This window comes from Pogoniulus pusillus, chromosome 16, assembly GCF_015220805.1.
Source record: "Pogoniulus pusillus isolate bPogPus1 chromosome 16, bPogPus1.pri, whole genome shotgun sequence".
NCBI lineage: Eukaryota > Metazoa > Chordata > Aves > Piciformes > Lybiidae > Pogoniulus > Pogoniulus pusillus.
Window position 1 is genome coordinate 16,483,922 of NC_087279.1, and position 141,920 is coordinate 16,625,841.

A 141,920-nucleotide genomic window follows, 5' to 3' on the forward strand; every position below is an offset into this window, starting at 1 on the left:
CGAGTGCAAGGAGGCGGCGACCCGGGGCAGACCCAGGGCTCCGGAGAGCCCGCCCCGCCCCCGCCGCTCCCCTCCGGCCCCGCCGCCCCGCCCCTGCCACGGGGAGCGGCGCCTGACGCGCCCCTGGGCGCCGCCATTGTGAGCCTCCTCCCCTGTGGGCGCCGCCATCTTGTGCCCTCCCCATACATTCGGGCGCCGCCATCTTGTGCCCTCCCCGTGCGGCGTGTGTCGGCCATGGCGGGGCTGCTGCTGTGCCGCCCGCTGCTCTGCCGCCTGCTCCTGTGCCTGGCGGCCGCCGGGGCTACCGCTGACTTGCTGCTGGAGGAAGCGCGGCGCTCCGTGGATCTCAGCACACACCTAGCCAAGGTCTCGGCCGAGCTCAGCCTCGCCAATGCGGCGGGAGGCACAGCCGCCGCCTCCTTCCTGCTGGCGCTGGAGCCGGGCCTGGAGCCCCGCCTGGCCTACCTGGGCGTGCAGGTGAGCGGGGGGCGGCGGGGGGCAGGTGCGGCGCGGCCCGGGCGCTGCCGGCGCCTCACTGCCCGCAGGGACACGTAGGCACAGCGCCGCCGCTCCCCTCCGCGCTGCTCCGCCGGCTGCTGGCGTGGCGGTCCGGGAGAGGCTTCCCTGGCCACTCGTGTGCGCCCCTGCGGCTGCCTTGCACACAGTGGAGCTGGGGGGTTTCTGTCGAATTGCGGAACAAAGAGGGGTGCGTGAACGAGGTCCGGGAGGCGAGACACGCTAACGGAATCAACGTCGTTACCGGTGTAGAGCAGCCCGGCTCTTGAGTCCCCTGCTACTGCAGTCCCCGGGATGGGGCCCAGCCTTTTGCCCAGCGGGACTTTGTGCAAGGTGTCCCTGTCCATGACAGGGGAGTTGGAACTAGATCATCCTTGTGGTCCCTTCCAACCCTGACTGATTCTATGGTTCTAAGACCCCAGAAGTATCTGCACTGAGGTTGTGGGCTGCCTGGCCGAGCCAGAGTCTCCCGGCCTGCCCTGAACACGTTAAGTATTTCAAACAGCAGCACACTGAACTGTCTTCTTTTGGAGCAGGTGAAAGGTGAGGAAGAGGATGAGAACACCTTGGAAGTAAGAGAGACTAAGGTTAAGGGCAAAAGGTGAGTATTACCCTCTGAGGTCGATATCTAGAGCTGTGCATGGGAGTCCAGCAGAGATGAAATGTTAGGCCATTCCCACACATCGAGCTACCCTAGAGTCGTTTGTTCCTGAAAAGATTGCCTCAGGCTGTATCCTTGCAGTGCTAGAACCAGAGAGTACAGTTCACACAAAGTCCCAGCAGAAGTAATTCCCCTCTCTTGGGTGCTTTGTCCTTAGGAGATAGCACACACGCATTGAGATCTTTGCACTGAACCCAGCACATCCTACCTGCTTCTTCACAAGCAACTCCCCAGCTGAGTGAGGGGAGAGCTCTATAAGGGATAGAACCTCTCACTTAAATGCATTTCAGCTGCTCCAAAATGGCTCAGCTGTGCTTAGTCTTCTGTACTCAGTGCCTTAAATAACACCCTATTCTGTTATTAAGGGGCATCAGGTGAGAGTAGCGTTATAGCACTGCTCCCTTTTGACGTCTCAAATGATTGGCAGTGGTGATTACAGAGACACTAAGTGCTCTTTGGCTGTCCCCCCAGAGCACTGCTCTTAGTCTATGATGTAGGGAGTACCATGGTGCGCTGCATGCTGTGGCGCAGCAGGGGCTGGTTCCTGCTGCAGGAGGAAAGGAGGATGATTTTGCCTGAGGCTCTGTGCTGACAAGTTTGGGATATTGTCTGCACACTGTGAGACTGGGCAGGTTGGGTGCTCTCTGAGCTGTGGAAGCTGAAAAATAAAGGCTGCTTGTAAAGTATCAGAACCACAGTGCTACTGGCATTCAGGACAGTAGCAATGGAATGAAGGTGTCAAAGCAGACCATGGTTTCTGACATGTCTGGAGGCCTCATGTGATCCTCCTTTTGGGCCCCCAGGTGTGGCTCGAAGTCCATTCGCTTCTGTCATTACCTTGGTTGGTTTGGTGCCTCCTTACAGCTTTGGTGAAGTTTCAGTCCTTTCCATAAAATCCCAGTTCAAAGCATTTTCAGCCATTCCTTAGGTCCTGTTGGCAAATAGATGAGAACACCTAAGACTTTTTGGGAACAGGTGCTTAAGATGTTTGTGATTCATCTACTGGACATGTGCTTCTTCTGATCCAGATTAATATTGCCATCTGGAGAAGAATGGAAAAAGCCCTGCTGAAGCAGGCTCTATAAATGCAAAGCTGGGGAGAGGGAGATGTCAATGTTCCCCTCCAAAACGAGAACCAGTTGTTTTGTGAAGCGAAGACTGTAGTTGTGCCTGCACACAGATCACCCTGTGCTGCCTTCTGTCCTGCTTCCTCAGTCCAGAGTAAGCACATCCTCTGGAACAAGACTTCTGCACCCCTTGGAGGAGCAAATGAAGTATTAGCCTAAATCACACATGTATACACCATCTTCACATCCACTGGGGGTGTTGGAGGGCTTGAATCAAATTGCTTTCTCAGGGCAGATCTCACATGACTTACCTATTCTTCCTTCCAGTGGGAAATTCTTCTCTGTGAAGCTGCCGTCTCCTTTGGCCCCAGGAGCCAGAGTCCGTGTGTCTGTTGAAATGGTGTTCACTCATGTCCTGCAGCCCTACCCTACCCACATCACCCAAAGCGAGAAGCAGTTTGTGGTCTTTGAAGGAAATCACTATTTCTACTCCCCATACTTGACCAAGACTCAAACAACCCGGGTCAAATTGGCCTCTAGGAATGTGGAAAGTTACACCAAGCTGGGCAACCCTGCCCGCACTGAAGACACAATTGAGTATGGTCCCTTCAAGGACATTCCTCCATACAGCCAGGTAGACATCTCTGGAAAGCAGTCATCCAAGCGTGGCAGCTGTGTCTTGGGCTGGGGAGTGGGAAGCAGAAACTTTTGTAGGTCAAGCCTATGCTCCAACAAGAAGTACAGTGTGACTGCTCACTACCAGTTAGTGTCCACAAAGCAGACCACGGTTCTGGAAAGGGTGTGTTTGCAGTGGAGATGACTGCACCTCTAGCCCCCTCGCTGTTCTAACTTTGCCAGGTGTGCATGGTACGACCTATGAGTGCACCAGTGCCCTGTGTGAACTGGGCTGGGGTGGCTTAAACCTTCCTGTGCAGTCAGCTTTGCCTCTACAGAATCTATCAGGGAGGTTTTTGTGTGAGGGATGGAAACAATTGTGAGGGTAGGTTGCTTCTTCAGCTCTAATTGTTTCTCTTTTTCACCTTAGGACACACTGAAGGTACACTATGAAAATAACAGTCCATTCCTGACCATCACCAGCATGACCAGAGTCATCGAGGTGTCTCACTGGGGGAACATTGCAGTTGAAGAGACAGTTGATTTAAAGCACACAGGAGCAGTGCTAAAAGGGCCTTTCTCCAGATATGACTACCAAAGACAGCCAGATAGTGGCATCTCTTCTGTCAAGTCTTTTAAGGTTCACATTTTTTTTAAGCTTCTTTTTTTTTTCCCCTTTACTATGGCTTTCCCCTTCCTTACAGCAGGGGATCAGGAGGGAGGAAAAAATAATTTCCCTTTGCTTTTCCTGTGGTAACTACAGCTAAGTAATAAGGGAACATTAAAGCTCTGATTTATTTTCAAAGAAGGCTCATGCTAGCTAGGAAGAGCTAATATGCCTTATTGCAGGTGTTGACTAAACAACTGCACATAACAGGGCATGCATTGTTTTCCCACACTCCCATCTCTAATCTCAGGGACCTTCTAAAAGCCTTAATCCCTGTGCTGACAGCATTGCTTTCCATTTTGTACTGTGCAAGGGTCATTCATTCTGTCCCCACCCTCTCATTTTCAGAGTTGCCTTCTCTGTTGTGTCCTCATCACATTGAACAGTATTGTTGGGAACTCACCCATTCATTCCTTGCTCACAGAGCACTCAACAAGAGTTAAAGCTGTGGCAATGCTAGCCAGATGTGAAAAGTGGTGTGTGTTTTCATCTGAGCCAAAACCTTTCTCGCTGCTTGAAGCTTCTAGGATTGATTGTTGTAATTCTCTAAGGTGGTGCAGCCAAAGAGAAATCTCATTTTGCTGAGTGTAAAGCCAGTGAGCTAGGGCAGCAGGCTGGAGCGAAAAGGGAATTGCTGTTCTGGTGAGCATGATGAGATCCCTTGCTCTCTGGGGTATTTGAAGCTGGGCTAGAGAAAGCACATTCATTTAAAGGCCAAGTGATTTTAGTGCTGGCAGCCACTTCTGTGGCTGATTGCTTATAATAGCACAATTTTACCAGTCAGTGCAACTGAATGGCCATTTTGTCATCTCACGTGGGAGCAGTTCCTCGATGCTTAACAGCCACCATGGTCATCACCAGTTGCACTGGAAATCACTCCTGGCCTGTGCACTGACTGTTGCTTCTCTCCATACAGACCATTCTCCCAGCTGCTGCTCAGGATGTCTATTACCGAGATGAAATTGGGAACATCTCTACCAGCCACCTCCTTGTCCTGGATGACTCCGTGGAGATGGAGATCCGACCCCGCTTCCCGCTTTTCGGGGGTTGGAAAACTCATTACGTCATTGGCTATAACCTGCCAAGCTACGAGTACCTCTACAATCTTGGTGGGTGGCACAGGATAGGAGGATAAGAAACCTCTGAGTTTAAAGGTGGCTGCTGTGCACTAAAGAATTCGCAGCTGCAGTACACTGCAAGAGCAGTTGCTGGCTGTGATTTCTAGAATATGCAAATCCACCTGCTTTTCTGTGCTTCCTGCAGCTTTTTGTAGGCCTCTGTTGAACGTATACTTGGGTGAGCTGGTGCCCCCTGCTGCACAACGAAGCTGTGCAAGTTCTGTTCTTGCCTTTGTTAGGAGCTGAGCTTCAAGGTAGCCTCCTGTTCACTGAGGAGTTGTAACCACCTTCTGGTCTTCACTCTCCTAGGTGATCAGTATGCCTTGAAAATGAGGTTTGTCGACCATGTGTTTGATGAGCAAGTTACAGACTCACTGACTGTGAAGATTGTCCTGCCAGAAGGTGCCAAGTAAGTGTCTCCTGGCCCGTTTTACTGCAGATCCGTGGCAGTTCTCCAGCATATTCTAATAGCCTGAGGACAATGAAACAAAACCATGAGTGTGCATGTGGAAGAAAGCTTGGAACACAGCTTTGCTTTGTTTTAGGATGGTTAAACTGTGTAATTGGCCTTGTGCTAGAGGCCACGGTTGGCCAGGCAAATCCTAGTTGACATCATCTCAACCACTTTGAAGTCATACAAGACTGTCTGGTTTCATCCACAGGAATATCCATGTGGACAGCCCCTATGAAATCAATCGTGCTTCAGATGAGCTTCACTACACATACCTGGACACTTTTGGACGCCCAGTTATTGTGGCACACAAGAACAACCTGGTGGAGCAGCACATCCAAGACATTGTGGTAAGTGTGGCCTTTGTGCATGGCTTGCCTGAGCAGTTGTGCCTCCTCTGAATTCAGTAGTGCAGTCGAAACACCCATATTGGGTTCCAGAAATAAATCCTTCCTGGGCTTCATGTCTGATTCTGCTGCTGCCGGAGGGGTGGAGTTCTCTCCCACAATAACATGGGTCACTGCTTGGTGTTTCCAACTTCTCTTCTAGGTTCATTACACCTTCAACAAAATCTTGATGCTGCAGGAGCCTCTCTTGGTGGTTGGAGCCTTTTACATCTTGTTCTTCACTGTGATTGTCTACGTGAGGCTGGATTTCTCCATCACAAAGGTGAAGATCCTTGTGGAAGCACAAGTGGCCTACTGAGCTGATGGCTGGGGTTTTTTCATACCCACAGTTCTCACTGCCAGTTGAATGATGCTTAAACAGGAGCCCTGTTTTTATGCTACCTGAACACTGATACCCCTGCAGAGTTTGGGCTGGTGTGCTAAGAGTAGAGCTTTGCCTTCTGGAGAGAAAGGAATCCCTGCTGCGAAGAAGGGCTATCTGCAGTTCTCCTGTGCTGTTTTCACTCTTTAGTTTTGCTGTTTGGTGAGCTAGACTGAGCTTGCCCTAATTGTACTGTTCGCTTAATTGTTGTCAGTTGACTTAGCTTTTGTAAACAGTCTTATGGCAGATTGCATGCATGGCTTAATGCAGGTCACAAGCAGAACTGCTTTGATCTTCCCTTTTGTCCTCTTGCAGGATCCAGCCGCTGAAGCTAGGATGAAGGTTGCCTGCATCACAGAGCAAGTGCTTACTCTGGTGAACAAGAGGCTGGGGCTATACCGTCACTTCGATGAAGCAGTGAATAAATACAAGCAGTCCCGAGACATCTCCACCCTGAACAGTGGCAAAAAGTCTTTGGAGACAGAGCACAAGGCCCTGACAAATGAAATAGCCTCTCTACAGTCAAAACTTAAGACAGAAGGCTCTGACTTATGTGATAAAGTAAGAAATACTAATTTTATCTGTTTTTTTTAAGGTCTCCTGTACTTGACTAACAGGTATTCTAGGCGAGTCTTAATTTGGGGTTTAGTTTCTGCAGCCTGTGTATTTACTTTTCCCTCTGACAATGGCATGATCACTGCCAGGGGCTGTGAAGATCAGTTTTTTTCTTTTTGCACTAATCTTGGTTATGCAGCCCTGTAAGTGCTGCTAGTAAACAGCTGCTTGTGCTGTTTCTTAAACAGGCATTGAAACAGCTGCATGAGTACAGATTAAAGCTTCTGTGACACAATCCTGATGCTTCTCATTGAGCTTGTGGCAGTGACACAGGCAAAAATGGAAACTATCAATCCATTATCAGTTCTGACTTGACTACTGACACCAGCCAAATCAAAATCTTCTCCTCTTGCATCTCTTCTTTTCTTGTACATACAAATTGGGTGCTGAGAGAATTTTGGTAACGTGATGCTCCTCAGGGGATGTTTTGCTGTACCATATCAAAAGCCATGGCACAGTGAGTGCAAACTTCACTATCCTATTCTTCCTCTACTGTATTTCAGCTCTTACCTGAAAAGCCACTTAACCCCAAGTGAGGGATGCCTTAGTCTCAAAGGTACATTCAAGCAACAGCCAGCTTCCTTAATCTGTTTTTAACTTAGAGAGTGGCTCTGTCATTGCAGGCCTGCTTCTCACACGCCATTAACATTGGTTGTCAGCACACAGCTTCCAGCTGTCGTCATTGGATTTAGCTTGAAGCTTTTAAAATCTGTCACTAAACACTCTGTTAACTGTCATTGCACCTGTCTCCTGCCAGTATGGCTCCTTGGACTCTCTTTATCTGCACTTCTTCATTATCCATTCATTAGATATTCCTCATAACATGTTGCCAGAGAGAGGTAATGTCTCAGGAGGCAATACTCAGGGGCTGGAGATGTTTCTACTTAGCACTATGTCTTCCGTTCCAGATTTACTTGGTCTTCTATTCCAGCTTCACTGTAGGGATGTTTTTTGGTCTCCTCTAATAGTCCTCTTTTTTTTTCCTCACCCTGTAAGGTAAGCGAGATTCAGAAACTCGACGGCCAAGTGAAGGAGCTTGTTCTGAAGTCCTCAGTTGAGGCTGAGCGGCTGGTAGCTGGCAAGCTCAAGAAGGACACATACATTGAGAACGAGAAGATGCATTCCAACAAGCGCCAGGACCTGGTCACCAAAATCGACAACATCCTGGATGCGCTGTAACTGTGGTGTAGTGTTCACGTGGAGGGGAAAGGTTCGAGGGGAGATGCGAAGCCTGGGAATTAGCTTTGAGCCAAAACTCCTTCCCAGCAAAATTAGGGAAAAAGTTGATGTGAGATGTCTGAAAGTACATTTTGGGTTTAGATTTTTGTGTAGAGCTTGTCTGCTCAACAACGTGCGCTGTGCAAGGGACCACAACCTCATGCTGTTTGGCTGTGATTACCAGAGGTGAGACTCAGCCAGGTTATTAAAGAGTCTCCCACCTCCTACTTCCGGTTTTCCCTGTCACTGTACTCTGACTAAACGCACACAAACAGCCAGTCTGAGCACAGATAGGCTCGTGGCAAATATGAATGTGACATCTCCAGATTGAATAAAAGATACCTTTGTTCTACTTTGAAATAAAACCACCACTGCCTCACCTTTGTGTTGTGCCAGGGCTGGGCGGGGCTCAGAGGGACACAAAGCCCACTCCACTCTTTGGGTGCTCTCTGTGTCTGTCTTTCTCACTAAAGCCTTGAGCTGTGGGTGGATGTTTCTGCAGGGCAGGGGTGGTTAAGTAGTGTGCTGCCCTCTTCACTGGGCATCCACAGCTGCCTGAGGGCAGTGCACTCAGCAGAAGAGCTGGAGGCTGTATATGAGGATGCTGGTGCCAGAAGTGGCTAAGCTGGGGAGCAGAGGTGTGTCACACAGTACCTGCACTGGTACTGTGTGAGGCTAGCGTTACCTGCAAGCCATGTGCCCTAGATAAAAGCAGTTGGACACTCTCCAGCCCACCTAGTAGCTTGCCTGTTCCTCTGTCCTGGACCCACATAGCCAAGGTTTTTTGTAGAATCATAGGCTCACAGAATTGTCAGGGCTGAAAAGTACCTCAAGGATCATCTAGTTCCAGCTCCCCCTGCCATGGGCAGTGACATCTCACACTAGATCAGGTTGCTCAGTCCCAAATCGAGCCTGGCCTTAAAAACTTTCAGGGATGGGGCTCCCTGGGCAACCTGTTCTTGTGTCTCACCACCCTCATGGTGAGGAACTTCCTAACATCCAATCTGAATCTACCCACTTCTAGTTTTGTTCCATTTCCCTGAGTCTTGCCACTACCTGACATCCTAAAAAGTCCCTCAACAGCTTTCTTGCAGCCCCCCTTCAGATACTGGAAGGCCACAATAAGGTCTCCTCAGAGCCTTCTCCAGACTGAACAGTCCCAACTCTCTCTGCACAGAAGTGCTCCAGACCTCTGATCATCCTTGTGGCCCTTCTCTGGACACACTCCAGCACTAACACAGTTTCTGACAGTTACTAGCCCCTTTTATCTTGGATAAAAGTTGCCCTTATCCTCTTGTGGGTTGCCTTTCTCCTGCAGAAGATGCAATTGATAGGGAAGTCCTTTTCCTCAGGCCATACAGCCTCCAAAATGGGTTTGTTAGTCAGGAGTGTTTTGCTGTTTAGCTGAGCCTGGATGCCCACATCATCTGCCATGCCCACAAACCTGACCCTGCAGCAAGGTGAGCAAGCCCAGATCCATGGTAAGCATCTGTTCTCTGCACATGTGCTGTTGGGAACCCCAAAACCACAAGTCCTGCCTGACCAGGGTGGGAATGACTGACAGCAAAAGTCAAATCGTTAGCCCAGTGGGCCAAAACACACACTCAGGGAGGTACTGAGGGCATTCACAGCCAGACAGGCATGCTTTTTGCACCCAGAGCAACACAGGTATGTCCAGGGGAGAAGAAGGATCAAACTGATGATCCCAGAAACATCATTGACTTTCCATTCCCCTCTGGCAGAAGAAAGGCAGTGCTGCCCTTTTCTCCTAAAATCCCACTCTGGCCTGGATTCACAGACAACCCAGACCCCCAAGGGCACAGTGGAGCCCCATGGGTTGTTGGTGTATATCTCTGCATCTTTCTCTCCCTATCCCAAGGGGGTCTGCTGGATCAGCACACGTCTCAGTCCTTATGGCTGCTAGGCAGCTTCAGATTCTGCTTGTTAACGAAAACCACAGCTGCAAAGACAGGAGCTATAAATAGGCAGGATGAACGCAGGCAGTCTCAGCAAAAAAAAGCCTCCAGTCCCCTAGGAAAGCTGTCCCAATTCCAGAGCCCAGGAATAAACCAGCTGCCTCAAAGAGGGATGCTTTGCTTCTCTCCACACACCTCCTTTCTGCCACCTTCCCAAGGTGGATGCAGGCTCCTACAGCGTGCACCCTGAGCCCAGTCTGCCCCAGTGCTGCTCCTGCAGGGCCAGCTCAGCTAAAGAGCAAAACAAGGTGAGTGGCCCAGGGACATCATTGCTCTGGAGCTTATTAACACAGGTCCTTGGGGAAGGCAAGGGACCCCCCAAGGAGACAGGCTCTGGCTCCTAAACAGTTTTAAAGTGCGTCATGAATAGGATGGAGACAGACACACACCAGAGCTGTCCCAAACCTTTGTACTTGCTCCTCTGTGCCAACAGTCCCCAGAACTGTTGGAGAACCATAATGAGGAGGCATCCCACACCCCAAAACACACAGCCTCCCTGCCAAGCCTCCTGAAAGGGGCAGCCTGTCATAACAGCTCTCAGTGTCACACAATCGGGGAACCCTTTCAACAAACACACAGCAGCAGAGCGACCTAGAAACTAGAGCAATGTCTGGGTTCCTGCTAATTTTCTCCTGATGATAAACTAGAAAAGGAGGAGGAAAACACACAGCACTTAACCAGGAGCTCAGGGTCTGCAGGAGCTGGGAGAGAGCCAAATCAGCAGCACCTGATGGCTGCAAATGGATCAGTTAGAGTTGTAATTATTTATCTGTGATGAATTAAAGGGAGCAGTCTCTAATTTATGGGGTGGGGGACACCAGTGACAAGCAGATGTTCCTTGCCAGCTGTCTGTCCCAAGGTGCCTCCTAAGGACAGATGTCTTGGGATGGAGCTGCTGCAGGGCAACCCTAAAGAGTCTCCATCAGCAGATCCATCAGGGAGCTCATTTTCTTCAATGTGCCTCAGGCTATACTTGCTTTGCCTCTGCAGCTATTGCAGCCTTTAGTTAGTGTCACTGTGCTGGCCACTGCCACCAGAGCCAATCCAACAGCTCTTTGGCCAAGACTGTTCTTGTTGTCACCATTTTTGGCTGGCTGTGGGATCTCCCTGAATTCCAGCTGCTGCTTTCCAAGGATATCCCTGATTTCTTCCAAGTTTGGCACTCATCAGGCTTGAGGAGCTGAAACCAGCAGGTTTCCCAAGCATCACAGCCAGCACTGGGCAGGGATGTATGCACCGTCACCAAGGAATGCAGGCATGGGTTCCTCTTCCCCTCTGTCTGAGATCTGTGACCGGGGGGGGAACCTCAAGCTGATGGAGACAGGACACCCATCATCCTCCTGCTGCCCTTGAAAACAGCATTCAAGAGGGGCTAGAGCTGTGAAAGGACTGGACTTTGCTGCTCTGCACAGAAGCTTTTATGGGCTAGGAAGTTCACTTGTGATCTCGTTCACAAAATATAGCCTGGTTTAGGCTGCGAGGAATGGGGAGATATCTGTCTAGGGAACTGTGGAGCAGCAGAAGGAAAAGGAAGGTTGGATAAAGCAGTACTTGAAACCCTCCAGCAGATTAACATCTCATGGACAATTAAAGCTGAGCCCCACTGGGACTCTGTGATTAGTTTTACTCCTGTGCAGAGTTTGGAATCAAAAGGTTGGAAGGGTTGAAAATTGCCTCTGCAGCAAAGGGAACAAAATGAAGCAAGAAGGAAAGAAAAGTATGTGTATGAAGGAAAAGGAAACCACACAAATGCAAGATTTGCCAGTGAAAGCAAGCAGCCATGATTTCAGGTTCTCAGCCCAGAGCAGCCACCTGCCTCGCACAGGGTAGCATGCAGCTCCCTGCTGCCTCCCCACTGCTCCCCGCTGCTGCCCCACACCCCTTCTTACCGGTGTGCTACCCATGCCCAAAGCTTCTTCTGGTGGTCCTCGGCAGCCAGAAAACAACTTCTCCCTCTTTGAGTTCTTCAGTTCTCTAGGGGAAATTATGGGGCACCGAAGACCCGCCCAGGAGGACCAACCCATCCTCCAATGGATATGTGAGCTCAGGAGCTGGAGAGAAAAGTGTGGGTTTTATAGTCAGGTGTGTTGTAACTCCCACCCACACCCTCTAGCCCCAGCCAAACCTCCATTCATCCTCTGCAGTGGAGGGTACTACTACTTCTAGTAGTGGAGTACTACTTCATCATCGACTCGGTCTCCCTTTCTCATGCCACTGTGTTCCAAGGGGACCGACCACTTTTCATCTAACCAAATTAAACCACTGGCTTAACTCTGAGCAAAGTCTGCCGGTCTATGGCCAGCTCTGGAACATTCCACATCTCTATACACCCCGAGGAAGCACATCCAGAAGCATTCCTGATTTATCAATGCCTCTTCCAGCCAACCTGACCCTGCCACTTGACAGGGAGCCCAGCCAGCATGCAAACAGCCACACTGTAATGGTAATCACTGAGTCACAGCCTTGGGCAGCACACACCCACGTCCACACCTATACACATCTCATGCCAGCACAGGCATTTTTTGGCAAGCTCTCAGATTAAACAGCATCCATGGTCTGTTCTCTTCATCTGTCCACAGACCATCCCCAGCAGCATGGTGCAACACCTTGGGTACTCCAGTTCCTATGGTGGACTTGGCAGCCACCTTGTGCATGGCTGCACAGACAGACGTCCCCACAGGCTCTTTCATCACTTGTCTCCCTCCAGCCCTGGTAGTGCTGCCCAGCTCACTGTCTACCCAGTCTGGTGGATACTCAGCACCATCTGATGGCTCTGGACCAGTGGCCTGTGAGGCACCTGGCTGGTTTGGGGTCACCCTGAAATGATGCTAGATGAGGTATCACATACTTCCAGTGGTACTGGAGTATCTCCTACTCACCCTCACAGCTCCTATTCCTTCACCAGCACAGGGTGGGGCACGTCCCAGAGGAAGGCCATATTCCACCAGGCTGTGGCACAAGGAAGAGGACCGCGTTCCAGTAGGCAGCAGTGCCAGAAGAGGTGGGAGAAGGTCCCCATAGTGCTCATGGAGGTCATGGGGCCCACACTACCACCATGGCACTTCACCGCCTCCGCTGCCACTAGAGGCCGACACTGCCATGCTGGCCACCCCACCATGCTGGCCACCCAGCCTGCCCTGGCCCCAGCTGCCTGCGGCCCCACCGCCTGGGGGACCCATTGCCGTGCTGATGCCTGGGCCAGCCTTGGGTGAGGATGGCGGCCAGCATCTTTCTTTCCTTCTTTTGTTGTTGTTGTTGTTTAAATGTAGTCTTTTTTCTTTCCCCTCTCTCGCTCCTCCTCATCCAATTTGTCTTCGAGGCTGACACGAGAGAAAACCCCAAATGACAGCGCCTGCCCGGCACAGTTTTACCACAGTATCCTGAAAAAGGCATCTGGCAAGCTGATAGTGCAGGGGGGCTCCGGGTGGGAGCCCCTGCCGGAAGCGGAGCACTGACGGCGGTTGAAGGGACGATGCTTCAGCACGGGCAGCAAACAGGAAACGTCCCCTGGGCTCAGGGAGCTCTTCTGGGGCCACCCCAGGGTCTCAAGGCATGGTCAAGGCAGCCCACCCCACTGGGGCCACAGTGGGCCTGCTGAGACCCCTGTCCTCCTCACCCAGCCTTGCCACCATCTTGTGTCAGGCTCCTTGTTGCACCTTTGAGCCTGCCTCCCCCTTCTGAGGACAGTGGCCATGTGTATTATGGCTGGAGAAGCACCACAGGGTTGACATAGACCTCACCTGCTGTGGTGGGCAGGACCTGGTTTTGATGGCTCTAGCTTCTGGAAACATCTCCCATAGGTGCCATTACCGTGGCCCTGAGTAATGCCTAGCCTGAATCTGCTGCAGTGCTGAAGGCTTCACAGGTGGTGGGAAGCATCGTCCTCCCCGGGGGACATGAGCGCTGTGCATGGTGGCTGCCCACGTGGCACAGCTGCAAGATGCAGAGCATCGCTTGGCCAGCAGGGACACAGCTGCCTCAACCCCACAGCCTCAGGCTGGAGAAAATCAGCTGCAATGGAGAGCAACCCGCGAGTATCCCACGCTTCTGAGTTCGGCACGGCATGAGACTCAAAAGACAGGGCTCCACTCCTCACGCCTCCAAGAGCACAGAGGTAAGCAGCAGAGAAACCTCAAGCTCACGGCTAAAACAGGAGTCACACTGCACTCCACATCAAATCCCTCCTCGCTGAAAGGAGATGCTGACCTGGACATGTGGACTCTGCTGGCTGCCTCCATGCCATCATGCCTCTGATGACCCAGTCCCACCACATCCACCTGCTGGGGGACACAGCTCGGTCCTCTCTCCTCATCCTTCCCCCTTTCTAGCTGTACGAGGCTACTGAGTGTCTGTGTCAGGCTCTGCCCTGGAGTTCACCATTAGAATGAATTGTTGCTCTCAGCCAGGAACACAAAGAAAAAGGCCCCGGGCACCTCTTACTCTCGCACTGCTCCTAACAGGGCTTGCTGGGCTTGGACCACATATCCTCCCAAGGTGAAATTGTTATGCTCACTGCCCACAAAGCAGCATCACGATGACAGTGATTCAGAGTGGGGATGGAGATGGTGGTGCTCGGCACCTCTTGGGTAAACCTGCTATGCAAAGAGAAAAAGGGACTGGTGGAAGAAATGGCAATGAGGAGTTCAGGGTCATCTCCGAGGGGATGCTGCTCCTAAAAATCAGGTTCGTGTCCTTAGCTAAAGCCAGCTGCTCAGGGTCACAGGCCACTTCCCACCAAAATCCCTAGGTAAAATTTCCTCCAAGTCAGCCACCAGGAATACACCTCTACTCCATACTGCTGCAGGCGCCCAGGCAGCCAAGACCACACTTCCCTGCTGCTCAGTAGACTGATGCTTATGCCAGCACACCTTTACTGTAACCTTTCTGTGCAAGCTGCAAGCATGTAGAGCGAGCTGAGGAGGAGGATTTGGAGAAGGTGGTGTTGAAAGGCCAAGTTCACAGGGTGTGAATTAGCAGCATTTACAAGGACAAGTGTGAGCTCAGGTGTGGAGGATCAAGTGAGCACCAGCATTACAGAGGTCAATTGCTCAGTTACTAAAGCAAAAACAAACAAAAAAAGCAATAGAACCAGAGCGTCAAACTGAGTGTCGTAACAGCTCCCTGTTCTGGAGAAATTAGTCTCTGACAGCCAGAGCTGCTATTTGAGAGATTAAAACAACTGGCTGGTTTGAAAAGTACCTGGCAGGACAGAGCTGCAGGAGCTGGTGGACTCAGCATCATCCAGATGAATGAGTGAGTGACCCTCAGCTTTGATCAAGGCTGTGGATCTCCACAGGCAGGTGGATGCAAAAACCTTGCTTTAAACTGACCAACGGCCTGAGAGCACCCTGGAGGAGAAACCAATATTGCCTCTGCAGGTAGCAAGCACAAAGCACAGACAGCAGCCAGTTCATCCTGCAGAAGTCGAGGACACACATCCCATTGGCAGCAAGCTGGGGTGGCATTCGGCCTGCCCTCCTTCCTCACCCTATCCTACTGCTTCCTTCACAGGCAATGCCCCCTGCCTTTGCTGGCACAGACCAACTCTGCAAAATTTGGTGTAACTTAGGCCTTGGGATACCCTCATATTGGAAAAGCAGAGCAAGCAAAAGCTTTTGCTGCCTTTGGAACACTGGTATCCATGCCACATGGTGTCTGTGCATGGCAACAAATCTGCTGGAGGGCAGTGCCAAAATTTATCATCCTTACTCTTTGCTAATGACTTGCAAATGGGCTCCTATTTTCATCACCTACATTCAGCATCCCCATTTGTCCTACAAACACAGTAAGGAAACAAGCCCAGTGGGGCCTCTCAGCTCCCACAGGATTTGCAGCTCTACTCACAGACTATGACTTGTGTCACCCATCACTGCTGTTTATGGCTGGAACGTTTTGCTCCCACACTGGCCACCTCCAACTTCACAACCACAAGCAAGCATTGCCTTTACACTTGGTGCACAATCGCTGTGCATTCAGGCTGCCCGTCCATCCATCCAGACCGCCTGCAGACCTGCGAGCAGGGAAGAAGGAAACTAAACACGAAAGGGGCTGAGATGGAGAATGCCTCTCCCCGACCCCTCATCCAGCCCAGGGGAGAGAAAAGTCTTTAGTTCTTCTTCTGACAGGAGAGCTGCTGCAGCTGCTTAGAGGCTGCCCCTGTTCGCACACAGCCGTACCCAGCATTGCGACGCGGCGATCCCCCGCGCTGCACGCCGGCGGCGGCATCAGCCCCGGGACCCTGCCGCCTGCTGCTCCCCCGGCTGCAGCGCCGCCCGCGGAGGCTCCCCGGGCCGCAGCCAGGCTGGCAGCCACCAGGTGTCCCTGCAGGATCGCGCTTGGGGCCACCGCGCCGCCGGGGCAATCCGCAGCTGGCCGCGGGGACCACCATGCCACCTCCTGCAGGAGGAACCTTGCTCCCCCGCTCTGCCCACCCTGGTCTGGGGTTCTGAGGTGCTCTGCTGCCTCAGCAGGGTCAGCACAGAGCCGAACCGCTCACTCAGCATGCGGGGCAGGCGGTGTGATCAGGGTGGACGTGGCTTGCTGGACCCCAGCTTCGGGGGCTACTTAAGCCCTGCTTGCCTCTGACCTAAACTGGTGACACTTTTCTTTGGGATGATGCCAGAGACAGATTTTGAGGGGCTGGACACTCTCTTGGGAAAATCCTACAAAGAGCTCAGGGCACAGCAGAGGGCAGAGAGGGAAGGTGTGTGCTGAAGGCTGGGTAGGGAAAGGAGTTGCCTCGTTCAGGTGGCAGAGAGTGTGTGACAGACATGAGTGCTGCCTGACAGAACAGCTGAGACCTGGAGAGAAAACCACCACTGGGGTCACCAAAAGTGGTAGGGGAAAGGAGGCCTCCAAGAGGTTCTTGTACTTACATTGCTAGAATCTTCAGGTCCAGGAGAGGCCATGGTGATGCCAAGGGACCAGGCACTGTGAGAGACACTGAACAACCAGGCTTCTCTGGCAATGCAGCACAGCTGGGGCAGCTGATAGCAGTGACTAGGGGAGCTTTGTTCCTGTGGGGTAGCCAAGAGCAATCTTGTCACAACCAAAGCTTTGCTGGTAGGAAACACCAGCAAACCCAGCCTGGGCACGGAACCACAAGAGAGGTGCAGCAAATGTGTCAGGTGGCAAGTGTTGCTAATGCTAATGTTCAGTATGGTGCTGAGGTACAGGTCCTACACCTCTAGAGGTGCAAGGATTCATGGGACAGGGGTTGGTGAGGGTGATGCAGATGCTTCAGGCAAGCCCTCCATGCCTTCCTCTCCCCTTAAATGCTGTAGGGGGGGATGCAGATCTGCAGATGCAGCAATGCTGTGAAAAGCATCTACCCCCTTCACTCCCCTGGTGTGCTCCAGTATCTGTTTGAGTGCTGTCCGCCTTAGCTTCCTCCCCTCTGCCAATCTGACATTAATCTCCCCCACGCTGCTGTCCTGGTCACGTTCATTTTTATCACAGTTCCGTTAGTGCCAGGCTGAGCTTTCCGGGCACCGGCGGGGCCCTGTGCGTGGTCCTCGTGCTGGTGCTGCCAAGCCCCCATAGTCCTGCTGCCACCAGTCTCCCCAGTGGGGCTGCCCCCACCCTTGCCAGCCAGAGCTGCTCACCACATCAGGATACAGAGCAGTGCACCAATTCCGGCCGGGCTTATTTCAGCGCTCTGGTCAACCGCAAGTGCGGTGGGTTTCACAAACACGGCACACCAGCCGCACGCAGCCTAACGGATGCTCCGGCTGCTCCGTGAGACCACACTGGCAACGACAGCTCCCACTGCCTCCTCAAAGCCAGACCAGAACAGGTCTGCCCTCTCTGCCCCAGGCCAGCCATCCTGAGGCCAGGTAAGTAAGAAGCCTGAGGTGCATTGAGACTCTTCAGTTCTCAGCCTGGTTTGCAAGTACTTCAGATAGCATGTGGCAGGATGTGGACAAGGCAGAGGCACTGCAGTAGCTGTCTGCCTTCTCCTGGCAGCTCAGGTTCACCCGTGGCACAGCACAGATCTGTCTCTGCTATGCCCTGCTACGCGAGTAAAGCTGTTGCAGAACAGGATGGTGCCAAGGCCATGCGTGACCCATGCTGGAGGCACTGGGCCAGGCCAGTCATGGCACACACTCAAGTTCCCCACCATTTCTTGAGTTATCAGAGCTAGAAAGTTATCACAGGCAAACAAAAGCTGGTCCTGCGTGCTGCTGGGCGAAGCTGTGGTTTCAGCAAGGAACCCAAGCAATCACTGCAGCTCACTGATGCAGCAGCTCCTTGCACTCTAGTAAATGTCCCTGGCACCAGTTTGTCAACCTCTACAGCTCTGCTCAGGTACGTGTTTCTACTCAGCTAAACTTGGCCCCTGGTGACCGAGGCTTCAGGAAAAACCTGACAGAAAGAAACATGACTAAGCAGGCACATGAAGGCCTGCACCAAGCATGAGGGCAGGTCTGGGAAAGCCCATGCTTGGGTACAGGCTGCCTCCTGCACAAGACCTGCTCAGGGCATTGTCTTGGTGCTTGGTGGAGCAGGATCCCACAGGCAACACCCTCCTTGTGGCCCTACCGATGGGGTCTCACCCACTCCACCTGTCCCCCAGCCTCCTGAGGAGGCCTGGGCCCTCCACTCATCCTCACAGAGGACCTGTTCTCTGGCTGTAGGTGCCACTGAGCACTGGCTGCCCAGCTGAGCTTCAGAGAGGCATTGAGATCACTCAAGCTCCATCACCTCTGCCCTTGCCACAGAGACCCCTGCACACTGCTTGCTTGCATGCAGGCCCAGTGCTGCTGGAGGGGTTCCAGGGCATATGAGATGGGTATGCTGGCAGAGAAGGGGCCACAAAGCAAAAGCACCTGCCCTGAGCACATCCCACCCGTGTCATGGGGTAGAGGCTGCTGAGAGATGCTTTTCTGGCCTGTCATCAGTGCTGCTTCTTCTCTTTAAGGTCCTATTGTGCCCCTTTGAGCACACTGGGAAGCTTTGCCAGACTAATCCTGCCCGGTATCCACCCACTCTGGTCCTGAGAAAACAATGCCAGCCCTTCACTTTCTAATCCTGGCAGGCTGGGGAGCACCCATCTTTGCTTTGAAGACAGCCCTACCTCAGCCCATCTGCAGGGCAGGGCTGGGAGCCTCTGTCCTCTGCTGTCATCTCCTGACAGTTCCAGGAGGCATCTCTCACCACAGGCCTGGTGCGAGTGTGGGTGGAACAGCAGAGTTTGCTGGAAGGAGCTCCAGGAGCCCATCAACCTCCCATACTCTTGTCACAGCAAAATCCATCTGGAAGAGAAAGACTCCTGCAGGTCACTGTTTGGATTCTACCCCTTCCGTGTAGTCCTTCATCCCAGTCCTGCAGGAAGGTGAGGGGATGCAGCAGTCCTCAGGGGGAGGGCAGCAGGGTCATGCCACAGGAGCATCCCAGGGAGCGCTGCTGCTCTCGCCCCCCACCCTGCAAGGGACAGGCTGCTGGGGATCAGTGGGGTGTAACACAAACAGGAAAGCTGTCAGGGACCCAGCCCTTCCCAGCTGGAACAGGAAAGAGATGCAATGGGTCATGAGCAGTGCCTGGGACGGGTGCAGTGTTGGCCATATTAGGGACGCCCAAGCACCAGGGCCCGCTTTAAGGGTGCCCAGCCCCCAGGCTCCCTTCGGGCTCACCGCAGCCTTTCATGCCCCCTTCACTGTCCACCTGGAGCAGGCAGATCCCTGAACCTAAACCTCCCAGACCCTGAATCTAAACACAAGGGTCTGTTGCCACCCCTTTAGTGGGAGCCTGACAGTCTCAGGGTCCGTGGGGGGGCCCCGGGAGATGCGAATGCAGGAGCTCCCCTCCTCTGCACTGGGGAAGGGGCTGGCCGAGGAGCGCGGCAGCTGCGCGGTGCCTGCGCAGTGTCTCAGCTGTGCCCTGGCTGCCAGACAGCGCTGGGAGCGCAGCGGATGGGAAGCCAAGGAAGAGCAGAGGCCAGAGGAGGGAAAACAAACCCACAAACAAGTTAAAAGAACTGAAGAAACATCGGGACTCCTCGTCTGGGACTGAACCAAGCCCCGGGGTCCCCGGCCGGAGCCGCGCTCCAGCAGGACGGCGAGCCCGGACTCGGGGCCGCGGGAGGGCACCATCTGCCCGCGTTTGCCCGTGGCTGGGCCCTGGCGGCTGCCCCGAGTACTGAGGCTCAGCACCTGCTCGGCTGCTCCAGCAGCGGGGACGTCAGACGGTGCAAAGGCACGTTAAAGCTGCTTATAGCTACTGGCCGCTTTCAAAGGCACAGCCCTCCTCTCCTCCTTCTCTAGCACGCCTGTTCACCCGCCACAGGCGCCTAAGCGAGCGCACAGATGTACAGCAGGCAGGAAGGATCACCCCAGCGTACCGGTGAGAAGAGGCAATCCCGCAGAGCAAGAACCTCCCAGCTCTAGAAGGCTTCTGTCCTCTTGGGATGTAAGAGAACCCTCAGAGCGCCCTGGGCTACTTCTCTCCCAGCAGAGGCAACATCAATACTTTGGGATTAGAAGCAGTGCCTTCCTGTGCACACTGTAAGGAAAAAGCTGGATAAATCCAGACTTATCACCTTCTACTAATGGGTGCCCACCACAGTCTCGTGTTCACACACATTGAAGAGGGGAAGTGGGGCCAAAACATTGCTGAATACCTACTTAGATTCAGCCATGCTCATTCTCACACGACCCCAGCTTCACTCTGAGACTGCCTAGACAAGACGCAGAGAGCCAAGGGAAGAGTTCGGCCATGGCTTCAAACACAGCCATACCTGACTAGCAGGAAAAGCAGCTGGAAAACCCACAGTGCTCTCCATTTTATGCCTTCAGCAAACTATTGGAAAGACTGGATGGATGGGCTAGGTTCTGCTGTATACTATCCAAGCAAAGGGAGATGGAGGAGCCTTTCCTGAAAGCCTTTCCAAGCCTTCAACCAAACCCTGGCTCCAACCCCTGCTCGTACACACCCCTATTTCCCACAGTAGTAGAGAAGAGCCTGTCCAAGACATCCCAACAAACAGCAAATTACTGCCTAGGCTTGAGCACTGCAGAGAGACCAAGAAAGGCAACTGCTCAACCTCCCCCTGTCCCCTCTGCAGGGTCCCCAGCAGCACCCCCAGACCATACCCATAGCAGCCACCTTCCCCTGTGCATTCAAGCCCAAGTACATCTCCTGTCACCTTGTCGTTTGCCTTTATTTGAAGCACCTTGCTGCCATCTGCCAGCAATGTGCCTCTGTCAGTGACATTATCTCCCCTGTCAGCACTCTGGCTGCTCTGCAGGTGTGAAGACAGGACAGCCCTTTGTGCATGAGCCTTCCCCAGCTGCCCTCACTCCTGGTGCTGGGTTCCCTCCAGCCCTGGCACATCTCCCCCTGGCTTTTCATCACCTCTTCTCTCACCTGTTATAAAGGGCAGAACTGCATGGGAATGGGAGCCACAGCAGGATGATGTGTGCTGAGCATCACCTGGAGCCTGGGCTCTCTGGGGTAGGGCTCCCCATGGAGTGAGGGAAGCAAGGAGACAGCTTCCTCTCCTGGGTGAGCCAAAGTGGAGGACAGGACAGAGCCCTGGAGAGCAGGCTCATGAGGACTCCTGCACAGCTCTCACAAAAGCTGTACCACACCTCCTGCCTGCAGCCATGTGGCCAGGAGAGTAGAGATTTGGGGTGTTTACCGCTCTACCAACCTGCAGCCTTGTCCTTTGGGTACAGTCCTCCATGGCCCCTCCTCCCCTAAGGTGGGGAGAAACCTGTCCCTCACAGACGTGTTTGCTGTCCGCTGAGTTTGCAAGTGCCAAATGCTCTTACCATCATAAGGAGCAAGTCTGATTCGACTCCTCTCTGTTTCCAACTCGTTTCATTGACAAATTTCCCCTCGAAAGACAGCAGTTGCCATTTTCCCCAGTAGACTGTTTGCCTGCAGGCAAAACAGAGAGACACAGATTATGTCTAAAATATTTGTAGGTTTTCCTACAACAGCAAAAAAACCCAAACCAAAACAAATCTGCTCACGGCCCCTGACCTAGCACATGTCACAGCCTGTGTCTGTGTTCGATGGCCTTGAGATTCACACCTGGCCAGCAGGGACGGGCAGGGAAACCTTCGGTTCCAGCAAAAGAGTGGCCAGTGACTGCGCTACCCTGGCTGTCTGCTCCCCTCCAGGCCAGGGATTTCTGCAGGCTCGGGATATCCTGCTCTTCTGCCCCAGGACAGCAGGTGCTGCCCAATCTCAGCAATTCCCTCGCTCCTGCCTGCCAGCACGGCTTCACACAAGCGGCCAAGCACGTCGTCCAGCTGGGACATGAAGCACTGGAAAGGGTCATCTCCTCTCTGTTGCAAGCTGGTGACCTTGGATGCTTTGCAAAGCTGATTTCCCCTTCCCTTACTCCACGTCTGCAGCGCGTGGAAGGACCATTAAGTCACAACGATTTAGAAGCTCGTTTTGCAGCTCATCAGCCCCGAGCTGAGCAGGATTGACAGCCTAAATCCCACAAGCTGTAAGGGCAGCTTGCAGGCTTTTCTTGCACGTAGATGGAGGATGGCTGTGCACCCAGCATCCCCAGAACATCCCCTCCATGCCCATTCAGCAGCTTCACTGAAGCAATTCTGTGATTCATCCCTCCTGGATCTGCCAGCTCGAAAGGGAGACGTAAAGAAAAGATCTGTCCTACACCTACACAGAGCATTGGTTCACCCCTTTCAGTTTTTGCTGGAGAGCACTGCTCTGGCATCTTCCCTTGCCCTACACCACGCTGACCTGGTCCAGGATCACAGACCCAGAAGTGCTCAAGCAAGTGGGGCAACACTGGCACACAATGGCCGAGAGGTTGCAGGATGAAGGATGCAGGGTTAAGATGGGGAAGGCTTTCTCCATCATGCCTCCCTCTGCTCCAAAAACAAAGTAGGTAGCTCACTGTGCTCGGTTCCCTGACTCACTCTCCACTTTTCAAAGTCCTTTTCAGGCACCCCTTGTGCCTCTCATCCTCTGCAGAGTCCACATTGCAAGCACAGGCCCTTCCTGTCCTCTGTCCTGCAGATCATTAACTACCTCTGCTCTCTCTTTTTATTTTTTTCTTCTTCCTTTTTGAACATATCAGCCTCATGGAATCAAAGAGGCATTTCAGTGACTCAGGCGTTTCCCATTGCCCTATTCCAGCATCCTCTACTCTTAACGCTGAGAGCTTTTCACGTCCTATTTGGAACTGATAGGAAGCCCTTTCATTGTTTCACTACATGGATATTAACACTGATGAAGGAAATGCTCCATCTGATAACAGAACCGTTGAAAAGAGCACCATTTCCAAATGAGCAAACTCGGAGACAGTGCATTCCTGCAGCTCACACCAGCTCAGCACACTTGCCTTGGGCAGCCCTAGCATGGCCAGAACTGGCTCCCCATAGTTTGCATTCCTGCAGGCTGGGATCCCACATCAGGACTGACAGAAATGGGGTTCTTCCCTGTGATGGGCACATGACCTTGCCCAGTTTTCTGGCTTTTCTCCTTCTTGAGATCAACCTGACATGTTCCAGGCTGTAAAGAAAAACTGGAATTGCTCTGGGATGCTTTAATTTGAATAGCTCAATGGCCAACACCAAGGTCAGCCCCTGGCTGGAGGGAACACATCTCATTCAAGAAGCCAAGGAAGAAAATTGTTCCATCTAGGAGAATATCAACTGGCATTTAAGATATTCTTTGAGCTGCTGTCAGTTCTGCTTACCAGCTTTTACCAAAGCCTCTAACTGAAACTCAATAGAGATAGAAAGCCCCCTGGCAAAGTCAAAAGCTCCATCTCATACTCCAGTGCAGAGTACAGCCATCAGCATTTCCATGGAGCTTCCCAGATCAATGACACCTCTGACCTACTGAGGGGCTCCCCAAACCATCAGCAGCAGGTATGCTGTACCTCAAGTTAGGCCCCATCCCCATGAAACACCTCTTCCTAAAGCATTTTGATAGTTTCAGAGCTTTCTACCCTCCCTGATACTTCTCCTAAGCCAGCTGGACACTGAGACTTTCCTGAAAGTCATTTCCTCCTGATGTGGCTGCCCTAATCAATTAGTGACCTATAAATAGCCTCCTTGATTGCATAGTGACATCTGGAGCACATCATCACTGTCAGCTTCCTCCTTTACCTGGGGAGTGGGCTTTTTCCAGAGCAGAAGGGTGGGTGGGGAGCACCCTTCTGCCCAGCCCTCTTTAATGCTTCCTACCTCCTGGTGAGTTTCCATTCTCTGCCCATCTCCTCCCGCTCCTGTGCAATGGAACCAATTTGGTTTTCAGCAGTTGAGTGTTCTGGCACTTACATGAACCAGCACAGAAAAGTCCCTCTCAGGAGTGCTGCTCTGAAGGTCTACCTGAGCTCCTTTTGGAGTGGTGGTCACTCCTACACAGTAACTCCTAGAAAGCCATACCTATCCACTTCTGAGACCACCAAGGTTACTGTCACCATCCCAGAGGGTGCTGCAGCTTCTAGAAATGATGCTCAGCACGGTTTCTGTCAACACCAAACCTCCCAGTTCACTAGACAAGCAAAAAAGAGAGTCAGGAAGCCTTGGACAGTCACCTAGCGCTGGGATCAAATTGGAGACTGCAGCTGAGATCCAGTCTGGCAGCACCTACCTGGGACAAGCTTCTTCTCAGGCTGGTGTCTCAGGCAAGAGGCCAATGTGTGGTCACAGTTGTATGTTTATTGCTGCAGAAGAGCCATAATGAGCTGTCTGTTTCTTTCCCTGCTCAAGCAGAAATAATTAAATCCTATGTTAACAACTAAAACATTCATGGAAAGAAACATGGGACCAAAGGGAATGGGGCAGTCATGGCTGGCTGGAAAGTGCCTCTGCTATTGCCATCATCTGCCTTTCCCAGCTGATGTGCAAACCTCAGATCCAATGGGCTCATCAGGCTTTTACTTTGCACTTGTTCTGAGGATGAACAATTGGGAGCTTTTACTTTTGGCTTACTGCAGCAGCCAAGCTTCTAGCAGCAGCCTGGAAATGCAGGAATTCACATTTTAAAACATGTGCACAGAAATGGAAACCCAAGGAGATCTATCACCACCTATAGATATTATTTGTTTGGGAGGTTTGGTTTTGTTTTGAAACCAAATCACTTGGCTCTTGCCTGGGCTGTGCACCAGGGCTGTCCCAGAGAGGCAGCTACTGAGGAGCCAAGAGTGTCAGTAGTTGAAAGAATTCTTCTCTTCTTGCATCTTGCCTCTGAGAGGCAGCCTCTGGCACCAGTGGAGGAAGTCACCCAGTGTTTTGTTCTCGTAAGCTGCCCCTTTGATCAGCTGCGATCTTACTGGATCAAACAGCTCTGAGGACGTAAGTGCAAACCCCAGGGCATGCTGTGACGGGCAGGGGAGTGGTGCCTCCAGCATGAGTTGGCAAAGCTTTGGCCATCACAGCCGGGAAAAAGCCCCCCACCCTGACCCAGCCCAAAACCCCCAGTGGGCATCTCCAAATGGCCACAATGGCTGTAGCCGACAGTTTGGCTGGAGCAAAACTCCTGGGGCATGGCCCAATAGAGAGGGTCCTGCCCTCTCAGAACACTAGACTGCAGCACCAGGGCTGTGATGCCAAACCTCAGGCACACAGGCATTTCCTGCACCATCCTAGCTGGTACCAACTGCTCCAAGGCTGCTTCCTTTAGCCCAGTTCCTTCCCTCCATGGGAACACACAGGGTCCCCATACCTGCTGTCTGATGCAGTTCTATCCCTGAGCAGCAGAGCAGCCTGCTAAGATGAGATCCTCTAGAGATCAGGCTGTACCATCACACTATGTTTTGACATAAAAAGCAAAGGCCAGAAGCTGAGCACACAGTTCCTTAGTAAGGATTTGGGTAGCCCTTACATTTGGTCCCCCAATAAAATACTCAACTGTACATGAATGCACCAATCCTGATATCTTCAAGGAACATTTGTCTGGCAGCAGCTGCCCTACAAAGCCTCTTTCAAACTCTCTTGTTCCACAAAAGTGCATCCCCACAAAGAGACTCTGCTGACTAATAAGGCCATAAAATCTGTGAGACTAGCACAGTCTGATCTTTTATGGCTATAATGTGCACAGAAAAGCATGCACAAGACAGTCAGGTCTCTTAACTTCCAAAAACAGGGAGTAGAGAGGCTGCTGGTGGACTAGATGAGCCAGCATGGGGGACAGACCACGGTCCCCTTCTGTTCAGCTGCCACCCCACACACAGTGTAAGAGCCAGAGATACTGCTGGGCCAGACTGAGTGGGAGCTGGAGGACAAGATCACACCATCAGAAGGCTGGTGATGGAGAAGGGTGGCTGCAGATACCAGGTAGGGAGGTTGCATTCCCTGGGGTTGCTGGCTGCCACGGGCCAGGGGTAAGCCCCAGCAGGCCCTTTGCCTCTCAACGTGGACCAGCCTTAAGCATATTTCCACACAGCTGGAGGGAAACCCCAGCTGCAGTTCTGAAAAACAACAAATAATAAAAGTGGCTTTGAGCAGCAGCAGGGCTGGCAGGAAACATTCCCAGTAGCAGCTGCTTCCTGAGTGCGACATTTATTTGATCCCCTGGCACCATCTGGGCCATGCCCCATTCTTTGTTTTCATTAAGAGTTTGGAAAAACAATTCAGCTTTGACTAATTACTCTTTAAGGTCCCAGGCTCACTCTTTCTCCTCCCCCGACATTTCCTCTCCCAACCGCTCACCCTCATCCCCCTCCAGCCAGCCTTGGGCTTTCCCCCTCCACCCATGTAATGGAACTCCCATTGTCTCCATGTTTCCAGAGGTACCTGGTGCCCCCCAGTACTAGGTGAGACGTCTTCATGTGCTTCCCATCATGAGCATCATCCTTCACCTGCACAGGATACAAACAGCAACACATGCCACAATGTGCTAGTTGAGGCCCAAAGTGTTCCAGCGCAGCGATGTGCTGGGTGAGAGCCATGCACCCCTTGGTGAGGAAGACAGGGTGGGTGACTGACAGGTTAGCAATACCATCCAGGGCTGCTGTGTGAGGACACCTCCCAAATCCTGTAGGCTAGGAGTTGCCACTGCCCTGCCCAGACCAATCCTCTTTCCACCTTCAACATGAGCATGTTGACCTGGGGGAAGCAGCCCTGTGACCCAGCCTGGAGAGGTAGCCTGTTTTGTTGAACATGTATTTTCCACTCTGGAATAATTAGAGGAAAACATCAAGCCTTGATGTGAAATCCTTGCCATGCTGGGATGGGGGATTGCACAGGACTTGTGTGTTCCCCCCCTCACCTCATGTCCTCACCTGATGGCTTTAGCAGGATTCACAGGGAGGACAAGGAACTGGAGGAATTCCGGCCCCCTAATTACACTTGCTGGGAGGAATTTGCTTTTGCCATATCCCCACCGAGTTAACCTAACAAGCATGGAGACGAGCAGCTCTTATTTAATTAGCAGCTCCCCGCTTCTCAAGCACCATGCCGGTATTTGTTCCCTCTCCCCTCACCCCTTGCCCTTTGCAATCCTCTGTGAAAGCTCAAAGCACTTTTACACCCTCCTACTCCCACTTTCCGGTCCTAAAAAGTGTGCTTGGGTTGAGGCAGCCTCTCCATTTCCTCACTCCTTCCTAACAAGTGCTTCCTGCTCCTTGCTGCCCACGATTATGTGGAGCTGGTGAAGTGCTGGGATTTCCTTCCCTGGAAACCCTGCCGGCCTCACCTCGTTCTCCTCTGAGGCCTGGGGAACTCATTACTCCAGCCCTGAAATCTCAGCTGGGAAAGTGGCCACACGGGAAACCGCAGCCCCCAGCTGCGCTCCCGCTTCCTACGGCGGCAAGTTGGCAGAGGGCTGACCTCTCAGCAGTGGGGCATTGGCCAGAGGAAAGGCAGTGGTGAGGCTCTGGTTTTGGGGTTTTTTTTAGGAAGCAGAGCTTGCTGCTGGACTGAGGTGGGAGAGACACAGGGACCACACTTGTGTGGAATTGCTGCAAGCTACGTAGGAGCTGTCAAAGCCTGTGGGCTGGTCTGTACTCAAGGGACTCAGTGGAGCTCACAGGTAGAGTTTGGCTTTCAAATAGAGAGCAGTCTGCTCCCAAGTGCATTGTGAAAAGCAGCTAAGGCAGCAGAGGTTGCTGGTAAACCAGGCTTAAGCTGGCAGACTCATGCTCCCATTATGAAGACTGCCAAGGAGAAAACACCATGGGTTTGCAGGGTCTCCATGTCAGAGCTTCACAGGAAAAACCCTGTGAAGAAGAGGCTTGCACCACTCACCAGGTTAGACTAGTACTGGAGTGAAAAATAACAGGAAAATAAGTTGTCAGGGCATAGAGGATGCACAGAAATGGCCTTGCAGCATCAGTCAGGAACACAACATTATCCCCTGCTGTGAACTTTAGGGCTTCAGTTGCTGCAGTCTGCACCCCTAAGCTATAGTGCATGTGTCAACTTCAAATGGGAACACCAGAACCCTCTTTCTATTCAAAAGGCTGCCCAGGGGGACTTTTCTCACCACTTGTAGCCATCTGCTTTTCCCTTCTGCCATCTGCACCAACCTAGCTCTGCAACTAAGGCTCACGCAGCCATCCCACTGCTCACACTGCCAGTAATATCCAGCTTTGCTATCAACACCTCCTAGCACCTGGAGAGGGAAACCTCATCCACACGCTGAAAGAAAGGACAGGGCAGCAGAGCAGCAACATTGCGACCAAGGACAGCAGTGGTTTTGCATGACTGTAAGGAGCCAGATGAAATGCAGCCAGGACATGATCACTGGATGGACTTTCTGGTGCAAGAGTAAACTTGGACGTTAGTATCTTGTGGGGATTGAACTCACCACTGCTGTCACAGGAGAACGAAACTGACGACCCCCTTGGAGACACACTGCTGGGTCAGTGCAGAGCCCGAGTTTGTCTGGTCAGCACATTGGTTAATGGAACCAAGGCATAAGATGAGGGAGATCTGAAGAGATGTAGAGGGGAAGTAAACATCACAGTATTAATCAGGCCAGGTTTTTCCAGGTAAAGCACAAGAACCTTAACTAAAAAAAGAACCTAAAGCATGTATGTGAAGAGGTTTTGACAGGAGAGCCCAAAGTCTCATCCCCCTGCATGAGTTGCAGGCAGCAGGACAAGCAGGAGGAAATGGCAAAAGCTCAGCTGAAGGGGACATGGTGACAAGCCCCACTTTGGCTATGGCCCTGTTGTGGGTGACATGTGGGTGGAGGGGTAGAAATAATGCTGGATGGATCCATTGCTAACTGTCTTAACACATGGCCGCTGGGGTTTCCTCAGGGCTGGACCCCAGGAGATGCAGAGTGGAGGTGCATACGGGGAAGGGACCCCTCTGGTCAGTATGTGTGCGTGACATGGGGAGGTGCTGGGATGAGCCTGAAGCAGGAGAGGAGCAGTGGCATGGGGCTGCACCTGAGACTGACTGCAGTAGAGGCACTGCTTGTTCCCACATCGGGGTCACCTAGAGCACGGCTGTCATCTCAACTCTGCACAATTGTGTCCCCCGATGGGGCACACTCATCACTAGAGGTACCGCAGCTGGACCTGTGCCTGGACCATCCTCAGGTGAGTTGATGGGTCGCATCCCACCCTGAGAACTGAAGCCACCGAGCACCGCTTTGCTCCTAACCCTAGAGCAGGGACCCTGCGGGGCCGGGGCCGCATCCCGCCCGGCGCAGGCGCTGCTCGGGGCGGAGGCGCTCCCTGCACACCGCAGGAAGCGTGACTCGAGTTTCCAGCGCACAGGAATGCCGGGCGACGTGGCGGCCAGCTTCCTGCTGCTTGCTGCACGCTTCCTGCTCCCATCCCTGCCCCCCTCAACGGCCCCAGCTTTACTGGAAACCCTGAGTGCTTCCCAGCGCTCCCAGCCCAGGCACCAGCAGTGTCCAGGTGGAAAAGAGTGGCTGCGAACCGCGGCCTCACTCTCCCCTTTCCCCTCTAGTTTATGCTGCTGCTGGAGCACAGAGCTTGTTTGCTTTCCATAGGGATATGAAAAGGACAGCAAGGGCAAAGGGGAGGAATGGCACAAGCCCTAGCCAGTGGGAGGTTGATGTCAGCACTTAAGGTTATGAGATGTGCAAGACAACTCATCCTGCTTGGTGTCTGGGGCAGGTAATCTACATGAACATCATCTAGATTATTCCCATCTGATTTGCAGCAGCAGCAGCCAAGCAGAGGGCTCATCCCTGCAGAATCTGGACTTGCAAAGCTGAACTGATTGCCTAGTGGGAGCATGGCTCTTCACTCCCCTTGCCTTCAGCACACCATTCCTCAAGCCTTACACCCAGGCCAGCCCCCAGAACATACATCCCAGTTTAGACCAACAGTTTCTTTCTCTTCAACATCCACCTCCTCTTGTGCAGGTTCCTCTCCCACCTCTGATCATCACCCCAAGAATGCTGTAATATTCTCAGCACCCACCTTAGCCTCAAAACTGCTTAAAACGACAACAGGTCAAATATCACCATTTCCAGCCCAGCTCCCCTTACATATACCTGGTCTTACCTTTAACTCATCTCTGCAGCAGAGGTATCTCCCTGTTGGTACCTTGCAGGGTCCCCTCTTCACAGCTCAGGCTTCATCTCCTTCATCAGTCTTCTCTCTGCAAGACAACTGTGAACTTCCCTATCCTTTCTCCTTTCACCCCATTCTGAGGATGGGTAAACTCATCCCACTCACCTTCTGGTCATTCCCAGCCCTTCCTTGAGCCCATGAGCAGGAGCCAACTGCACCCTTAGACCACACTGTGGACTTCACCCCACAGCTAATGGTCTTCCCCAGGCCAGATGGCAACCTCTTGGTTCTGCCACAAGACACCAGGAATGCTGGTCCCTATGTGACACCGAATCAGCATCACTTAAAGTGCACCTCAGCTTTCTGAGCAGGAGTGTCTCACGACATAAAGAGGAGGCAACCACCTAATCTCCTCAGAGACAGTTCTTCAAGGCTGTTCCTGTTCATGTGCTGATAAAAATCTGACCAGGATGTTTTCAACAGCAAGCCGGGAGTGCAACCGTCCCCTGTGCTCCACTTGGGAAAGCTCAGCCTGGAGTTTTCTTTAGAGACACAGGGATGATTTAATTTGTTTTAAATGTTAGTCTTTGGTGCCAGCACAACCTGTTGGTAGGAGAGTTCCAAACCTGCCCCCCTGGGACTAGGAGGGAGAGAGATGCACTAGAGAATACATAGAACTCTGCTCTCCTCCTGCCAGTCATGTGCCATAGTGGCATTTGGACAGCAGTGGGACAGAAGCAGGGACTGGGCCTGGTCTCATATCCAGCAAAGTCAGGCAATCTCTTTGCCTTGAGAAGGTGGCAGGGATCTCTGCATGTTAATAGCCAGGGAACAGGATGGGGAAAGGGAACAGCAAACCAAAATGAATCAGGAGGTCCCAAAGTGGGGGTTTACCTCTGGCTCACTTCAAGTGCATGTGCAGCATGGTCTGATTCCACTTCCATCTCAGGCAGTAACTCCCTCCAATGCAGGCATAGTATCAGGCATCGAAGTGGTGCATGCAGGAGCTCTGCCATATACACAAGCCAGGAACTGCATTTGTCATGGCTTGCCAGTCTTCACATTGACAGCATTTGCCATATCCTCATGTCCCAGTGCTGTGCCTGAAGGAGCTGCATGCAGAGTCACACTCATCCCTACCTGCTCCTTCTTGCTGTCGGCAAGAGGAGAGTGCAACAGTGGGCTAACTCCCCACTGGGGTGAGGATTCCCATCCCTGGAGGTTTGCAGGACAAGAAAATCCAGAGATGAGCTCATCTAGAACTGTCAAGTCTTGTTCTCTTAGTACGGAGTCCTCCAGGGGCTGCTTCCAGCCAACATCTCCGAGATCAACCATCCTCTCCTGCAGGCATGCCAGCCGAGGCAATCTCTGCCCCAGAGCTGCAGAGTCACCTACATGATGCATCCCAGATTCACATTGGTGCAATTTTCCAGGCTTGACAAGGACCTGAACTGCAATATAATTCATTAAGCCATCCTAAGTAGCCTTGAATTCCTTGGATGGGGAGATGTAACACAAAACCATCGTTACAAAGATGGGCATGGTTCTCTAGGAAGCCAGCAGCCAGGCAGGGCAGCCAGCAGCAGCCGCATGTCCATGCTGGACACCACACAGTCTCCAGGGCCAGGACTGCCAAGCACCTGTTCAGCCCTTGCTGTGGCATCAGGCCATGATAGCTCTGTGGTACCAACACCTCTTCTGCATCTCAGGGGATTTTTGTATGCAGTTGCCCACTAATTACAACAACAACAAAAATCCTATCACAGATACAGTGTTTGGCATGGAGGTGAAGGAGACAGCATTTTTGGCTTGAGGACTTAAATACCTTCCCTTTATAGTGCTGCCAACACACAAGACAAACGTGCCAGTGCATGAAAACCACTCTGAAATTCAGCAGGCTCATTAGCCAAAGGCATTAAGGGTAAAAATTGACCAAAACAACTTGGAAAGTAAATCACATTAAAACAAACAAACAAACAAACAAACAAAGAGGAAGTCCTGGATAAATGCAAGTGTGACAGCAAGATCCCAAGGAGAAAAGAACTCATCCAGCATGGGGACTGCAAAGCCCTCCCCAAGCAGCTCCGTTACTAGCACTGTGAATCTGGCTCAGCCTTGAGGTTGGACTCAGTGCATGCCATGAGTGTGGTCTGCCTAAACAAAAGGTTTAATTAGCACATCAGCTAGCAGAAAAAAGTATCACCAGCTGATCTTGGGGACTGTGCTAGTGTGAAGCTAGCTAGAACGTTTTGGTGAGAAAAACTAGATTACAGGCTGTGAAAGAGTGATGTCTACTTCACTCATAGGCTTGCTGAGAGGTATAAGAACAAGAATCCAAACATAGATAAGGCACTTCTAATTGGGACCTCTGGGCTGCATTTCTCTCTCTAGCCTCTCTGCTGTCTCTCAGATTAATCCACTTTGCTTCCTAACCCCCTGGCCAAACCTCCATTCTTCCTTGGGACTGGGGTAAGGTTCAGAGGAGTGGGAGAAGGTGGAAAGACAGTTGGGAGCCCCTCCTGGGGACTCAGGTTTCTGGGAGGGCTGTTGTGTTTCTGCATTACCTTTTACATAATCTGTACATAACTGTATGTACTGTAAGTATCTGCTTGTGTATTGTGCCAGCTGTAAATAATAAGCCTAATTCAAATTTCCAGAGCCAGCTGACTCTAGTCTGGGTGATTTCCAAAGTGGGGGGGTGGGTAACAAACCAACACAGGGAGCAACAGGTGCTTTAGACCCCATCCTTTTTGAATCTTCAGAGCCACAGGGAAATTACAAACCACTCACTTGGCAATCAAAAGGAAAATTAAAAGTCAAACTTTGGTGACAACAGAAATAACCCAAAGTCACGATGTGCAATAAACTGTGTGGGGATCAGAAGGCTCTTTAAACAGGTTTTTTAATCTCCTCTCCCCTCTGCTCATAATATCGCCTTTATTATTTTCTGATGTGGAGCCTGATTCTCCCAAGCGCAGCAGATGCTGACAGCAGGGTAATGGAGCAGTGGCAATTTCTCCTGGGCAGACCTCCTGGATTTAATATGCCTGTGGGGAGTGAAACGGGAAAGAGGCAGCTTGGGGGAAGAGGGTGAGCTGGGCCAGAAGGTGCAATAAAGCTGTGGTGATAAGGAGCCTGGCACACCAAGCAGGGTTCATCAGTGATGGGTGAGTGATGGCTGATCACACCAGCACTGTGCCTGCTCCCAGTGCCCTGCAGTGACTTCTGCAGCTGTTTGGGTTGGTAGGGAAGGTGCCCTAAGGACAGCAACGAATACCAGTGGCAAAACCAATGTCATGTGGCTGCAAGGGGTCACTTACACAAAGGCCCTGTTTATTTGAAAGGGTGACTAGTGAGAGCTCCAGAGAGCCAAGATGTAGGATAAGCTGTCAGCCCAGCCACTGCTTCCAGGAGCCTCTCTGTACCTGTAGAGAGTCCTGTGTGACATATGGTGTTACTCATCCACAGGGTTCCCTTTCAGCAGGAAAAACACCTACCAGCTTTGCAGGAACAGTGTGGATGCTCTTGTTCTTGCAGATGCCTACAATCCACTCCCCTTGTCTGGCTTTGAGTCCCTACAGCACCCTGTGACCTGCACAACATCCTCCTTCTACAAGGGAGGCATGTGGGGTCTCTGTTTTCCATAGCTCCTCACACATGCTTGCTGGTGGGCACAGGCTGACCCACACTAGCCTGAGCATGCTGCACCAACTGTCAGAGAGGACAGCCTAGGCCCATGAAGCCTGCAGGCATGTCTGCTGTGCTGAGATCTGAACATCTCATGTCTGGCCTCTCAGAGCTACTACAACTATAATCTCTGCCACGTTTTCCTGCTGAGCTTTGCACGGCCACCCACAGTGACCCAGATTTTGAGTCCTGGTGAGAAACCAGCATCACCAGCAGATGCTGAAGAGGAACCTTTAATGGTAGGGCATGAGCGGCCACGCAACAGATCTGGTCTAACCAGCAAAGAGCTCCAGAAAGAGCTCACACACCATTTGCCCACACACAAGAGCATCCACTGCAAAGGAAAGTTCTCCTGATGCCTACAGGCCGGGTGCTGCCTGCCCGTGCCCGTCTGCCTGACAGCAGGACGCGTGACTGCGGCTGGAGTGATGGATGGGAACGGAGTCTCTCTTTAAGAGTATCTCACAGTGGTTTCCGTAAGTTGATGGAGATTGCACAACACTACCAACTGCCATGCCGGATATATTTTGCAACCAAGGCTTCTATGCCACATCTGTAGGATGATATGCCAGAGCCTTCTGAAGAGGGCTGGGGAAGTTTGAGCACAGGAAGAAAAAAAAAAAAGAAAGAAAGAGAAAAGGAAAAGAAGAAAGTCAACAAACCTCTTTCCATGGCAGCTATTTTGGTGAGGCACCCTGAGGTGAGATAAGCTGGCAGCAGCCAGCTTTGGAGACACAGTAGCCCAGTGGGCTTGCTCACAGCTTTGCCTACCCCCCAGCAGCTGGGAGAAGATCTCCTCCCATGGCAGTGTGCCATGAAATGCTCAGATGAGAGCTGCAGACGCAGCCTGTGCTCACCAAAGGGTAGCTACAAGACAGGACTTGAAGTGACACCAACCTCCCTGGTGAAGAAGTGATGCTGAAGTGTGATGGAGATGGCACTGGGTAACTGCTGAGGGCTGGCTGCAGGCTATTTCAACACTTCTTCACCAGGGAGGCTGGTGAAGTGGCAGACTGGGCAGGAAGATGTTGGCAATGACGTTTGAAGAGGCCCAGCTGATACTTCAAACATCCTGGACACCAGCTCTAGCAGCTCAATTGCAGATGCACACAGCAGTGACCCAAAAAAACATTGACTCTCAACGTCAACCCACACATTGGCATCTCATCTTGCAACCCTCAGTGGTCTTACAATACACAGCACAGTCCCAAATGCAAACTAGCATGCCCCACAGCAGCGTCCCCACAAAGTTACCTTCTTTGGGAAAAAAATAGGGCTCAGTGAAAGAACAGTGTGTTGACTCCATCAGATTAAGGAGGCCAAAGGAAGAGGACTCTGGGATCTCAGTGTTCCTGGACTCAAACATGCAACCATCAGCTGCTGATTTAGGAGGAAAGAGATAATGTCCGACACAGGGAACCTAAAAGACTCTACAGATCAAAACAGGCCACAGAGAAAAGAGCAACTTGCAGGGACAGGGCACCAAAAACACAGGCTGAATTTTCTGTGCCACAGCCACTCATCAGCAAGGAGCCATGGGTGCAGAGTGAAGCATGGAGCCAAGGCTTCAAGAATGCTCAGGGCTTAAGTGGTTGAAAATTAAAGCTCTGGGACACTTTTTCATCCTGCACTTGACAGCATGGATGAGATAACGTCAGAAATACTGAGTGGAGAGCATCTCTTGCAGAGGATTGATTATGCCAGCAAGGAACAAAGCCAAAACCAAACCCTGTCATGTTAACCTCCAGCCCCTTGCCACCGAACTCTGCCATGTGTGGGATCCCTACCTGCTAACCAATAGGGGTCTAGTCAATGATCCCCCATCACTGATGAGCCAGACTCAGATCTCTTCTCTGCCTTGTTCTGAATCTCCCTGCTCCCATCCCAGGGCTGGCCCAGTCAGAACAAGCAGCTCCTTTGTCCCCAGATCTATTGGGCTGAAGATCCTTCATGGACCATCCAACTCTTTTCCTTGGCTCTCGTTCTTCTTGGGTGTTAAGAAAACCTTATAAAACCCAGCAAGCTGACGCTTCAGCTGCATGGCAGGTGTTAGCAGCCCAGAAGAAAACGTGATGCCTCCCAGGGGGTCCCATTTCAGGTGTTCTCGACAGCCAGCCCAGCTGCTGGACTGCTCACCCTCCTGCCAACTAAGCCAGCAATTGCCTGACCTCCTGGCAGGCCTTCCCCTCCCATGGAAGCAATTTCTCAAATAGGTCCTGGGGCCCCAGATGCCCACCCATGCCCTTATTTCTGTCTCTTTCTGCATCTCCTGCTATTCTATAAGCATGGTCTTCATTGCAGCACTGCTACAATAGCTCAGATCCAGCATCACCTCATGCTGGTTGCCTTCACCTGTGGGTTTGTTCAACTTACCTTGGATGCACTCAAGTCCTTGCATACACCTGTAAGCCTCAACCACCCCAACAGTGCCTTGGTGGCCTGTTTAATCCTGCCCACAGTGCCTGTGCCCTCTCACCTTAGCTATCTCAATGCCACCTCTGGACAAATAGGAATCCAGCTCATGGGCTGCAGCAGGGCTCCCCTCAGCCCTGAGTTGCACAAGTAAAATAAATGGGGTTGTCCTCTCATGCTGGCAGCTTTCCCCTCATTCTGAAGATCCACCTGGGAACACACAGGCAGAGTTCATTGCTCCCCCCAGGATCAAGTACCAGCTTTGTTTTGATGCCTCAATTCAGCCTGATTTCATCCCATTCCAAGGTGCAGATAACCCAAACCTCAGTCACCAGCTGCTCAGGATGCATTGCCCAGCTACTTCACTCAAGACTTCTATGCTAGAAGTCATAGAATCAACCAGATTGGAAGACACCTCCGAGATCATCCAGTCCAATCTAGCACCCAGCCCTGTCCAATCAACCAGACCATGGCACTAAGTGCCTCATCCAGGCTTTGCTTGAACACCTCCAGGGATGGTGACTCCACCACCTCCCTAGGCAGCCCATTCCAATGCCAATCACTCTCTCTGACAACAACTTCCTCCTAACATCCAGCCTAGACCTCCCCTGGCACAACTTGAGACTGTGTCATCCCTTTGTTCTGTTGCAGGTTGCCTGGGAGAAGACTGACTCCTACCTGACTACAGCCTCTCTTCAGATAGTTGTAGACAGCAACGAAGTCACCCCTGAGCCTCCTCTTCTGCAGGCTGCACATCCCCAGCTCTCTCAGCCTCTCCTCACAGGGCTGTGCTCCAGGCCGCTCACCAGCTTCATCACCCTTCTCTGGACACGTTCCAGCACTCAACCTCTCTCTTGAATTGAGTGGCCCAGAACTGGACACTCAAGGTGTGGCCTGACCAGTGCTGAGTCCAGGGGTAGAATAACCTCCCTTGTCCTGATGGCCACACTGCTCCTGATCCAGGCGAGGATGCCATAGGCTTGCCTGGCCACCTGGGCACACTGCTGGCTCACGTTCAGCTACTCTCTACCAGCACCCCCAGGTCCCTTTCTTCCTGGCTGCTCTCCAGCCACTCTGTCCCCAGTCTCTAGCACTGCTTGGGCTTGTTGTGGCCAAAGTGTAGAACCCTGCACTTGACCTTGTTAAGTCCTTTTCACATTTTCCCTAGAATGCCATCAGCAATGTCCACCAAATTAGTACATCTTACTGCTCTGCCTGGTGCCCTCTGAGCACCCTGGAGGACCTGGGCTGACAACAGCAGGGTTGAGTATATCTGGAATGCAGGCATGTGGATCCACTCAGGAATGGGGACCACAGATTGGACCTAAGAAAAGGGAGTATGCCAGAGAAATAAGATGAAAACCACTACCTTCAGATTTCCATAGCCACTCTCGTTCTTGAGTGGAAAAAAAAATAGAAGAAACAACTTTAAAAGGGAAAAAGTATCTTTTCCAAAGAAAGGATGTGGTGAGGCCCAAATAGCCTCTCCTGACACACGAGACAGGATGCAAAGATGCTGTTTTTTTCCAGGAGGAAAGGAGGGATTTTGCAGTCTCAATTTAATGATGGATTCATCTTACTTCTCTGCAAGCAAGCACAGCTCAGCGCTGCCAGTGAAACATCCCCGCATCCTGGGTGCCTATTTTGTGCCTCAGTTTCCCCACCAGTAAATCAAGTCGGTGCTTATCTATGGCAGAGCCACGTGGCAAAGCTTCATCTGTAGCTGTACAGCCTTTGTAAACCTTCATGCCTGCTATCCATCATCATCCAGAGCATGAACGCAGCATTTTTGCAGTGCAAAGAGCAGGTCCCACGCAGGAAAAGGCTCTGCCCTTCAGAGGTCCAACCCTCTCCCCACTCACCTCCTCTCCTCCAGCAACAGGCTCCTTTTCCTCATCCCCTTCCTGCACAGGCCAGAAGCAGAGCCAAGCTAATAATTCAGATAACAGAATTAAACTGATCCTGATTAGAAAAAGCCTTTACTCAGAAGAGAGCAAAGTCTGGCTCTGTGCTGCCTGTAATCCAATAGTCTCCCACGGCCCACTGGCAAACTCGAGACCTGCCTGCAGGCAAAGACACTTTGTCTTGAAACAAGGGAAGTTAAATGTGTCTTAATGGGAATTTTGACACGTTTTGCTTTGATTTCTCTAATGTTACAAAAGTAGCCGTTAGAAAACATTTCAGCTCCCCCCATGAGGGGCCTGGTCTTCACGTGTATGGGCTTGCTGCCCAGTTGGACCCTCTGGGAAGGTATTGTAGCTGTGCTGAGAGGTCTTAGTGCCAAACCTTTCCACGCTTCCCTGGGTGCAATTATTTCATTATGGGTCCACCAGGGAGGCAGGAACCCTCCAGCCCCACTGGCTTGCAATGACACCTGTGAAGCAGACAGCATCATGGATGGAGCCCGTTCTTGTCCACCTATATGGCAAAAGAAGCAGGGCTAACACGGCCCTGGGGCTGTCAAGATGGCACAGACTGCACTTGGTGGGCATGCTGGGTAGGGGGGAGGGGGCACAGAAACATTAACACAAGAAGCAGAAAGAAAGGATGCACAAGAACTGCAAGAAGAAGAGATGATGACCCAGCACCCACTTGTGAGAGGATTCAGGAAGCAAAGACAGGTTGTCCTGAACATGCCTTAGGGCAAATAAGAATCCTTCTCTACCTGTTCCTGCTTCACCTGCACTGTCTAGGTGCCATCAGGGGGTTACTCCTTGCAAGAGTGGCATCAGCTTGGCATGGGCATAGCATCAAGCAAGCAAGCAGCGGATGCTGAGCATCGTTACTCTTGTGTCCACAAGCACTGCAGGGGAAACCCTGGTGTGGCCGTGAGGAGAGGCCACTGTCATGCTCTTGAAGTGGTGGAAACTGAGGCCTTTATCCCTACAAAGCCTCTTGGTAGCTCTACCTGGGTTTTTCTCCTTTTTGCTGTTTCCAGCTTCAGGCCAGTGTCTCTCATCTGCCCTGGGCAGAGCAGGGTTGGGCTCAGCACAGGCAGGGTAACATGGGTGCATTAGTGACTTCCTGAGGTTTCAGCTGGTTTTCTTTCCATTTGGCACCAAAACAGCAGATGGTGCTTCCCTGGTCCTCACTGACTTGGGGCTGGAGAGACCTCTTACGTTAAATGAACCTCACTGACATTTCAGGTGCATTTAGCCCTGAAGCCCAGAGAAAACGCACCAGGGTGGTGGTAGCTATCTCCCAGAGTGAGCCACTAAGGTGTCTGTAAAATCCTGGGGCAGCAGGAGCTGGACATGCTCCCCTCAGTGTGTGAAAACTCTCCGCTCCACACCTGCAGGCAGCAGTATCCCTGACGGATGCAGTTTGGGTCTTAACTTCAATCCCAGTGAAACAGACAGGCACTTAGTGGGCAAGAAGCAGGATTTGTTTGGCTTTGCAGCCACCGTTCAGCCTGGTGCTCACTCTACAGGTTTGCAGCACATCCCTGACAGAGCTTTAGGGTGGAGCACTCAGGTACTCACTGCAAACCTGCTGTGCCAGCTGAACTAACAGTTCAAGACAGCACTAATTTTAGCAAAGCTTAATGCAACTACCCCAGCTGGAATGCATCAAACAATTAGGGCTGTGGAGTTTCAGGAGGAATCTCTGTCCACCTCCTTGAAGATGATGTTTACTTGCAGGAGCTTTTCCCATCCCTGCTCTGGTAGCCTCATCTCCCCCCAGCCTGCCACAGCCTGCATTTGTAAGCTATTTTTTTGTTGTTTCAATGCAATGCTGCAATTCTAACTCACAGCCTCAGATTGTCAAACAGTTTTTTTCCTTTTCTTTCCTACAGAAAAAAAAAAGACCAACATAAAAAAAAAATAAAACCACCAAAACAGCTGAACTAATTTGATGAAAGGGGAAAATAAAACATAAGCCAGACTAAACATATGCAGTTCCTACCTACAGCCAGGGCCCAGCTTCTCCCAGGCCAAAGTCAACACACGTCAGTTTTTAACATGACAGGGCTTTAAAAGGGAGGTTGGAGCCCTGTATGAGAGGTGCCTGAAAAACATTAATAACAGAGTCTGGCATGACGAGCCACCAAGACAAGGGCTGGGGGGTTTCCCTTCCTCCCCTTCTCTTCTCTCTTGATTTGGTGGGGGGAGAGGGGGGAGTAATTTATGAAGAAAACCATCCACTAGGCAGGAAAAAAAAAGCAACCATGTTTCCAAATGAAGGACGGGCTTTGTTTAGCCATCTTGAGAATAGCCCAGCAGGCAAAGGTTGAGATCAATGGGTGAAGAAAAGTCCAGCCTCAAGGGATGCTCCTAGTGGCCCTACTGATCCCAGTGCAGTAGTTCCCACTGTGTATCCAGGGGAAGAGCAGCAGCCCAGCAGCTTCCTATGTACCATTACAGTCCAGCAGGATTTGCGGTAATTGCTGAGCTGACTTGATAGAAAGGTGCCTTTTGCACTGGAAATTGCTTCTGGAAAAAACAACAAACTGCTTTTATCAGCACCATAGGAAGCATCTCTATGGCTTCTGTGAGCTGGGCTGGTTTCTGTCCCAAGCCACCCATTAACCTCTAGAGCAGCTGAGAAAAACAAGAGAAAGGTGCAGAGCAGCAGCAGCTCGACCAGACTTTGGAAATGAAGGCAAAAGTGAGTGGGAAGATGAGTAAGAGGGAGTGGGTGGAGGGGCAAAAGAACTTTTCTCTTTCAGTTGAGGAAATATCCAGCCACTGTGCCAGAAGGAACTTCCTATGCTCCAGAGAAGCAGTGTTGGCTTTCAGCTGGGGAAACAGGTAAAGATTCAGCCCAGAGGGAAACAACACAGATTCATTTCACCTTTAGCACCTAAGTAAATACTGCGTCCAGAGTCACACACTCAGCACAGTGTACACTGTGCCAGTGTGCATTGCACATCCCCACAGCACAGGAACCAGCTGGTGGACCAACTCCAGTACCCCCTGCTGCAATATCCTGTCCACAGCAGTGGCTTGACCAGATGATCCACTGGCTCTTAAGAGCCCACAGTAGTCAAACAGGACCTGCTCTACCTGCCAGCATCACCTATCTTAGATTCTGAATGGGAGGGGCTCTTCATGGAAACTCTCCAGCTATGTGTCTCACATCCACTCACTGACTTGAGAGCTCCCCACGTGAGGCTGGAGAAATACTTAAAGAGGCTACTCAGCTATGCAGAGCCTTCAAGGACCAGGAGTGCAAGGGGACACAGTCTTGAGTTGCATTGGGGGAAGTGTAGGTTGGATGTTAGGAGGAAGTTGTTGGCAGAGAGTGATTGCCATTGGAATGGGCTGCCCAGGGAGGTGGTGGAGTCACCATCCCTGGAGGTGTTCACAAAAAGTTTGGATGAGGCACTCGGTGCCATGGTCTGGTTGATTGGCTAGGGCTGGGTGCTAGGTTGGACTGGACGACCTTGGAGGTCTCTTCCAACCTGGTTGGTTCTATGATTCATGTGCCACTTAGCAGAGCACAGTGGGCGAGCCGAGATCCAGCCCTGCTCTCAGATTGTGTTTCATTTTCTCTGCTCAACAATCAAAACCCACTTCCAACAAGCATAAGGTTTACTTTGCAGGGATGAACAGGGCCAGCCCAGGCTGACTTTTTCAAATGAGCCCCAGACCTGGCCCCTGGAGGGGTGAAAGGCTCCTGGGCTCTATTAGATACCATCTCCTCTCTCCGTTATGTCAAAACCAAGGTCACTAGGTGATCTTTACCTCATGGGCTTGTCACCATTAATGACTGTAAAAACTGACCAAGACACCGAGAGAAAAAGCAGTGAGAGAGGTGAGGCTGATACCTTCAGTCCAGCACAGACTAAGCACACTGAAGATGCAGAAACCCCATAGGAGAGCCCACTCTGTGCTGGGCTGTCTTCCCCATCTGGAACACACTAGCCTCACTGCCCAGCTTCTAGCCACTACCACGGGCAAGTAACAGCCACAGCCCACCCTAGAACCAAGGCAGATGAGAAGAGAGGTTCCACAAATCACAGTATCACACAGTGTCACAGTATCATCAGGGTTGGAAGAGACCTCATAGATCATCAAGTCCAACCCTTTACCACAGAGCTCAAGGCTAGACCATGGCACCAAGTGCCACATCCAATCCTGCCTTGAAGTGCCCCAGGGACAGCGACTCCGCCATGTGATCCCATCTCAAGAAAACACCACTAAAAGGCATGTGAAGGCAGAATTCAGAAAGCCTTTGGCTGTCCCCGTTCTGTGCCCACAGCTTTCAGAAACTGCTTCATTGATACATCCCACCACGGGCACAGCAAGGTGGCTGCTGGCAGCGTTTCTGCAGGCACCGTGGCTGAAGTCAGCAGCAGCTGCCTGTGCTCCTCGCACTAACCATTTAAACCATTAGCTCCGGTGGCCGCTAGCAAACGCCCTCTGCCACCCGCGCTGGGCGACTGCGGACTGACAGCTTGCTCCCAGCCCTGCACTTCCCAGGACAAAGTGGAAGCAGCAGCTTGTGGCACAGAAGGAATGCTGGAGCACAGGGACATGGCACCTGGGATGATTTATGCCTTTGCAGTAGATATATTGCTCGGGGTTTCCAAGATACGCTGTCAGCCACAGCTCCGTGGGTAAGAGCTCAGAGGAGACCAAACCAGGGGAGCTGCTGGCTCTGTGGCCAGGAAGGACTATCTGTACATCTCAATCTTGATGGCTGCCTGCTGTCACCATGCCTGTGCTGTCTGCAAGCACACAGGTCCACCCCCGGCCACATTTCACATGCACTGCTCTCACCATTCTCCGAACATCCTCCTATGCTGTCCTTGTCCTCGTCCCCTTTCCTTCCAGGCAGGCAAAGCACCCCCTGCTCCCTGCCATATCACCTCACAGAATCACACAGCACGGAGGGGGGGGGTGGGGGAACTGAAGGAGAGCCCTTTTAAATCAAGTTCAGGCCCTGTGTCAAGAAAGGTTCATCTTCCCACTCCCCAGATAAAGGACACAGATGCTAAACTGATGCCACATTTGATCTCAGCCAAAAAGCCAAGAGGGCTTAAAACATTCATTCATCTCAAGCTGTAAGCAAGGCTTATTCTCAGTAATCTCAGTAATTAACTCATTAACTCCACTTCTCCACCACAAGGAACAGCCATGTGACAGCAAGGCTCCCTTCTGCCATGGGACCCTGCTCAGAGTGGGGATTGGAGATTTGCAAGACATTCCTTCTTTAAAAGAGGTCTGCTGGGAATGCTGGGCTGGATTCAGTGGGATTGCTCTGGACTTGGAGCAGGATCTGGTCCCAGACTCTTCCTACTCAAGATAAGCATCTTTAATCTGAGACCTCAGGGCTCTATAGGACCAGGAACATGCAAAGTCATGAGGGATCAGCAGAACATAAATCCTTCTCAAACCCCACCAGATCTTTTCAGACACAGCAGTGGGAACCAGGATAAATTAAGCATCTCCAGTGCAGTATCAAGTGAACAGTTAGCAGAGAAAAGCTGCCCACAAAGGCCTGATAGAGGAGAGCAAGGGGATTTTCTTTCCAGAGATGTCTGCTAGAAACAGCCTCAAACTTTTCCATTTCTGTTGCCTTTTAATAGCAAGGTCAGCTTCTTTCTTCCTACCCTGACATCAGGGCCTCTTTCTGGGAACTTGCAGTGATGCACCAGATGTCACAGAGAAAAACAACTGGGGGCCAAACTGGGGCATTCACCACTGCCCTGAGTCCCTAACCACACGGTCCCAGGCTCACCAGGGAGAGGGAGCAGACAACATCAATGCTTCAATGACACCACCAGCCCCCCAAGCCAGACAGAGCCCACTCCTCCCAGGTACAAGTGGTCACCCTGCCCCTTCAAAAAGCCACATGACAGCTACCCCACATGGCTGCAGGCTTTCCCCAGCAGTAGTTATCCACTAGAAACAATCTAGGTATTTGTAGCCCAAAGTGAATTTGCTTTTTCCCCCCCATTTTTCCTTTGTGTTGGGTTTGAATGTCACCCAGCACAGCTACACAGCATTCCCAGCAGCCCTGATGGGCACCTCCACACAAATATCCCTACTTGCTGAGGACAGGTGTCCTTGCAGTGACCTTCATCACAGCCCTTATGCAGCACACATGCTGCCAGCACTGGGGCAGCCAGGCAGATTTCACAAGCAAGCAAGTGCTAGGAGAGAAGAGGGTGCTAGTCCTTTAGGCAGGGGAATGCCCCTTTTGGGCTGAACACAGTTACTTCCAAGTTTTCTAGAGGCTTTCTCAGCGCTGCAGACCCCAGATGTGGTGTAAGCATCATGTCAGCTGCTGCCTGGGATGGTGGGGATGAAGTAAGGAAAGAAAAAAACCACAAGACTTAAACCAGAAAACCACCTACTTTTGGTGATGTTATACATACTCATTTTCAAGCTTCCATCTCTGGGCATGCTTTCAGGCTTCTTCCCTTTAGTACAAACCCTGAGACTAGAAATGTTGCCACCTGTGATGGTTTGGGTGTTACCCGCCCACACACACACACTTTGGAAATCACCCAGACTGGACTCACCTGAGTCTGTGCTGCTGAGGGCACAGGCTGCTGCCTAGTTTTGAGAGGTGGACATGGCTCTGGCCATTGCTATTCAACACTTACCTGCAAACATCTTATTAAGATCACCTTCAGGTACCTGTTGACATCTGGCAACATCACATGCGCACATGCCCTGTGTCACCTCTCTTCTTACCCAGGCTGGGAGGATCCAAGGCAGTGAGGAACCAAGAGCTGAGACATTGCATTGCTACCCTGACTTTTATTGCCCACTCCCTCTCCACCCCTCTACAGCAGGTGCAGGCCATCTCCAGAGATACACCACACCTGCTAACCACCTGCCTCACCCACCCTGTACTGTTCCAACAACAAGGCTAGAGCCACTAGGAGTTCATTGTGGGGCCCCCGGGGAATGGAGGGTTGAGGACAAGAACGAAAAGAAGTAGATCTTCAATCCCTTTGGCACTTATGAGGTTCTTTCCTTTTGCACATATTTCCAGACCTCTTTTTTTTTTCATATAAAAGGGACTGGGATATATGTCACATTGCAGAAGATGCCCATGAACGTGTGGATGGCCACATGCACAAATTCACTCGCCTGATTGTTCAGGAGTGACCTTGGAAAAAGAGTGAACCGTAGTTCTTCATGCCACGAGCAGTAGCACGTTTGTCATCATTCAAACTGTCCGAAGGCTGCTCAGGTTTTATTTTACTGCAGGTGCCACCAAGGCCCAGCTGAATTACGTCGCCAACTCCTTCATAAAAAAAAAGAAAAGAGAAAGAGAGAGAGGAGCTTTGCTTTCCCTCTGCAGGACCCGCTGGAGGGCTCACGGCAGCGACTCAGATGCGTTCAACACTTTTTGTTGTTGTTGCTGCAAGCGTGCGGTAGCTAAACTTACGGGTGAAAGGTTCAGGCACCTCATTTCCACACACCGAGACATCGCAATGTTTAATCACCCCATCGACAAGCAGATGCAGTCCCTGGAAACGCTGACGACTCCGTACGAGTTGGATGTGGATGCTCGGGAAGCAGTGCAGAGAGCTGAGCGGCTCAGTCCCGTGGCTGCTCGCCCCTGGGCTGCCCCCGGAGCTGTTTCTCTCGCCTCGCCTGGCTCGGTCCCTTTTTTGTGGGTGGGGGGATGCTAACGAGGGGCGTCCCCCACCCCGCGCCGGCCTGTCACTGTCCTGCCGCTGTCCCACCCGCCTCAGCCAGAAGGTGACGCCGTCCGCTCGCGAATCGCTCCCAGCGCAATTAGGCGGCAGGCATCGGCCGCAATCACGGCTGCTGATAGAGATAAATGAGGAAGGCGCTATCTGCCCAACAATAGCGGGGGGGTGTGTGTGCGCGGGGGGGTGTTTCAAGGGAGGAAAAAAAAAAAATCCAGGGGTGGAGGGGGAACAAAACAATTGAACTTTTCATCAGCTGCTAATCATGATTTTTTTTTATTGCTTTGCTTAGCATTTTCTGGGGAATAAAACCTCAGAGGAGCCCAGTCTTTTGTGGAAAATGAAAGGGCATATAAAAAAATGAATGTACATGGATTCTAAATATTTCAGGTTGTATGACTTTGTGTTTGACCTTAGCAGAAGATGAACTAATCCTGCAATATAATAGACTTTCATAGAGATATGGAAAATGGCTGCTTTTTTATCTCAGTTGCCATGGGAACCATCAGAGAGAAGGCCTAGCTGAGATGCAATAGAAGGTTATTAAATGTGTGCTTGTGTATATTGGAAAAATACAGCTTTTTGTCATCTTGTGTCACTCATAGGTCTTTAATACGTAATGTTTAGGTTATTAATAAACTAACACAGGTGCATTTTTTACAGGGAACAACTGTGAATACAGCCATAAAAAAAATTAGTACAAGTTGAACATTTGCAAAACTCTTGAGCATAGGCAGAGGCTGGCCGGGGGTGCTGCTTGCCTGCAACTTCCCACTGAAGTTTCTCATTTCAGATAGGAGAGGGATGAGCCTTGCTGAGTGGACAGAAGGGACTGGGACACTGTGGATGTTCTGTCCCCAGCCCAGAATCTCACTGCATCCCTGGGCTGGAGGTACAGGGCATCACTCCAGACATGGGGTCTGCTGCAGCAACAGAAAATAAAATGCCACTTTATTTGGTACCTGGGCACAGGCTCAGGCACTGCTGGGTGAAGAATATGCTAGTGAGAACTGAGGAGGTATCTGTTCCCAGCTTGGGTCTGGAGGATCTCCTGCTCTAGAGTCAGAGGCTACACAGCTGGGCTGTGAAATATTTGCTGCTATGCAGCTATTTAGGAGGGGGGGGGATTAAAAAAAAAAGAAACAGAAAAAAATCCCAAACCAACCAACCAACAAGCACAAACAAAATAGAGAATAAGAAAGAAAGAAAAGGACAAGAAAAGTGAAAAGAAAAAGATCATGAAAAGTTTTTTGTTTGGGATTTTTTCTTTGATTGTTTCTTGTTGTTGTTTTGAGTTTTGTTTTTTTGTTTGGGTAGAGTTTTTTGTTTGGTTGTTGGTTTTGTTTTGTTTTGTTTTGTTTTAATGAAAACTTCTCTGAGTGGGAGGGCCAGATGTCACACTAACTCCAGGAAAAATAAAAGACTCCTTTTCTTTGGAGTTTATTTTTTTTTCCTCCCCCAGGTTCACCAGCTGCTCCCCAAATTTGGGTTGCGCCATGTGCCCTGTTCTGCCCATGGCTGGAATGTGGGAGGATCACCTGGCACTGACTGTGACAGCTGGAAACCAGGACCCAGGGGACTGGCTGGGCTCCATAACAGGGCTGTCAGGATTTGGGAGGAAATGGGCTGGGGTCCCCCTTGGCTCTGAGACTGCTAAAGGATGGGGCAGAACTAGGGCACTGCTGAACCTAAAAGTGGTTTTCAGAGGTAGCAGGTTCTGAGCACCCCTGAAAACAGCAACTGGTTCTGGTTGTGGGTGCAGGATTGAGTGTAGTACAAGCAGGTGCCTGGGATGCCCAGGGTGATGATAAAACCTCTTTCCCTTTCCCTGAAAGTCCACCAGTGGAGGAAATAAAATTTTCAAAGTGCATCATGTAGCAGCACCTTGCAAGGTTTTCTGTCCCCACTTCGCTGCCCCTGGTTTGGGGCACTCAGAGGATACTCTCCCTCACTCCACAGAGACCTCAGCACAGACATGCTAAGAGCCTCGGGGGTGTCCCAGACCCGGCCTGGGGGCACCCTGCATCCATACAGCCCCACATCCATGCATGCTAAGTACAGCAAGGAATACATAGATTTTGCCTATCTGCCGATCAAACGCGGAGATCTGCTCTGGTAAATGATGCATTAGATGCGGTGGCTGTATTTGTTGTGTGAGTTTTGAAAGGGTTCCGATAATCTGGAAGCGAGAGATAAGGAACACCATTTATTCAGCAGCACTTTGGAACCAATTTTCAACCCTGTTCAACCCCATTCTCCAGCAGCCTCCAGGAGCCCAGGAGATAAGGATTGGGCTATTCATTATCTTCACAAGGAACAAAGATTAGCTAGCAGAGATGAAAAATTACCCCTGGATAGTAATAATAAGGAAGCGAACCTGGAGAGTTGCTGAGCCTATATTCCCCCTGCTTTTGCTGCTGCTTCTTCTCTTTTAAAATTCTCTCTCTCTCTCCTATTTTTTTTTTTTAATCAATATTGAAAAGGTTAGGTTGGTGGATTTTTTCTTATTTTTTTTAGAGTGAAAAAAATCGAACCAAAAAAAACCCCACCAAACCCAAAACCCCAACCAAAACCTTCCCCACTGTCTACACTGTCGACCATATTTTTCAATATGTAGAATATGGTTGTTACCGTGAAAGTGAGTGAAGCACCGTCCCCCCTTCCTCCCAGACTTCCAAATGACATCTTTAGTGCGAAAACTCAACAGCAGAGGAAAACACCTTTCTCTTCTAGCCGGCATGAAGGAAAAATCACACACCTCCGTGCCGCTCCAACCCCAAATGCCTCTGATGGCACTTGTGGGGTTGGCTCTGGCCCCGGGACAGCCCGGCCGGCTGAGGGTCAGCAGCAAGGGAAGCCTCAGCGGGCAGACCTGCGCCTCCGCCGGGTTCAGCCCCTACATGCAACCGCCTGGGCACATCCGTCTGTCCCCGCCTGGAAAAAAATCTGCAGTCTTCAAACACTCATTTTCCCATAGTTTTTCTGCCTGAGCGACAGTTCTTCGTGTTAGAGTCGTTCTGTGTAGGGGCGACCCCAGTGTGCGGCTGGCGACAGCGTCTCCCTTTTCCTGGGCACAAGGGGAGAAAAAATGTGTGTGTGTATGTATATATTTTAATACAGCATTCTTTTGTATTTTGTTCCCTTGCATAAACCTGTCGATGTATCTCTTCTCAAAGGATGAAGGGTAGTACAGAAGGAGTAATTAAAACACTTACTTTGGAAATGGGCTGCGTGAGGCTGATAAGAATTATCTGCCGCATATCAAGGACCCTTTTTCCCCCGAACCATATCACAAAGACAGACAGAAAATGCCAGTAGAATAGGATTCCCCCTCCCCTTTCCCCTGCTCACATTTTTACCTCCATTATGATGGTAATTCCGCTCCCGCGAAAGTTTTCTCCTTCCCTTCCCGAACCGTATTTCGTTCCCCTTCTCCCGGAGGGCCCTCGCCGGACTGTCCGGCCTTTGTCTTTCCGTTAATATGGTTTTCCCGTAGTCGCGAGTGGGGGGTCTCGCTCGCCACCCCCACTCCTTCCTCCCCCCATCGTTTCCCCGAGGAATCGCCCCTTAAGCGCTTCATCGCGAACCCGGCGGCCCACCGCAGCCCCCCGCAACCGGCCCCGGTGCCCGCCGCCCCCCTCCTCCCGTAAACTCCGAGCGCTTGGCGAGGGGATCCCTCAGCTCCGTACACACACACGCACGGGGAGAAGAATACCCAGCAGGTGAGGGGTGCCGAGACGGGGCTGGGACGCACAATCAGTTCCGAACCCATTCGTCCTGGCTGGATTTCCCAGTGGTCTGAGAAATATGTCCTTCACCGCTTCCTTCCTAGCTCTAACATCGAATCGTCACCTTACATACGCTTGCGCCTCTTCCAGCTTCTCCGCTGCCTCTCTTATGTGCAGGTGCATACCCCGAAAGACTAAGTTTGGGAAGAGAAGGGGGGGGAGGGGAGCAGAAACACGGGGTTACACAAAGCCAAGCTGGTCAATGGCTTAAAAAAAAAAGGGGGGGGGGGGGGGGGAGAAAAAAAATCCCAAACATTCCCTTCACTGTGGAGTGGAAACAAAATTAGTAACAATCGGAATAATTTATACGATCCTACAAAGCGGATCCCCCCCACCCCACCTTCCTCGGGATGCAGTGGAAGAAGCGAGTGGCCGGGAGAGGTTGGGGCTGTGGCACCCAGAGCACCCGAGCCCGGCTTCCCAGAGCCGGTGATGTGAGTGCGTGTTGTTGGTGTAATATCAATTCATTTAAAATATGAAAGTCAAGTCGCGTAGACTGTGACAGCAACCGTAACAAAAGGTGCAAGCAACAGACAATGTGATGTGCTTGTACAGATATTGTAATGATGCAAATGAAGTGGAGGGGACGAGCTGCCTTATTATGTACATAAATACACAGTGGCTCGCTGTGCCATCCTTGAATGCAGGAGAGTGAGAGAGAAGGGGAGGGAAAGAAGGGAGAGAGGAAAAGAGAGGGAGGGAGGTGGGAGGAAGGGAAGGGGGGAAGTAGGGAAGGGACAGAAGAAGAAAAAAAAAAAAAGGGTTCAACACGAAGACTGCTGCCAGTTTTCAGCAGCGCGCACCTCGGGCACCCTTCCGCCTGGTTGCGCACACCCACAGCCCGCGGCAGAGCCGCCACTCCGGGAGCAGGCAGGCGGGGGGACTCCCGCGGCCGGCGACCCCTCCCTGGCCCGCGGCGTGGCCTCGCGGTTGAAGAGAAACGGCACTTTCCAGGCACCGGCGGGAAAACTGAAAGAAAATCGTGGACAGGCGAGAGGCAAGGTAAGGGGACGCTGCTGCGCTGCTCTGCGCGGCCCCGAGGCTGTGCGTATCGGCACCGCGGCTTCGCCGCCGCAGCGCAGAAATACAAGTCCTGCTGCCGGAGCGCATCGCTCAGGACAGTTTTCTCTGGGGACAAATCTGGCATGGTTTTAAAACATACCAAAAAATTGCCCGCAGACCCAACAGAACCCCCGCGCCGGATTCTCCCACCCGTCCACGGCAGTGGCGAGCTGAGCCCAGTGCGGCTCTCGCCGGCCCCGAGGACGGCGGATGCTCCGCTAGCTCTGCCCGCGGCTCGGCCGAGCCCGAGGCGCAACTCTCACCGGCACCCCGCGGGGAAGCGGCCATTGGGTCTGAGGTTTGTTGTGGTTTGGGGGCTTTTTTTGTGTCTGTATTCTCTTTTTTTTTTTTCCTTTGCCATTGTGACCGAGGTAATTATTTAAATCTCCATCTTGGAAAGTTGTGGAGCCTTCCGGAGACGGGGTGGGTAGAGGGCCGCTCCCCCTCCCCACAGCTACATCCTATCTCCTGGCTCCCATTGTTGGCAGATTTGGGCATTAAAAAAAAAAAAAAAAAAAAAAAAGGCAAGCAAGAAAAAGAGATGCGAAGGTTTGTTCTGGCTCTAGAAGGCGGCAGGGCCCGGCCCCGCTTCCCTGCACCTGCCTGCCGGGGAGTCCTCTCCGTCCCAGTCCCGTGCGGCAGCTTACGGGGCTTTGCATGATTTAAAATTACCCAGCCACATCGAGGACCGCGCCGCTCCCTCTCCGCAGGCTCCTTCACCCGCCTCTGCCTATTTTTAAGTTTCTTTTCTTTTCTTTTCTTTTTTTTTTTTTAATGTGCGAAGTTCCCCTCTTTATCTTCCTTTTGCTTTGGAGTGTTGAGCCTGCAAGACAAGGAGGAAAAAAAAACCAAACAAACCCAAAACGTAGGAGCAGCCAGGAAGCGGAGCCTGCCTGGTTCTGAGGCACTTTCAATGAGAAGCGATTTAGCTAAGTGGGGTGCGGATTTCGGTCTTGGGGATTCCTCAGAGCATGGAACATCTTTATCAAAGGCAGTCTGGATTTGTGTGGGGTATTTTTGTTTGTTTATTTGTGGGTTTGGGGTTGTTTGGTTTTTTTTTGATGGTGGGTCTTTTTCCCCCCTCGGAAGTCCGAACCTCTGCTTGGTTCTTGCCCAGAGGCTCTCAGAGGCCACATGGGACAGACACCTCGGGCGCTGCCAGCACAGGGCGTGAGGCGAGCCCCACTCGCCGGCGCCGGTTCGGTCCCTCCCCGGCGAAATTTTGCTTGAGGGAAATAAATCAAACTTGGGGGATCGGCTTCTTTTCTCTCTTCTCTAACAGCCGACCCCGAAACAAACTTGCAAAGGTAAAAAAAAAAAAAAAAAAAAAGGAAAGAAATAATGAAAAAAATAATAACCAACGCTACAAACAAAAAAATCAGTATAGAGCGATCTCATGCGAACGAAATCTGTCCTGGCAGGGCCTGAAAAAAATGTTTATACCTTTCTCTGGGCAAAGCTGTGCGTGTGCGACATCCCCCGACTCCCCCGCGCGCGTTTTTCCTTGGGAACTTGCACAAAAGGCGTATTTGTGGGCGGGATGGGGTCGACTTGAGGCTTTTCCTCCCCTTTATTTGCAGCCTAACGAGCCGAGCGGCTGCGGGGCTGCGCGGGGGCGAGGGAGAATGGGCAAATTGCGGACAAAGCACAGGTGAAGGGAGCCGTGAGGGAGGCTAGGATCGAGGGCTCCCACGGTGGGCGACGCATGCCGCGAAAATCGTTTGTGGGACGGGGAACAGCTACCAGGCTCCTGCAATATGTACCAAAAAAAAAAAAAAAAAAAAGCGTTCAGTGGTTTATTCCCCGAGCTGTCTTTTCTTCCCCCCCCCCCCCCCACTTAATGCAGCTTAAATAAGGTCTTGTGGTTAAGAGGTAACTGTGTCATTTTATAACCCTATTAGCTGCCACTAATACGAGTTAGTAACGCAGGACGGGGTGCCGGGGGAGAAGAAAAGCAAAACGGAGACAAGGCCAGAGGGAGGGAAACAGAAAAAGAAAGGCAGAAAACAAGAACTTCCCCTTTCCAAAAAAATTACACCCTAGGAAATATACCTGAGGCGGAGGACCTGCTCGCTGCGGCTAGTGGGTCCTCTACCTGCCGCGGCCCCGGCGGGGTTGGGTGGAAGGCGGTGGGGGGGGGGGGTGTGGGGGGCCGGGGCGGTACGGCCCTCCCAGCCCCCTCCCTTCCTTGGCTCACCCTGAGGCTCACACTTCGCCCCACTGGCACCGTCGGCCCAACGCTGGGCTCAGCGCTTCTCTCCCTTTTTCTTATCGCGGAGTTTATTCTACCCTCCCTGCGGCCGCCGCGGGCGGCACCTCGGGGCGTAGAGGAGCGGGGGAAACGCTGTGCGACCGCCTCGGGTGGTCTCGACCCCAAGGGTCTCTGTTCACCGGGAGGCAGGAGAGAGGGGGGGAAGCCTTCCTTGGGGAAGTCGCCAGGAGCACCGCAGGGAGGGAATGTCTGGAACAAAGTGCCCCGGGAGCTGCGCGTCCCACCCAGTCCAGCCCCAGTGGCGCAGGTACATATTTTCAGAGAGCTAAGCACCTAGGATCGGGAAAAAAGCAAAAACCCCTTCCCGGGCGTGCAAATAAATCGTCAGCGTGTACGGCCGGGGGGATTTGTTTTCTGTCTTCGCTCTACCCTGGCATAGGTGTCAACTCCATCACATAGCGCTACTAACTGTTGCTAAAACATGTTGTCGTTTCTCCCCCTCCTTTAACGATATGACATCACCTGTCAATCAAATCAAAATAACCAGTTGTGCTCCCAGATCTGGGGAAGCTCCCCTATTAAAAAAGAAGGAAAAAAAAGCAAATACAATAATAGAATGAAGTAAATATACGCGGAGCCCGTTGTGTCTGGAGTGGGGAAAAGGAGGAAAGGGGGGAAAGGAGGTAAATGGGGAGTTGGAAGGAGCGGAGTGGGCGAGCAAGCAGCGTCCTGACCTCGCCGGCCCCTCTCCCCGGAGGCTTGGCAGAAAATTGAGGGGAGAGCTGCTTAACCAGCCGTGTGAAGCAGGCTGCGGAGCGGAGCTAAGCTGTTGGCTTCCAGCAGCCAGCGCGGGTTGCTGCCGTTCCCGGTGGGTGAATTAATTCAATTACAAACCTCAGCCGTGCCGCCGGGGCATTCAGCGGCCCAGACCGGAGCCGGCAGTCGGTTCGCCAAACGCAAACGCGGGGACAAGACAAGCTAGGGAAATAAAGTCCCGCCAGCCGGCTGGCTAGGAAACCTCATGTCTTAGCCGCGGGAATTAAACCGCTCCCTCAGCACAAATCGTTCATCTTTGCTGGAGGGGTCATTTACCTTACAAAGGGTTTTAATGGGTGTTTGGGGGTGAGTACAAAACGTGAGCTGGGTGCGGGGAGAGGCGCCGGCCTCAGTGCCAGTACCCCGGGGAGGGGGCGGCCGAACGCCTTATCCTGGGAGAGTGCGGGCGCCAGGCGGGGGCCCGACTCGAGGCAGAGCGGCCGGAGCCGCTGCCCACCAGCCCCTTTTGTTTGTGCTTCACCGGCCGGCCCCCGGGTAACCCGAGACGGGGACTTCAGGGAGTCCTGGCCGGGCAGAGCAGGGGTCTGCCTCGCCATAAATCAAGCCGCCTGATTAATCTTTACAATTTGTCTTTTAAAACAAACACGAACGAATTATCAGCTCGTTAACTGCGATTTTATCACCTGCCTAAAACAAACAGCCCACCCCACTCCCCCCACCAAACAAAAAAAAAAACAAACCTCCCATCTCCAAGCTGATGGCGGCCGGGCAATGATTAAAACATCCGTAATAATTAATAAGGACGTAGCGAGGCGCTGGACTTCGCCGGGAGTTGGTGGGGCCGAGACGATCCCGGCCTGGCCGCCGCTCAGCTGCAGCAGGAGGGACCCCTGAGCACCGTGTGCCCCGGCAGCCTCCGGTCTGTGGGCAAAGCGAAGCGCAGTGGGGTCCTACCTGCAAACTCCTGTGTTTATTTTATACTCATTCTTCTTTCAATTAAATAAATATCCGGCATGGGGGGGGGGGGGGGGGGGGGGATATATTTCGGTGGTTTTGATGTGGGCTTTTGGTGCATTAAAAAAAAAACCTGTTTCGGAGGGAGAAGGTGGATTTTCAGAAAGCTCTCTTGGTTCTCTTCCTTCCTTTTAACTTTCCTTTTTATTTTGTTATTTTTGCTTTGTTTCCCTTTCCTCTCTGGCACCTCCGTCCTAAGGCACCCGGGTAGGCTCTGTGGCGGGCAGTGTCTCCGCAGCGCGGGGGGCACTTATCCTGCTGAGCCCCAGCCCCTCTCTCGCCAAGCCCGGCCCAGCGGCTGTCTTCGGCCTGCCCGGGCCAGCCAACCAGCCCGTCCCGGGAGAAGCCGACTCCACCGCCCCTTCCGCGCCCGGCAGCCGACGGAGGAGCTGACGCGCGGCTCGCCGCTTGCGACCCCCGCTGCGGCAGAGGGGGTGGGGTGGGGCGAGGGCCCCCGCGGTGCCGGCGCCGCGCAGCCCCGAGGGCAAAGGGCCAGGGGTGAGGATGAGCTAGGCAGCCCCTGTTTTGGGTAGAGGCCGGCAGACCAAAGTGGGAGAGAGCAATGCTGGCTTCCCCTGCCCTAGCCTCTGGAGACCCCAGCCCACGCTTCCTCGCCCCACCAGGCTGCACTGCGGGTCCCTCGCAGGGGGCTACACTGGAGTACCCTCGCGAGAGGTTTGGGGAAGGACAACGGGTGGCGGTAGGAGAATAGTTAAGGAAGGAGTCTCGTGTCGCTACGGGCAGACGGGCTTCGCAGCGAGGAAAGGGAGTTTTATTATTATTATCGTCATCATTAGTATTATTGTTGTTATTAAAAAAAAAAATCATTTCCTGGCGAATTTGGCAGTGACGGGTGACGTCAGAGCCCCGGCGTCGTAGTGACTGGGGCGGCCGGGCCGGGGGGAGGCTGGCTCCTGCTCCCATCCCCCAGCGCTGCCCGCTGGCGGTGGGGCGGCTTGGGGGGGCAGCAGCAGCATCCCCAGAGTCGCCCCGCTCCCCCCTGCTCCATCCTTACAGAGGGGCCAGGAATAGCCGCATAGCACCGTCCGGCTCCCGCGGCTATTTCCCCAGCAGTCGTCGGGTTGGAGCCGCGGCCAGAGCCCGGCAGGCTGAGGGGTCGTTTTTTCTCCAATAGCAGCCTCTCTCCCTGGGCTAGGGGCGGTTTCGTAGCCCTGCGGCCAGCTTGGAGGTTTAAGGAATCACCATGAGGACTTCCCTTTTGCCCCAAAAGCCTCGGCTGAGGAATGGGAGAGAAGCGCGTAGGAAACGGGACCCGCAGCAGTGCCCGGCCGCGCTCTGGGGAGTTGCTTGTAACTTTCCCATTATTACTGCTTTCTGCCCCCAAAGCGGGCAGGTTTAGCCCCATCCTCGGGAGTGGCAGAGCCCAGCCTGCACCCCCAGCTACAGCTTAGCCATGCCGCAAACTTCGCAGAAAACGCCTGTTGATTCGGGCTGTGCTTCCTTACCGGCCCAGAGCGCACGAATAATTGTAAATATTAAAACCCATGGGGTCTGGGGCTCTTTTTTTTTGTGTGGATGTATTAAAAAAAAAAAAAAAAAGGAAGAAGAAGAAGAAGAAAGGGGGAAAAAAAAGCCATGTTTGTAGCAGGGCAGCCCCATCGGGGAGACTAGAGTCGGGCCCCACGCCCGCCCGGAGCGCTGGAGGCCGAGCAGCCGGGCTCTGGGTCTGTCCCTGCCCCGCAGCCCAGGCCTTTCTTGTCTTGCCGTTCCCCGCGGCTAGAGTGGAGCTTCGCATGTATTTGTTGTTATTTTGTTGTTGTTTGTTTTATTCCCGGTTCAGACAGTTATTTCAATCTAACGTGATGGGAACAACCACGTTGGGGTTTCTCCCGGCTGCGTGATGCTGTGCCTGATGGAGGGAAAGTTAGGGTATCTCCCCAGAGCTGGTTTCCATCCCCTCAGCTTCTGGGAGCTGTGGCTCCGCAGTCGACCAGCACTTGACGGAACCAGCCACACCACCTAGGCTTTCACGCACCCCGTCCCCGCTCGCCCGCTCCGGCACCCCTCATTCTAGCGTCCCCGCACACCCCGACTGGACACCCACCTCCCTCCCCCCTTATTTTGCCGTCTCCGCCCCGCAGGGGCGTGCAGCGCCCGGGTTAGGGAAAGCCCCTACGGCGCTGCCGGGCGAGGATGCTGCGAGCGGGGGAAGGGGGCGGAGGAGGGGGTCTGCGCCGCGCTCCCTCCCTCCCTTCCCCCCCCCCCCCCCCCGGCCGGCTCGGTTTGGGGCCGGGGGTGCGGTTGGGGGCGGTGTGGGGAGGCGGGATTGGCTGGCCCGGCCGCCAGCCCTGCGCGCCCCGGCCCGTCTGCGGCGCCGCGGCCAGCTGGCGCCAGCGCTCATATAGGATGCGCGGGGATGGGACCGAGCCGGCCAGAGCAGCGGCTTTGCCATCTGAGTAACACCCTCCATCAGCCTCCTTTCCTCCTCCCCGCTGTCTTTACCCCCCCTCTCCGTCCTTGCTTTTAATTCCCCCCCCCCCCCCCCCCCCCCCTTTGCGGTACTCGCATCCTCCAGTGCATCGCCACCCACCCTGCCGAGGCACCAGCCTCCCGTGCTGGGTAAGTGTGGGGCGCGGGGGGGTGGTCGCTGCCTGGGACACTCGTTGCTTTCGCTAAACACCCTTCTAACCTCTCTTCGCCTTCTCTGTCTCTCCTCCTCCCGCTTTCTCCCCTCCTTTTCCTTTTGTGTCAGTCGGAGCTCTCACTAGTACTACGCTATATCGGATCTGCCGTTCTTCCTTTCTTTTTTTTTTTTTTTTTACTGTGCTTTTGAAGCCAGCTGGAAAAACTCCTGTTGACGTTTGTAGCGAGAGCGGGGAGAAAAAAAGCATCTTTTGGCCATTTTTCCCCCCCTGTTTTTTTTTTCCTTTTGGGTAAAGAGTTTGAAACGGGATCTGTTTATTTTGTGGGGCAATGAGCTGGGAGGGCGCAAGGCGAGAACTCGAAGACTTCGGGGGAGATGATATTTTTAAAAGGGGGGAGGGGCTCTGTTTCCCCCTCCACATCCATGCACCGCCTGAAAAGGAGCCGGCCAGGCTGGCAGCTCACCCCAGGGCAGCGGAGTTGCTAAACCCTCCCGTCTCTCCCTACAGGTGTTGCCCCGGCGCTTTCCGGACCCGCCTCGGCCACCCGCCTGTTGACAGAGGGACACGCTGACTTCGAGAGTCCTCCCCTATCCTTCCGAGGAAGCGCTCCAGTCACCCGGCAGTTTTCCTTTTAAGAAAAGCCACCTCATCTCCTAAGAGTCACCAGCAACGCCAAAAGCTACTCCCCGAGCAGCACCACCACCTCCCCACCCACCGAGCGTCGCTCGCTCCTGATCCGAGGGTGGGTGGGAGGGGAGGCCCGAGGCCATGGAGGTGGCCACGGACCAGCCTCGCTGGATGGCCCACCATGCCGTGCTCAACGGGCAGCATCCCGAGAGTCACCACCCCGGACTGGCTCACAACTACATGGAACCAGCGCAGCTCCTACCTCCGGATGAAGTCGACGTTTTCTTCAACCACCTGGACTCCCAGGGCAACCCCTACTATGCCAATTCCGCCCACGCCAGGGCCAGGGTCTCCTACAGCCAGGCACACGGTAAATCAGCACTCGCTGCCCTCCTTGGCACAGCCGGCCCCTTCCCTGCCCGCCTCTGTATGTACTCCCTGGGCCTCTCTGTGAGGGCCGGCAGAGACGAGGGGGTTCACTCGGGGGCCGCTTCGATGTGTTGGAGCCAGGGGGAAAGGAGATCTAAGAAAACAGGATAGAAAGGGCGGCACGGGTGGATTTTAACCCTAGAGATGACCAAGGACTGGTGAAGGGAAGGGAAATAAAGGGCGGGGGGGAGGTGAGAGAGGAAGGGGAAATAGTGTATGCACAGGCTAAAACTTTTCAGACACGGCTGCTTCCCGGATGCAAAATACAAACCGTTTCAAATCAGCAATGGATTTTATTTGAGGGTGTTTTTAGGAGCTGGAGAGAGCACACTGCCGCGTCTTGGAGGACAGAGCAGAAAAGGGTTTGCTGCTTATGCCAGGGATCCCAGGGGTGGGGCGGGAGGAAAAGGTGCCTTTCTCTCTGGGATGGCTGCTGTCTCCCTTGGAAGGGATAGGGAAGGGGCTGTTGCGCCAGCCTGGCTGCTCTTCTCCGGGTTGTGAAATCTCCCCCGCCGTGCCTGGCTCCCCTCCGGCTCCCCTCCGGCTGAGGAGCTGCTTGGGCAGGGAGCTGGGGTACCTCCCAGAGTCGCTCTAGGCTGAGCCACCCTACGCTGATCTCAAACGCTCTTGTGTTCCTACAGCTCGCCTGACCGGGAGTCAAATGTGCCGGCCTCATCTTATACATAGCCCCGGGATCCCTTGGCTGGATAGCAGCAAGGCGGCACTGTCTGCCCATCACCACAACCCCTGGACCGTCAACCCCTTCACCAAGACACCTCTGCATCCTTCGGCAGCCGGGGCGCCGGGCGCCATCTCCGTGTACCCCGGCAGCAGCACGTCCAGCACCGCTTCTGTGTCTTCGCTAACTCCTGCCTCGCACTCCGGATCTCATCTCTTCGGCTTCCCCCCGACCCCTCCCAAGGAGGTGTCCCCGGACCCCAACTCCACCAGCGCTGCCTCTCCTTCGTCCTCCACCGGGGCCCGGCAGGAGGACAAAGACAGCATCAAGTACCAAGTGTCGCTGTCAGAAGGGATGAAGATGGAGAGTGCCAGCCCGCTCAGAAGCAGCCTCACCAGCATGGGGGCCCAGCCCTCCACACACCACCCCATCCCCACCTACCCTTCCTACGTGCCAGCCGCTCACGACTACAGCAGCAGCCTCTTTCACCCCGGCAGCTTCCTGGGAGGCCCCGCGTCCAGCTTCACTCCCAAGCCGCGGAGCAAGGCCAGGTCCTGTTCGGGTAAGTGCTGCAGCCCGCGCTGGAACCCCGTTGCTCCCTGGATGGAAGGGCTGGGGGGATGCCTGCTTGGGGGTCTTCACTGGCGGTTTAGGGGTGAGGTTGCAAGATGCTGCGAGGCTGGGTGCTTGCCTCAGCTCCCTCGGAGACAGAAGGGCAGGTGCTGCTTGATCTTGCTTTTCTGGGGTATTAAACTAGGAGATGGAGCTTGTGCCAGGCTTCTGCGAGTGCCAGCACACATCCACAGTGACTGCTGAGCCACCAGGCGCTGGCCTCAGGGCACTCAGATGGGGCCGAGGGGCAGGAGCAGTGGCGCGATGTGAGCTGGCAGATCGCATGTACAAAGAGATTTATAAGAGAAAAGAAAAGTTTCCTTGGGAGAAAAGCTGACCTCGGCCAGCTGAGGGGCTCAGGCCCGGTCCTGCTCCCCTAAAGCTGTCAGAGCTCCACGGATCACAAGTGGGGACTCCTTAGTGATAGGTATATTTGCGTCTATAATTTCAACGTCTCGTCATTACTAACAAACCAAGGCCCCAGTGCAGGATGAAAGTGAAACTCAGCCGGCCGGCCCGTTTCGCCTCGCAGAGGGCCTTACTTGCTTCACCTCTGCAGGAGCAAAAGTTCAAATATAGTTTACATACCAGTGTGAAAGACTAAGGTGTCCAGTCCTATTTAACGACAGCCTGCCTTTTAACTGGAATACACTCCATGGTTTGCTGCGTTTGGGGTTTGTGTTGTTTTGCTTTTTTCCTGAACTAGACGTTTTTCTGCTTCCAAACGACTGACTGCAGAGCGTTCCCTTGTTCACAGTCCCTCCTGCATTGCTTCCTAAAAGTGCAGTCCTAAATCAGGAAACTAGGGGATGGGCAAAATTTTGACACCCCTCTAGAATCACACTCGGTGTACAACTAGATGCATGAACTAAGGGAGTTTGTTTAGTTCCTGGTTAGTAGAATCCTCAGCAATGGAAGGAGATGAGCCACAGTATATTGGCACTGAATTTATATAGCCCTTTAAAAACAAATGACTGCGAATGTGCTTGTGTGTGAATCATTATCCATCACTGCACATGTTTCTGAACACACTACATGTATTTATTTTTAACGCAGCCAATTATTTAGAAATGTGATCTCCTGTGAGTTTTTGCCACAAAAAATATCAGCTATTTTACAGGCTCATCAGCCTTCTCTAAGGGAAAAAAAAAAAATACATTCTCTCTCTGCCATTATTTAAACATGGTTATTTTATTATGTATTTTTCAGTAGTACACGGAGCAGAAAGTAAAAGCAATTGGCAGCTTGAGCTTTCCGAGTTTGGAAACAGATTAAAGATCCAGGTCTCTGTAACTAAAGGCAGCTTGAGCATTTTAGTTTTAAATTTTGATCCCGTAGTTGCCGACAATTTTATTAGAGGAGGGAAGAAAGGAGCTCTTTTCTTTTTTTTTTTTTTTCTGTGAGGCAGCCCCCTGTGTAAGGAACTGGGGAAAGTTCGTGACCACTCTGTTTTTGTAGGAAGGCTAAGACTCACGACACCACGACTCCTGCAGCTTCCTGCCCTAGGAGGGACAAAAGCTGCAAATGCATCACCACAGTGCTCCCCTCATTTTTCACTCTAGGCTGTGTTGTTTAAAAGCCACCCACTCCCTAGATTAAAGGAGACACAAGCCCTGCTGAACTCAACATGGCCTGCTTCAGTTATTAGCAAGAAGAATTTCCTCTCCAGTTAAATACTGTAGGATTTGCATAAACTATATTAAGAGAGATTCTATATTAAGCAGACCTGCCCTCAAACCATCAGAGGCAAACGAACTTTTAGCAGAGATCTTTCTGAGGCAGAAACACATATCTAGGAGTTGCATGCTGGGTTTTCATACAGCCACTCTACAATGCCGTGTTTCCCATGTTGTGCTACTAAAACTAATAATGAAGCAGTAATAAGATAAATTGCTCCCTACCAAACCCAAGCTGTATTGTTGGAAAATCGCAGAATAGAAAAGCCTGGGTTTTAACAGTAATTCCCAGAGTGAAATGGAACTTTCTCAAAGATCAGCCTTAACAGCGTTTCTCTGCCTTTAGGACAAAAATCATAACTGAGCCTTTGACACTCTGTATCCATTCTCTGTCTGCTCAGCTTTGCTTTCTCATCCTCTAGTATTTGCAACAAAAAGGAAAGCACAGAAAGCCAGGTACTTTCACGTAGATTGAATTCCAGAAAACCTCTTCTTTTGACTTAACACCTTGTGTATTTGCAGGTGTGCGTGTGGATACGTGTACATGTGTATTTGTGGCAGGAGAACACGGGCTCTAACCCTCGGGAGTGCAATACATGTGGGAGGGGAGCAGTGCTCAGTGCAGATTAAGGGAGTTCTCGTTACTGAAATGATAACTTCCATCCAGCACAATAAGAGTGTCACTCTTACCTTGCAGAGAGAGCTGCCTATTTCTGATCATGACATAAAATACTCGCTGGAGTTTGGGCACTCTCGAAACGCTGCTGCATGTGCTGTAGATGTCACTGCTGTCTGATTATGCTTGAACTGTTTTGACTTCTGGAATATGCCTAAAGGACAATGCAAAAAGCTTTTGTGAATTTGTTTTTAAAGAAAGAAATCCGGTTTCTTCGTGTTTCCATTTAGAAGGCAGAGAGTGTGTGAACTGTGGAGCAACTGCTACCCCTCTCTGGAGAAGAGACGGCACCGGGCATTACCTGTGTAACGCCTGCGGGCTCTACCACAAAATGAATGGTCAAAACCGACCTCTCATTAAACCCAAGCGAAGGCTGGTAGGTGTCTCTCTTTCTCTTGGGTTTGGGAATATAAGTTAGGGAAAGAGGGACCACACGCAGGCACAAGTTAAATGTGTCTCATCTCTGCTCCCCTGTGTGGAGCTGAGCTGTACTGTACATGGGCGGTCAGTCACGTCGAAGTCACTGCCATGCCTCGGGGCAGATATCCCCCTTCTGACCCCCGACATCCCCAGCACAAGCCAGTGCGCGCTGCCGCTGAGCCCGCCAAGCGCGCCTCTGCCCCGAGCCTCCCTGCCGCTCACAATGCATGTGGGATATCGAGTATCCATCTCCCCGTCTATCCTCAGATGACAGCTTTTAATTTAATTCCTTATTCATTGGGCCTCTTGGGATGTTTTGGGCACATTCTGGGAGTGAAAGGGTTATGAGTTTTGAATGTCCTCCACCATGTACTAAAAAAAAAGTTCCAGCTCCAAAAAGGAAAACAAATCAGATGAGCCAAAGCTACTGCTCTCTACTTAATAATTATTTGTATAAAAGCCATGAAGTAATTTTCACTCTTATATTCTCAGGCAATATTAATATTGGTTCCCTCCCCAGACAATCCCCTACTGTTTTTTTTTTTTTTTAGTGCTTCTTTTATTTTTTTATTAAAAAACAGAACAAAAAAAAAAAAAAAAACCCTTATTATTTTTCCATGGAGTCACCTATACTTTGTATTTTCATTTGAGTAATTAAAAAAAAATGTCCTTTCTAAGCTCCTGGTAGTAGTTTCCTATCCGGATATCTGTACGTTAAAGATAAGGAAACTTTGTGTATCTGTTTCCTGACTCTAAAAGCTTTAGAGAGTTTCTATAGGCAAGCCTTGCCAGTCATGCTTGCTGTTTTGAAATTTCTAATACACTCTACTCCACAAATAATGTGTAAAATGCTAAGAATAATGAAGTATTTTAATTTTTTTTAACATTTATTTTTAAGCTTCATGATTTATGATAGCTAAGTCCCTTAGCTATTCAATGTCCCTTAGCGCGTTTCAATGAGGTTTGGAGTCCAGAAAATTGGCATTGCTGCTCTAACACTGGGATTGGATACAGAACATTTCTGTCCAGAGTCAGAATTTCAACTATGCAAGCTTCTTAATGACTTGCCTTCAAAAGTGACTGACAGATAGAAAAACGTTAAGACAACAGTGTAACATTATCGTCTCTCGGGCTCAAGTGCTTTCTAGTCTGAATGGGACAGGCCATAGAGTTAAGCAGCATAGCTGAATACCAGTAAGCCGTCTCAAATATGCAAACATGGGTCTCCACCTTCCAATGTGTTGGGGAACTTGTGCCTAGCTACCTGCAAGGGGTCTGGGGGACGTTAGAGAGTGTTTTGGTGTGGGTTTTTTTCAGTGTAGTTATTTTAATGTTTTAATTGATTTACAGCTTTGTTTAGTGCACCCTTTTCTCTATTTTGTTTGTTTGTGGGGTAGAAGAGATGGACATCTTTGGGAATTAGTTCATATGGCATGCAAAGTGATCATATTAATAATGTCACTGTTAGGACGTCTGGCATTAATTGCGTCTGGGTTGCATGAGCATACTTGTAGTACGGGGCACCCTTTCTTTCTTCTGTTTGCCTGTTCTCACGAGCAGGTAAGGGGCTGAGACAGGAGTTTCTGAGGGCCCGATTCTCGCCCGGCACTGCTGAGCTATCCATTTGCTTTGGGAAAGTTAGAGGGCCATGGTATACATCAGGCGCAAGTGAGAACTGGTGCTACCCCTTTCGGGAGCTGCGTCAGTCTGTGCATTGAGCGGCATCAGCTGCCTGGCAGAGCCGGCAGGCAGTGGGGTGCACAAAGTTCTGAATGGGAGCCCCACCACTCCAGACCCTACTCTGCTCAGAGACTTGCCCTGCATGTTGACCTGAGCTTCACTGCTGCTTCATCCTATGTCTCCTGGCTGCTAAATGCAAAAATATTCAGACCCTGGGGAAATCACTGCGATTGATACGCATTAGAAAGTAAACTCTGCTAATTCAAGGAGAGAAAATACTGAGTCCTCAGCACTAATCCAGTTGCACAGAATGGGCTGTGTTTTGAGTACATTGAGAAGAAGCTCTCTTCTAATACAAAATTATTTCCCGAAACACGGGGTGCAATTAGTCCATCCATAACTCATTATAGGATACTACAATTGCACAAAGGAGTATTATTGTGGGGTCTGCTAGACAAGGGCCCCTCCAGAAATTACTGTCTGCCTGCCGTTCTACTTTTCTACCGTTCTTGTTTTGGGAGGTGGGTGAACGTTTGAGTGTTTCTCTTTTGCCCCATCTTGGTTTCAGCAGAACAATAATTTTAGGAAAGGGTGGTGGATTTTTATGTAGTTTGCCTTGCACTCCCCTTCCATTTTTTTTATGTCGTTATTTGGGGGCTTGTCGGCCAATGAACTGGGTACGGATAGAAGCAGCAGTCTGGTCAGCAGAATCACTGCTGCAAGGCATGAAATTTGGTTTGCTAAGTATTTAAAGAAAGTTGGAGCCAGTTTTGTTTTCTCCCTTTCACTTGTAAATGGAAACTGAATTTTCAGTGATGACTCTGATAAATACTGCACCCAGTTAAGTAATGCAGTTAGTTTTCCTTTGTGCCCATCTTTAGAAGGCCGAGTAGGGGTAAAAATCACATTCTTTCGGACCATTCCCTCTTTCAAACCTACTCCCAACATTTGGCACAAACTAAATCGGTAATTAAAAAAAACCCAAACAAGCCAGCATTTGCATTATGCATTCTAGAATCCTACAAAAGCAAAACCTGACTAAATCAGATGATGTTTCGCCCTCTCAATTTTTTTGCTCATTGAGTTAGAGATACATTGTTTTCCTCCGTACTTCTCCTGCACACAGGGTGCTGTCTGCCAAAGAGAACACTTGAATTTAATCGAAAAGGGCTACAAAATGTAAACCCGACAGGAGGTTTCCTCAGCCACGATACTCTGTAAAATCTCGGTAGCTAGCTGTACTCAAACCTGAATATTGAGTCCAACCTGACCTTTCTTATGATCTCCCTCCTGCTGCTGCTTACATTTGAAATTTCCTTTTTCTTTTGGTTAGTCAGCGGCTAGGAGAGCAGGGACTTGTTGTGCCAACTGTCAGACAACCACCACGACCTTATGGCGACGTAATGCAAACGGGGACCCAGTTTGTAATGCCTGTGGACTCTACTATAAACTGCACAATGTGAGTATTTACTCGTCTCATCTGTCGCTGCTTGCCTAGCTGGGATTGATGTCTTAACTGCATGGTGTACACTAGGCTTTTATTGGTTTCAGGGGTTTGGTTGTTGTTTTATTCCTTCCCTTGTTTCTAAGGTTCCCCTGGGAAGTGGCAGCCATTCTTTGTCAGCATAGTGATGCTAAGTTCAATGACATTACAATGTATTAGCTTGGCTTCTAATGCTTGGGCAAAACAGAGCTGCCACACTTGGGTTTTAACTCGGCGTGCTTTTTAACTAAGTGTGTTCCCCCCACAAACACAGAGGACATTTGGAAGGGGCTCTGTGCAAAAATGAATCCTGATGGGGCATATTGATTTTAAATATGTTTTAAAAACTATCTCTCAGGCTTTGTTTGATTATAGATATTTTAAAAGACATTAATTCTGAGCAGGAATCACTTGGAAGCTTATAAACTATTAAGTAACAGAGGTTAATGGTACAAGATTGCTCATGTCTTAGGACTGACTTTGGGTCAACATGTGCCTTCTAGTTTGATCTCTCTTATTAGGAAGTGAATGAGGGCTGAGGGTAAGCCTACGGGAAAGAGCTTCTTCAGCTGCCAAATTCAGTTCGATTTGTTTTTCACGTCTAGGGTTTTTTTGTGTGTGTGTGGTTTAATAAAACAAATCAACATAAACAAATTCTGAAGAGAGAAACACCATTTTTTTTTTTTCTTGGCCAGAAAAAGGTCTCCATCCAGGAAAAGCACATGGGGGCTGTCCAAATGTTTTCGTTTTTGCACAATAAGGTCATTTTGTCTGCATGAGCCTGATTTTTCTCATTTATTGCAGGTGAACAGGCCTCTGACCATGAAAAAGGAAGGAATCCAGACCAGAAATAGGAAAATGTCCAACAAATCAAAGAAAAGCAAGAAAGGCTCTGAGTGCTTTGAGGAACTGTCCAAGTGCATGCAGGAGAAATCATCTCCCTTCAGTGCTGCTGCCCTTGCTAGTCACATGGCACCCATGGGGCATTTGCCACCTTTCAGCCACTCTGGACACATCCTACCAACACCTACCCCCATCCACCCATCTTCCAGCATCTCATTTGGACATCCACACCCATCCAGCATGGTTACAGCCATGGGATAAAGCATGATGACCAAGAGGCCCACCCAAAGAACATGGGGCTTTGCCTAAGATGAAGCCAAGTAAGGAAATATTCTGCCAAAAGGAGAATGTAGAGATCGTTGCTCCCATCTGGTTTAACTCTTAATGCTGGACTTGCAAATGATGGGTCTTCTGCAGAAATGTGTAGTGGTGCCTGTAATGCACTTTGCCCCCTCAGGTATAAGAAAGATGAACTCACCTGTTTGATACTTAATGGTCCATCCAGCAGGAAGCAAAAGGTGGCAGAAGCTGAAGGAAAAGGCTCGGAACTGGCTTTCCTTTCTCTCTTTGTTATTACTGTGAATATTGTAAAGAGATATAAGCAGCCTCCCAGGATGGAATCGGCTCCCTTGAAGCCAGACATGCTGGATTTCTATCGTGGACTTTGTTTGGGATGGGGGAAAAAAAAAGGAGAGAAAAAAAGAAAAAGAAAAGGACATCTTTATAAAAATGTAATTTTAAAAATGAAATCAGACACAAATTCATATTTATTTTGCTCTTATTTTCCACAAAAAGCCTCAACCCTCTGACTGCATGTTTTTATGCCGTTATTTGCAATGGCTAGCCTGTAAGAAAACTTGCCTTCAAAACGAGGGAGACGGTGGGGGAAACATATTTGGCAGCCCCCTAGCATCAGCCTCATCTACCTTCTACACCAAAATATCTACTATGAAGGGGAAAATACTCGGGGCAGGGGGAATGAAGCAAGCCTGCAGCTAAAATAGGGGACTTTTAATGTGCCCAAGACGGTGGTGATTTTGACACAACTTTTTTCATTCTTTTCCCCAAAATGAACGAGTTATTTATGAAAAACCAGCCCCTCTCCCCATTCCTCAAAAGAGACCACAAGATGAGACAAACTGTTGGGAATAAAGCTGAGGGAGGCAATCCTGTACTAGCAAGGGGTGAGATAGCAAACTTTTACCAAACTGTTGTGCCTAACTTCCAGCAGAGCAAAAACCATCACAGGGCATAAGAGCATCCCATTCGCAGGCTTTAAGAGGTTGAAGCATTTTTGTTCTGTTGTGTTGGCAGCTGTTGCTTAAAAAATGCAGATTAGCTGCTTGGGCAGCTTACTTACGGGCAGTGTGGCCACCACGTCCACACACAGCCCACTAGCGCCTGTGCTGGCTCAGGCATCCAGGGCCCCGGTGGACTTCACAGGGAGGAAAGGCAGAAATGAGGTTGAAATCACTGGAGAGGGGAAAGAGAGAGACAATCAGTTTGAGCTTCACACATCCGTCAAATCCCAGATGCAGGGACAGCTGATGAGACAAGGGAAAGCACCGTCCTAAGGGGAACGTTTGCTTTCCATACAGTATTTTATATAGGGAAGAAGAAAAAGAAAAGGAGAAAAAAAAAAGTCTAAATCTCCCATTATGAAACCATATTGTATGTAAATGACTGAGCACAAAGCTATTGCCAATGTGAAGTGTATTCTATTGATTGTTATGGCCTGATGCCTCTCGTGAACACAAGCTCCCGTATAACATACAGTGTACATATTTAGCTATACTTCTGATGAAAATACCCCCCCCCATGAGCAGAGGGGTTTGATAATGTAAACCACATAAGCTTAACTCTGTGACAAGCTTTTTTATTTCATTTTGGTTTCATTTTTCACTTTTTTGATTGTTGTTTTGGGGGTTTTCTTTTTTTTTTTTTCCTATTTTTTTCCCCTTTTCTTTTTTTCTTCTTATTTTCTTTCCTTTTTCTTTGTCTTTTTTTTTTTTTTAATTGGATCAAGCCAGTTTATCTTTACTGCAAAAGTCCTGCTTTACAACCAAACCAAACCAAACCAAAATGAACCCAACACCAAACAATTAAACAAATAAAAATGGATGTAAGTTTAATTCTTTTTCCAAACACATAATTCAAATATTTGATAATGAATTAAGAACCAAGCAGCCATGAAAATCCTGCTTTCTTCCTTATTTTTTTTTTTTTTCTGGTCTGCATAGGCATATAGGTGCACTTTGTAAAGAAGTGGTAATGAATGGAAAGCTTAAATTGGGTAGGAGAATTTTTAATCTACAGAGATTAAAAAATAAAAATTGGGTCCTTTTTATTTTTTACCTTTTACAATGGTACAGTTGTACATTATTTGTACCCAACTCAAATTTCTGTAGGATTTTGGGCAGGGGGAGTGGTGGGGAAAGGGATGTGAGGTGGAAGACAGGGATTATTGATACAGTTGACAAAGTGCAATATATTGTCAGTCACTGCAGCATAGACAACGGCAGTCGAGATTTAAATTATTTTGTACTTGTATCAGCATAAAAAAAAAAGAATCTTCAGTATTTTCTGTTTTTATTTTAATTTTTATTTTGCTTATTTTTGGATTAGTGAACTAAGTTATTGTTAATTATGTACAACATGTTTATATATTGTCTGTAAAAAGTGTATGCTTTCCTCATATTCCTCCAAGGTGAATATTGCTAAGAATAATAAAATACCTTTTTTTTTTGGTGAAAGTGCCTGTGCCCAGCTTCATGTCATAAAGGCTGCTTTTAATAGGGAGAGAGGAAAAAAATTACATGGTCATTGTTGCCAGTAGGGCTATTAGCTTAAACTTTATGCAGAACACTCTATTGATATTTCAAAAACCTACCAGGCTAGGACCAAAAAAAAAGTAGTTGGTGAATGATTTAGTATTAAAAAGCACAGGTACAAAAGCTCATTCTCTGGTGTTGTTTTGGGGTGAGGAGGTCATGCAGTTAAGTGTGCTAAAGTTTCTAAACCAGTTTCAAATCTAAGGTGGCAGCCACGTTGCAGATGATGAACTGCAGTTTCTCTGCTTGGGTTTTTGTTTCTTTGGGTTGGGTGTTTTGTTTGTTTGTTTTGGTGGTGGGTTTTTTTTGGGGGGGAGGGGCTGTTTTTTGTTTGTTTGTTAGGGTTTTTTTTGTGGTTGTTGGATGGATGTTTTGTTTGTTTGTTTGCTTTAACTGAAGAAATACTTTGCAATTAAAAGCAAGTTTTAAAAGCACTGTAAACATGGAAAAGCAGCCAGCTGCCTAATGGGTTTCAAGGCAGGGCCTGTATTAGACCAGGCAAAGCTCTCTGTAGGTTATACCCTGCTCTAACAGGTGACATCATCAACCTGGAAACCTGTTTCTTACCATTTGGCATCATCTGTGGTGTGAAGGGAGCAAGGGGGGATGGCCAGCTCTGAGTTGCTCAGTACTGTCCTGGAAAGAACGGGTTCATCTGTGGGTACAGGTGGGGAGCACGTGTGGGCTGGCATACGAGGACGGAGACAGTGCTTACCACGGCCAAATCTCTATGGCTGCTTCCATTGCATGGTTGATTCTGACCCCCAGAATACCTCAGGGTCTTATAAAATGAAGACAAGTCTTGGAAAAAAAACCTTGCCATGTGTGGGGGTGAGCACTGCTGCTACTAAACCAATATTTTCAAGAAAACTGCTCACGAACTTTGGGTTTCCTCCTTTGACCGCCCAGGGCTTGAGTCTCATTTCTGTGGAAACTAACTTGGGATAACTCCTTACTCATTAAGACCAAAAAAAAAAAAAGAACCCAAACCAAAACAAGTTCCTTTTTCAGTGTGCAAATTCCATCCCTTTCTATTACTGCTTCTCTTTTAACCGTGCAGCCTCCTCCCCATCCCCGTTTGCAAGCCCTGCTGGTGAGGGAGAGGGAGTCAGGGCAGCTCTAGATGTGCTGAAGAAAGCACTTGCAACCGGGACAAGACCTTCCCGCATCGTTTCAGACGAGTTAATCATCTCTCTAACTTGTTTAGCGAGGCTTAGTGCAAACACCCATTAAAAAAAAAAGAGGCAGTTTATAGCATACCATACAAGCCTCATTTAAAAAGAAACATGTTCGTTTTCAGACAGGTTGAAAACGGGGTTATGGCTGAACTCAGCCACTCTCTCTCCACATCGCCACATAGCCACATTTGAATAGTCGAGATGAAGAGAGAACGGGATAAATAACGTCCAACCTGGTTGATTCCATGATTCTATGCTTTAAAATAATGCAGAGTAATCACGCTCTTTACTTCGTTTGTACCTTACACACAGTTCAGGCTGTGATGAGAACTTGGTGTTGCCTCTCTGCAGGCATCTCGCCGGGGTTGGTCTGATCTGCTGGCAGAATCAGGGCCGTGACCCATCAGCTCGTCAGGAGGGGTAGTGCTGTAGCCCCCAGCGCCTGGAGGAGCACGCCTCTTCCAAGTGGGATCTTCAGCAGTTCCTGCAACACAGATAACAAATAATCCCGTGTTTGTCAGGTGGCAACTAATCTGTGCAAGATCAAACCATGGCTCTGCAACGCAACGCATGTATCGTATTTGTCTCCAGACATTTTGCATAGCGGAAGAAAAACAAACAGCCGGGAATGGAAATGGAGCAAGTGTGTAAAGTTCAACCCAAAGTGTAAGCACGGAGCAGATATCGAGGCAACAAACTGGGATTTACGTTCCTTTCACTACCAGCAAACACTGGGGGACAGGATTTTTGTGAGGGGAGAACCCTGACATTACTTGCCTTTGGTTCCCGTTGTTGGGATTATTGTTTTAAGCCGTGCTTAATTGTCATGTCTCCACGGCCACATCAAAAGCCGAGAAGATTAGGTTACAGGGAGTGTTTGATGTCAAAATACAAAATAAATAAAAGGAAAGCTCAAAATGTTCCATATTTTCCATGATGTCTAGCGAGGGCTTTGCCTCAACCCCTCCTGGTTTTTGTTTTGATTTTCATTTCATTTTTATTTTGCTAAGGTTGTACTTTCAGCGGGAAGCCTGCAGTTACCTACAAATAACTCCACTGCTTTCCAGCAGCAACTCGAAAGGGTTAATATCTCCTCTTTGATGGCAAACATGGTATAATTAACGCAAACTTCTTAAGTATCCTGGTGACCTGTAGATGGCCACATGAGAATTTTGTTATTTACTGACTTGCCAAACGTTTATTGCTTATAGCAGGACAAGTGGGAAGCAGGCATTAATTTTGATGCTGTTATCTGTGATTGTGTGTAAAGTTCATAGCAGAGAGTGCCTATATGTCAACTGCAATTAAACATTTTCCTCTTTCTTCTCCCTTCTTCCCCCCCCCCCCCCCACACCTTTATTAAATGAATTTCACGTTGGTGGAGGGGGCTGGACCGGCAGCTTTGCAAACTGAAATCCTGCCTGTTTGTAGAGCAGGCATGACACAGCCAGACGCAGGACAACTTCCCCTTGCCTGCAGCCTGCAAAAGAAAACAGTCTGGTGCCATAGAGCATTTGAACCTTGGCTTCTCCACAGAGACAGTCAAACCAGTACCAACTGTGGCAGGGCACAGAGGTGGATTTTGTAGTATGGCATCTCACCTTGGAAACTAGCCTGAGAAGCACCAAAAACGAAGCCAAAAGTCACTATCAGGTGAATAGATTAATTTATCACCAACCTGAACTGGATTAGAATGCATGACCTAGAAGTAAAATGCTTTGTTTAGCCCAACTACCTGGGCCATCTGGTCCTTGCAAGTAAACATTTCTAAGTGAGATTAAGTGACTGTGCTTTAAGCATGGTGATATGAGTGCAAACCAGGCTGCTCTGGATCTAACAGATCAAACCTCAGCACCAGGGCAGCTGGATGGTGCCACTTCAGAGACACCATTTGCTTCAACAGCTTTGGGTGCAATTCTCCAGGGTGCCAGCTTTGCAGTCAATCCTGATTCACTCTGATGAATCCTTGTCAGATCCAGAGCTCAACCTAAATCCAGGGCTCCTATCCCATCAAGGTGCTGCTGGGAAGTTGAGGGTCACAACAGAGGAAAACTATGAGAGAGGCTGGACTAAGAACTACGTTGCATTTGCAGTAAGAACTAAGTTGCATTTCTGAGCACCAAATGCAGTCATTAGAGTAGGATATAACAGCAGCAAAAAATATCCAGCAGGTAGTAACGCAATGGAGAACTAACCCCTCCTTCGGGGAAAGGCTCCAACATACTGCAGAGTGAGGGAACTGCTACTGTTTGGTCTATAAAAACTAAATCAGGGAAGTACAACTTTAACCCAGCCTAGGCAGCAACACCAGGGAGAAAACAGCTACCCACCTGTATCTTGCTCCTGTGCTTCTCTCTATGGTTCTGTATTCTGGGCTGCAAGAAAGTTGCTTCTGGCTCGGGAGGGTCAAGAGTACATGTAAATCACCTGGAGCTAGGCTTGTCAATGCCAAAGCATGAACATGGACCCTTGTTTCTCCTGGAGACCAGAGCTTTCCCCAGCGGGTTGCTGGGGCAGCTTGACTTTTCTTCTGGAACAGCTCCTGGCTCCTCTCTCTCAGGAAGAGAAGATGTGATAGATTTCTTTACATGGGACACAGGAGCATTATGTTGACTGGGTTTTTTTATCTTTCTTTCTTTTTTTTTAGTCTCTGGTTCTTTCATTCACACCCACCTGCCCTATTCACACCCACCCGCCCGCACTCTGGCATTCTGGCAGCAGATTACAGAGCATCCCTGTTGATCTCTACTGGATTTTGCTATAAAATTCAGGTTAATTTACCACCTCCTGCTACATTTCAACTCAAATTTATTTTTACTTTTAACCAGTGTAAAACCTTGAAGCAAACCCACCCCAATTTTGAGAGTTAATCTGTTAGAAGACAATTAGATGGGCGAAAAAGAAACAGAATCAACCCATTCATGTGACCTCTGGTCCCACGGGCACTGTGGGCTGTATATGCCTGTTCTCAAGTCTAAGTCCCACTGACACAGGGAAGATGTTCCTCATGATTCTATGGTCTTGCTCTGGCAGAGACTTGATGGTCTATGGAGGTCCCTTCCAACCCCTAACATCCTGTGATGATAACGCACATCTCAGGACACACACAGACTGCTGTCTGACATACTGTGTGACTGAGGTCACATCCCTGAAGGTGTTTATGGCCAGGCTGGATGAGGCTCTGGCCAGCCTGATCTAGGGTAGGGTGTCCCTGGGCATGGCAGGGGGGTTGGATCCTTGTGGTCCCTTCCAACCCTGACTGATTCTATGATACAGATGACAGGATTTACCCCAATCCCTCATACACTCACTTTCTGATAGCAAGCAAAGTTACAGCACTCCATGCCTCAGTTTCCTCTGGCAAAACAGGCACAGAAAAGCCATGACCTCTGCTATCAGCTGCGTACAAGTGTTCACTTGCTCCAGTCTAGCAGACTTCTGGGCAAGTTCTAACAAACGGCTGCGTGTGATGTGTGCTGATAGGCACAGCACTCTCCTCTCTAGGCTACAGACTCCTGCCTGCCTTCGCTGGGGAGCTGTTGCACTCCTCTTAGCCTCTCCATACAGCTGGCTGTGGCAAAAATGACACACTGGAGAAATTAGTCACTGGAGCGTATCACCGGGCTGCTCCCGGCTGCGGCACACTGCCTACCGCCCAGCCCAGCGCAGAGCAGCCCTTCCCCAGCTCCCGTGCTGCCAGCCCAGCCTGACCTTCCTTTCACGCACTCTAATGGCCACTGGGATGCTGCGAGGGAGCACAGTCGTGGCATCAAACAGCTCTAATTCCTCTTCAGGCCTCTCCCCTCCTCCCTCTGCCTCGGTCTCTCACGACTTAACGTTAAAAGCAGCTGAAGCTTACAACAAATCAAAGCCTCCCTATAGGCGCAGATTGTCTAAATACAGAAAACAGGAAGTGAGTAACCTTCAACGGGAAATTGTTCATCCGATGGAGGCCAAGACCCAAGGCCCTGCGCTTTTCAGTCCTGCCCCAGCGGAGCAGACGCGGCGCGGACCGAGCGGACACTCCGCGTTCGGCAGCAGGGAGCGGTTTAGGCAAGCTTCTGCTTCTCTCGCAGTCATGTCGCGGCTGCTTCAGGAAAGGAGGCGGCGTTGGAGCCTGTGCAGGACAGCAGATGGGAGGGTTATTTCTCAGAAGACTGGAGAGGGGATGGAGAAGCAGACAAGGGTTGAAGGAGAAATTGAAGAAGGTGCATGAATCCAAACCCAAAGCTCCTTCTTGCTTCCCAAGACGGTGAGGATGGTAAGGGAGTGCTGCAAATGGTGTTGGGCAGCTTCCAGCACACAGGGCGGGAAGAGGTTTTGTCTGACAGCCTGCTTGGTGATGAAAAGGAGAGCACTTCATTTCCTAGGCAGAGAGAAGAACCATTTCTTTTTGTAGAATAACTCGCCTGCTTCCCCCTGCCAGGAAAGATCCCAAATTATTTTACCGGCTGTTGATCTAAGGCTCATATTATTCACTACTGAACTGCAACCATTACTGGGGTGGAACACAGCAGCTGTTTAACAACTCAAAACAATGCCCCTTTTTCAAAGGAAGGTCATATGAAGATCCTCTCTTACTGGTGGTGAACTTTCTGCTACGTGCTGCATCCACTGGAATAATGATTTGCTCACAATTACGCTTCTGCCAACATCACAAAATTGCCAAGGAAACTAGGGTGCACAAACACATCCAAGCCATGCCTGAGTCACAGAATCATAGAATCAACCAGGTTGGAAGACAACTCCAAGATCATCCAGTCCAACCTAGCGCCCAGCCCTAGCCAGTCAACCAGACCATGGCACTGAGTGCCTCATCCAGGCTTTTCTTGAACACTTCCAGGGATGCTGACTCCACTACCTCCCCTGGCAGCCCATTCCAATGCAAATCACTCTCTCTGGCAGGAACTTCCTCCTAACATCCAGCCTAGACCTCCCCCGGCACAACTTGAAACTGTGTCCCCTTGTTCTGTTGCTGGTTGCCTGAGGGAAGAGACCAACCCCCACCTGGCTACAGCCTCCTTTCAGGTAGTTGCAGACAGCAATGAGCTCTGCCCTGAGCCTCCTCTTCTTCAGGCTAAACAACCCCATCTCTGGACAGGGCTAAGAGCCCACATACCACAAAGTGGCTCATGGTTCACAGACAACTTCTTTTCTGATGCCCTTGGAGCCTGCACCTATGCTGATACGGTAGTTTTGCCCTGGGCAGCTCAGGGGATAAGCACCGGCAACCAAGCCTACAGTCTCTGATTTGAGAAACAGACAAGAGGAAAAGGCAGTACAGTCTGGAGCTTGGTATCACTGCTGAGGACATGTGGGTTAGTTGGTCCTGTCCTTCTTCCTTACCTCAGGACTGGGAGTTCTACAGACAAAGGGCACTCCTGAGCAGGTGTGCACGCATGGGACACTCAAACTCCAGAGGACATTCATACACAAGTCACAGCTGGGATTAGACCAGCCTTACTGAGGCGTCACACCTCTGCAAAAAGTGGGGCTTGAGAGAAACATACAGCAATGGGGAACTGTTGGGTCGTTTGAGTAGGACAAGTTAGAGATGAAGCTTCACATTAGCTATCTTTGCAGCTCCAGATTTACCTTTAAAAATATATTTAAATAGTAGTTTTAGGCAGGAATATTTTACCTCTGCTCCTGTAGTCTTCTTCTGTAATAATTTCCTCAGAATTCTCATGGTTTTTATAGATGAGTACAGCTGGACCTGTGGCATTTGCTCACAGAGGTTTTCTCTCTTGCATAAAGATGAAGTTTATTTGGTTGTTTTGCTAGCTAACCAGCTGGCTGGGAGAAAGATGCTCTTAATCAAATAGCCTCACTGCCTCTCTGGGGAGAACTCTCTCTTTTTTCCCATCACAACAGGTTTTCTCTTTGTTCTCTGGTGGGCAGGTGTTGTCCCAGTGGGATGTGGAAAAGGGCAGGCTCTGATCCCATTAAAGATAGCCTCATTGGTAACAGATCAGAGGGGCATCCCTAGGTTGTGGGAGAGTATGCCTGTCTTGCTTCACTGGCTGGTGAATAATAGAGCTGGCTCTCAATGATACTTGCAGGGTTTTTAACAGGACTCCTGTTCTCCAGGGGGACAATGAAAGGGAGAGGAACCAAGAGGGTGATGGCTGTGTCTGACCTTGCTGGAAAACACAGCTGGTCCTGCAAGTGATGAGAGCAGAGACGATGCTTCTCATCAGGAAAGATGCATAGAAATGCTTTCCCACTGCATTATCTGTTTGCTTCACTGTCTCTCTCTCCATCACTTCTACATAAGACTGACTTTGGGGGATGTGGAAGCGTATTTTGCTCTAGTGTAAGGCAAGACACACATAATCCCAGAAATGGAAATGGTACTGTAACCCATCATCTCAGGTACCTCTTAGCCATTCCATCTTGAGGGCTGCAGAAGCTCTTTTCTGACTTCCTGGGAAGAAAGATTGAGTGTATGGGCTAAAGAAGGTGAGGGAGTTCCAACCACAAACCTGGCCTGGGTGAGATGACTAGAAAACAAGGGCTGTGGCTTGCTCAGTGGAGTAGCTATCTGCTTGGAGTACCTTTCCTTCTGCAAACCTTGTGCTCAGGAGAACTGAAATAGGAGCAGAGATCTCCAGTGCATTTCCTTCTGTGCTTTCTAAAGTGATCCAAGAAGGAAGTCCAATGTTCCCAGGAGTTATAGACTCCTGAGAACAGACCCTGCATCTGCCTGACTCACAGGCTTAGTGTCTCTGCCCACTCAGTGAACTGGGCAGGATTTATCCACCTTGCATAGGGTTGTGGCAGTCCATGAGTTTGTGTTAGTGCAGGTCGTGACCATTGTCACATTCCAAGAACAGGAACTTGAAGCTGGATGCACTCAGCAGCCAAAATGCACAGTTCTGACTGCAAACCATACCATAGGCACATTCACACAGCATCCACCAGCACTGTGGGCCAGAGGTTAGTCCAAATGATGCAACAACTCACATGCACAAGCTTCTTGAATTTCTGTTCTTTGGTGAGATGCCTTTGGCCAGCATCACTCCAGCTCTAGCAAAGCTGTCCAAGAGGGACTCACACTTACTCAGCAAAGGCCTTGCATGCTTGAAAGAGTTAACCCTGAGCCTGACTCAATGCAGAGGAATGCAGCCACCTCAGGTAGAGTCTCACTCGGGTCAGGCTTGAGCACTGCCTTCATGGGAGCCTGCACAACTCCAAACTCAACAGAGGCTGCACTCAGATGTGTCAGGACTGAGAATAACAGCGATGGCACCAGCATGTTAAACAGCCGACTGTATTTTAGCATATCCTTTTAACTTTCTTTTCCTACATTCTTCTTTACTGTCACACGGAAATGACCCTCCCTGTGGCCTGCACCCCCTACACCAGTTGGAGATCTGTTTGTCTGCAGTGTCTTGGTGCTCTCTACAACATTTCACTCTCACATGTCCATCGTTGTTGAATTTACCTCTGTGGCTTTACTTCTGCTGCTCTAGGGCCTGCAAAGCCTGGTCATTTCCCTTGCAAAGTCATCACTGTGGATCATTCCTTTGCCTGAGCCAGCCCTGCCACTGCCAGTCCTGCACGAAATCACCGCCGTTGCTCAGCACTCATGCAGGCTGCTTTCACTTTTAGCCCTGCTGCCGAACAAACCCAGCTCTCTCTTCGTGTACACAGGCTTATGTATTTATACACATAACCCCCACACGGAAAGAGACCTGTTTTGCAAGGTTTAATATGCTCCGAGTTCTGCTATGGACTCTTCCTCTTTTGTTGCAGCTGTGGTTTTAGGGCAGGCTTTGTGGGTTTGAGAGAGTCCTTGGATGCCTTGGGAAATGTTCTGCAAAAGCAGACTCTCCATGCATTCAGCACTCCAGTCACCGGGTCCTGAAATCTCTGTGCACAGGATTTCCCCTGTTTAGATGAACATAAAGCCTACTTGCCTCTCAGGCGCAGTTTGTGATTGATACTACTCGTTTATGTCTGCAGTGTCACGCAAAGAAACAGAACTAGCTGGACTCCTGCCTGCATCAGCAGCAGCTCTAACTGAGCAACAACACTGCATGGAGATGCTCCAAACAGACTAAGAAATAACCATCTCACATCCATGAGAACCCTAGGGTGTCTGATGCAAGGTGCTTTGCTACAGCTCTGGGCAGAATAAGATCTTACTCATTATCATGAATATCTCTGTTGATGACATCGGAGAAGCATTGTAGAAAATAAAGGCGAGCCTGCAACCACCAAGTAACTGTGAAACACAACCACTCTCTGCCTCTCCCGTGCTTGTCCTAGTTACTCGTGAGGGAAAGTAACTCTGGCTTAGGAGAGCTGAGGATTAGCCTAACACACACCTGGGTACCACCTGCTGCTTTAGTGGCTCCAGCTCACATTTTTGTGACAAACTGGGTGCTTGACAGCAAAATCCCTTTGAAATGCCATGTATACTGCTCAGGGTCTGGAAAAGCCTTGCTCTAGCACAGGGTAATTGTCAATATGCATGGAGACAAGCTTCCTGGGGTTGGCTAGGGGCAAGAAGGGGACAGCTTGAGTGGAAAAAATGCTTCCACCACATCACAAGGCACGCTTGTGCTCCTAACCAGCTAAACTGCAGCTCGGCCTTATAGAGCTAGAGCAGCCTCGAGGTGGCTCTGACAGGCAAAGCACACAAATGCTATGGAGGAAAAAAAAAGGCAACAATCCACAAAGCAACAGAAACGTCGGGCAAGGTTTAAAAGCCCAGTTGTTCAGCCTTGCCTATTTGTATGGGAAGCAGGAGCCATGGCTCTGAACGTGGAGCTGGCAGGCAGCAGAGGAAAGGAGAGGGAGGCAAGATATGTGGCTGAGGAATTTGCAGCCTTCAAGTTCCCTCTCTCCCACCTCCTCCTCTCGCAGGAAATGAAAGAAACCTCTTTTGTGGAAGAAGGATGGTAGGTGTGCATGCGTGAGTGTGTGCTGGAGAGCAGCCTAACCTCAAGGGCTCCTTCCTGGTGTGCAAGGCAGAGGTTTGCACGCAGGCGTGTGCATGGCTGTGCCCAAGCGCCCAGGGCTGGCCCAGGGCTGTTTCTCAGAAGCCTCCTCATGCGTGTCTGAAAAGGTGGATCAGGCAACGGAAGCAGCAAAACCACCAGCATGCCCAGGCCCCAAATGACTGCTTTTCACTTTTTTTTTCTCTTTTCTGTAAAGCAGCCCTCCACTTCTTCCTCCTTCCCTGCCCCCCTCTGCCCTGCTGAACCGCAGCCCTGGGGTGGCAGAGCCTGAAAGCAGAGGAGAGCGAAGGACAAAAAAATGGCCATGGCTGCTTCAAAAAGTGATGCCAAAGGGCCAAGGCCAGTGAACTGGCTATGGCCATAGCCACCTCCAGATGCTGCTGCTCTCACTTTGTCCTGAGCATGGAGCAGAGTGGGCAGCCAGCTGCCAGCTCCAGTAGAGACTCTGAAAGGCATAGGCACCTCACATGCCACCACTCCTAAACCTACTTCTTCCCAACTGCCATCCTGGTGTCCAAGCAGCACAGCTCTTGCTTTCATGGAGTACCAGGCCTGGGGGAACCTGGTGGGAAGGGCAAAAATAGCTGATGGTGGGGTAAGAACAGACAATTTAGTTGTCTTTCTCTGCTCTTCAAACCATAGTGGGATGGTTGCCCTCTCCCAGGGTGTGCTCACAGGGCTCAGGCAGTCCTGTCCTCTCACAGAGAAGACTGAGTCTTAGCCAGGTGCTCCCAACCCTCTCTGGCAGATTCCTGGATGCTGACACCACACAGAACAAGTTCACCTGTGCATCTCTTCCCAGGGGGCTTCGTTCAGCCTCTGTTTCCATAATAATGGGGAGACAAGAATGGGCTGTTTATCCCCATCCCCACCCACTGAATTGTGGCCCAGTGGCCTCTCCTTGGGCTGTCTGGGTGGAGTTTGCGGGAGGGAGAGATAAAGCATGACTGGAGGTCCACTTGTATTTACAGCTCCTTGTTAGCAATAAAAGTTTTCTCCCTTGCTCCTGAGGTGGCTGTTAGCAGCAGGACAAGGAAGGAGGGGGTGGCCAAGCACTCTCCTGCAGCCTGAAATGGCAGCCAGGACAAGCTACCTCAGTACTACCACGGTGAATAGGACTTCATCATCCCCTGTGGGCTTTTACCACTCCAGTTCACAACCACACAGTGTCAGCCTAGCCTTTGGCACCTTCCTCTCAGGTAAATACAGTGGATCCCCATCACATGCCACAGATTTGTTCTTCTGAGTGTGAAGTAACATCTCATTTCCCAGCCAAGCCCCGGTAGCAGGAGCACACTCCCCTCAGAGATATTGCTGTTGACAAGAGAGGTAAAACGCATCAAGAGAAAATAAAGTCTGCTCAAAACCATAACGGGAAAGGCACACAACGTGAAAGTAAGGGTGGGAAAGCTGGTGAATGAGAGGACTAAAAGGAAAGATTTATCAGAGAGTACCGTTGGGAAGTAACGCCAGATCCAAACGCTAAAGACAGTTTTGGCACCAAGAACCAAGATCCACTTTCATCAATAACACTAAGACCTTCTAATTCAGCCCTTTTTAATTTTCTGGGTTAAAAATAAACCCTGCACAAAAAACCCAGAACAAACCAAGCCAAAAAAAAACCCAACCCAAACCAACACCCCCTCCCCCCCTATAATTTTTTACCTTCCATGTTTTCTGTAGAACAAAAGGTATCGAGAGAAAGAAACAAGCTGCCTGAAAGGTAGGTATCTCCCAAACGTGAAGGACAAACTCAACAGTGCCAAAGTATCTGCATCTGCCAAAGCAAGAAAAAAATGCATTGAAGGAAATTAAGAGATTGAGGAAGTAAGGTGCTATGTGAGGTGGTCTTGAAAGCTACCCTTGTGTAAGGCACACAGGGATCCTTACCCATGCAGTAAGTAAGGCGGGAGAGGAGAAAGAGTGAATAAAGAAAAAGAACACAAGAAATAAGTGTGCAAAGCCTGCTCAGAGATCTAAGGATTAAAAAGAAACCTTTCGTAGAAATGGAAAACAGGGAGGCAACCAAACAAGAATATTCAGTCAGTTAAGGCTTGCAGGGAAAAGATAAGGGCAGCAAAAATGCAGAATGAGTTAATTATAGCCAAAGGGATTAAGGAGAATAAGAGGCCTTTTACAAATATATCAGGGGAAACAGAAGCACTAGGTAGAAGGTGGGTCTGTTAATAATAGGTCAGAGCAGGGGAGGAAAATCATGAAACAAGGGGACAAATCAAGCCAACAGCAATGCAGGCATGTCTCTGCCACCAGCTGGTCTGAGATCTTCACGCCAGCCCTACAGGTCCGTTCGCACAGACTTCCCATCCGCAAGGGCAAACCTGAGCCATCACAGCAGAGCTGTGCAAGGAAATACAGCATGAGTCTCCCCGTGCAGTGCCTAACCCATTCCCTGAAGCAAACAGTACTATTATCAGCTTTTTTGGTTGTGTTTTTTTTTTTTGGTGTGGCAGTCTGGAGAAAGCACAAACACCAAGGTGAGGCTGCATATGTGGTTCAATAGCCTTGGAAGAAGACATGACTAAAACACACCAGTGGGTGACGGACTGATTGACTAAGGGCTTCTGATGGATTCTTGTGACTTGGCTTGGCTATTTCCTCTGTTTGCCACACACAGGCCCCAGCGACAAGAATAAAAGCCAGTAAATCCCTTGGGCCTGGAAGCAGGGATTGGCAGGCGTTGGGAGTTTGCAAAACTTGCATCTCAGTGATCTGCGGGCGACTTTCTCACCTCCTAAGAAATTCTGTGCAAGAATTTCAAACATTTAAGACACACACACATTCCTGCCATCAGGACTTTGGCTTTCCCTTTCCAGGAAAAAAAAAAAAGTTTGGCTCCAAATCCCAGGCTTCCCTCTCTGTTCCTTTAAAAACAAGAGGCTCGGTTAAGAAAACTATATCCTATTTATGTTCTCTCAAAGTCAGGAGACAGAAACTCTTTTGCCCAGCAGCTTCACAGGAGGAAACTCATGGCTCTCCTGTCTGCCCGTGGGCGCGCTTTGCATACTGGAGGCTTTCCTTGAACAAGACCCCTCAGGCACCCTCCACCCCCCATCTGCCAGGGGGTCACACAGTGAAACAAAGGGCCAGCTCTTTTGTCCGAGGAGACAAGGTGCCAACCTGCCTGTCTCCGTTTACCAAAGGGAGGGATGTTAGCAGGGTGAGAATGGGGGGCTGGGACCATTGCTGGGGCGGGGGCCATTTGTTCTCTGTTCCCGGCTTTCAGGCGCTTTCCCCTCCCTGCTGGCTCCCTCTGATTTTCGTGTCTTGACAGCTTGGCTTTTTGAAATGCTTTAGATAATTATTTAGGAGATTGCTGATTAAAAATAAACAAATAGGTAGACAGACACATAGGGCTTATTTCTGCAAGGAAAACCAGGGAGCAGCCTCACAGCCCAAACTCCTGTGTGTTAATTCCCTACAACTCCATCCACCAAAGATACGAGGTCCTCTGACCCATGGATAACCCCGTGGTAAGGTGGATGCACACACACAACCCATACCTTGTCTTTTACTTCATGCTTGCCTTTTCCTGCATCCCTACCTGGTCTCCTACAAAGAACACACAGTGAGGAGATGCTTGGGGCTGAGTCCTAGGACTCACCTGACTGTTATATGAGCAACTAAGCCATGTCAAAAGATATATATAAAAAATAATATATATAATATGTATATATATATATATTTTAGTAACAGCAGATGATCCATGGAACTTCTCACTAGCATGATTTTCTACCTATATGTGTCCCTGAAAGGGGCAGAACCAGAAGAATTTTGATCAGACAGGAAGGTGGATGAAAGCCCTGCAATCTTAGAGGCTTTCACCTACAGTGCATCCTGCTATGTACCTGCTACACAGTGAGGACAGCAGCATGATCTTCTCCCAGCCATACATTAAACTGTGTCAGAAATGGACAAACTCAGCAAGCAAAGTGCACGGTACACCAGCACAGGAGATTTTCCTTCCATGCTCACCCTGCTTAGGCTGGTGATCACCCAAATTACACAAAACACCCTCGAGCTTCCTCTCTTTTAACCTATGTGCTGCATTACAAGCAAGGTGAAGTCAGTGCTCTCTATCTCCTTGTTGCCACTTTGGACTTTCAACTCGAGTATGTAAAACTGCACAAGGAAGGAGAGGTTAAAATAACAGCACTCCATAATAAAATACAGTCAATACGCTACCATTCATAGGTCTTCCTCTTTTACCACTGGTTCTTTCACCAGCATGATCTCTGTTGAGTGTTATGCTAGAGGGAGTCTCCCGGAAGGTGCTGAGGGGGAGAACAGAAGCGTTATAACAAATAAAAATACATTCCATTGTTTTGGTTTGCCCCCTGAAGCTGAGGAACGACACAGAGGTGATGCTGAGCATTGCTGTCGATATGCAGGCACACACGTTCCCCTGTCTCTTGCTCTATCTGCATAGCAGGCATTACAACAGGAGCTCTCATGCTTCTTATGTCCACTTTGGCACTCGGGGGCTTAAACATGAGCAGCAGGATTGCAAGAGCACTGCTGCTTGCCTAGCTCAGCCCCTCCTGGAGTCTGGACAGAGCTTGCTGGCACTCCTGACTCAGTCTGTTCCTCTTCTGCATGGAGGCTTGCTGCAGTACACCTAACTTGTGCCCTCCCCGCCACGTTTCCCCCCCCCCCCAACATCTGAGCACCCCTCCTATATCTCCCAGATGCCCAGGAGATGGTTTGCAAAATCTTACTAGAAGGAGAGGTGGTTTTGCAGGCAGAAACAGAGAAAAGAAGACAGAGCCCAAGCCAAGAAGCATCAGCACTGAAAGCAGCAGTGACAGCGGAAGGCAGCTCTTTGAATGATCTCATGAATCAGCCACGGAATTATCTACAGTGAAATGCCTGGGAAGGGGTTTCCCATGTCCTACCCTGACCTGGAAAGTTGAATCCACAGAGGCCTGAAGGGCATTTTGATTGCCAAAGACAAAGGCTACATCAGAAGGAAATGATATTTTATTTAACCTCTGCATCAGGGTGGGGGCCTGAGGGGAGGGCAGAGGCAGGGAGGCGGTAACATGGGCGCGGGGATCATAGGAGGGATTCAGAAGAGATAGCTCACATCTGTGCTTTCACTAGAGCAGCATGTCCCACCGGAAAGCCAGTTTCTCTTGACACGCCATCAGCTGCTGCCAGGCAGGGCAGAGCCCTGCACGCAGCCCAGCCTGCTCTGGCAGGACTGTGCTCTGCCACACTAATGTGCTGCTGGTGCCAACATGGAATTTCCTTTCGGGAAAGGGCTGCAATACTTGTCTCTCCTATTTAACACAGTGCTTTCTAGACAACGGGCCAGAGACTGGAGCCCTTATACAGCCAAAGCTCTCAGGGACGCCCTGACTCGGCTTCAAAGTCAGCTGGGGCTCTCGGTACTCAGCATCGGTAGGACCAGGCTGCAGGATTGCGAACCTGTCGGTGCGGAGCTCTCTGTAGGTGCACTGTTCCTAAAGCATGGCTGGTGGCCTTCAAACAAATCAACATTAAAAGGGCTTTGGAATGGCTGCGTGGGCTGTTCTTCCCTCCTCGTTTTGTGGCATTAGAGCTACAAAGGTTTGGAATGCTTTCCTGATGTGACATTCCTGTAGGAGGCTGCTGTAGGTGTCCTGAGGAGCCTAGGTGATGTGGTGAGTAGGTGGGGGAAGACTACGTAGCAGGGAGGGCCTGGGAGGGAAAGCAGGGGAATGTAACAGTGCCTCTAAGGGAAGGTGTGGCCCATACCACCCTGAGTGGTGGTCTTTATGCAATGATGCCTTGGAGGAGGGGTGGGGACCATAACTGCGCAGTACGACCTGCGCTGCCAGGACTGTGAGGTTTGGGTGTTGGAGTCCACCCTGGTCTTTCTCCGAGGAGTTTGAGAGTTCTGCTTTCAAGGCAGGGAAGATAACACTGCTTATCTGACCATCTCCAATCGTTCTGTGAAGCTCAGCCTTTCCCGGACTGTTCTCTCTCAGTTTTCAGTCAACCCAGAGATACGAACAGGGTGGATCAGAGAAATAGAACTGTGAGAAATGGCAAAGACTTAACAGTCCTACCTAATATTTTCCCGTGGTACTTCATCAGCTCAAGTGGGCACACAACAACAGCACTTTACCACTTCATTTGAGAGGTAGTTTCCACACGTCTTATGCACCCAGGAACAGGTTGCATCTTGCCAAATTTCTGTTTCACTCTAAGAAGGAAACAGTCGTGGATGTCCATATGAATTTTTACAAGTGCAAGCTACTTAGAAGTGACACCCCCCACCCCGTCTTCCCACAGTACCAAAATATCACCCGTCAAAGATCCTCCTGCTGAGAGCTGAACTCCCCTTTCACGCAAAGTTCAAGAACCGAGGCTTGTTCCAAGCATTTCTGTTTCAGACTCTTGGTCTTTGACCACATTTCAGGCTTGTGCTGAAGACCTGAGGACCACATTTGTTCGCACTCCCTTTGCACCTAGGGGCCCAGCCACAGCCCCCACTTACTAGGGCACGTAGGAAGGCAACAGAAAACCTCAGCCTGTCCTAAGCATGTTCCCTTAGATAAGTGTTTCCTTAGACGTCCTGGATACCTCGTGGGCAGGTCAGGCACACACCGGTTCTCCAGCTCTGCTGTGTAGAGAAGCTGCAGCACAAACTGATCTGCGGGGAGCATGACCCAAAGTGTCAAAACAGGGCCTTTAACATTTTCCACTGCCACCAAACCTGTTTGACCAAATTGCAGGTTAAAAAGGCATTGTGCCTGTAATTGTTGGGCTTTAGAGAGCATGTCTTTTCCTTTAATGAAATACCTTGCTCATTCCATTCGAAAAGGAACCAAAGAGTTCTCAGGTTTATGATAAAGTTGTAAAGATTTTATTTACCCCATATTTCCTGCTGGGTTATTTACGAGGCATTTTGTCAGCTCTCATAAAACTGCCTAGTAAAATATATTTTCTTACAAAAAAAATAAATTCATTTGTGTGGAACATCTTGAGAGCAGCGAGGACAGAGTTAATGGGATACACACACGTTCTGACCCTGGGAGAAAACAAAACAGAACGAAAGCCAGGCATTGTTGTGCTGCATTAGTTAATAATAGCTTTAGAGCTAAAATCCTGCTCCCATTGATGTTACTGGAAGTTGGGCCTTAATATAAAATAATCAGAGAACCAGCTGCCATGAACTGCAGAGCCCTGAAGTGAATGTGAAATGCATCAAAGCACCCATCAAAACACACTTCTCCCACTGGGATTTCACAAGAAACACCAGCTCAAGAACTCTTTTGCTAAAATATGGTGGCTTAGATTTATGTAACCAAAGAGCACATGCAAATTGTTACTCAGAGCTGGAACTCGAGGCTAGTTGACCGTTAATACAACAAGTTTTACTTAGTTAAGGGTCAAGAGACAAGAAACTAAGCTCTGTGACATAAAGCTAGAGGAAAGTCACAGAATCATAGAATTGTCAAGGCTGGAAGGGACCTCAAGATCATCTAGTTCCAGCCACTCTGCCAGCCTTCATCTAGTGTGAAGGGTACCTCACACTAGATCAGGTTGCTCAGAGCCACATCCAGCCTGGCCTTAAAGGCCAGGTGAAGAACTTCCTAACATCTAATCTGAATCTACCCACTTCTAGTTTTGCTCCATTCCCCTTAGTTCTGTCCCTACCTGACATCCTAAAAGGTCCCTCAGCAGCTTTCCTGTAGGCCCCCTTCAGATCCTGGAAGGCCACAATAAGGTCTCTAAAGTTTTGTTTTGGTATCAAACAATGCTTCTGTTTCCTAATCCCAGTGGAAATGTTGAAGTATTAAGTTTGTTGTGTAACACTACCTCTCACACCTTTCTTTTCAACCCTTGCAGTTTCATTCCAGCCACACTTACCCCTTGCACAAAAGATGGACACAGGTAAAAAGTCCTTTCCATGTGTCTGGCTTGGCTTGACTCAGGAACGAAGCAAAGGAATTCTAGCTTGGAGGCACTAGGAATATAAAGGAAGTAAGAAAACAATGAATAAAAGGGAGAAAAGAGGGGGGTAAAAAGAAGAGAGAAGCAGAGAGGGTTGTTTTTAAAACAAGAAGAGCTAGATGCTGGGAAGTGGTCAGAGGTCTTTTGTTCTGTGCCCGTACAGCACTTAGCACAATGTAGCCCCAGATTACAGCTGAGCTCCTTGCTCCTGCTGCTGTGCAGAAGTTAAGAAGTAGCAGCCGACTATGGGAAACAGGCAAGAAGCCAGGTTTGCAAAGGTATTAAGTGTGTAAAGGCACAGAGGGATATTTATTTACAGATGCTGGTAGAGGTCCTGTTTCCTACAGGAGCCAAGGGGCGTTAGGCTCACAGCTCCAGCGCCTGTCAGTGTCACCAGGTGTTAGCTGCATCTTTAGGTACAGGTAGAGCTGGGTTTACCACTCCTCTCCGTAAGACTCGTTTTTTAAAAGCCACTCTTATCAGGGGTTGCTCTCTTACGTGTCTGCAAAATTACTGCTGTGTTGCAAGGTCACGCTCCAATTGCACAGCACATGACAGCTTTTAGCAATACAGCAGGTCCATGCAGCTTGGGGCACAGGCAGTTTTGGGGGTCTGCTGTCATTTTGCACAGCTACGTTTTTCAGGAGAGGCAGAGCATGTCTTGATGGGTCTGGGTGACCCTGGAGCTGGTCAAAAATGCCCTCTCAGCCTGCTGTTGGGGAAGGGAAGGGCAGAATTGCCTGTGAAATTGAGCAAGGGTGGCTTTCAGGAAAACAGCAGGACATAAAGCGAGATGCAGAAGACTTGGGCTCTAACAAACAATTCAGGTACCAGCTGTCATTTGACCAGACAGTTTAACCAAACTGGATCAAACTTCCTCCAGCTCAGTTCTGCCAGAAAGTTCTACTACAATAGAAAATGAAGCCTGCAACTAGTATATTCTTCCCAGGCTAAACTAAGTCCATTTCACTAACCCAGCAAACAAATTCAAGTTGGACTCACTCAAAGCATTCATCAGCCGTCTAGAAATAAATGCAGAGGAACTCTAAATGCAGTGAGTTGGGAAGGAAGAAATGTGTCTTAAAGGTCTCTTAGATGTGACTCTGAGTGTTGAAGTTGGAGATGGAGGAGGAAAGTAACTGCTACTCCACATATCAAACAAGCTCTTCGGGAAATTCCTTCTACAGCTTAATTCATTTAAAAAGAAAACACCTTTGCCCCCCAACTTTAAGAGGTTTTGGCATCCTTTACAACCAGCACAGTCAGTTGTTCCAGAATCAACAGTTCTGGTCAATGACTGACAAGGAAGGGCTGCTTTGCCTCAGTGCACCAGGGAGAAACCAGCAGACATGTGGCAGACACCTTATTTGCACTGGTGGGACTAATGCTTTTGACTCAGCTTGCAAAAGGTGAGCTGGCAGGATGTTAGCATACTGCACGCATTGACAAATCCCTGGTGATGAGAGAGCTGCTGGTGTCCAGAGCAATCCAGCCCCGGGAGGAGAGTTTCTCCACCTTCCACCAGACCACTCCTATTAATGTGGCAAATTCCGAAATTAAAGATATAAAAAAATGTCTCCCTGTGCTCTAGGCAGATGCTTAAGCTCAAAAGCTGCCATGAGTGTTGTCCTTAGAAAGGGAAACCTAGAAGAAGGCAGACATGGAAGATGTGCAACAGCCTAGCTGAGGTCTCTGAAAAGCTGCTATTGATGGAAGCTGTTGTCAAATGACACCAATCCTAGGAGCAGATACAAGGCTCAGAGCCACCCTTTCCCCCCCCCCCCCCCCCCCCTTCTTTTGCAACAGGCTGTGTTATTTTTCTTCCCCACTGCCAACTGGCATCAGTGACCAATTTATTCTCATCAAGTGCAAAGATATGGGCTGTCTGAAGCCAAGCAGGACCCTCGTCTAAGGAACACTCTGGGGCTATTTAATAAAGTTTAGAGACCAGAGAAGCATCCAGGCTTTCCCACCATACTAGGAGAAGATGAAATTCTTTAATTGTTTGTGTTTGAGTGAAACTCATATAAAAAGAGGATTTGGGATTCTGGGGAAGCTTTAGAGCCGAGTCTGACCTTAAGCCATGTTTCTGCACAGCATCGCACGCTCTCACACTGTACTCCCAGCAACCACTCTGGGAACTCAGCCCTCACTCACAACCTTCTTACTTAGATGCATAGAGGGGTAGTGGGAGGCAACAGTTGTTTTATCCTGTAGTTAGTACCAGATCTTTCGGGGCCTGTGGTCCAGGCAATTTAAAAGAAGCTCCGCCTCTCACGGGCAGACAAAGACGCAGATGCTCTGTATCCTGTTATGACTCAATTCTCCAGTTACACAGAAGTCACAAAGTGGCTTGGATCCCAGACTATTTCTCCCATTGGGTTCTCTCCCTAACGCAGATTTGAGCACATCTGCAACGTTTAACCTGTTCTTCTCTCATCGTGCTCCGTGTGGTCCTTATCACAAAGCTCGGAGTTTTCCAACAAGCAGTAAAAGGAACAGACAAACGACGTTTAGCACGTGGATTTGGCTTTGAATGACAGAAATCTCATGGGACAATCAATTTTAATATCTCCCCCCATTTAGAACTGAAATTCTGTGAGGCTGGTAAGCTGGCTGCTATTTGGATATGAAGAAGATCCTACCTGTTTGAGATTTAACCCAACTTTGGAACGAGAAGCACCAACCTAAGATTCAGAAATATAAGCAGAGTAGCCAACATCCCATATGTACACTAGAAATGACAGGAGAAAAAAGTCTGAATCCTGAATTCCCCAAGCCACAGACCTGCTCCTGTGGGGCACCTTCCAATCTTGACAAAAACAAACCGAGTTTGGGTGTTGAGGTTTTTCTTTTGCTCCTGTTTCTTTGTTTTAAATCGATATATATGGGGACCTTTGGAGGCTACTTCAGTTTTTTAATCTTGAAAATTTTATAGGGTGCTCTGTCTTTCACCCTTCTTAATCAACATGAGGAGAAACTTCTTTGCAGTGAGGATGATGGAATACTGAACAGGCTGCCCAGAGAAGTTGTGGAGTCTCCTTCTCTGGAGACTTCCGAAACCCACCCGGATGCAATCCTGTGAGGACTATCTCAGGTGATAGGTAGGAGGGTTGGACTCGATGACCTCTCGAGGTCTCTTCTAACCTCTAAGGTTCTGTGATGCATCTCAAATTCACAAGTCACTAATAGACACGATGGAAAGGCTCCACGAATTTTGGTGCCATTCTAAATGTCATAGTTCTGGATACAGAATATCAGCAAAACCATGAAACGAACAAGCGCAGGTTTGAAGGTGAAACAGAATAATTCCTTTGGCTCCAAAATGCCAAGATGCTCGGGCTCAGATGTCATCTAGCACAGTGTAAATCTCACTGACAAGGAGACTATGTAACTAAACTGACAATAGAAGGGGGAAAAAAAATAAGTGATGACAGGACTGACTGGTTAACTCTTTTCTCAAAAGTATCCTTTTTTCCCCCCTACTGTATCTCTATGAAGAACAACTGAAGACTGGGATGTTTCAGCCTGGGATGTAAAAAAGAGAGAAAATGTGACAGAGGTCTGCACACTGCTGCATGACACTGGCAAGGCTGAATCAGAAGCAACTGTTACCACCTTTTCTGGCAGAGACAGGGAGCAAGTGAGGAAACTAGGATGGAGTCGAGTCAGAACAAACAAAAGGCAGCATCTGGGCAGTGTCTGCTACAGCCTGTCCCCACCGAGTCTCTGCTCTGAAAAATCATCCTAAAAAGCACTACCAGCCCTGAGGAGGCCTGGTTGAACAGGCACCAAATCTCTGCATGCTTTACTGATGGGCAGGTCTAGTTAAGGACAGAGAGCCTTTGTGAGAGCTTGCCTCAACTGCAGGCATGGCAGATGCTTTCAGTCAACCTTACCAGAAAAAAAATGAAGCCTTTTGCTTTCCTGAAAGTGACACACGAGTAGGTGGTTGTGGGCATTCTACTTTCTGGTAATCCTAGATGGCAGCAATGTTTAGTAGTCAGAGTGTGGTACAGGTTGGTTCAAATTCTCATGCCGTTTTACCACTAGTTTAGCATATGGCATTTCACAACACTTCTAAGGTCTGATGGGCATCAAACCAGCTGCTGCCAGAGTCTTGTAGTCTAAAATCTGTCTCAGCTTTTAAAACTTCTAGATGAGAATGACAGCCTTTGCCTGCTGGCATCTCAGGAGGACTGGACTTCACCTAAGACTGCAGAGGTTTAGGGGTGTCCAAGTGTTAATTGTGCATGTTTGAGTCGGACTGAATGGATTAACCCCTAGCTTTTCAGGGTAAGCTGTCAAAAGGCAGAACCAGCTGCAAAATTAGAAATGCAAACAAGAAGGGAAAAATTCAGTTTTATATTCTGAAAGAAAATTAAAATATTGGGGTGTTTTTTGTTTGGTTGTTTGGGTTTTTTTTTTCCACTGGATTTTCAGCGCCAGTCTACACCTTCTGGCACAGGAATGAAACCAACCTAATCTCAGTAACTGGCTAAAGAATGCTCAGGCTTTCTGAAGTCCCAGCCCAAGTGGTTAGCTGTATTTCTGAGACAGAAACAGCAATCTTTCCACTTTTAACATCAATAACACCAGTTATTCTCCCAAAGAATTATTATCAACAATTCCTTTGCTATATTTACAAAGAAGCAGGGCTATTCTTAGAGAAAACACTAAAAAAGCCATTTTATTTAGCTTTCTTGGCAGTGACACAAAAATGTAAGGAATGTAGTCAGTTCAAAACATCAAATCCCCAGCACGAGCCTATAAGAGCTTTCTAATGCATATTTACATTATAGAAAGCAACCACTTTCCTGTTTTGTAGAACAAACAGGGAACCTTCTCTTTTCCTCCTAGCTGTTCCTGAAGACCAAACGCTAAGTTAGACACAGAATACCGTTTTTAATGGTTGTGGGTTGTAAACTTTTAATGCCTAGAAAATGGGACTTTATACTACAGCCTTTTTTGTCCTAAAAAGGAATCAGAGGCAAAATTTTACTGCTGGGTTTTAGGGAAGTTCTGAATTGGCAGCCCAGGGTATCTAAATACTCCTTTAGCCACAGCTCGGTTTGCCATAGGGAACAGCAGTGCTAACTTCTTCCATGCTGCTTCTGGCTGAGACAAGGACTTGCACTCTAGAGAAGGGGAGGACTGCTCAGTACTGCTAATGGGACTGAGAAAATACACTGTATTCCCACAGGGACTCGGCTCAGTGTGGGGACACTGGGATTTGGGAACACAAGCAAGGGACCACACCACTGTTCTCATACACCTAAGAGCATTTCAGCACTTTGCTTCAGCATCTGAATATGAACGATCTGTGTCTTAAGGGCATTACTTACTGGTTAGGAAGGAGACTGCGAGGCTCACCCAGGTCACAGCTTTCCTGATGAAAGCAAACAAACAAAAGACATTGGTTATTGCTCCAGGTTTAGGAGGGGGTGAATAGGTTCAGCTCTTACCTGGTGGAAAATGGACAAATGCTACCAATGTTACTTGTTTTGCATAAAGCCCCAAAGATTTCCACGTGGGCATGACAATACTTCCTTTAAAGAACAGTCTATTCTATGGGGAGATTAAGAAATTCTGTCTTTGGGAAGGTTGGAAAGTAACTGGTATAGACAATATACTGCAAGGAATACACAGATATTCAACTTCTCCTTTCCCAGCTGTAACTCAAAGATCTCTTAAATTTGCCTGTGTTGGAGGCCTCATGGTCCCCTGAGCCAGCTTGAAACTGAAGATCTGAAGAGGCTTCAGATTCCATTCCCCACACTTCACATTATCTCAGGTCTTCTTGGTTAGAGGGGGGCTGGAATCATACCCCTCTGTCCCATTCTCTGAACCACATGTTAGTTGCCATTCTTTAGTTAGCAAGCCTGTTGTATAAGGTATGCTTCCAGTTTCTCCTGAGCCTTCCTCAAGGAGGTGATAGAACTGCCTTTGAAGCATTCCACAAGTTTTTGTTTTCATGACCAATATTCATTGCACTCATTGGATTTCTTCAGACTATGGAACATTTGTTTCCACCCCCCCCCACCCTATCCTTATACAAGACAGTAACCAAAAAGAACAAAATCCTTGCTCTGCCCTGAATAAGTGCTTCAAAACTACTTACAATTTTATCTTCCCTTGCCCAAATAATGTTGGCCACAGCCCGAAGAGTTTCATCCTCCTCCCAACTAAGAGGCTATTCAAAAGTACCACAGTCCTGACTCTGTGCTGCAAAACAAGCATGTCATGCAATCATCTTGCAGCATAACATGCCAGGGCCTGACAAACTAGCCCAAAGTGATGTCCTGGCTACTGTCTTGACATGTACCAAAAGCAGCAGGAGAACAGCATGCACCCACTGCCCAGCCATGGTGCAAGGCAATGCCGTGTTGGAACAAACCCTAAACCAGCCCATAACCACACTGCAGAGCAGGGATGGGGCCTAGAGGAGTAGTGTCTCCTTGTGGGAAATGATGCAACCTCAGCCAGGATTTCTATGGGCTTTTGTGATTTTGTACCATAACCATGTGCTCCTCTTTCTATTTCGGAGCAATCAGAGTTGAGCAAGCCCTCATCCGGAGAAAACCAGGCAAGAAAATGACCACATTTGAAGCAAGGGAGAGGAAATGAGAGATTCGTTCAGCCTTTGGCTCCCAGTCGCTGTCATGTAACAGTTTCATCATGGTAGGAAGTGTCAATAAGATACCAACAGGGTAAACAATTGTCAGACAGATTTTCACAGAGCCAATTGACTGGCCCATGGCTGCTTTGTACACAATGCCAACGCAGTGTCATTTCTAATGGGGGAATTTATACAGAGTAATTATGTCAGAATTTGCTCCAGGCTACACACTGTTGCATTATAAACCTGGCCATTGCCATGTGATTAGTCAGAGCTTTAAATAACACTGAAAGTAATTATATCAAGCAAGAAGAAGAAAAGTGGTGCATTCCAGTGCTTGCCACATACTAGCCCCTGAAGGGGGTTGGCTAACGATGATGTCCCCTTTATTGCTGGAAGTTTTGATACCTTAGGGCAACATCCTGATCCCCTGACTCACAGTTTAAGGACCGTTTTTGGTTTGGCCCCTGTAATTATGGAGCAGAGGGGACTTTATTTGAGTAACGATAAGATTCCCAGGTGATTGGATGTAGATGCCTGGGACTGAAATGCAAAGAGCATGGAGGCTGCTTTACAGAATAGCATACAGCCAAAGGGGCTTTGCATCAGAGAGATCTCACTGCATGCTTGCAGGCATACAAGGATGTCAGGCACTTTGTCACCGGTGGCCTGAGGGCAAAGGGCTCCTCCAGAGCTGGTCTGCTTGCAGCAAAAGAGCCCTTTTTCCTTCTGACATTGGCACTGGAATGAACAAGGCTCCCCCAGACTTGCATGAGCATGGCAAGGCGTCCCTAGTGCTCTGCAAAAGAGATGTCTCCGTCCAGGAGGAACAGGAGAAGCTTCTAAAAGAAAAAGCAACCACTGGATTAAGGGTGAGCAGACGACAGGTTTATGTAACGCTCCTGGCTTGCACTTCCCGTCAGAAGCCCTCATCAGCTGGCATCCATAGATCTCCACTTCCCAGAAAGAAAAATAAAGCAGATTCTTTGCTTTCCAAGTCATACTGAGTTTTGGTAGCGTGAGGGTGACAAAACTCGCTGTTATCTCCCTTGCTCTGTCCCTGGTCCCTCAGGGCTGTTACAAAGTGGTTCGTAGCAGCTCTCCTGAGGGCTGTTACAATGGTTGAGAATTGCTGTCATGCAGCATCTTTCAGTCCTGCTCAGCCCTGCCTTCATTCCTTGCCCTGTGTCACATGGGGCATTTCCTCTTCACTTTACTGTCTCTTTCCCTTAAATGCTCACTTACACCTGAAGCAATGCGTGGAGGTTATGCTTCTCAAGAGCTCATGGGATCTGAGATGTTGTGCCAAATCAAAGCAAAATTAGTCAGGAATGCTGCTGGTGCCTCACAGTAGCTGCTCTAGAAGAGGCTAACCCCCTCAAGACCACACAAACATGCATCTAGAAAATAGGTGGATAATTCATAAGAAATCCCCACTTATTTCTGCTTCTACCTGGCCCAAAGAGCTATGGAGATCAACAACTTCTTGTGGTATCATGGCATTTCTGCTTTCATCTGGGATAGGAATTAAAGCAGGCACTAGATGGAGAAAAGGGGGAAAAAAGAGTGCTGGGGAGTTAGTCAAATCTTTTCAAGTCTCCACAAAAAAGGTCCCTTTGGTTTTATGAACAGACATTCAGGGCAGTTTTCATTTGCTGTGGACTGTCCTGTCATTTGATCTGATGAAACAGTGTCTGAAGTCCTATGTTAAGCATCCTAATGCATCTGCAGCTGATTTCCATGCAGAGGTGTCTATCCACAGCTGCTTTCACAGAATCATAGAATCAACCAGGTTGGAAGAAACTCCCAAGAGAAGGGCGACAACGCTGGTGAGAGGCCTAGAACACAAGCCCTATGAGCAGAGGCCATGGCTGCCATTCAGATATTGCCAACTCTTCTAACCTGCCAGTGTAGCTATTTGTGTTGTCAACTGTTTGTGTCACCAGTTCCCTAGCTCTAGCAAAATAGTCCTGCTTACAGAAGGCCTCAGTTAAATGGGCTTTAAAATACAGAAGTCAGATCTTTACTGGGCTAGCACTAAGTAGAGCACTGCTGTTAAATAGTATTTCAAGTCAATGCCTTCAGCAAGAACCAGGACAAACATTCATGCAAGATATGCAAAATCAGGGCTGGATGCAGCAGCCTTGCAGCATTCCTAGACAACTTCTCTACTGAACACTGCTGTCCTACATGAGCTCTCTTTTTCCATTCCTTTTCTCATTTGACCCTTTAAAGAACTGCCTTAACATTTTGAGCTGGTGTAAAATGAGCCCAATCGAAAGTGACTTTCTTTTCACTGCTCAGCATCATGAGCAGGCCCAGCGTGGGATCCAGTGAGCCCCAAAGCCAATGAGAGAGTGGATGCTGCCATGCAGCCACAGCCCTGATACCTTGCTATGACAAGGTGTATACCTCTTATCTGAAAAGCTGCACTGCCAAGCTGCTGTGAAAATAAAAGATGCTGTGGGCAACAGAGCAGGAATTGAACAGAGGTAAATTTGAGTTTCAAATGAGAGGAAGGATGGGTGGGTGGGGTGAAGAGTGAAGGGCTGTGAGAAAAGAGCTGGATTTTTTGAGCAAAGCACCAGTGTTTCATAGGACAGGATTTCTCCTGTGTTTTTGGAAGCCTGATGGTTTTGCATCCACCTCTAGATAGTGATTTTAAGTCTTTTAAACTTGTGTCATCAACTGTTCTAATGGAGCCAACCTCTTAAAACTGCTGCTGTATTTATCAAACACACAGCCAGATATGTGCACACATTTTGTAGATCAGCTATGAAAAGGGAAGCCAAACCCAATACCTTGATCAAATTTTCCATCTGAGGTGCTTTGTCTGAATAGTTCAAAAGTACAAGAAACCAGCTCTTGGGTGGTAAATACACTGATCTGTGGTTGCTTATCTTGAACTACTGTGATTTACTTTCAGCACCACCCTGCTCTGGAGTACTCAGATGTTCACCTGGACTTGGTTTTCATTTTGAACTGGAAGGGGATTTTGATAGGAGGAGTGCTTTGTTGCCAAGTGCTCCTCGTTGTTTGCTCAGGAGCAGAAACACTCAGTGCTGCACTATCAATCTGGGAACACATGAGAGCGAGCACTGGCTAGAGCTACTGGTGGCTGTGCTGCACTTGCTCTGACTGCTGGAGTGGTGAACCAGCAGAGCTGGTCCATAATGACCATGCATTTGGCTTGCTCTTTATCAAAGAGGAGCACTGAGAGGTAGTGTTGGCTTAACAATGCCAGTGACCCTGGGTATCCAGCCCATCTTACCTAATAAATGGGGTAAGCCAACTGAGGCTTCATTTTGACCTGCTTACCTTTTCTACATCATTGCCGAGTATGGTAGATGGGGAATGCTCCAGCCTGGTAAGCTGTGACTCTGAGTGCCTTAGGACTGGCATAGTCACAGTTCTGAGACAACTCGGGAGATTGCAGGGATCTTCTCACTTCTTCCAGCTCTCCTACTTGAAGAAGAAAGAGAAGTAACTTTTCTTACTTCTTCAAGCTTCTATTAATAGCTGCCGAAATCACGGTGCTATGACAACCTGGGGCAAGGCAAAACCCCACTGCACAGGACTTTGCACTTGGAAAGACAAGCAAGAAAAAGAAGACAAGTAAAAGATTTGTGGGCACCCATGCTCCACATTACATTGCTCTTCAAAACACCTCACCACAGTGTTGGTGACAATGAGGAAGGTTTTACACTAATGAATGACTCAAAGACAACTGAAGACTCTCCCCAACCTCACAGAGCTGCTGGGATCTTGCTGAACCCCTGAGTCCTTCTGTTTCCTCCACAAGTGTATGACCAGGGCACAGCTTTTCAGGGGAGCAAGAAAGGCCAGCCAGCCTCCAGCCCTGGGATGTGTCAAATTATTTTGGTCCCTTTGATGTGGAGTTGGAAGGAGCAGACCCAAGCAAAGCTCAGTGGTGCACAGGTTGTCAGAAGCATCAGTCAGTGCCAGATTGGCATTTAGAGACTTTAAGCCTCATCATGGTCTGCACCAGAGCTGTGAAACCCCAGAGAAGATGGATTCAGCCAAACATGGAAAGAATATGGTTTCCCTTTTATTTCCCCTCTGTAGCCATTTCTGCCACCTCTCTTGAACTGAATTTCTTGTGCTGCTAAAGTGTCAACGATTTAAAGAAATGGCAAGAAGGAGGGCAGCAGTTCTGGGGGTGGAAGTCTCACATGTGCCCAGCTGCAGCCCCACAGCCAGCCCCACTACAACCATCAAGCTCAGGAAGTCTATAGGAACTAAGAGGTGACACTGAGCATTCTCAAAGAGACTATGTACTGGTGAGGGATCAGAGCTGGTCCCTGCCCTGGATCCAAGCAAGAAAAAAGAAAAGGAGAAAAATAGCTGTTATATTGTATTAAAGTGGTCTAAAAAGTACATCCAAGTGGATTTGGCAGGCTTTTATGAACTCAAATCTGTGGGTTTGAGTGTTAAAAGTTGAAAATGATGAAGCAATGGACACAGCAATTGGGAGGAAGTGGGAGAGCTGGGTGAGGTGATCTGGAGGGGTGCACTGAGAGGTGAAGGAGAGCAAGGAAAAGGCACATCCGAGAAAGAGCAAGAAAGACTGGTGTAAGGAGAAGGCTGTGGTGTGGCAAAGCAACCCTTTCAGGGCCAGTGTCGTGGGAGGCACAGCCAGCCAGCATGGCTCACTCCCGGCCCCCAGCCTGGTCCAACAGCAACAACATCTGTTACACTTGAGCTCTACTTGGTTAGTGGCATGTTTGTTTAATTGTGGGCCCAGTTTGTTATTTTGCCTCCCATTAGGAAGCTGAAGAAAGGAGGAGGAGGGTGTTTTCGTTCTGGGGAGCATTTTGCCAGGACAATGAGTTTTTTTTCCATGGCACTGGGTAGCCAGAACTAGCTGTACTGCTCGGCACAAGAAGGCAGACGCCTCCGAAGCCCATTGTTCAACCTGATGCATTAAGGGCTCACACTTGTAACTTTGGCGCTGCTCCCTCTCTCCCATTGTGTGAGCAGAACGGGCTGCAAAAGGAGAGTCCCTCCTCTTTATCTGACAGCAAAAAGAGCAGGCAGCGGCAGTGGCAGCAGCTCCTCTGCCTGCCAAGGTCTTCCTGCAGCACTGGGGGTGGTGGGGTGATGGCTTCGAAAGCTTCCCTGGCCACTCACAGAGAAGTCACTCAGATTTCGCTCTCTGCTGCAGCTCCTTGCCCTCCCTTCAAGTTTCCCAAATTCATCACTGACCACTTTGGAAGAATGATTTTTTTCTTACCCTCTCTCTCCTCTTTTTTTTTTTTTTTTTTTTTTTTTTTTTTTTTTTTTTTGTATAAACAGGAGAATTGCTGAAAGGGAAATTTTCCAGTGCTGGAATGACAGCCCTGAAGATCTGTACCTTCTGCAGTGCACAACAGGAGCAAACTCCCACAACATCACCTGCGATGAGGCATTTTTTCACTGACCTGGATCAGACCAAGCTGGTGCTGTCAGAGAGCTTCCATGACTTGGACATCTTCCTGTGCCAGGATGTGATGCTTTGGGTTTGTCCAAGTCCTCAGAAAGGCTTTGGGTCTCTAAAAGCAGCTGGCATATGCAGGCATGAACTGTTGTGCTTCTCTTGTTCAAAGGAGACAGATGATCGCTTTTCTGACTCAGCACCAAGCACCAACCAATGTAATGGTCCAACATTCTCATGAAATGGAGAAAGCATATCCTAAAAGCAGTAAGTGGGACAAAAGACCATCAGGAACGGTGGTGGATTGACAAGTTTTTGTGCAATACATATCTCATCTTCCATCATTGCTGAGAATTAGAGATCCCAACTCAAACCACTGGAGCCAGACTTTGCATCTACTACAGCAACATGCTGAACTAACAAGAAACATTTCAGACATCTGCTTAGAAGGCAAAAGAAAACAAACCAAATCTTTCCTTAAAGTTGCAGATTAATTAAAAGGGAAAAAAAAAAATCAAACTGAGCATCAGAAGCTTAAACATAAACTTAAGTTAGTAAATAGGCAACACAAACAGAGCCCTGCCTCTACAAACATTTACATATGCAAGAATCCCGGGCACTCTGCGCTCCAGGGGAAGGATCATGTGTCTGAACACACTTACAGGGGCCAGCATTACCAGGATACTAAATGCTTTGGGGTGTGCTCTGTCCTCTTGTACAGCTGTGCGGCAGAGATCCACTACTGAACTCCAGTGAAAGCCCACATGTGACTAGGACCTCATTAGCAGAAACAAAAAGCCTTGGATCCTAAGTAAGCTGGACAGAAACAGGAAAAAGAAAGCACAGTTCAGTCAGAAGAGAGATGCAGATGCTGAAGATGACCACCGAAAATATGTTTCCTACCTTCAGTTTTGCAAACCCCAGAGTGTCCAGCCCTACTTTGATCCCTATGCCCAGCCCATCTTCCAAAGAAGGACCTACCCACACCTGGGTGCACCACATGGATCCCAAACCTCAGCCTCCAGCCTGTGGGCTCCATATAACCTTTAGAAAAGGACTTTTCTTGGCTGCAGTTGTAGGACTCTAGGCCGAAATCCTCCCTCTGGTCACACCCAGGAACTCTTCTGTACCAGAATAATTCAGAGCTTCAGGTGAACTGCTGCAACTAGTGAGGGTTTGGGCAGAGGAATTCTACCCCTTTTTCATGGTTCTGGGAGAGAAGGATCTGACCTAGGGAAGGAAAGTAGAACACTTTGATGGATTTCTTCCCCTAGCACGTTAAAGCCAGTTATGTGATACCAAATTATGGTAGGAGATTTACAATGCCAACTATTAAGATTCACTTTATTGAGCTAATTTCACCTGGCTTCAACTCTAATTAGGTGCCTTGACCATTAGAGGCTGCAGCTTAGAGTCTCTCAGTTTCAGAAATATCCATGGAGAACTTGTGTGTGGAGATCTCTGCCTGTTTCTAATGTTCTATCTTTAGCTATGATTTAAGCACTCTGCTAGCGATGCAGGACTTTGTCTTCCTTCCAAATGTGTGCATTACAATCACCATGTTGCCATGCCTGTGCACAGCCTTGAGGAAGAGGAGGCATCATCAAAACTGCCACATCTGCAGAATGGCAAGCTCTCTTCAATCATCATTGACCACCACTAGAGTCAGCCAGGTGAGACCAATGTCTTTTCCTTGCCGGAGCCACACACAGACAGACCTGGTACAAAACTCCCCAGGGCAGGAATCCAGCCTTTGCTTTTCCCAGCCACAGATAAGGGATGCAGTTTGCTAACCTGTTCCAAGACGGTGGAAGTCCATGGGTGCTGGCTGCATGAATGCTTTAAGCCACGGGAGGTAAGCTTACTTGAGATCCGGTACCAAAATAGTTCAGAGGACGTGCTGCAGGTCCCAGCTGTTTGGGCACCAGCTTCCATCTCAGCTGGTGACAAGAGGACCACTGGCACAACAACCCACGGTCAGAGGCTTGACAGGGCTGTAAGTTAACTTGATTTTAAGGTCTGCACAGAGCAAATATTAAAGCAGCAAGGTCTCCACGCTGCAGGGCTAACTGAGCCAGGAGACTCAGTTACAGAACAACTGTCCATTAGCGCAGGAGGCAGCGCAGATGCTATCTAGCTGCAGTATTATCCCTTGATGTTCTAACTTAGCTTTGGACAGTTAAGATCTTGATGACATTACGAGCGGGGCTAGGGGCAAACTGTGGCCACAGCCAGATTAATAGCACACACAGGGCCTTAACTGGGGGAGTGCTGTCTGCTAATAGAGTCACTCAGTGCTGCGGCTGCTTCTCTTCTGGATCTTTATTCCTGCTCTGCAGTGCAGTGACCCGTAGCTGTACCAGAACCATTGCTTACAAACCACTATGCTGGAATAAAGGGAATTTAAATAAAATCGCTAAGGAAAACACACGGCCAGGTTACATCCCCAGCGAGAGAGGTTCGTGGCTGAAAGGTGTGATGGCAGGATCACCTCCTCCATGGCCTCCCACCAAAGCATTCAACACTTTCCAGCCGAGGGGCGTGTGATGTTTGCTTAGGCTCAGGCTGGTTTCACGTTTTCGCAGTGATATGATAATTGCGTTTAGATAGCCCTGTCTCTCTCTGCTGGGCTTTTCACAGGGCTCTCCTGGCCCCCAGCAGGGCTAATTTAAAAGCGGCTCCGCTCTCAATGACATGCCACAGTGTTTTCAAAAAGAAACAACCAGCAGTGGCTCTCTGGAAAAATAACAAAGGGACCCAATTACAAGCAAATGTGTTGAAGGGTCCCAGGGCTGTCTGTGGGCAAATTAGGGCCAATTAAAGGTCAAAATGATTTAAGGTATAAGGACAAGAGAGAGAAGGGAAACAATTGGTCAGATTCCTGCACAGAATATGCGTCTGCTGCTCACTTAGGATATATTTTAGCACCCAAACGGTGGATAAAGTCCAGTGCTGAGGTCAATGATATCTAGCATAAGCACTTTCTCTTACGTTCATGCATTCAATGTGCTCACAGTCAGCAATCCACTTGTGATGAGCCCTGCTAGGACCTGGCACATGGCAGCCCACCTGGCACCATGTAAGCTCAAGCCCTTGAACAGCAGCAAGTGGAAGAGTTTTATTGTGACCTGCAAACTGTGTGCAGAGTGCTCTGGTTATCACTGTTGAGGGGCAGAGTGGTCTCAACAGAATGCTCCAGGTTCCCCCACTGGCCAAGTCGTGGCTGGGGCTTGGACCAGCACTTCTGTCATTTTCACTCAGATCTGCCCAGAGCTGGGCATCTTCTTTGGAGAGTCAGATGGCTAGTCAGGGGAAATAGACCTGCTGTGCTGTCTGACAGCTCTGTCCTGTCTTCCCATCTCCCCTCCTGCCACACCACTGCAGCTCTGACCTCTGCCTGTACTCATGTCGGCTCCATGACCTGCTGACACGTTCGTGGGCAAGGTGGTCACGGTTGTTTTGGGCAGATGCACTAAGCTGTTACAGGCAGTTTCCTGCAAAGGCAGTTTGCAATGCAGGAATGGACATAATGCTGAGGTCCACAGGCTGCGAGGTAGTGCCTGACCGTGTAAATGGTTTGTTTGTTGTGGGGGTTTTTGTCATTGTTTGTTTTGTTTTTCAGCATTAATAGAGAAGATGGTTTGGAAACACTGAAACAGTCATACTCAACTGAGGTTCACAGTCCTCCTGCATGAAACTGCCTTCCCTCCTGCCATCCAAGCACTAAAGCAAAGGGAAAAGCAACTTTCCCCTGACCCAGTGGCAGAGCCTCCCTCACAAGGACCTTCATTCCCATGCCCTCATAGATGAGATCACCTTCACTCATCTGAGAAAACTGCAGTCTCATCCAGAAATGGCCCAATGCATCAATCTGTAAATGGGCTGGGGACTTGATACTAAGTTTCCTTCCACAATCCGTCCCTCTGACTGAAGCCAGCACAAATACCCCAAAAAATGCTGCAACAAATACAACATGGTGAATAATTTCACCAGATCTATTTTAAAACAGAGAACATGTTCAGCCTGCTGTTTTCTGTTGAATTTCATATGAACATTAAGGAGGAGAGAATGAAAGAAGAGACGTTTCTCTCATTATCATTTGTATCCAGAAATAAAGAAACATGGAAATGGTTTGAACTCCTGATTGCTCCCCTACCTCTCCCCTGGTTCACCATGGAGATCCACACTGGCTAAACTGCAAAGCGAGGAGCACTCTGTCTGATGCAGAGGAAGGGTTGCCAGACCAGGGGTAAAGTCAAGTGGGCATAATATGGTACACACTCTCCCAAGGAAATCCAGTTGTCATTTTGGATTCATCTACCCACCGCTGTCACATTTTAGTAACAGACATAACTAAAGACATAAAGCTTTCTTTCTCCCCCGCTGCCTTTTTCCCCCCTCTCTCTTTCAAGAGTCAGAGTAAACAAGTCTTGACATAACATTTGGAATAGCCCATGTGCTGCTGGTGGGCTTCTTATAAGATAGCAAATAAAACCATTCAGGGAGAAATGACACCACAAATGCTATTACCCAGTTATTCATCATCCTATGACATCTTCATCATCCCCTACCTGAACTGTTTGGAAACAGCTGATTGTTGGCAACCTATTTCCATGCAGATGTACTGTAAATCCTCACAAATAAATAACAAAACCCAAACCAAAACACCCCAAAAGCACACCACACCACACACCCCCAGTTCAAACCCATGTTATAAACGCCTCTAAAAGATCCAACTCTGCCCCATCTCATCTTGTCCCCTTCCTACCTTCTCCATCTGGAAAAAAAAAGAGACCATAAAGCAGTTTTGTGCAGCCACATGTAAATCCCCTGTCTCTGTTAAGGCAAGAGATTAGCCTGTTAACAAAGTTACCTTGTCACCTACCCTGCTTAATCCTTGCATTTCAAAGTCTAATTTTATTGAGCGCCTCGGAGTTGAAATCTGGTGTGTGTTATTTATTTATTTATTGATGCCGTTTAATAGTTCCCTACTTTTTTGTTTGTTTGTTTGTTTAATTTCAGCTGGAGCTCAAAGGATTTTTGGTTTGGTTTGGCTTTCCTTGCTGAAACCAGTGGCTTTCAGAAAAGGCAGCACCTCTGCCGTTTGTAATCATTTAAATGCGTTTCTTTAACCCTTCAGGGGCTGAGGTAGTGCAAAAACACCTTCCTCCCCCTCTCCCCACACCCCCCCAAGACGACAGTCAGACGGTCTCCACACTGCCGTACGGCTGCTGGTGCAGCAGAGTATCCTGGCCATAAATCTGTCAATACAAAGAGAACAACACGCACACAAAAAATGTGGCTAAAACCAAGAAATGTAGCATAATTACAGGTTCATTATTGCAAACAAAAGCATCCCCCGATCCCACCCCTTTGGCAGGGACCGGAGCAATTCAAACAGGCTCATTATGTAGTTACCTAGCCAGGGTCAGAGCCTCCTGAATAGCTGCTGTGGCTCTGCTTATTATCCGTCCCCGGACGCTGGGAATGAGCTTGTTCGAACCACAGAGGTGCAGGAGCACTGGGAGCAGTGAGGCTGCAGGTCTGCTCTCCCGGCTCTTCCTATTTATTGTTAGCACTGTCCTCAGAAGATCTGCCCTTGTACTCGCTTTAAAGTGTGTTTAGCCACAGCAAAAGGTGCCAGGTTGACAATCTCAGAGATGGAAGCCTTGTGATTATTTGCCCAGTGGGCACAGCATTAAATGCGGAGACTGGCTACAGCAGCAGACTTGGGAAGGGCAGAACAGTTTTCTTTCCATTGCCTGCTCAATTTGCCCTCCTCCAGCTGGCCAAAGCGGGGGGGTGGGTGGGGGCTCTGCAACCCATGCAGCAAAAACTTTTCTCTCCTGGGAAACAGCTCACACCTAACCTGGGCTGGAAAAAACAGTTTCCCATCTCATCTTGAATTTCCCAGAAGTTTGAGGGAATTCAAGACACCAAACAGGCACATTGCCTTGGGCCAGCAGTCCAAGTTATCTTCTCCAGCCTTGCGCCAGCCCTCGCTCTCTCCCATCCGTCCTTTCCCACACCTAGCCTCTGGCAGTTGCAGAAGCAGCCCAGGGATGCACTTGGTGTATTTTGAACGTTTCTAGGCTGGGCTCCCTTTCTCACTGGGCTGGGAAGCGGCGTGAAGTCCCCTTCGACACCGCATGCCCCTTCCAAGGCCACAGCTTCCCTCTCCGGTGGCCGAAGTTTTGAGGAACTCCAAACGGCACCGCTGAATATTCAGGGAACCTGACAGCCCCCTTCCCCTCCGCCTGCAGCAGCGGTGAGCACCGCTAGCGCGCCCACGCTGAGCCTGCCTCCATCTATAACCCAAATGTCAAAACATTTCCTCTTGCAGCCCTGTTCAGCTTGTAGTAGCCCTGATCCTGGGTCCTAGTCATGCTGCTTTTGGGGTCTGCCTCACCAAGCCACTACTGTCACCATCCCACTGTGCTTAGATAAGAATAGGCTGCTTCTTCTGACTCATTTAGTGAAAACAATGGAGCCACCAGAGGCCAAATTAATCCCTGGTGACTTCAGCAGAGTTACGCCAGGCTAAATTTGGTCCCAAGCGTACAAGTAGCACAGAGGAAAGCACAGAGCTATGACAGTCTCTTGGCTCTTCCTCCACTCCCCCTCCACCAGACTCACCCTCTCTGCTGAGCAGCTGGGTGCTCCCTCTCGGCCACATCAATTCTCATGTCTTGCCATTTCTGGGCACTAGAACGGACACCCTGCGTGGAGAAAAGGCAACTCATCACCAACAGTTTTTGCCTGGGGAAGGGCAGATCATGTTTCCTTTGGCTGCTAGGAAGAAAGAGTTGTCTCCCTAACCTTGGGCTTGCAAAGAAATGAAACATGCAGGCATTCCTCCAGGGCTGAGCATCCTCCTGATGTCTTCAACTGAAAGCCTCTCTCAGGTCTAATATCCAGTCCCCTTTACAGGCATTTAACAGGCCTTTAAACTCAGCCTTGATCAGCCTTTCATCACTATCAGTTCTATGGCAAACAGATTCCCTCTAACCATATTTCAAATGATGAGGAAACATGTCAGAAGTCACGCAGGAATTTTCTTTGGTGACTTGGCTGACCAGACACTCTGGGAGGGGGAGGCATTACCCATCTGCTCCTGCAGCCACGCCTAAGTGCCATGCCCCCAAAATACAAGCAGCACAAATAAATAAGGCAGCTAACCAGACCTCTTCAAACTCCAGAAGCACTTCCTCAAAAAAGGTGATGCGTGTCAGGCATTAGCAGAGCCTGGATTGCAGAGCTACTTCCACTTGCCACTCTGCAGCAAGGTGTGGGTAAAGCTGCGCTGGCAGCAGCCCGATGCAGGACTTGGACTTTGCTCTAGCTCTGAGGAAGCTCCTGCTAACCTCAGAGAGTGCATGTGTGTGTGTCAGAAAAAAAAATCATTAAGCAACGAAAAGATGCAAAAAAAAAAGCAGCGTGGAGCTGGAGGTTTGTGCTCAGTGCCTCTCTCCCCATGTTCCCCTGCCCCCTCTGGCTCCACAGCCCAGAGTCTTCTCAAACATACGGGCTTCTCATTCCTTTGACAATTCTTCAGAGGCTCCAAGATTTGAGGGAACTTCCTGTTTCATCACAAAACCTCTCTTTCTTTTCTTTTTCCAGGCTATTAAACCCGGTGCTAACAAAGCAGTGTTTGCTGCACGGCCAAAGACCCTGCAGGCTGCGTGACATTAAAGTCACGCCACTCAAGGTGTTTTGGTCTTTACATCCCCCTCCTGACCCTCAACTTAACTGCAGAACAAAGTCTTCTTAAGTTTGACACTGGAAAAATATATTTCCTCCCTCCCCTGCCCACAGTGGTTGTTTTAGCATTGCATGGGGTTGCATGTATTATTTTGTTATTGTAGGGTTGCTGGTGACAACTGATCCGCACACACTGCTTTGTTATTGTAGGGCTGCTTTTAAATCCTGGGCTCCCGGTCTTAGACTCATTTATTTATTCTAGGCAAAGGTAGTTTTTAATGGCTGGAAAATAAACACGTTTAAAGACATACCAAGACATGGTGAAGAGATGGTGCAGAGAGGAAATCCTGTCAACTGGAGGGCCTCGCCTGCCTGAGCTGTGCCCCTGGAGCATGTCCACGTCCTCGCCTCCTGCTCTCCCATGGCTGCCATGACCTGCAGCCTCCCAGCAGCAGTGAGTGACTTTTGATACTCAGCGTTTTTTGCAGTGCATATTAATGTTGCTGTGAAAACAGCACGGCATTAACAATTCTCAGAGGCTTGAGTTACTGTAAAAATCTGTACCAGACATGGGGTTTAAAAGTTCAGATAAAGGAAGAGGTGGATGGAGAAGAAAAGAGTTGGGGGAAGGAGAGGAGCAAAGCACTGACCTGAATGATAGCACATGCTGATGGTTTCAATGTGACATGCAGGTACCGTTGTCCCCAGGCAGCACCCTCAGTGCTGTCGGTGAGTTTCTGGAAGGGCTGAAGAACTTCTCTTCTCTGGCTGCTGGTGAGCAACCAAGTGGCATAAAGGACTTCAGAATTCATCCCAGCTCACAGCATCTTCAAAGCCTCCTAAATTTGTTCATTTGGGATCAGTGGCAGAGTCCACTGCCCAACACAACTCAAGGGCAGAGCACAGCATGGGCTCAGATCCTCATGTTGCTCTAGAATAACATCTGGGTCTTGTTTTCCCCATCTACCAAGGGAAGGGAGAAACAGATGAGTTTGGACAATACTAGAAAGGGGAAGAAACATGCAGTGACACACCCCAGCAAAGCATCCATGGCTCTGTTGTGAAAGTGAGACCAAGAAGACAATGACATTAAAGAGAGATATTCCTGTCAAGCTAAATAATTAAGTCCCAGGTTACATAATTGATGCATTCTTGATGTGGGCCCTAAATCATTTACAAGGCTGGTGCATAACCTGACATGTGTAGCCCTGGCATTACAGCAGTAAGAGTCAAGCATCCCCCACAACAGAATGAATCAAGCAGGGCACCTCTGGCATTGGTCACACCACCTGGGGACAACCCTACAGACGCCTGACTGAGTCAGGGTGCTCCTCCTACCTGCTCTCAACCTTTTCCCAGCTGCTCACCACTCAGCCATCCCACTTGCTTTGGCAGATGAGAGTACCTCCACCAGACCACAAAAGATGTTCACGTGGCAGGGCAGGATGGTGTGAGAAGATGATGCTGCTATTTCTTAGCTGCAATTTTTCAACCCAATTCAACATCCTAAGCATCAGCATAAGCTACTCAGCACTGTCTTGAACATCCCCATCACCAGAAAATCAAACTGGGGGCCACTTGCTGTAGCCACATCCTCCCATGCCTCTAACCCAGAGGGATGGAACAATCAGTACACAAATGAACTGATGGACAAAACAAGGCCACTTGGGACAGGGCTGAGCTGTGGAGACAGTCCCCAGTGTTTTGTTGCTTGGACTGAGGTGGAGGATTCAGACCCCACAGGTGACTGCACTATCCCATAAGAAAGACATCAACCTGGAGGGCTTTTTCCACTGTCAGTTATGCAGTGGTCTTTCCAGCCCCACTAGTTGCAGAAGCCAAATGCTACCAAGCATCTCTATCCTGGTCTTTTTCATTTCCAAATGGGTGGGGTTTTTTGCCCTTCATCTCCAAGAAAAGCTCTTTCTGTCCTTCTGTGATGCTGGCGCCTGTCTTGCAGGAGCACCAAACATGCCACTGATCTCCTGGGCATCACCAGCTGCCCAGTCTGGTGACAAGGCATCCTGAGCACGAAGTGGGAGCACAACCCGTGGCTGTCTGCTGTCGCGCACACCACCCCTGAGACTGCCATGCTGGCTTCATGCCAAAAAATATCACTGTCCCTCCTGGCTTCCCCCTGCTCCCAGTGTTTTGACAGTTGGCTTGACGGGCTGAGTGTGTTAGCAGAGTCACTCAGAGCGCCACCAGCTCCCCCCCCACCCCTGTGCCCACCCCAGGCATGCGCTGTCTGCCTGACACTGCCTACAAACTCTATTAGCTTTGTAATTAAAAACAGCTGTAATCTGATCAGGTGGAGATCACGGTTACAAAATGAAGGAAGCCATTAGCAGGAAATGTTGTGGTTCAGGCAGACATCAAATCAGTTTAAAGAGATTGGATTTCATTGTTTTTATACAGTTACTCCATTACTATAATGCACTGGGTCCATTTAAGCGGCTGGCTCGGAGGAGCGCTCATAAGGCAGTAGTGACATCTATGTGAAACGAACGGCATCAGCGGCGAACTGCGAGGAGATAGCGCTGAATTTACACCCCTCACGCTGCAGCGAATATTAATGCACCCGGAGCTGCTGGAGCCAGCCTTACTGGGGGGCTGGCTTTTCTCTCTCCTTTCTCAAGCTCCTTCGGTGTTCCCAGTGCTCCTGCAGGGAGGGCTGTGAGATCCCCGGCAGGGATTAGATCCAAGGAGTTTTCCTTTTCTCACCCAGCCACAAACCAAACCACAGGTCCAGTTTCTCAGTAGCGAGGTGGAGTGAGAACTGAAACCACAGCAGCCACATCGCTTCACTTCCTCCCGGCCTCTTGGCTCCTGTATAAACACCAGCCAGCCAAGACAAAAGCTAGAAAATAAAATATCCAGGTTCTCACAAGGGATGTTGCTATTTCCCTCTATTGGCCTCTCCCTCCAAAAAAGCAAAATGGAATAATGACCTGTGTTTGAAAGCACCAGGATCCTGGCCCAAGAGTTCACAGTCCAGCTATGTGGCTGATGTGACCCAAAAGCAAGTCCATCAGGAGGGGCTCTGCAAAATGCTGCTGGCTCCTGTTTTTAATTCACTTCTGCCTTGAAGTCTGTAGCCAAGAGACAGCTTAGGTAGCTGTACAAAAAAACACATCAAGAGGTACGTGATGGCCCCTGACTTTCTCCAAGGCTGATGGTGGTTGCTAGAGAAGTAAGAAGGGTAGAGGGTGGGGTTGTCACAGCATCGTGGGGTTAGCACAACAGTAGCTTGGATATGGTTGGTGAGACAATCTGGACCATCTTTGTGTGAAGAACCAGAGCCAAAAGAAATGTGAGGTTAAGGACCATGCACTCCTGATTTCAGCCTGTCTGTGGTGTTTGTGAGCTCCTCATGCCCTGTGGGCTGGACAGTTAGTACCACTGGGTTCTCTTAAAAAGCTACCTATGGTACCATGTGAGTTCGCTTACCTGCTCTGTGCCTTGCAACCTCCTTCCATTAGGAAAATGGGCAGGGAGGCTTCTGGTAAAGGGGCTCTTAGCAAGGAGGGTGTTAAGGGGATGCAAATAGGATGAGAGCTGTCTGCCAGGGAGGGAACTGTGACTGCCCCGTGATCCTGCCAGAGCAGCAAAAGGACACTGCGGGCAATACAGAATACAAACACTCCCCTCCCCTTGCCAATGTCCTAATTGGAGAGAGATAAAGAGTGGCCTGCAGACAAATGCTCAGACTGCCTTCTACACACCACACCAATCTGGATGTGAGCACAAGGAGCACCTGGTTCAGTCAAAACCCTTCTGGTTATCACTAAGTCGTTCTTGGCTAGAAAATAGCTCTATCATCTTCATACTAACCTAGTTCATATACAAACAGGCAACCTTCTTCCTTCCTTGCCACAGCTTATCCCCTCTGTCTCCTGTCCTCCCCCTCTCCCTTTTCACCTCAAGCTGTATCAAATGCATCAAAGCCTGAGTAAATTATGTTCCCTTTGACCTGCTGGCAGCAAGTTCAGCCACAGCACATTAAAAGAGCAGAGGCTGAGGTTTCATGGTCAACAGAGGTGGAGGAGGAACTGCAGGCCCTGTCACTGCATTGCTGTTGCTTTTAAAAGGGACATTTTCAGCCAAATTCAGTGGCACTCAAGGCTGAGGTTTGGGGCTCAGCCCGTATGGGAAAGTGAGAGGCAGTTGTGAAGCTGGAAGGTGATTTTTGATCAGTCTCTGCAGGCTCCTGCCCACTCCATCTGGGTGGGCTGATCCAGTGCCATGGCTAGCATTGCCTCTGCTAACCATCTCTGCAGATGATGGGCTGGACAGAGGTCACAGGGGCCCGCTGAAATGGCAGGAGGAGCCAAACAGCATGGTTGGCTGAATATCTGCAAACTCATGTGTGGTATGGTGGGCTCAGTCATTGGGGCCCACAGCCCACACCAGGGCTGATCATGACCTCCTAAAACACTCCTCACTCTGGCACAGTCTGTGCTTTGAGTTTGTTATGCTACATGTGCAATCCAAGCAGCTTCAGGTGGATTTGGGTTTGGTTGTGAACAACGCTCAGATCTTTGCCAGCGATGGCTATGTAGGCTGCATCTTGCTGCCGAGAGGAGACCTGAAGATGGTGAAGCCCAGCAGGTCATGGTGATGTTTTGGCAAAACACTTTGGGCTCAGTCTGGATAAGCACACCAGTCCTCCCTTATTTCTGACAGTTATCCCTGATATTGTGATGCAGAGTGTATGCGGCATCGGTGCAAGCCTTAGTGGCAGCAAGCTCAGCACTCCATGCACAGGGATCCACACTGAGAAGGCAAATGAAACTGCAGAGAAGTCCATGCAGCATCTCTGGCTCCTACACATTGGCTCAAAACAGGATGCAGGATGTGACCCAGTAAAACACTCCACTGTCCCTAGAGAAACAAATGCAGAGGGACCAGCCATCACCTCATGGCGCTGAGTCAGTTCATGTTCTTGTATCTTGGCTGTGAGGCTGTTCTGCCGTAGCTCTGGGTGTCGTGCAGAGTTTGGAGAACCCTCCTCAGAATCACTGTGATGGCAATGCCAATCCCCAAAGAGGCAGCATCACATCTGGAGCCTGTGAAGCCTCTGCCAGCAAAATAAATATTCAGGGGTATTTTTAGCCTTCTCTTGTTCAGAGAGAATTTCTTTGTGCCCTTCTGAGGAGCTTGCTGGATCTTTCATCGGTTTGTTTTTCTCATTAGCCGGCACAAGCTTTGTTCTTATTTAATAAAGATTAGGATCTGCTGCCTCCAGTCCTCTCTTTTTGCTCTTCCATCAGGCCTGTGGGGGCTCAGGCTGCAGTGACACGTTTGATGTCAGGCTGCAGAAGTTGAAATGCAGGACAGAAGCTGGTTGAGGTCTTCCATTCACTTCCCCCAAAAGCCCTGTCTCACATCGTTTTACTCTAGCACTGCCATCCTCCACAGAGAGCTGCCCCATGGCAGGGGAAGGGAAGGGGATGGAAAGGAGCAATTGGAAACTGTTGCCTGGATCATCCAGAGGTTTCCAGGCTCAAATGACTTGAAGAGGGGCAAAAGTCTTTGTTTGAGTTGCCAACAGACAGTGTGTGGGGAAAATGGGTGATACAGGCAAACACAGCCTGTACATGGACTTAATAAAACAGGAGAAAAGCCACGGATGGGAAGAACAGTTCCTTCCAGCTTCAGATGTCAGAGATGTAACATCTCCCATCCCTTGGCATATCATCACTGAATTCTCCTAGTTAGTAAAAAAACCTAGCAAAAGAAAACCAAACTGCTTTCCCTTCTCAAGCCCAACCACTCCTAGGAAAAGAATGGGTTTAAAACAACGACAGGTATGAGGCAGCATTAATTTTATGAGCTCCCAGAGGATGGCAGTGGGGTGTTCTGAGCTTTGAAAGTCTGATCTCTGCCGAGAGCTCCCACCACTGCATGCTGCTCTGGTAGAAGCATTACCACGTCTGTCCGGAGTTGGGATGAACCAGTCTGGCTGGCTGCAGAGCCCCACAGGGGCAGCACCTGGTGCCAGAGGAGTTGAGATGAGTTGTGCCTGTGCTGAAAGCAGGACCTGTGTCCCAACTCGAGTTCCCATATATCACTTCTCACTTATACTCTCCCCTGCCAACTGCATGGCCCAGCTAGGCCACACGGCTCTGCACCTCTGTTTAGCCATCCCTGGAGCAAGAGTACATTTACCTTGTAAAAAAAGCTGTGGTTATTTACTTGTGGTAACATATGGAATTAGGTTTATACAGATCTGGTGCCATTAATGTCACTCTATGTTAATGCACTTCTGGGAGACTTTTCTTAAAATAAATAATCTTTAGCCCTCCTGCATGGTCAGAAGGCTCCCATTTCTAGCAGGAGAGCCTGTTTTGCATACACCTAACTTGGAAGGGGATGAATAACTTCATGGCCAATAACATTTATAGCTTTGCCTTGTGCAGGGAGATAAGGGCAGAGGAACGCAGGGCTCCAGGGCAGGAGCTGTTTGCTGAGAGGGGCTGGGAAGGAATCCAGTCCCCACCCAGCCAGAGCCTTACCTGTGCCCAGGTGCATGCCGGCCGTGGAGCCTATCCCTGCCAGCCCAGCACCAGCCGCTGCGTAAGGCTGGATACCAAACCTCCTAGCTCACCACAGCATAGCTGGAAAGGGAGGAGGAAGGGGGGACAGGGGAGGAACAGCAGGGAAGGCAAATTTTAGAAATACTTTTTGAATAGTCACAGTTGTAAATGAACTCACCCTCACCATGTTTGTGTCACTCGTGTTTGCTGCCTGGGGCTGTGGGAGAGCACAAGTTTTCCTGGCATGGCTGCTGTTGGAAAATCAGCTTCCAATCCATATATGATAGTATTCATGGAAACCACAATTTTAATTTACATGTACTGATTTCCCTGCCAGAAACCATGCTGCCATCCAACCCAGGGACAAAAATGATGTTCTGTGACTTCCCTGCCCAATCACAGCCAACCCATGCACTTCAAAACTGAAATATTTTCCAGGGAATGTTTGAAGCCCACAGTTTTAAAAAAAGAAAATCTTCCCCAAATTCAGGCAGTGGCTCAGCATCATGTCTGCATTCAGGGAGGCTTCCTTATACGTATTTCTCAAGCCAGTTATCTACGCCCCTAAGAAAAGAACCCAAAACAACCAAGATAAAAAAAGCCCAAACCAAACCCAAAATCTTAGGAGATGAATCTTTAAAATGTACACTTCTTAAGTATTCTTCATTCAAAATTTCTCCCTCCTTTTCCTAAGTCCTTTACATCATGCTATGGAACACATGAACCCACCATTTTTAAGCCCCCTTTGCCCTGGCCAAAACCAGGAAGAGGTTTTCCTTCCTCTCACCATGCTGAGTTCAGCCTAGGGACCTGATTCCTCTGCTCCAGCCACTGCTGTGCTTGGTGCAATGGAGTAAAGGTTGAGAAGGTGGAGAGAGAGCCCTAAATAAAGATAAAATCTATTTCTAATGTCTATAAAAACCAAACCCAAATTCCCAGTTTCTTCCAACGTGAGCTGTGGAGATGGTGTAATGGAGATGGAGTTATTTATTAATAGAAGGGCATTTCAACAGAGATCAAAGCAAGTGATACAGACCAAATGGAGGCATTTACAGAAATAATGCTCAGGAGGCTTTACCCAGCTTGGCCAGGTGTATCAGCACTCTGGCCTGAGGACAGTTGTCTCCCATTCTCCAATAAGGGTGGTTTAGAGAGCCACATGCTCACAAAGCCCAGCCATCACTTATTTCCTCCAGATCTGGCTCTCATTTCCACCTGGAAGTTGAGCTGGAAAAATAAGTGCAGAGGTGGTCTTGTTCTTGCTGAATTTTTTTGGGAAACCATGTGGTGCTTGATACTCAGCTCAGACCCTCCTGTCCTGTGCCACAGCCCTCTCCAGCATGCTCACCACTTTCACTCCCAGGCCAAGGTTTTAAATCTCCAAGGCCAGGAGCCCTAAAACTGTATGAGACCCCACCCTGATTCCTCCTGTAAAATGTAAAATTCACCTCCCTAAATTCCTCGCTGACTCCTTATTAACACACACCTCTTCCCTCGCTTGGCAAGCAAGCAATGCCAAAATTCCCACCTGCCTCTCCCTTGCAGCCCCTTCTGGAGGGGCTCATTAGCCATGCAAATAAAGAATGCTCCAACAGCCACACAGCAGATTCCCCCGATACACCAGCAAGGAATGACAATTCATGGGGGTCTTCAGGGAGCAGAGACTGAGGGGGGGAGGAGCACAGTGCGGCGTGGCTGCATGTGGCAATCAAGCTTTCCCACCGCCACCTGTCCCAGGGGAGCATCCTTGCTCCTGTTGTGGAAAAGCTGCAGCGTCTCTCCTTCCACCTTGTTAATCCCCTTGCGCTGGGCTCCCGCGCTCAGCTCCCCGCTACGACCCCCTGGGAGCCCTGGGAACGCAACGCCCAGTCCTCACTGCCCCTCTGCCCCACTGCTCAGTGCAAAGTCGTGTGGGAAGGGGAGGGAAGAGAAGGGGAAATGTGCCTTTCCTTTATTGATTTTGGTGGAAAAGGCAGGCAGCCATCACACTGTGGAATTAATTAGTTCCAGAGCTAGTGGCAGTTATGAGCCACGTAAGATTAGTGGTCACTGCGTTTTGGTGTTGAGTAGCAGTGCGGGGAGGAAGATTTTATAACCTCCTTTTTTTGCTCTTGGAGCCTTCCTTAAAATCAGAGAAGGCAAGGAAAGAGAAAAGGCCCCTGGCTCACGTGTCCACCAGAGGACAGTGGATGGGAGAGAAATGGTGGGTTGGACCCTTCTGACATGATTTGCCCCACTCTGAACAAAGCAGGTGCTTTGCTGGGGCTCTGGCTGGGTTCTCTCGTCCAGGCAAGGGCTGGCCGGGTCCTTAGGGTCACCCTGCTGCTGTCTGCACTAAGTGTGGTGGCATGAGCAGCTCCTCCATCCTCACTAAGGTGTGAGGCCGGACAGCCAGATACACCAGGTACCATCTCCAGAGATAGTTGGCCCCTTTTGTCCCTGCTTGCCCTCCCCCTCGGAGAGGGAAAAGAGGGCTGCAAGAGAAGCTTTGAAAGCCCCGGGTGCGGCTTACGGGGCTCAGATCCCTGATTAGATGGGAACGCCTGCTGCAACCTGATAACACGGCAGCATCTGAGGGGGAGGCTCCAGCAGCACTCCCCGAGTCGAGCAGTGCCTATTGTTTCAGGAGATATTACCCCGCGCACACGCTCACCCCTGGATATCGATAAGCCTGCCTGTTTATGCCTAAACACAGCACAACATGCAGCCACATACCTCTGCATTCCTCCTTCTGCCCTCCCTCCTTTCCCTTTCCCCTCCGCCCCTTTATTCCTTTATCTCCTTCTCACCTGCTCTTGTCTGTTTAGCATTGTCTCTGCTCCTCTTTCAGAACCGAGTCCCAGGAAATGGCAGTTATGGTGGGTCGCACAACAAGGGTGCTGAAGACTGTCAGCATTTTGAGTGAAATTTGTTATTGAGGGCCTGGGTGGAGGGACCAAATGAAGATGGTCTCATTAGACCAAACCACTGCAAAATAGACTTCAATTAGGACAGGAAAATGCAGCATGGTGTGGCCAATACATGCAGCGTGTTCCTGAGGGTTCTCAGACAGGACCACTGCATCTGGGTGTGCACCCTGAGCCTCCTGTGCCCAGCCTGCACACCTGCCCCTACATTCAATGCATGCTTTTGGGGCATCAGTGACACCTTTACTGCAAGTCAAGTCAAAAACCAAATCAGCAGATTTTTTGCAGTGATTGAAAATGAATGACAAAACCAGTTTCCTCCTTTGCTATTACCCATTTGGTAAAAGGAAGTCTGCAAAAAGAGTGGACTCCAGCTGTGCTCAACACAATCCTCAGCTCCTGTGTGGTGCCAAAGGACTGGTGGTGCACAGCCACCTCCTAGCTGAAACACTGCTGAACCTGCCTTCTCCAGGCCTGGACTCTGGGAGAGATGGTGGCAAGAGCTCAGGGACTTGGCTTTGCCAAGAGAGGTTTGTGTGCATTTTTGGAAACGCTGCCATCAGCCCTTGTGCTGGATTCCAGAAGCAAACTTTGATGCTCAAAGGAGCACTCAGTGCTGACTGACACATGCCATCACAGTTGGGGCCCGTACACAGAGGCCTGCAGGACTCTTGTTTTCTGAAAAGCAGGCTGTGGCTCAGCCCAAACCAAGCAATGCACAGTCTGCCTCAAGCAATGACCCCAAGGCACTTGCGCAAGGATGAGGAGCCACAAGGTCTGCTGCAACCCCCCCCCCTAAGCCCATCCCCTTCACACTTACTGCATGCTTGGAGCAAGGTCCACTAGACTGGGAAGAAAGGCATCCCACTGCATTTTCTGGTGTCCCTCCAGGATTTGTTCCCAGCTGTCCTTGTTCAGATAGCGTCATAAGCTCTTCTCCCAGCAGGACAGCAGGTTAGCACTGGATGCTGCACACTTGCTTTGGCTTTGGTTAGGGCCCCCAGACCAAAAGCAAAGTCCTTGGCACTGGCTGGACCAATCCTAGGAGAAAGCTGGTTTCCATCTCTCCAGCTTCCTAGAAAAAGAGGAAAAAAAAAAAATCACATAATGCCAGATGTGCTTACTTCCAAGCAATTTTTTAAGGAACTTTGTCCTGGACAAACTCAGAGCCACATCCCAGCTGTAGAAGCCTCATTACGACTCACCCCTGAAACAGCCCCACACGTTAAGCACTCCCACAAAAAGCACTCCTCAGCCCTCTGCTCACAAGAGAGTGAGGGACACAAGTAGGATAAGCAGCAATCTAGGGGAGGGATTTGCTCATAGGTCAAAATCTCCATTATCCCCACTCTGGCAGTCTCCACCACAGCTCAGAGGCAATGCTGCTTTGACTGACCCAGGTGGTTCATGCTGCCCACACGCAAAAGCATGAGTAAGACTACAGAGCTCCTTCAAAAGCACCAAACAAGGATACTTGGACACCAGGTAAATACAAATGACTCACCAGCTAGGGTGGGCTGTCCCTCCTTCCAGGGGATGTAACATCATCTTCAAGATCTCCACTTGCTCCCTCACTGCACTCAAATATGGGCAATTACTATTCCAGCACTGCCACTGGTTTCTGGGCTGAAGCAGTGGCACTGTGTCCATGTCTGCACCCAGGCAGCAAAACTATGGCATGCACAGAAAGAGCAGTGCATCTCTGGCAGCATGTATGTGCATTTCCCAGCATCTGTGTACACACACATGCAGCATCTGGGGCACCAGGACAGGGCAGAAGGGCCCTTTGGAGAGTGTGGTTTTGAGCAATGGGAGCAAGGGTGTGCCCAAGGCAGCATGGCTGCACCTCACACAAGCTCTCTGGAATAGGGCTGTATACTGAATTTATGAGCTCTTCACTCATCACCCTTTACAATTTATATCCCCCAATCTTTTAATCTCAGCAATAAACTTGGACTAAACTTTTGCTGAGGCAATGTGAAATTTTCACTTTCTCCAGCTCTGTGTATGAGGTATCCATGGGCAGGACTAGAACATGTTTTCTGATGGATTCATTGCAAGGTATGCTCTCCAGTTTCCCACTGCCAGTAAAGTCATCAGTAATTGATCAGTTCCCCACCTGCTACCTCGATTGCCCAGGCCCTCTTATTGGACACTGGCAAATACTGGGGGACAAACACAGTCTTCTACAATCTGTCCCACCTTCTAGGTGATGGGAATCTTTCTTTTAACCAAGGTGTTTCAAGTCTGTGTGCACATCACTAGAACCATCACCGAAGTTTTGCACCACTTGAGATTCATCTCCTAGCCCTTTCCATAAACTCAGCCCCATGGGTACATTTTTACCCACCTATGGTTGCTTTACTTTGGAAGTCCATACCAGAAGAATCATCTCCAGAAGGTCTGCTGTTAGCATGGTGGCTCTCAACAGGAACTAGTCTCTAAACTGGGCACGTCCTTTGCAAACCGAGACCTAAAATTGAGATGGAATTGGCACCAATAAGCTACTAACAGAGGCAGGCCCTCCCTGCTTGGACGAACCCCATGCTTTCAGAAGAGGGTGGCATCATTTCTGCAGAATGCTTGAGTGGCCTCAAATAACACACTGAACTGTCAGGCACAAGCCCAAGTGACTGAGTGAGCCAGCACTGAAATAATGAGAAGCTGATCTACAGCTTTCCCCCTCTGGTTTATTAAATGAATGCTCCACATACCACTTCCCACTGACTGGAGACAGAGAGAAAATCCCAGGACAGTAACTCATCATCCTTTCTTCCCCCGAGAAGATTCAAGGCTGTGGCTATGTATGGATGTTGTGAAGTGATAAAGTCGCTGCGGCTTCGCGAGTTACCACGCACCAGCCGAGCTGTGCCATCTGACCGCGCGCGCTCCCAGCTCCCTGCAGCTGGGTGGTAAAACATGTTAGCTCACGACGGGGCTGGAGCGGGTACACCGGCGGCGGGCTCCAGATAAGCATGCTCTGCTGATAAGCAGGGCCTCTTTAAGCCCCAGGACTCAACGGCTTGCAGCGCAATCCTTGGCCCAGCAGTCCCTCCTCTTTTCAAGTTGGAGCCCTTGGTCATGGAAATGGCAACTGGAAACCGCTCTGAGAAAGTGGTCAACATTGAATTCCTGTGCGTAGCACAGAGTGGAAGGAAGGCCAGGGACCTTGTCAAAGAGGAGGAGGGGTGGAAGGACTGGCTGACTGTGTTGCTGAATGTGGCCTCAGTGTAGTCAAGCCTGGCTGAGGATAACATAGATAACATATAGAGATGACCCAAGCAATGAAGCCAAAGCATTCTGAATTCTACTGGGCTAGAGTCCATGGGCACAAATTACAGCACCCTTTTGGGCTTTTTGAGATGGATCAAGGCCTTGCCCTGGACATGATCAAACACACAAAAAAAAAATCAAGTGCTCCCCTGGCTTACTAAATAGGACCAGGCCTCCTCTCGACTTCATATCTCAAAAAAGGGGTGGTTTTTGTGAGGTTCCTGCCTCATGCTACTACCCAGAAGTTCCCCGAACCTTAGTTTAGCCTCAAGCGCAACCTGAAGCTCAGAAAACCCAGATACAGACCCAGTACTCTGGATCCTCCTTCAGCTTTGTCCCCAACTAGCACTTCTCAGAGCCACCCGATTTCCTGTGTGATCTCTGTGTTGAGCCTGAGTCACAGGATCAATGCGTGGAACACACCAACCCTTCCTCTTGCCTGTGGAGGTGGGAATCTGTCCTTTAAGCCTGTTCTGCTCAACATTCACAGCTGCAAAAAACCCATGAAAACTCCTAACCTCACAAAATTAAACATCAGGAACCTACCTCCTCTCTCTTCTGGTCCACCTAGGCAGTCTTGAGGTGGCAGCTACACTCACTGAGGACAAGTTCTCTTTGTTAAGGAGTAGCCCTTATATTTTGAGAGGTGAGAAGATACTCTTTGGGTCAAATTTTCTACATGTTTTTCAATATTTTCTGAAGTCAGGCAGGTCCCTCTGCTCCTCCCTCCTTGAAGAATCCCCAGTGTACCCATCTCTGGCGGTGTTCCCCAGGAACACAGCTCAGGGGGTGTGTGCAGCCTCCTGACTGATGGGGCCACCCTTAGGGGAAGAATCCACTGACAGTTTGACTGGTGGAGCGAAGTGCGACTCATGTTTGTTTGGATAGTCAAAGGACTGGGAACAAATGTCTCCAACTAATGTTGGTTTAGATAAAAGGACCTGGCCCTGTCACAGGATCAACAGGGCTGGCAAGAAACCGCTCGTAGACTCCCTTTGCTCCCAGACCACTTTTAAACAGAAGGAAATTATTATTATGACTGTTATTAAGAGAAAGTTTTCACGGTTCAGAGATGCTTACTTCTTTTTGGACCAGGACATGTTACAGTGCCAAAAGCAAGGTCAGGGATCAGGGCTGCGAGTGTGGTGTCACCTGTGGTCTAGATAATGAAAATCTATGAACCTTTTGTTGCCTGGTGCCTTGTGCTTTGTTTTCCATCCTGACCTGGCAGTCTCTGCCCTTTCAGACTTGATGTCTGGCTTGGAGGGAGCAAAGCAAGCTGGACGTGGAGGTGCCTGAAATGGGAGACGGCGGGGACATCCACACCCATCTGGTATACTGAAGCAGTGAATGAAGGAAAAGGAAGAAGGGGGTGGGGAGGAGAGAAAATCCCAAAGATCCTCAGATAATAAGCACCATTAAGGTTAGTCTGTCTCATGATTGTTTCTTATTAAAAAGAGACTGTACTTTATCTGTGCAGGATATGCTGTTTGGATGAGGGAATTAGCAGAGTGACTGCCTCCATATCATCTAATTAGCAAAAATGGTGATAAGCAGATACAATCACATATGATTAGGATCCTTTTAAAAAGCCACTCCATTAATTAAATAGACAGAAAGGCCGCCTCCAGCCCTCGCGTGCCACTGATTAGAATACAAATATTTACACTAATCTCACCTCCATCAGCCACGGGACACTTCTGAGTATTTTTAGTGACATCAGATTACTATTGATTTTCATCCCCAATGTCAGACCATTTTGTTAGTATCTGAAAGTGCTGCCTTCAGTTTCGGATGCTTTAAATCATGTTAAGGGTTTATCTTAATGACACTGCTGATAACCACTGTTCAGGTCACTCATACTTTCTCTTCAAAGAACACAGTCTGGGCTGGTTTTTATTGTTTGTACTTGAGATTTAAGATACGAAAAACATTTCTCATTTCAAAGCTTTGTTTTCTAGGGATGGGGCTGCCACACTAGTTTGAGTCTAGTTACTCAATGTGTGCTTGCTTCCTAATTTCTCTTTCTCTCTGCCTCTCCTCAGTCCTTTCTTTTTTTCCCTGCAGACCCTTTTGGCACACAGCAGTGGCCTCTCCAGAGCGGCTGCTAATCTCCAAGCTTGCTGCAGGCAGCAGACAGACAGGCAGTGAGCATCCCCCCTTTTGGGGATGGCAGGAGAAAAACACTCCCTACTCTTCAGATGGGTAGGATGCACTAAATTCAAGACAGACAATCCAGTGCGCCAGCAAGTCTGAGATGGGCTTTCAGCATCAAAAGTGAGTAAGGGAGGAGGCGCTTTGCAAAGAGACAGCAAGAGGCAAGAGTCACCTCCTTCCTTCTGAGCACAGTCCTATTCCCTGCAGTAGATAAGTGGACTGGGCTCCTCCAACAGGCTTTTCTGACATCCCATTTCCCCTTCTCTGTAGCAGAGAATAGGAACAGTAATTACTCTTGAAATTTCTGCCAAGCATTTGCATTTGGACCACAGTGGCTAGAAGCTGTTGGCACCTTTCAGGGGCTTGTGGGTGGTTAGCTTGGATCACCTTCAAGTCTGGTGGACAATCCTAAAAAATCACTAGCCCAAATACATGAGTGCCACTGGTGAAGATTTCAAGCAAAGCATTATAGTGTGAGTCAGCCATGAAGCCTTAACTCTGCTTCCCATGCAGAAGAGTGCTTTGAGAGTACAAAGAACTCTCTGAGTTCAAACAGGCAGCAGGAGCAGCTTGCTGCTGGATTGAGAATAACCTCTGCCATTGATACAGCACAAACAACACCTAGCAAAATTCACAAGGCATAATCACCCTGTAGTTAAGAAGACCTCCTCTGTGCAGGACAAGGTGAAAGCTGAGATCTCCCTGATGAGGTGAGCCCACAGGACCATGAGCTCCTTCACTGCTTTGCACTTCTTGCAGGTCCAGTCTCCAGACCAGCATAACTTGCCTTATATCAACTTTTACCACAAGCAGATGAGAAGTATCTCCATTGTACTGAGCCATCACTAACCAGTGATAAACCCAGCAAAACAAAGCCCACCCCCAACACACATCAGCTCTTTCTCTGTCACGTTGCTTTCTACAGGCTGACACGGCTGCCTCTTGGATTCACAACCTCACACGTACGATGTATGTTAAGACAGCAGCCAGCTCATACGTTGCACATATGCTCTTTGGTCTAGCTGGCTCTTGACTCTGTCCCAAAGTGTGGGATAATGGAAATGAGGGCAGTGATCTGCATCACATGCTGCCATTAGTAGGTGTTTATGACACAGTCATACAGACAGATGAGTTCTCCTTACTGGTATTTCCTTGGAGACCTTCTTCATGCAATGATTCCCTGTGAGGATACTGCATTTTCCATAGGAATGGCAAATAAAGGGAACAGAAACAGATGCAGGATAACCCTAGACTGGCTTCCTCAAAGTTCAGCTCCTCAGGCTCAAGTTGCCTGCGTCAAGTTCATGAGGCACCTCTGCTGTACATGTGTGTAGCTTGGGACAGATAGCCAAAAAAAGCACCTAGAAAAGAGGCTCAGGCTGTCAACGAGCTTTGTCCTGGGCATTTGTTTTGGTACTAACACGAGAGTTTAGCTCTTCTGGAAGTATTAGGTTTGGCTACAAATTCTGAGGCGACCACGATGGCCACCTAACCATGACTTTGGGAAAAGGGCCACTCTGGGTTTAAAAATGGCCACATGAGAAAATTCCAGTGATTCATTGCCTTCATAAAGAGGGACATTTTGAGTTTAAATCTGGCTAATGCCATCTTCCCACTGCTTTGTCTGGGAGATTGAAGATCCCTGTGTCACTGAATTCCTGGTCCCATTTAGGTCCTTACAGACTATGATGAGGCTGACATTGAACTTCCTCTTAATACCAAGACACTTTCCCTAAGTATCTCTCCCCAGAGCATATTTTTCAAACCCTTAATCTCATTTTATGGCTCTTCACTGAGCCTTCTCCAATTTATTAACAATCCCCAAAAACTGTGCTAGAGAGAATGGTCTGATAGAAAAAAACAGCTACTGGGAAATTGGCTGGAGAGGCATGAGTTGCTAGGGGAAGATGAGCTGAGAAGAGTCTGTCGAGGACTGCTCCCAGAGAAGCTGCTGGGAGCTGAGCTGTTTTAGAACCTTCTGGAACTGTGGAGAACTGCTGTTGCTGGGGAACTCTGCCAGTTGCTGTCACCCTGGAGACCTGGAGAGGTCAGCAACAAGCTTGAAGCATACAGCCAAGCAGCACTCTGGCCTTGTGCTGCAGAAAGACAGTGCAGATCAAGGGATGAACTGAGCAGTCACCCACCCCAGCATCCTTAGGCATCCCAGAGTTTCTGCACGCTGGTCAGCCCTCGGCTTCACCTCCTTGAAGGGAGAGAGGTACAAGGCCAGGCATCTTCCAAACAATCCTTGGAGATGAGGGATTACTATGAAGTCCTTGGGCTACACAAGAGTGCCTCGCAGGATGACATTAAGAAATCCTACCACCAACTGGCACTCAAATGGCATCCTGACAAGAATCCCAGCAACCAGGTGAAAGCTGAAAAGAAATTCAAAGAAATTGCTGAGGCATACAAGATTTTGTCTGACCCTCAGAAACGACTGGACTACGACAGGTCTGTTCAGGAGAGCTCTGATTCCTTCGATGTGTTCTATGAAGTCTTTGAAGAGATGGAACTTCATGTACGTTTTCTCTACGACCACTTCAATGTGAGAAACGATGGTAGAAACTGGTGGCAGAGAATTGAGAGAAGCTTCCAGATGCCTGCTGACTTTATGGAGCCATTCACTCCACAGAATTCATTCAGACCCAGCAAGCAGTCCACCTCTTCCTTTGCTGAGGATACAGCTGGGCCACACAGAGTCAGATCAGTGTCAACCTCTACTGAAGAAATCAGTGGCAAGAAGTTCACCAACAAGAAAATCATTGAGAACAGGCAGGAGAGAATGGAATCAGAAGATGGCCAGCTGAGGTCCACAACAATAAATGGCAGAGACCACCTGAAATGACAGTGCCCCCCAGTAGCATGAGCATGAACTGCAAGCTGTGAGACAGATTGCTCAACAGATGTGAACTACTATGAGCAGTATTAATAAATGCAAAGTTCATGTCACAAATGGTCCAGACTTATTGATGTCTGGGAACAAATACTTCACAGGTACAATATGGAATTAAGCTAAGCTAAGGAGTGGGACTTCACTAACACTGTGTAAGGTCACAGTGCTTATTCCTTACATAGGTATAATAAATGTATGTGAAAGCAACCTTGCTGATTTGCCCAAAAGAGTAAATTGGTTACCATAGCAAGAGCAGACTCACTGGCTGACGCAGAACTTAGAGAGGTCTATGACAAGCCTGAAATACCAATCTACTACAAATCTACTAGCTGGAAGAATCAAGACTTGTGTGACTGTCATACACAGCCCTGAGGTTGAGTAAAGAATATTCTATCTTTGGTATATGATAAGAGACATAATAATTGGGAAAAAAAGGTTTTGTACACAGGCAGTAAGGTGGGGGAAGTTCAGTGAGTCACACAGTGTCTGTAAGAGAGGGACTAGCATAGGAAAAAACCAAAGGAAGGAAGAAAATGTCATTCCTCAGAGTGTAGAAGAGGAGGAGGCTTTCTTGAGGATGTCTTGTAAACTATGATGAGAAATTCTGGGAGCACTGTGTAGCTCTGGGGTTGAAAGGGAGTGGGGAGAAGGTGAATTTGGATCTTGGACTGGGACACTCTATGGTCCTTTTCTTCTTGGAGTCATTCAAATAAAAATAGCAACGTTCAAATATGTACAAATAGGTTCCAAGGGACTGAGTTTATCTCTCTCTCTCTGTGTGAAGCTGGATATGGAGACTTAGATGGTGCTTTACCATCCTTATTGTCTGCTCACAGCTGCAAGAGCCAGCTCACAATGCAGTTCTTGCACAGCCTGTCAGCATGATGCTTTCATCCTCTACTGAGCTAAGGAACGCACTCCCCACATTTTTGGCCTCCCCTGTGCTGACATGAGCTGCTAAGCCTTGTTTCTTGCTTGGCCAGATCACCTTAGGCATTTAAAATCTTACTTGCCTCTTATTTTCTGTCCCACGCTACATCCCCTTGAGTTTCCCAGCTTGCCCTGCCCACTGATGTCTCCCTGGAGACTGGAACTAGCTTTCAGGGACATTTTCACTCTAATTCAGATTGCAATTGCTGCCTGTGTTTGGGCAGGTCTTTGCATCTGTTTCCTCTGCTGTAAAATGGGAATAACAGACTCCCATGCTTTGAAGGCGACTGTGAGGTAGTGATACTAGTACAGAACTCCAAACACTAAGCAGTAAGGTAAAACAGTCAGAGTGCTGCCACCCCTTAATCAAATTCTTTTTTTTTTTAACTTTTCAAAAGAAAAAGGTAGCTTAAATCACCTTCCTTAGCAACCAGTGCCATGCCCAGTTTGGAAAAACAGACCAAAACTGTATCTGTTAAGTCCCTGGCAATCATTCTCACAGTAAGAAAAAGACACAGCACTGGGAGGGGCAAGTAGGAGTCTAAGCGCCTGCTGGATTCAGGGAAGGAGGCCAGCAGCGGTGGGAGCAGGGAAAACCTCAGCCCAGGGACCAAACAGCAGGTTTGCAGGCATTGGGATTCTGAGGACTGCAAAGACTTAGGGGGCCTGGTACAGAAAAAAAAATACTGTGGTCAGAGGAAACACAAATACATATTTCTGCTGATACTCTCTTTGCAGATACCCTGTTCATGTGAGATAGCTTCTTGAATTTACCTTATGCTACTTTGGAGGAAGTTGAAGAAAAGAACCCAAACAATCCAACAAAACCCCAAAGCACACATTTTGGATCAGAAACTGAAATGGTCTTGGAGCAAAACAATGTTTTGAAATCTGTATCAGAGTTGAATTCCCAGTTCATCAACCTTTTCAGCTTGTTAGGGCTAGAACTTTGCTTCAGTCCCATCTCTCATGGAATATTCAATACTTCTTGGACTGAGATTAAGATTTGCAGATCTACACACATATTAAACATGTCCTACCTTGGATCAGTATTTCCTTCTCTTATATCAGTAACTAAGACAGCATCTAAAAGCAAGCTCTTCCTTTTCCCATCCCTGCTCAGAGTGTTTCCATTGCCACTTGCAGCAGCAATACTCCTGGGGCAGCTCTGGCAGCTGTAAGTACCAAAACCTGCTGTTAGCAATATGGGAACATGGATTGGGAATGGATTCAGCTCACCCAGTAAGTGTTGAGTCCTGCAGGACCTGCAGACTCCCTTCCACATCTCCATGTGCACTTCAGGCCATGAAACGCCTTGCAGTGCTGCCTGCAAGCAAAAGATCTGAGATTAAAAAAAAATAACAAACAACCATAAAGGTGGTGGAAGAGCAGGTCAGAGTGTGTTAGCAAAGTTCTGCATTCCTTCAGCAGCCACAAATCTGTCAGGTGTGCCCAAACCACCCATAGAAATGGACTGTCTCTGTTACCGAGAATGGCACATGAAGCTCAGCAGACCTTGAAGTAAACTCTTGCCTAAGATCAGACTAACACTGAGCCTGCCAATAAAATGCTGACACCTTCAAGAAGTTTTTAAAAACTTCTTCTCATGCTATTTAGCAGCTGCAGTGCCACAGGAAACAGCATCAGGTGTTCAGCCATGGCACAACCTGGGAATCACAGAATGAGCCAGGTTGGAAGAGACCTCCAAGATCATCCAGTCCAACCTAGCACCCAGCCCTGTCCAATCGACTGGACCATGGCACTAAGTGCCTCATCCAGGCTTTGCTTGAACACCTCCAGGGACGGTGACTCCACCACCTCCCTGGGCAGCCTATTCCAATGCCAATCACTCTCTCTGTGAAGAACTTCCTCCTAACATCCAGCCTAGACCTCCCCTGGCACAACTTGAGACTGTGTCCCCTTGTTCTATTGCTGGTTGCCTGGGAGAAGAGACCAATCCCACCTGACTGCAACCTCCTTTTAGGTAGTTGTAGACAGCAATGAGGTCAGCCCTGAGCCTCCTCTTTTTCAGGCTAAACAGCCCCAGCTCCCTCAGCCTCTCCTCATAGGGAACATTTACTTTACCCAGTTCCAGCTCTCTCTTCCTCTTCCAAAAATATAGCTTCCCTCTAAAAAGCTGTATTTTGGGGCCTTCCCTGGTCAGTGGTATGTCTTTAAGGTATGTCCATGGCTGAAATCACTTGCACACAGTTGTGCCTGAGGTTGAGCCACTTAGAAGCCCCACAGGTACAAGTGGCAGAACCTTTTTCCTCAGGTACCGACAGAAACCAGCCCCTTATACTTCCAGCCACTGATGGACGTGACGGGCTCATTTCAAGCACCATCTCTGCTTGAACACATTACATTGGGGTGCAGCTTAAAGCCTCCCATTTAACTGCAGCATTGAAGCCATGCATGTGGCCCTGGCTGGCCTGCGGCACTGGGAAGAGCAGAGAGTGAAGGCGGCTTGAGGACCACCACTGAACCTGGTCAGCTGCCTGCATAAAGAGTCTGAGTCATTATTTTGTTAGCAGACCCCACAACTGCTTTAATGTGGGCTTAAGCTGCAAAAACAAAAACATACATAAAAGCATTTGGAATTACTTCATAAAATACTAAATCACAATATTAACCGCCTGACCTTTGCTCTATGCAGACCTGCTAATTTTAGCAATTACAGCCAACAACTTGAACATATCAAGTGGGCAACTGTTTAACAATAATGACATCTGCTTGGAAAATCCAATTACGTCTAAACATCTTTAAATCCCCACTAGGGGATACCTGCTTTCTTTTTGCAACTGTTAGTCTCTGCCTAATAGGATTTTAAACTCGCAGCCTGCTGCACACTGTGGTGGCAGTGGCCCCTCTCCCTGGAGAAGCAACAACAGGACCACCAGCCCATTAAGCAGGCACTGAGAGTCACTTCTTGGACAGTGATGGAAGCAGTTTGGTTTTTTGACAGCCTAATCTGATAGATGGCTGCATTAGCTGGATCTCTTTGCTCTCCCATCCTCCCCACAGATAATGCTCCGCTCCGAAGCCCCTCAAGGTTACATGTACTGGACGCAGCTAGTGTTGATCTCTGCAGGCTGTTTCTTGGGCAGGACCTTGCTTTGCAGCCATCAGTGCCTTTTGTGGGGCAACTCCCTTGAGATTTCATCCTGCAATGTCCTCAGACACAAACTAGTTTTGTTTTCTGGATTGACTTCTGTTTCTTTCCTCTCTTTTCTGCCTTGTTTCTTCCTCTACCCCTAGCTACTTAAATCCCCCCCTGTTGCTCCCTACTTTGTGGGTGAAACTCCAACAGGGAGATCTGCTCTTCTCTGTAACAGGAACTCCTAAAATACAACAGCTATGCAGTGGCTTTTGCAGACTATTTCAGGCCTGTTAGTTTTTCTTGCCAAGAAAAGTGATGTTAGAAATAAGCGGGACCAGCGAGGAAGAGTGAGCACAATGAGACCATCCAGCTCTCCAGTAAAGCACTCCAATGCAGATCAGGACCATGCACTGTAAAATCAGAAGTCTTTACTCAGCCCGCAGTCAAGTTGCCAAAAACCCTGAGCTCCACTGATCCAGCAACAGTCTCAGCTCCACGGTCCCACTCCTGATCACCCGGCATGCTGGGCTGTGAGGCTATTGTCAGATATTTGAATTGAGATACAAGAGCAGAGTATTGCTGTCCCTTCTCCTCCCTCTTTTTCCCTTCCTGGCCAGCCTGGCTCTTTTCTGATGGAGCGTGCAGCAAAATCACAATCACATGTTTGCAGCAGTAGGAGGCCATTGGCATGGAAGCGGCTGTGATGTCACTACAAACATTTCCACCCTATCCCGTTTCTCCAGAACAGTCTCCGTTTTTATGACCCCATTCTGAGATCTGCAGGAAATCAAATTGTCCTGGTTCTATTTTGAGCACTGGTGTCATGGCATCAATATATTATGATGTGGTGTCAAGCGGGAGAGGCTCGAGTGCTGTGCCGTGGTGTCACAGGCAGCTTGTTTAGTGTTGCTCTCTGGACTGGATCGCAGCGCTGCAGATGCCACGCTTGCTGTGCTGGGACCGCTCCATGTGCCCATGCTGTGCTAACGGGACGAGCTGCAGGGGCAGGACACAGGGTGAGCCTGGCTTTTGTCTATCAGCAGCTCCCACGCTCCATTAGAGGTTACCAGCTGGGGCACAATGGTACCAGAGGGGAGAGCAAACGCACAGGTGTGCGGCGTGTGGTTCCTACAGAAAAGCTCACAGGGTGACAACCAGCCCTGGGGTGCTGCGTGCGAGGGAAGAGAACAGCATAGCTGCAAGGTACTTGGTGCAGGGCAAAGGGTAATGCAAGCAAGGAAGAGAGAGATTTGGGGACAGACAGACACTGGCAAGGTTCCTAGGGCAAGAAACCAGGTAGCAACCTACCAGAACAGGGAGAAACAGCACCCAGAAGACACAGAGTCTTGTCTAAACTAGGACCATCACCTAAAGAGAATGAACACCCTCATGACTATCCATCTGATATTCAAACAGGAGTTCAGATCCCACTGTGCTCATGAAACACTTCTCTGATGCCTTCCACCAACACATGAACCCCTGCAGACTGGAGGTCTCCCTCATGTTTGTGTCTCACAAGGAAGAATCAGGAGCTGAAATATCTCTGGGCAATTAAACCGCAGTGGTGTCCCTGCCTGATTTATTCCTTGCACCCAAATCTTATCTTCTCCTCAAAGAACATCAGATCTAACACACGGCATACACAAAACACTCCTGAACTGAGATCTCCAACAGAGGTAACAATAACTGCAGCAAAAATTTTATCTATTGGCCAGAGAGTTTATCCTGGAATAACCTGAGACAGCCTGCAGAGTGCCTTGGAGCAGAGCAGGAAAAAGCATGGGCTTGACTGAAAGAGCAGTGAGAGAGACACGGTGGTGGCTCACAGTTCCTAAGGAGAAAGCAATCAGGGACTGCTTTTCAGAAAACACAGTGGGAGCTTCTCTGTTATTTGTTTTACCATAAGGGGCAGGACAATCCCATACATTTAGAGATCTTGCAGAAAGGTGCAGGTTTGAATACTACACAAGACCAGAGCTGCTCCAGAAGGATTATCTTTTAGTAGGCTATGTTACAAAAAAATTGCTCTCTTTGCAAAGGCAAATGAGATCCTAGTGACAGCGTTTGAGTATCTCAAGGCTTGTATGAAGCATACCAAGTACTCATCTGAGTTTGCTCTCCACAGTACTGGAAAACACACCTGATGCAGCCACAGATAGGAAACAGTATTAACCCTTGGAGCACTTAATTTCTGATGAAAGTCCACCATCTCAACTGAACCTCCCAAAACCTGAATGTGGCCCTTTATTCACCTTTAGCCATGACTGCTAACAGCTTGCAGCCAACAGAGACAGTGCTGAGACCAGACAATTGCTTTCTAAACTCCTGTGTGGGTAACATTAATGTTTTGAGATAGCAGCCCCCACTCGAAGCCTGAGACATGTCAGTTCCCATGAAACTGCTGGGTCACAAGTCATCACCTTGCTGCAGCTTTCATTTTCAAGCCCTCCTTTATCTTTGGCTATGATTAGCACTCAAATGCATTCACCTTTGGTCACCCTCCAAAAAGCATGAGGCGAAGGAGCTCATGATACTTGAATACCACCCACTCTGAAGCATTCAAGAAAGTTCTTCACTGTTAAACTTCAATATCTGCTTTCCCATCTTCCATGGGGCTATGCCCTGTAACTTTCTCTTCGTGGCTGGCAGAACTTTGAGCCCTTCCTTCCCCCGGCACAGACCTCCCTGGTGCCATTACAGGCAGCTCTGCACTTTCCCATGCCCTTGATCACTCAGTATCTTGGCTCAGTGATGCCATCCAACCTTTTCAGCTCCTCCATTTCCTCACTTTACCCTGAATTCCTCTCACCTCCCTTCAATCCCTTCTAGGAGCTGTTTCTATTCCTTTCTCCCTCCTGCTTCTTAATGTTCTCCTTCCCACCTTCGGAACTGCACCCCTAAACATAAATAGTTGGTTTAATTGCTCAGTTAGGAACCTGGCCTCTTCCCACCACCCATGACACAAGGAAACCTCTCAATGGTGCTGTGAGATCCTGAGTGTGTTGGTTGTCTCAAACAGTGCTACCAAAGGATGGGTGTGCACATGGCTCTCTGCACAGCTCTGGGGGCATCACCCTTCCTGCTGCCTGCTACACAGGGGTGATGGAGAAATGGGGGGCTTTGGGGAAAGCCTGGGGAAGCAGGGGGCTGGAAGAAACTGTCCTGCTCTGTTCCATGCATTCCTGTGGGGCTTTGTAGCAGGTAGCCTGTACCATTGGTGCCACGCCACTCTGTTCCTGCTGCTGCCTGCATCCTGGAGAAAAGCCACGTGGCACAGCCCTGCTTAGTGCTGCCTGTGGTCCAGAGATGATGCCATGGTACTGCCTCACTCCTCCAACACAGCTCCTGGCACTGTCCCTGTGACAATTCTATGCTTTCAAGCCAGGGAAATGGTGATATCCTTTCTCTTTGGTATGTATTTTCCCCACTGCTTTTCCTTCTCATTTCCCCCTGCTCTGGTCCAAACCAATAAACCCAGTTCATCAGCTGTTTGGTGTTGTTTTGCCTTCGTTTACCCCGAGGGAGTTATCCAAACCCCACTAACCAGGTACAGGATAACCTGGTTGTGACAGGTGTTTAAGCAGCAGCAAAATGAAGCCTGGCAACACCAAGTGGCTCTGCAAGGAGCGACATCGGTATTACAGCGACACAGCCTCCAGTGTGGTTGGACTGAAGAGTCCATGTGGAGGGGACAACATTATTTTTTAAAAATCTTATTTAAAAAAATATTTTATTATTCCCTCTCTTGAGGTTCCTCTTGCTCCCGGAACCAACAGGGGTTTTTATTGCTGGGGTTAAAAAACACAAATTTGCATTACATCCTGGCTCCTGCTGTAATACTTCAGTCTTGTTTCTCTCTCGTCCCCTCTCCAGAACAACTGATGCTATCACAGCCTGATTTAATTTCAAAGACGGATTGTGATTTGGCAGTCGGGGGGAAAAAAAAAAGAAGCCAAGCTAATCAAAAGTCACCATCTGCTGCGTTGCCATGGGGATATTCCTCCCCAATAAATGTGCTCTTTGCCAAAATCACAGATAACAGCACTATAAAGGGTGGGAGGTGGAGGGAGGGAATCAAAGAAAGAAGTTCCGACACTAGGGGGGAAAAACCAGAAAGAGAAACGGGAGAAACAAGAGACAGAGAAGTGGAAGAGAAAGGAGTGTGGACTACCGAGGAAAGATGATGAATAGACCAACTAAGGAGAAAGAGGAGGAAATCAGAGAGACCAACAAGCAACTGAGAGTGACAAAGTGGTGGAAGGAGAGAGACAGCTGGAAAGGAGGAAAGAGGACAGACACCTCCAGACACTCTGCTGCATAAGTTACCAAAACAAAACAAGCAGAGATAAGGGAATTGCCCTCAAAGCCTTGTCTCAGAGGCAGAGAAGAAAACTGAAGCATCAGTGAGAACTCCTGGGGATGCTGGTTGGAGCTCAAGAGGAGATCTTAATGCCATTCACATTACAGTTACTGAAAACAAATCCCTGGATGGGATGGATAGAGGTCTCTTCCAACCCTGATGATACTGTGATACTGTGATATGAGGATAACCAGGGTCTGGACACTTGCTCCAGCAGCCCCGGTGCTGCCAGGACCCCGTGGTGAGCTGGAAGGATTTGTCACACTGCAACACAGCACCAGGACCTCGTGGGTTAAAATACAAATTATCTAGTGCTGAGAATCTTTGAACTGTCCTATTTAAGGTGGCAGAGGGGCAGGGGTCAGTCATTCAACAGCCACTGTCACTTTTTATTTCCCCTTGTGATACTGGGTAGCAACTCAAGGTCCGGAACATAAGGGCAAGGAGTGCATCTGTGCAGGGGGTCATTACTGTCCCCAGTGCTCAGAGTGGACTGTCCAGGCTCCTGCAGCACCATGCACTCCAGGCACAGGCACCGGGCAAGGCAGTTGGCCACAGAGAAATAGGGTCACCTCACATGAAATGAGTAAAAGATGTCAAATTCGAGGTCACAATGTGCTGGCTGCCCTCTGACCCTGTTTAGAGTGTGCTTGTGTGTGTTGAGTGCCCCTATTAACCCCCAGCAGCTAACAGAGATACGGGAGGCACCTCACACTCCTACCCAACCCTAGTGGGAGCTAAGCTAGCACCCACACTAGTAGGATGGGATGAATTATTCACAACAGAGGCACCACTAGTCTTTTTCTTCCTCCTATCCTGTTGGAGAATAATCCTGGAAGAGATCATAGGTTGTGTGAATTCTTCACTCAAAAAAATAACTGAATGACTTCTGCATGAACTTGGTTTGCAATTCAGTATGCACAGTGATAAGAAGTGGTCGCTGTGCACTGACTGGAGGAACACACCACATTGCCCATATCCAACAGTCAAAAACTTTGGATCAACTCTTCTCTCTTCCTTGCTCCCACCTCCTCCCAACATCAAAAAGGTGCTGTAAAATTCACAAGTCTTAAAAGCATAGTGTTGAAGGTTTTTCTCTGTATAATGATTTCAGAGCACTGGGGTGACACTTCCATCCTTCTCTGCTCAACTGCATAGATGTTTTGTTTTGAAGGAGAGCCACAGCTCCCCATCACCTGACTCCAGCAGCTGGAGTTAAGAAGTTTACATTAGCATATGTCCCACAGGAAGAGTGAATGGATTTAAAGACAAGAGACAAAAGATGTTGGTGTAGGAACTGGAGAACATGGGAAAAAAAAGAAAATAAAAGAAAGGCGGGGGGGGGGGAGGGGAAGGGAAAATTAAAGTAATTCAAGTAGGAGAGAGAGAGAGAGAAAAAACTTTCTGGGATGTGTGGCTTGTGGGTGAGACAAAATGGAGAAATGCTTCTGGAGAACATCAGCATCAGGTGTGCCAACACCCATATACACCTCCTGCAAGCAGGGAGGGTAGGATACAGTCTTAGGCGACAAAGGAATGGGACAAAGAAAATCTCCAGAAGGAAAAGCTGCTTCAAAACGAACAGGCACGTGGGTGTGAAAGGCTAAAACTCCAACAGCACCATAGGAAGGCTGCCCTCTTGTCAGCATCACAAGTCAAGAGACAGTAGCTACTGGGACCATTGAGAGGAACCCATAGGGAGCTGCAACAACAGCACTGAGGGCTGCTGGTGTCAAAGTCCACTGGGGAGGGCATCTGCAGGAAACCACACTGGAAAATGTTTTCTAGCAAGCACAATGTCAACTCATGAGGGCAAACACTTGTAGGATCATGTCAACCAGTACCACTTAGCCCCAGAGCCCAAAGGTTGCTTAAGGAGAGTGCTGCTGGGCATGTTGGATGCACAAACAGCCTCCTTCAGACCTACTCTCCCCACCTTGGCACATCCAGGCAGTGCAGTGTTTTGCCACCATCCCCAACAGAGTTGGGACTTCCAGGGGGAAATGAGTACTGGAGATGGGAGCATTAGCAAAGCAAAGGGCTAAACCAAGAGGCATCATGAGGAACAGAGTCCCCACCACCATTCTGGCTCTACCACATGTCTCACTTCCCTGTCCTGCCTCTCCTTTTTCTCTCACTGGATGGTTACAACATTTAACAGTGAGAGAGGGAGGGGAGCTCCAGCAAGAGAAGGGACAAAACCAGAGAAACAATGAAGGCTTGTTTAAAAACTACAGATTTCTGTTAGACAAAACCTTTTCCTACGTAGTCAGTCTATTGCTACTACCACTTCCTCCCCCCATCCCAATTAAACAGCAAATTATAGTTATCAAAGAAAAGAAAGTAAAGAGAAATCTGAAAGGCTGTGAGAAACCTTTAATTACTAGTATAGTGGCATGAAAAGCTGTTGAGCCCCTTAGAAACTTACATGGCCAATTATCAAAAATTATAAGAGATGCAAAAAGAAAGGTTTGTCTAATAAGTCTGAATCACTGTGCCATTTAGAACATCAGTGTTAAAGCATTAGAGTTAAATGGAAAAGTAAAAAGGGGCTGATGGTTTTAACTATTTCACAGGAGGACAAGAGGTTGATACTGATAAGACAAGCAGTATAGTGAAGTTAATTATCTGCGGCCCTTGGTGCACAAAGCTTTTTGAGCTGGTGATTAATAGAGATAAACCATTCAAACTCCACATTTCTAAGGTGAATGAAGATGGCAGAGGAACTGCACAACCCCAGCATACTAACTACTCTGATAACAACGGGCCCAGCTGCAGTGGAGGGCTCTGGGTGGGTTTATCACACCTGATCTGCTCACCATCCTCCAACAGCAGGGAGGTTGGGGAGGTATGGAGAAGAGGTGGCCAAACATCCTCAGGAACTCAGAGTGTTTGCTTCAGACACGTCCAGGGCAGCTTCCCTTTAACTAATAAAGGCTTACAAAATCCTCCAGTATTACCTCCCTGAGAGTAATGCAATCTGGGGGATGTTTATGTGCAAGTATTTAACACTGTTCTGATTCCTCTTCACCTCATTAGCTGTTTGTCACAAGTCTGCTTGTTGCAGAGGACCTCTCCTTCAGCTTCTCATCCCACCTCATAGCTCAAGCAGAAGTATTGCAAGCTCCCTTGTCCAGGAATAAGTAGGTGGAGTATGTAGGGGTTAAAAGTACTTGAAGAAAAAACACATCTTAGATACAAATTCTGGTTTATAATCAGAGAATACCTGCATGGAGGAGGGGAATAAATAAAGTGGTCTGGCACTTTTGTGGGAACTGGGAAACAAAGATGTGAATGCAGGATTGACTTGGCCCTCCATCTTTGTGAGACAGATGAATTAGGCACCATGAGGTTTACCATGCTTGAATCTGGCAGATAAGACCTAAAAGATGGAGAGCCTGGATGGACAATCAAGAGAAACAGATCCTGATCTTACAAGATTCCAGTCAGATCCCAGACTAAAGCAATTTATACACTCTCCCATGACAGTTCTAATCTCTAAACTCTGGGATTTGAGTCAGACATTTCTCCAAATCTCCAGGAATTGAAAAATTCCCAGGAGATTTCAGATACTTCCCTCTGGACCTCCCTAGATGCCACAAATCCTGGTTTTCTTCTGATAGTTCAGTGTTTCTTTCTAGAGCCCAAAGCAATGAAGTTCAGAGACAGCAGCAAAAATTAATCAGAAAAAAAAAATAAATAAAGGGACTCCATTTATAAGCTTCAGGAACTATTTGGTGTGTAGGTTTCCAGTTCAGTTTGAATTCTAGGATGGCTTTGGGGTTGGGCGTTACGTTCTCCAAAGTGGTTCCCTTGTCCTTGATAAGTTTGGAAAGGCATCTAAACTTCAGCATCTGCAAACAAAAGAATCTTATATTTTTGGCCAAACAAAATTGAATAAATTTTGTGTTTGCTAATTGCATCCAGGCCAACCTTGCACAGGGCCAAGTTTCAGCCCAGTGGGATTTGCACATGGCCTGGATACAAGCTATTGTAAATGGGGATCCCTGAAGGAAAAGCTGACAGATGGTGATTCTAAAACTGTTTGTCAGAGCCAGCCTTTGTGACACACAAAACCCATAGCCAAGGGGGTCTCTGAGTTGGAAAGATGGTTCTGAACTATATAGAAGGCCAGGAGAGTTTCTTGGTACTGAAGAAGTTTAACTGGGCCTCTTCTCGTTGCCTGCCAAACCCATTTCCGTTAGACCTCCCCTCTCTACAATCTGGCTACTTGGATGCATTGGAAATTGGATCAACGCTGCACCTGGTTTTCCAACTACGTATTCCAAATTCACTCTGATTTCCACGCAACCAAGTAGGACTTAGATGGACATAGTTCATCCAAGCTGCATGGAAACCTTCCTCAACCAATCCCTTGAGTGGGGCTACAGTCTGGACTGTGCACCAACATTTTGGTGATGGGATCAACACCTAAACTCATTGGCCCATCTCCCTATTAGTACCACTTTTCTCCTAAGCAAACTACTACATTTGAAGTTTGGACTGGGAAAGGTCCCATCCATCACACACAAGCCATTGTGCAAGGAAAAAATATTCCTTGTGATTTTATGGTCAAGCGTTTCAAATCCAACTGTTTCCAAATAAGGAAGACAAGATCCAGAAATTAACTCCAAAGTTGGCTCCATTCATAACAGCAGCTTCCCAAGACATTGACAGCTTTCCCAAAGGGCTCTGCAGCAAACGTCAACCTTTTGCAGTTAAGATTTACCCTTGGAAAATAACAGGTCTCTCCTTTCCCTTGCTCATCCTCATCAGTGTCAAGTTTTGGCAGTTGCCAAACAAATGGGTTTTGGTAGCAAGGCAATGGGAGAAGAGTTCAAACAGGATAATGCACCATGAGTCATCGGCTCTGTAACTCCTGGGGTAGCGAGTGGGAGGCTGGAGCACACTCAGACCAAGGCTGGGGCACACTGAAGCAGAGGGGACCTAGCTCTAGGACAACAGCACTGGCTCCAGGAGAGGTTATGAGGCCTTTGCAATCAAGTTCAAATTACATATCAGACACACATTTCCATCAGCAGACAACAGACACCAGCTGCTTATTTTTAGACTGGAAGAGTCTTTTCTTATCAACACAGGTAGTGAGGCTAGAGCATGTGGAGCACCAGCAGCTCCATGGCCATCCCCAAAGGGACAGTTCCAACAACCTTCCAAGCACTTTTCCCCTGACGGTGGAAAAATACCAGAGTGTTTTGCTGTATTGCAGCAGAGAGGACCTCGAGAAGCTCTCTCAATACCTTCCCACAGGCTGTGCACAGCTCCAATGCTGGGCTGCAGCTCACTTTGCCACACTGTGCTTTACCAACTCTCCCTTGCTGGCTGCTGAGTGCAGCCCTATGTTTGGTGAGGCTGGTTTGCAAATTTCAGGAAGAGTTTGAATATAGCATCTTGGTGCTTCCTTCTAAAAGAAAAAAACCCAACCACCCAGCCAGCTTTCCTGCATTGCACTCCTCATCACTTCAGTTCCAACCAAAGTAGTACACAAGTCCAGACACCCTGTTAGCTCCTTCAGCAACTGGACAAATCATTTGGATCAAATTAGTTCTCCCTGCAAACAGCAAATAAAGAATCTGCAGTGGTTTTGGATACACTTTTAATTTTTCTGCAACTAATTTTCATTACTTGCATCACTCATTGCAGCATTTGTCATCTGAAAAATGAAACTTAAATCCTTCCTCTGGCTCTGAGTGAACATAGAATCATAGAATCAACCAGGTTGGAAGAGACCTCCAAGATCATCCAGTCCAACCCATCCCCCAGCCCTATCCAGTCAACTAGACCACGGCACCAAGTGCCTCATCCAGTCTTTTCTTGAACACTTCCAGGGATGGTGCCTCCACCACCTCCCTGGGCAACCCATTCCAATGCCAAACACTCTCTCTGTGAAGAACTTCCTCCTGACATCCAGCCTATACTTTCCCTGGCACATACCTGCTGGGTTCTTGTTTATACTCTCTTAGGTGGTCAAAAATGCTCAGAAAAAATAAAGAGTTCTAAAACTGGCCCCCACCCCTCAACATTCTCTGCCATTAGCCTATTTTATCTGTTGCCAGTCATATTCATGCTCATATTTATGTGTGTGCATATACATCAGGCTACTCATGGAAAATCAATATAAGGAAGGAACAAGCAGAGCAAATACATTTACTGTAACTTTGCATCAGATGGCTGCTTTATGAAAATGCACTTTCTTTCTCTTACATTTCTGCAGTTAGAGATGGAAAATGCAGAACCCAAAAACTTATCTAAAAGATACCCTTTAGAGGGACAGAAAAGCAGAGTTCACAAAACATTTCAGACATGAAGATAAACACATTTAGCAAAAGAAGAAAGGAGAAATGGGCCATTCAAATCCCTAAGTTTAAACAAGAGACAGCATTCAACATGAAAACCAATCTTTCCTTCTCAGGGGGACTCACCTTTTTGAACTCTGACTGCAACACACGGCTCCACACAGCCCTCTGTCTCCTGCCATCTCCCAAGATCCTGCAAAATCAGTAGGAATTCAGTGGGGGTAAGGGGGTGCCTCTCCAAGGTGTGCATGGGGAAATAAAATTAAACAGAGCTTCTTCTAGAAGCTTAAATTTTGTTTAACCCTCTTTATGCACAAGATGTCTATTCTGGAGCCTTTTATGCAGAAGGCTGCAGATGTGGGCAGCCCTGTGGTGATGGCCACTGCTGTATTAGGGCTGCAGACATTTGGGGCTTGCACAGGGTCTGGCCCAGTGGCAGAGAAGGGTGCCCACATTACGGGGGCTTGGCAAAGAATAGGGCTTAGGACAGCACAAGCAGGGCTGACACAGCACAGGACAGGGTACCTTAAAGGAAGGACTCAGCCCCACTGGGAACAGAGTTACTTGTGCAGAGATATTGAAAAATAGTAACTAAATATATCCAGACCAGAGCATTTTATTTGGAGCAAGAACGGCTATACACCCAGATGTTGGCAGAATAATAACAGAAGAGCATAGGGAGAGCCAGGCTAAGTGTCCAGTGGATTCATTTGCCCCAAATACCAGTGAGATTTTTATCAGGGTTAACACAAGCCCTTCAGAAAAATCCAGTGTTGCAGGTTTGTTGCTATCTACCCAACTGCCTGGTTATACCCTTTGGGCAGGACACAGCTCCTGGAGAAACTCTTACCTGACCTATCATTTTTGGTGAGCTTTACTTGATTGCACTACTGCAGAGATCATGTATTAGGTCTTCTTCCTGTGTTACATCTCCTGCCCTGAGTCTTTGCTCTGTAATAGCTGATGGCACTCCCAAAGCAGCCACGAACAATATCACAATTGCTTGTGCTGCCCCACTACAGAAGTTCTCTCTCTTCCGTGGCCATATCTGGAGAGGAAATGACATAACAGTGGTGACATCTCTGTGAAGATAAAGTGTTGCTCAGAGTAAAATCAGGCTGTTTCATGTTTCTGCTATTTATCTCACCCCAGCCATTTGATAGGAATTTATGCATGGTCTTTAGTCACTACTGACTCACCTTCTCTCCTTTGCTTTTAATCACTCTTCTTAAAGTGCAAGAAAGGTGAAGCTCTGCTCACACCTAGAGCAAGGTTGGTTAGGAAAAGATTGGGTGCATCAGTCCTCCTACAAGCCATGGCTCACATATGCTACTTAGTAGGTCTTCAGACACATAAGATAGTCTTCATCCCTCCTCTTTCATCTTATACTTCTAATGATTCATTTATGGTGGTACAACAGGGGCTTTCCAGTCTTTCAAAGCAGAATAGTCCCGAAGTGCCAGAAGTCTGGAGAACCCCTCCCTAAGCAGGTTTTTTTTTTAATGATAAAACCCCCTGATTCAAACACTACCTTGACATCCAAAGGGCATGCTTTGAGCACCCTGATTCACACCAATACCAGTGAAGAGTGTGGTTTTTCCAGCACCTTTCAGGATGAAAGGCTTTCAGAGAACAATTCATAGATATTTTTTTTTGAATGCTTTAAATTAGCAAAGACAAGGCACACAAAAAGCCTATTCCATCATGAAGTCTCTGCTATGTCTTTTTTCTGAGCTGTACTTTAGTGCAACTACTGATGATAACTCACTACAAAGCCCTAATAAATTTGCTGAATGGCATTTTTTATTTTACATAGGAACTGTGTAGCCATATGCTCAATTCTGCTCCTTCTCACATAAGTGAAGTTAGGCACGTACTTGGCATCTCCAGACTCTGGGTCTGAATTCAGACATGACAAAATACAAATGTGCATGTAACTGCACAAATGGGTAAGTGGCTGCTGGAGAGACGGAGGTTGAACATCAAACAGATTATAGTCACTTGGCAAAAGCCGAGAGGGATGCTGGTGAATTTTTACATACAAAGAAAAAAGAAGTCTGGGTCACAACTCTCTGGGACATTTTAATAAAAAGAATAAAGTTTAGAAATGGGAGACCTTTAGAACAGCAGCTCATAACTTTTTTTTCTCCTGGTAGAGGTGAGAGCAACTGTTACTGGGGGCAGGTTGTAATGTGAAGAGATGTGAATAGAAACACAAATGGTTTTTAAGGTAACAGTGGGTTTCAAGTTGTAACGGAGATCCACTTAACCACTGTTTGGGAGGGATTTGATGGGGTCATCTCAAACTGCAATGGTCAGCTGCTTGATTATTTCTGCAGCACCTGA

At 49.1% G+C, this 141,920-nt stretch overlaps 3 protein-coding genes and 2 long non-coding RNA genes across 8 annotated transcripts; 3 read left to right on the plus strand and 2 right to left on the minus strand.

Moving 5' to 3' along the window:
- The first annotated feature begins 205 nt into the window (after positions 1-205).
- RPN1 (ribophorin I) lies at positions 206-8,061 on the plus strand. Its single transcript, XM_064156787.1, has 10 exons — positions 206-477; positions 1,053-1,117; positions 2,572-2,878; positions 3,290-3,499; positions 4,443-4,635; positions 4,954-5,053; positions 5,307-5,445; positions 5,645-5,764; positions 6,179-6,424; positions 7,475-8,061. Exons 1-10 carry the CDS (start codon positions 235-237, stop codon positions 7,655-7,657), a joined length of 1,806 nt encoding a protein of 601 aa, XP_064012857.1. The 5' UTR covers positions 206-234; the 3' UTR covers positions 7,658-8,061.
- Positions 8,062-33,949: 25,888 nt separating this feature from the next.
- Positions 33,950-44,967, minus strand: LOC135182227 (uncharacterized). Its single transcript, XR_010305109.1, has 3 exons — positions 44,760-44,967; positions 35,045-35,170; positions 33,950-34,368 (listed from the first exon to the last, which is right to left on the minus strand). It is a non-coding gene; the product is annotated as an uncharacterized LOC135182227 (long non-coding RNA).
- Positions 44,968-47,215: 2,248 nt separating this feature from the next.
- Positions 47,216-52,440, minus strand: LOC135182556 (uncharacterized). 2 transcript variants are annotated; one of them, XR_010305242.1, is made up of 5 exons: positions 52,115-52,440; positions 51,344-51,494; positions 49,523-49,743; positions 48,453-48,888; positions 47,216-48,000 (listed from the first exon to the last, which is right to left on the minus strand). It is a non-coding gene; the product is annotated as an uncharacterized LOC135182556 (long non-coding RNA). The 2 variants fall into 2 exon arrangements; XR_010305241.1 differs by lacking the exon at positions 47,216-48,000 and having other exon boundaries at positions 48,363-48,888.
- A 4,736-nt stretch (positions 52,441-57,176) lies between these two features.
- On the plus strand, positions 57,177-68,311 carry GATA2 (GATA binding protein 2). 3 transcript variants are annotated; one of them, XM_064156790.1, is made up of 6 exons: positions 57,177-57,254; positions 57,788-58,277; positions 58,978-59,577; positions 62,177-62,355; positions 65,413-65,538; positions 66,367-68,311. In XM_064156790.1, exons 2-6 carry the CDS (start codon positions 58,049-58,051, stop codon positions 66,664-66,666), a joined length of 1,434 nt encoding a protein of 477 aa, XP_064012860.1. In that variant the 5' UTR covers positions 57,177-57,254; positions 57,788-58,048; the 3' UTR covers positions 66,667-68,311. The 3 variants fall into 3 exon arrangements, with proteins under 3 accessions (XP_064012860.1, XP_064012861.1, XP_064012862.1); XM_064156791.1 differs by having other exon boundaries at positions 62,210-62,355; XM_064156792.1 differs by lacking the exons at positions 62,177-62,355; positions 65,413-65,538; positions 66,367-68,311 and adding an exon at positions 61,826-62,145.
- A 55,917-nt stretch (positions 68,312-124,228) lies between these two features.
- Positions 124,229-124,822, plus strand: DNAJB8 (DnaJ heat shock protein family (Hsp40) member B8). Its single transcript, XM_064156017.1, has one exon. The coding sequence runs from the start codon at positions 124,229-124,231 to the stop codon at positions 124,820-124,822; it is 594 nt and encodes a 197-aa protein (XP_064012087.1).
- The last annotated feature ends 17,098 nt before the right edge of the window (positions 124,823-141,920 follow it).

Coding starts and splice junctions, on each gene's coding strand:
- RPN1 (XM_064156787.1), top strand. CDS start 235: ATGGCGGGGCTGCTGCTGTGCCGCCCGCTGCTCTGCCGCCTGCTCCTG. Junction 1,118..2,571: donor ACTAAGGTTAAGGGCAAAAG/GTGAGTATTACC, acceptor TCTTCCTTCCAG/TGGGAAATTCTTCTCTGTGA. Junction 5,446..5,644: donor AGCACATCCAAGACATTGTG/GTAAGTGTGGCC, acceptor CTTCTCTTCTAG/GTTCATTACACCTTCAACAA.
- GATA2 (XM_064156790.1), top strand. CDS start 58,049: ATGGAGGTGGCCACGGACCAGCCTCGCTGGATGGCCCACCATGCCGTG. Junction 62,356..65,412: donor TTAAACCCAAGCGAAGGCTG/GTAGGTGTCTCT, acceptor TCTTTTGGTTAG/TCAGCGGCTAGGAGAGCAGG. Junction 65,539..66,366: donor TCTACTATAAACTGCACAAT/GTGAGTATTTAC, acceptor CATTTATTGCAG/GTGAACAGGCCTCTGACCAT.
- DNAJB8 (XM_064156017.1), top strand. CDS start 124,229: ATGAGGGATTACTATGAAGTCCTTGGGCTACACAAGAGTGCCTCGCAG.